We start from the raw sequence: 141,499 nt of genomic DNA on the forward strand, positions 1-141,499 counted from the left end.
ATGCCAGCTCGCTTTTCTATCGTGTTAGTATTAGTATCACGTTTTTTTAGTGCTCTTTATCGATTTGTCACAGTTCTATTTTTAGATTTGTTTGTTTTGTTTTTTCCCCTCAAGCTTTTTGCCTTTTAGTACTTTTTGCTGTATGCCAGAAATGTAATTTTAGATTCAACAGAATAAAACTTACTTTCTATTTTCTTTTGCCGCCAATTCGCTTGCGTCGGGTTTGTTAATCAAAATAGCATCTTTCATTTTTTGCTGAAAGAATGAGTGTTGTAATCATTATGACACGCTAACGTTGCTGTAAGTAATTTTAACTATTATTCCTCCGAGGAAATTCATCAAATCGAAAGTAGTTGCACTTGTGTCTATCTTATATGACAGTCACTCGCCAATAAATCACGCTGTAGTTTTCACCATGAGCGTGAACACGATAAGACTACATCACTATTTTTTTAATGTGACTATAGTAATTAATTGAGGATTTTTTTATAATTTGTTATTATTCAATGCTATTTCCTTCGACATTAAATAATGTAAGTACTAATTTGCATATGTCGCTGATTCTCTGTGTGATATGAACATGAATACACATTTGGTAAATAATGTGTCCATTTGTCGTGTAATGTGATCTTAAAAACACCACTAACCAATATGTAACGAAACCTCATTTCAATCTAATGCCAATATAATACAGAATACATTTCGTAGAAAAAAAATGCAATACATATCCGCTTATTGCTAATATTTGATATATTTAATTTATAATCTAATTACTGACATTGGTATTCAATTATCTGTATACTTGCATGAACATATGGTTAATAACGTATACAATAAAAGCACTGAAATACCAAAATAATTATGACAATTTTCGTTTAAAGACAACAATAACTAATATTATTATTTTTTACTAAAACCCCTATCACAGTAGCAGTGAAATAATTTAACTATGCAAAGATTGTTTTTGATTGAGTCTTTTCGGCGTAATCAGCAAAATAGGGACCGTCTTTTAATATCTATGTTAACACAATATATTTACACTCAAGCTTGTAACGAAACGTCAAATAAAGGCGCTATAAAGAATAGATTGCTCGTAATTTTACACCAAATTGTTTATCTATGCATTCGTGTTTAAATTATATGAAAAGTAATTTCAAGAAATAAATAGAATTACACTCGGATATTGTTTACCTCCCGAATAATTATTGTGTCGTATATTATAGTAACTGCTTCTTGTGCGCCAGTATTTTTATAATCTGTGTTTTTTAATACAAAGTCACAATACCACATTTATAATACAATATACAAAATACAATACCAGTCTCAGCAAAGTCAAGTACAGTTCGTGGCATATCTCTTATCATGTTTTGCTTAGATCATATCAATAAATACGGGACCTGTGTTGTTTTGTGGAGCCTTGTGTGCGTGTATCATTATAATGAAATCTATTATTGGAATCGAAGACATGTAATTTCCAAGTGGTGTGAGAGATTTAATTAATACAGATAGATTAGAGTTTTAAATGACACTCTTCAGAGTAACTGGTTGTGTATCAGCTATCCTAAATAAATACTATGCCTTCGATGACCATCTCGTGACGAATTGACTCTACCTGGTTAAAAAAAACAGCACAAATAATCTCAACTGAACGGCAGAAATGAGTGGTATGTTTTCAATTCGGCTGAGTGCACTTCGTAATTAAATAGAAGCGAAAGGAAAAGTAAGTTGAGCAGCAATATTATAATTCCGGATTTCGTATATTTAATTTTTGTTCGCAAGTACATTCAGGGACATTTCACGTTGATACGTTCATCACGATTGTATAATTAATTTGTTCACAACGTGATATGTAACCATTTGTCTGAACACCATGGCCATCGCGTCTTGATTAGGGTAGGTTGTAGGATTTTCTTTATTTGCGGGATTGGGATTAGAACGCAGCAGTAAATTTATTGATGGTGCAAATATAGAAGAGATTATGACATTTGTTACAGTGATCTTCTTGCAAATTGTATGAAATAAAAAGTCACGAAAATGTAAGTACTTGCTATGTCCAATAGAGCATGACTTGTGAAATGTCGTCTATTGTGGTTTTTGGTAGTGATATTAGTTTCATGCGATTGATCTATATGATTAAACGGTATACATATACGTGACGGAGTATGATCATTCTGCCGGCTTATGTCTGTATCTGTGTATGTTTGTCGGTAAGAAGAATATCTCTTTATCACGTGTATTAGTTGTGAAAGAATGTTTATAACTTTCCAAGGAGAAAGTATCAATCGATTAGATCTTGATGACGATGTTGATTTGCTTGCCATAGTAAGAGCATGTTCGGGAAAGATTCATTTTAATTATAATAATGATGACAACACTTGTTTAAAGGATTCTCCGTAATTTTTACACAGAGTCGTTGTCTGATTCATTGAGTAAACAAACATCTATCATTAATCTATCTCTCGCTCTCTCTCTCTCTCGCTCGCTCGCACAAACACATAAATGATTTGTCAGTAGTCGATCACTGAGAATATGCATGTGATTCAAAATTACAAGAAATCGAGGTGCACAAAGCACTCATTACAGCTCACTGGTTTGATTTGCTTCACAACAAAGACAACTTCCCACAGAGTTGATTGACTTACTGTCAACTAATACGTGTTATACAGACTTTTTGATTAGCGGGTTTGCCAAGTTAATAAGGTCGTTCATATATATGAATTGATTTGCGAACTCGGTCTTAAATCAACAATAATTAGATATTTTTCAATTATTATCACATATTTAAATTCAACTTTTTTCAATTTTCACATTTTGCTTAATGCTTATGTTTTTATTGTGCGTCTGTCTATCAGCTCGGGCACTTTTCACGCTAATCAAAGTAACCCACAGGGATGGTAAGTCGGGATGTATATATGTGTAATATTCTATTGCTGTTGGCACAAACAGAGAATGCACAAGTTTAATCATTTTGTATCAGTTGAAAATTAACACTACTAGCATGGTAACTAGATTAGCGGTAGCGCATTCGTCACTGTGACAAATATCACTTGATATCGAGAGGGCGCATTACCTGTAAAACGTAGTAAAACTATGCAACAGAATTTCCAACAGTTTTGAGTTTGATATTTACTTCGGGTACATGAACATATTAATCTCTTAATTAGTGAGATTTCTGATGTTTTATGATCGATTTATTGTTTAAAAATTCGTAACTCGAAATTAATAAATATATATATATATATATATATATGTATATTGTATATTTCCGGGAACATCTTGGCTAAAAGTCGCTTAAATTATAGTTTTAAACAACATGGTTCAATTTGGTTTAAACGGTCGCGTATACATAGAACTAATATAATTGATGGGGATTAATTTAGTTTCTACAATTAAGAAATATACATAAAGTAGATGTTTCGGAGATGTTTCTAATGGAGTATGCTAGATATATTAACGTGTTTATTGTTTGCTTTTCACATTTATATATCTGCAGATTACGTAACGTGTCTGGTAAAAATGTTAACCGCAATGATGCTTTTATTTGAGATTACGTATGCGAGTTTTCGCTGTTTTCATGTAAATGATACAGATTGTGTGCTTTGCGCAATACACATGTGGTAGTAGGTTACGTCATAAATAAATAATATTGAGAACGGCAAAAACACTACGCTGTACTTTGATCTATGTTGACTTAATAACCCGACTGGTTAGACTTAACGCAGTTGTTCACAGTATGTACATAGTTTAAGTAGCGCCATCTGGTGGCAACGCATTGCTCTGGCGTACATGTGTAAATGATGAAATATTATTCAATCAATGATTCAATAATTAACAATGATAACAGATATGAACATTATATATTATTTTGACCTTTATCATAATTATCGTAGTAAATTTGATGGTTTATACATGTATATCTGTATTGTGCATACTGTAGTTAAAATGTTTTCTGTCCACTGTTCTTCGCACATGACTTAAACATTGTTTAAAAATATTTAAAAAAAATATTTTCGAAAAATATACTGATATTTTCTAAATGACCGATGACGTCAGTGCAGATTAGAGAGGTGTATTATTCGTAGACAAGAAACCATGTACCCCCCTTTGTTCCGTTGTGTAGTATTTTCTGTATTGAACAAACACTTCAGCTTTCAGTGTTATTTTGAAGTAAAGCTGGCCAATGTCTGCGTTACTGCGCCCTCCTCGTCGAGCATACTCGAACGCGACTGCGTTTCATACAATCTAGTTATCGATTAATGTATATGTAGGTATGTTCCATGTACGACATCGAATTGTTAAAGTAGAGGGGTCGTCGCCCGAACATGCACGGAGGAAGTTGAGCGCTCAACGGCGACAACAACGCACACTAAAACTGAAAAGGTGCATGGGTAGACGTTTTTTTGATAAATAAATATTTTTTGATAAACACGATATGTCACCTGCGCATGCGGCAGGTATCTCCGACTTTACAGGTGGGGCACGTGCGTATGAAACTACAGTTTTGCGTGACGGCTATGAAATTTGCTTCCTGATTTGCAAAAACCTTGGAATGTTTGCAATAAACAGTTTGAGTGTGTGCGCGATTTGAACCGTATCATTATCTGAGAGGGGATGGGAACACGGTTAAATAAACGTAATAAAGCATAATATTACGTAATGTACACAATCAACGTAGTGAATCACATATTAGAGTATTTATTTAAAATAAAAGTACAGTAGCGTTGTGCCTGTACACTGTCGCTCAATATCGTATATACGTTCAGACGAAGCCCAATCGGACCAAAGTGCCACAGAACTACGCCTATACCAAACATAGCATGTTTCTCTTTTTGATATTTCACTATAAACCGAATCATGGCTGTGATTTCGTAAATGCTGAAACCAAACGAGTATTCCTTAACTTGTTTGAAAACAATGGCGCGAAACACTTGCGTTCCTAAAGCGTGTTCTTGTTTTGCGCTGTACAGAGAGTCTAGACTGGGCGTACCATTTATACCATAGGGTTGGAAGTGCCACATTGTGGGGTGGGCTTTCGTGAATTAATATTTATTAATTAATAAAGTCATTTATATAGCTCCATTGAAGGCTTTGTCTGAGATATTTTAATGATTTATTGTTTTATTGTCAAAATGCGGGAAATATTTTCAAATTTCAATAATTTTCAGTGCGTCCTTTTCGCGAAGATTTTTCTAGTTTCAATCAAGACTTTTTGTCAAGTGTTTCCCACAATTTGCGCATATTAATGTGACACGGATTTTCGTCATAAATGGAGATTGTATAAAATAATAGTCAGCAACGTAGCTGGCAATGTTGTTGTTCCATGATGCAAATATACGTCGATAGCGTACTCTACACATTTGAATTAGTTCTCAAAGTAGATAAACTAGGGCAATGCTTAAGTTCTCGTCTTCATAATCTTTAAATAATAAATTCGTATTTCTAAAATGAATGAGAATCGTTACTTTTTCCAAATTTCCAAATATTTTTGGCATATAACCTGGAATTTCCTTTGTTTCCGTATTGCTATTCGGAAGTGTGGCTTAACGAGGGGATAGGGAATGAAACAAGATTCATACTAGCATTACTCAAAGTAAGATAACGTAACATTGTTTTTAACCACTAGCGAAAGGAATTGGGAGGGGGTATTTAAAGCTAAGCTTATATAACGTCTAAACACAACCCTCTGAAAATACACTGCAAAATTGAATTTGTCCAGCTTTTCAGAAAAAAAAAATATATCCCAAAGTATTATCGATCGGATCTATATCGAAGTACATTTCTTGAACTGATGAATTCTACTCACTCACCCACCCTATATAACTTCCAAATATGCCTATCTATATTTAAAAAAATACGGACAGAAAGCATATCGACCATAACATCATTTTCAGAATAATTAACCTGCGTTTTGCTAACTTAATGTTGTGTATTTCTGGTCCACGAGCCTATAGTGAGAAAATAAATATAATAATCACAATCACAATGTAATTGTCATGCACTGTGCGAGTCAGTTACAATAACAGCAATTTTTATTTGAAGTTACATATACTATTTAAAATTGAAAGAGAAGATATATTATCACACCCAACATGGTTTATGTGTCAATAACACAAAATGCACATTTAAATGAACCGAACAATAAATCGAACAATTAATCATTGATTTTTGTTTTGTTAATTTTAGAACCGATTGAGATAATTTCTCATATAGTGCTTAATGAAGAATATATTAACATAAAAACTATTTGTTTTGTGAAAGATGACAAAAGGTGCGTGTAATGAGTTATTCGAAGTTTTCGTCGTTCTCACATTTCGTCGAAATAAAAGCGTACAACGGGTTCAATTTCCCAGAGGACTGTAGATCCAAGTTTCGGGGGAGTGAGTCGAAGCATCTTCAGTCAGGTTTGCAGACTCCACGAGTAAGATGGTATAGAAACGACGTGATGCACTCGACGTGACACCGGCGACTATGTAGTTTTTCCTGCGGAATGGTAACGTCCGAAGAATTCAGAGGCTGAATGAATTTGTAGATTCCCGTGTGAGATGTGAGGTTGAAGGTCTCAAACAATGAGAGTGAATTTCGCCTAATTCAAGTTTACAAGAACAGGTTACTGCGTCGAGCATCGCACACTTTTTTCTGTATCACGATGTTTTTAATCGAAGACTCATTGAGGAAGTGACAAGTGTACATGGAGTCTGAAAATGATACAACAATATATACTATATTATTTACCACATAACATATTCCGTATTTCGTAAATAATTATTACCCTCACAAAATGATATAGTTAAAAACTCGGTACTATTACAATTAAGAATGACTAGATAGATTATATATCGATAAAGTGTTGATGATGTAATGATTAGCATACCTAATGTGGTTGCCAGTAAGCCAATTGTATCAAATTACAAAACAATTGTAGGTATATGAGGCCCATGATGTAATGTCATAATGCTAACATAATGGTCATTTCTTAGGAGAGAAGATAATAAGGGCCTAGCAACAAAGTGACCGCCAGTTGGCTGTATTTAAATGGGAAAACGGCAAATCGTTCGCGTTTTAGTTATTGAATGCAAATAAACATACATTGCATATTGAATGATAGTTGTGCCATATTGATTCGGACTTTCACAACAAATGCCATGCACCTGCAAACCATCGGACAAAGTTTGATTGAAATCAGATCAAGTCATATACGAAAAATGATGAAGTGTATAGATGCATTCCTATTTAATGTAAAAATTAATGGATCTAAAGAAATATTTTTATATTCATTATGTATGATACAAAAATGTATAGAAGTTGTTGATGCTCGGACATGATACGAACTTTAATTAATAATCAATTGTTAACATGTAAATATAAAGAAATGAAATTAGACATGGTACTCGCAATAGGTTCTGGGAAAGGCGGACTTCTCGTTTAAATCTGGTCAAACACCACCGCTTTTTCTGAAACACTAAATAACAATGATAATTATGTCTAACATCGCACACATCGGAGTCGACGTGTTTCAAACAAAAAAGAAAAGCATGAAAACGGAGAATACTAACTTTGCATCTATTACAACTTTTTTTAATATTAGCGCCCTCTGGCGGCGAACCGCTTATGTCAAACCAAGCTCATTTTTCATTTTTAATTTATTGTTGCTTAAGTGATATGTTGCTCATCGTGATTCCGAACAAATATGATGTCGAAAATATCATTAAAAAATGATATAATCGGAGGAGATATGAATGTAATTCTGTTATCATTCTTACCCCAAGCACGCTCTCATATTCAGCTCTATTTACTAAGCATCCTTGTCCTGTGCAGCGTGCGGATCTTATTTCCTTGAAACCGCTATCTTCGCTCTATGCTCTCGTCTCATCTTTCTCTCAGATTAGTAATATCTGGCAGAAACATTGTCGGCCGTTCGAAAGTGACATACACCAACATGTCTCCTTTTTGTTGTTGTTGTTGTTGTTGTTGTTGTTGTTGTTGTTGTTTCTTCCTACCGATGTCTTCCGAGCAAATCCGAAATAGTCACCATATGCACTGGGTGATGACAGTTATGGTGACTGTTTGTCTTGGCGATTGTCGTCGATATATATTGACGTCAATATTGTTCAACAAGTAAATTCGTAGCATTACTGAGCACTGGCTGTAACAATTACCGGTGTTGTTCCCATGGCAATATATTGTTTATTACGGTTTCTAGTTATCGTTTGTTGCATGACACGTCGGGGTACATCCTCGGTGATACCAACGGTTGTAGTTGAATAAGTTACATAATGGCTTCAACTAATCAATCAATCAATCAATCAATCAAATCAGAAACAAATGTTCCTATCTTTGACGCAATAACGAAAGTAGTGCTAATTGTTATAATTGACAAATGTCGTATGTAACGTAGATGTTTTTATGGTGTCTACTGTTGTATTAAAACTTGTACTTCTTGTCGTTTACTGGCTTCTCGTTGTGTATAGTTTGCTAACAACCGTATCCTCGGGGGCGGAGCTACGTCACGGACGTTCTACGTTGCTACGACGCGCACCACTGTACCACGTATTTCTATGGGCTTTGTGCGCACTGCTGTGGAACGCCTGTGGAGCCGGTGAAAACTCGAGAAAACAACTCAAACTCAACTTTGAAGTAATCCTGAACAGCCAAATTTATATATGTTACACACGTAGGGCTACTCTTGTTACACTGTTCAGGGGAGTCTCAACAAACATCCCAAAGTACCGTTTTCTGCGTATTTTTGGTCTTTGTTTTCACCGCGAGGGTTGCCAGGCGTTAGAAATTGCCCGGATGGCCGCCCAGAGGATAGCACTGATACGATTCGCTGAGTCCACGCAAATATCATACTGTGCATTTTCTGCTTGCCAAGTTGCTCATCGTGTCGCCAGGACTTTCACGGAACAAGATACAAATACTTTTTTTTCTTAAAAGGAATCGATCGTTTATCGAAACCAACCAGTGAACGAATTAATGTACGGACCAGAAAGGTTATGGTAAAATGGATCAACAGACCGACCGAATCTCACAAACGAACAAACCAGCAATAAAATAAATAAATTAATTAAAAAGATGATAGCTTTTGTATTCACTATTCTTTGAAATCAAATTTGGAAATATTGATAAAAAACATGTGATTCATTAGAAATATATTTTAATAAAAATTCATAACATAGTTGTCTTTACTTTCATTGAATACACATGTCTGTTATTACACGGATTTACTCAAATGAATATTAAAACGATGTCAAACAGAGGTCGCGTTAGATCCAATGTGTACGTCAACGATGTACTCATTTTTGATTAACGCAAGGAAATATTTCTTAATGTTCTCGAAACGCATAGACAATGTATTGACGTGTCACACTAAATGCGTAAGTAACAGGTAGTCATGACGAATTCATACACACACACACACACACACACGCACACACACACGCGCGCACACACACACACACACAAACGCAAATAAACCACGTAACATAATTATAACCGAATTATTACCCAATTGCAAAATCCAGTTCCGACTTTGTATTTGCTGTCTGATGTTTTTCTTTTTCACATGTGAGTATTTCGGAATTAGACACAATATATATATGTGAACATTGTGACATAGAATTTTGATAATTTTACCGTTTTGTATTCCTCCTGTGTCTTACGTCTATATAAATATTAGCGAATCTTATTATGATGCTTACCTAGAACGTAATGACATTAGTATTTACGTTTTTGACGTGTTAACAACCAAGCTAACGCGACCCCTCCATGACGTGGAATATCAACAATAGAGTTTGTCATAATCAGTATTATATCCTAGCTAGTAATACGTGGACAGGCGTGACATATTCGTGAGAAGTAAATAAATTCGTGTCATATAAATGAGGAGCCATAATTATTAGTCTAACAAAATATACAACATATATATTGTGTTTTAGTGTTATTCCAATAATGGTGCAACTTTTCTCTGACATGGTAGGTATTTCTTAAACTGACTGGAAGTCAGTGAGTACACAATCGGATTTAACATGCTACCCAAGCTCGCTAACGATACAGTGAAGTTACTTTCATGTTCGTTTCTAAGCATGACATCATTAACTACAAGAAAAGCGTGTACTGCAATCGATATATATGATATTGTAAATATACTTATTATAATTACGGCTATTCTAAATGCAGTAATGTTCCTTGGCTTACGTCGTCCTTGTACACAACAGCTCCCTACGTCCATTGTTTTTTTGAGAGCCTTCTCATTTTTTGCAGTCACGTGGTAGATGTAGGAATAAGATATCACAAGTGTAAAAAACATTGTAAATACAATAGATATACCAAATCTTGTAATATTCAACACTTTTTGACTAGTTGGTTTTGGATTGCAAGTGTTGTCATGGCCAGCAGAAACCTTCAGTATACCATACCCTACACCTATGGCATAGCTAGCTACAATCGAACCTATAATAATCATTTTTTTGGTGTTATTTGAACACTTATTTCGTATAGCTATTGCTCTGATAACACTTATACTTCCCAAAGTAACAATTGTTGTGATACCTGAACTATAAAAAACAAACATCTGAAAAGCACAAAGCAGACCATCAACAATGAATTCCCCGTGCAGAACGCTTATCAACATTGAAATAACGCGTACCAATGGAATAATAATGCAAAATATCAAATCTGCACTTGCCAGTGATACTAGCTGGATGTTTAGTGCAGTTCTTAGTTTCTTGTTAGAATAGACGATATTACAAACCAGAATATTACCAGCTGTACCAACTATGAACACGGCGATATAGATGCACGCCGATATGATATCCAGAAATATTTCATATGAGCTCACAGCAACGATATCGAGGGCAACTTCAGTGGTATTCGTTGCATTGATACCGGGATATGTTTCATTTGAGTTGTTTGCAATGGTATCGAAAAACATTGGACTCGCGATATTATCGAAAGCTGCTGTAGTTGTATTTGACACTGAAAGAATATTGTCGATAAGCTGATCACTTGATTCCGTTGCAATGATATCGATAAATGATTCAGTTGAGTTGTTTTCCATGGTTACCGTATTGGAAAACGTTTCTCTTGAATTCATTTCAATAATATCGACTGCAATCAATCGCAGCAATGGTATACACGTGCTGTTCAATTGATTGGGTTACAATGATACGTAGAAATATTTCAATTTAGCTTGCAACAAATACATACGTGTGTTGTTTAGTTGCAATGACATCGAGAAATGTTTCTGTGGAATTCGCTACTGCAACAGTGGTATCAAAAAGCCGTCCAGTTGAATCCGTTGCAATGACATCGAGAAGTGCTTCAGTCGAATTCGCTACTGCATGGAAGGGATATCAAGAAGCTTTTAAGTTGATTTCATTGCGATAATATCGAGATATATTTCAGTAGAATTTGTTACTGTGAAGTCAGTATCAAGCAGCTGTTCAGTTGATTAAGCTGTAAGGAGATATTGAGAAATATCAGAATTACCTTTCTCTCTGCTGAATTTGTTGAAATTATCGCGAACAATTTCTGATGTACGAGTATTGTACCAGTCATAAACACTTTTAAACAAATTCGTCGGAGTCGAGCCCAGAGCTAACGCAGATGAAACCAACGCGAGTGCGGTCTTGCCGAGACTATATCCATGACTGCACTGTGTTTTGACTTTATATAATGTTGTATTTGTAAATTAGTTTGAAAACAACCTTCTTATGTCACAATAAACAAAGACGTTTCGATGGGCGTGGCAATCAATTACTTCAAATGGTTATAATATTGGCTTGTAGGTATTCAGCTGTGATTGTGTCACTATGGCGACAGGGAAAGAACAAATACTCAAGTAATATAAATTCACATGTATTGACTTTTAAATCTTCAAATTGAAGTTTTTCATGACATTCTCGCAAATACAACCTATGTTGTAACACAAATATGAGTTTTGTTGACCCTCTCTTACATGGTGACACTAAATTAACCATTTCTTACGATGTATTTAGTAATTATTACAACAATTTTTGCGCCGATTTATTTCCAATTAACAAAGATAATCTTTTGGCCACGTCGCTTAGTGAGTTTTACCTTTACAGAAACTATTCCATGTACGAACTGATATAAAAAAGAGTAAGTTCCCTGGAAACTTGTAAATGTGTGTCGGGTTTCTCGCATGTCTGAATACTACACACGTTTGCACTTTCTTCATACATGTTTTGCTTTTTGATTTGGTTGATTGTTATCCTTTCCCATGACCAAACATATCACATCTCAAAAAAAAAAACAGTTTACGCGTTCGCAAATAGAAGCCAATTCATTATGTACGTAACTTGATAATCAAACAGTTGTTTTATTGCTCAAGAAACACATTTCAAAACTTGTGTATTTCAAATTTACATCGTTTAGAAAAAAAATCAAATATGTATTTGCTCACAGTTAGTCGCATAGCATCGTCTTGCTCTGTGTTTGTGTATTTGTGTAATAATAATAATAATAATTAAATATTTTTCCAGAATTTTGTGTTCCTGTAAAATAAGATAAAACTGGCCCGACGTTGTGTTAGCTCTGTCAAGATGTTGCTGGCGTTGTTGTCTAGTGTCGTGGTGATGTTCAAGTGGTCGAACGTAATCACACAATGAATGGGATGAATCGTGATTAGTATATGAATAAACAAACCATGACTGCAAGAATATTGACAGAATAACATCCAATAACATTTATTTGAACTTGTGCCGTTATGTTTATTGCATTAGGATAGGGCACCACGGTTTGTCAAACTTATATTTTTTTTACATTTTTTTTTGATTGAATTATAAAGGGGAATGGCATAATGTAAAACTGATAGTCATATAGAGTTCGAAACCCTCTTCAGATTTGTTGGGTATGTGTTCGCAGTTAATGGCATAGTGCAGGTAAACATTTATAATCATCGACTGAGTTTTTGACAAAGCGTAATTCCCCCCCCCCCATGAATCCGTTTTTTGTAATCACTATGAGATAGTAATTACCAAAATTATTTTTTCGCTTTTGATACCTATTATTAATATGTCGATTACATGTTGATCTGTTCAACTTTGACTTTTTATAATTAAAATGTTGTGCCCTAAAGCGTGCAAACATCGCTTGTTATACTTATAGTCATTATCCCATATGTAAACATTATGTTACGTAATATGTCCTTCATTTCCGACAACAATGTAACTGTTTATTGAGTCGTTCAAATTTATTATTATTTTTATTAGTGCAACATCTTTCTGCAACAAGGGCAACCATGTCTGGATTGCAATTAGTAAATTAGCAATTGTCTGAAACATATAATAATGAATGCGCAGTTGTAATAATCATTCAAGTGTCAAGCTCTCCAGCTGCTTCACATTTATTTTGTTTTCTTCTTTTAAGAGATGGCGATTCATTACGAAATGTATTATATATCTCAAGGTGATTTCATTTTTTTGGAAGGGAAAACGAGCTGTTATTCTCATAGTTAAAATGTAGCTACCAGGACGCCAATAGTAGTTAATGGCCTGTTTGAAGTTTTAGTAAACGTCCGCGCTACATGTTGCCAATTGCCTGCATAGCTCGTCTACTAGATCACACAGCTCATCGATTTGGAAATATTTGATTCGAATTTTCAACTACTGTAATAATAGTATTATTCTAAATGAAAATTTGTAATAGTCGTTTTTTATAGTGCTGATTATAACTTTGTCAGCAGTTCAGATCCCCGTTCTTATATTTCACGATTTTAATTGTTTTGTTTATGACGCCAATATTTTGAATTACGTTACAGTTCATATCGTCTCATATTTTTTAAATAATAGAAACTTTGAACCACACGTCTACATGAAATTATGCGATACAGCCTAGCTGGCTCAGTAAGTGTGTATGGCTTTAGGATTTGCACATGGAGGGTTAGACATAGCTCAAGAAATCAAGTTGAAAGACGAAGAGAAAAATAATTAACGTAAAATATATAATGAATTATTCATGTATACACAAAATACATATCTCTTCCATATAAAGTGTACGAAATGATAAGTTTACCTCCAGACTTGTGTTTAACATTCACACATAAACCATTAATAATGTGACACACAGGGTACAGTGACGGTGGTCATTGCCAGCCCGAAATAGAAAAGAAATTCTAATGAAAAGATCGTTAACATTTATTCAACTGTTTCAGATAGGAAAAACAGGGCGCGTTTTAAAATAAATGTATTATTTTACGACAGTGTTGCTTGCATTCAATCACATAATACTTCGGTATTTTCCCTCGATTACGTTTTTTCTACACATACAACAAGAACAGTTTATTTTGTGTGTATTATGCCGTTATATTTATTGCACAAATTGTGAGCTTTCAATGTTTTCACATTTTTTTTTATGATTAGACTATGAAGTGGAATAGCATAATTTAACATTGATATTGATATAATTGAAACCTCTAAGATTTTGTGGGTATGTGTACTAGGTCGATCGCTGAGTACTGGTGAAGATTACTGCGATTTATAATCATCGAAGTTTTCTTAACGTGTGTGAGTTGTAACATAGTATGAATTAATTATCCCCATGAATATTTTATAAACACGCCTATTTATGTGTTTTTTTAATATCAACATACGTTTTAGTAATTACCAATATTAATTTCTTTGCCTTCGATACTTTTTATAATCTGCATATTGTGCCTTAAGGCGTACGAACAACGCTTGTTATATTCATATCCATTATTTTCCAAAATGTAAGCGTTACGTTACTATGTTGACGTCCTTCATTTCCGACAACAAAGAAACTGTTGTTCTTTATTGGGTCTTTCCAATCATTTATTCTCTTCATCAATGCAACGTGTTTTTGCGTAACCATATCAACCATGTCTGGATTGCAATTAGGTAATGCTGAGATAACAATTGATTGAAACACACAACGATGAATTTGCAAATAATTATTTTAATCATTTTATGTGTCAAGCTCACCAGTTTCACAGATATTTTTTTTTATTGTGATCCCCAATTCTAAAATTTGGGGAAATGAACTGTCTATTAATAGTGAAAGGATGGCTGCGATGAGGTTCCAGTAAACGGCCGAGCTCCGACCAAACATGACGTTAACTACCCGAGAGTTTTAGGTGATTTCTGGAGCCCCATTGCGAGGTCTGTGTCATCACAGCGTGTGTGTTTTAGGTAGCTCTTTATAGAAGAGCGATGTGTCAATAAGTTGTAGAAATCGCGGCTGATTCATATACGTGTCATACCTACATATGTTGCTTTCGACTGAAATCCCATGCTTAACTCGTGTAGTATATTGACCATGCATCACATTCAGTCAATTTGGAGACTGTTCGTTCCAATCCAGGCTGCTTCTCAAAACATTTTCAGTTTTAAATAGTAGGTGGAAGGTTATTTTCCAGTTGGGTCATGCAAAAACAAACTAATATGTCTTTCCTTATAAACGGGCAATGTTGAAAACAAAGAAACTATTAAACATGGGATGTTTGAAACATCGTTAATTGATTTGTTGATAACAAAGTGAATACTGTATATATCGGGTTAAATCGTACAGACCGTTTACGTTACATTGTGTTTTAGTAATATTTCAAGAAACGTGAATATTAACATATAGGAGATGGTGTACAGAGCAATTATTCTAACTTGTTACTGGATTAGTATTATTCCCAGCAACGTGAATAATTACGTCTATCGTAAAGCGTTTATTTATTTATCCATTCATTTATTTACTAGTACTACAACTACTCTACGTGTAGAGTAAGTAATAAGGTGATCAATTGCGACGAAAAATCAAAGGAAGGAAAAAATCAACCAGTAAGTTAGAATGACGCATGAGAACTGTAGGTGTGTTTACCCTACAGGTATATATCTGTCTTATTATTGATGATTCGGTACTCATTTTGTCTGTTTACTAATCTTGACTTTATATTTTGAAATTATAACCTTTGATTACACACACGAAATAACACTCTACTTATTGATTGATTCTGAAGAAGGGGAATAGCTTGAATTAATACATTGCGTAATGCGGGGGAAATAAATATGAAGATAATTAACGATGTAACCCTGGAGGTATTATAGTATCAAATGATAGAGGAGTTGCAGAAGAAAGTTGTATAATTGTGACGGTATAAAAAAGTGAAGTGGACCAATCCTCGTAATTATTATGCTATGTGTGACGTCGTATGCAATTATATCTATTAGAAACATGCCCAGAACTAAGCTAACCATATATATGGCATATTGGCAATTATTAACTCCGTCAAGAATGTTATGTTTTGACAGCGCTGTTTTGCGTGTGTGCCTGTTGGCGGGATAACTTAAAACGTTGTGCGTCAAATTTCATGACATTTTTTAAAAAAAAAATGCTTTAATCTAGAGACATGCATTTTGGAATGGCATCTTCGCAATTGGGCCATTCCAGTTTATATCTGCACCCCCCTGTTGATGAGCTTGTATGTTTACTTCATACAGGGTATAATTTCCATGGGTGTATAAGTCATACAAAGTTGTATTTCCAAATCACCATTCACCATACAGTAATGAAAATCCAAAACTATAGTTCCTACTTATGGTGTTGATGAGTTCCATTGTGCCACCATACAGAGTAGGATTTCCAAATATAACTCTCATCATATGCTAATTTACCAAGTTCAAAATCTTATATTTGATAATGGAAATCCAAACTAGTCCTGATTCACGGTGTTGATGAGCTCATTCGTGCCACCATCCTTAATTAATTCCAGTAATAACTATTTCATACTGGCCCAATTTTATTACCATATACAGTCAGAATTCCAAGTTTTTTTTAGTCATACTGTTGAAAATCCAACCTCATCAACCGGTATGTGGCGAGATAAACTAGGCCATAATTTATTTTAGAAGCCATAACTGCCTGGATTTCCAAGATTTTTTTTCCATACTCGTCTGGATTTCCAGATTCTGTTTCTTCATATACAGTTGGAATTCCAGGATATTTTCCCCCATCATACAGTGCTGGAAGTCCGACCACATCAACAGGGGGGGTGCAGATATAAACTGGAATGGCCCATTGCCAGATTGTACTTAAAAGCTGTGGCAAATAGTCTTGTAGTTTTTTGTCAACAGTTGTGGATGATAAAATATATGCGTACTATACTTGTTAGACTTATGGGGACCAATCGATTGGTGTCAGCTGGCCATATTGAAAGAAATTCTCGAAAAATGCAACAAGTCCAAACTAGCTACGTACTTAAACATATTTGGTTTGTTAAATACAAACGGTGATGTATACATGTATGGCACAATACATGAAATACAATTTTGAAAGACACTGAGAAATGGTTCCACAGGCACGAATGAATGGAACCCAAGTTCAATAATAGACATTGGTGAATATGGTACGAACGGATGGAACCCGAGTTCAATACTGCGACTGTATTTCATTATAGCAACCTATACAACATCTGAAAGCTTTAATAGACATTGGTGAATACAGTAGTATATATGCCATACCAATGTGTCCAAGGGATTAACCTGATGACCAATTTTGTTACCATAAACATTGCTTTTTTTAACTATTCAGAGGCAAAAATGACAGAATTCGGTGTCAGATAGTACGTGAAGAATATTGGTACATCAGACTAAGTTGTTTTACCCTTGATACTTTCTGCAAGAAAGTTGATTGTCATTTCATATGATTTGGCGAGTGACATACACTGTGTTAAATTTATTAAAACCGCCAAACAGTGTTGAACTAACAATGGTATTCCAATTTTCAGTTGTGGAAGGGTATAAGTAATTATATCAATTCGAAATGAAACAAAGTTTCTTTTGGTCAACGAAATAAAATTGGAACATTGTCAAATGGCATCTTGTCCACCATGCTCATTGATTGGCTGGTTGGATTGAACTGCCATTGAAATATTAAAATTATAAAAATCATGGGAAAGGTAATTGCAGAATAAAATCAAAACAATATATCCATGAGAAATACAAATAAAAACATGTATAGAAGTATCCATATATAGGAAGTAAATCTCTATATGTGGGTTTGTTAAATGAAATAACACAATACATACAATAACACAACTGTCTTTCAGTTTTTTTAATAAAACTTGAATATGCTATCTTACATTTCTGCATTAAAACACTCCCAAATTTGTTTGTACAAAATAAAAAAAAACATGAATATCAACTACATGTAGCACAAGAAATATATGGAAATGACTTGGTTGACAAACATGTGACTGTGAAAAGTACAATTTGAGAAAAAAATGCTGAAATGGTAGTAGTGTAGTAACAAGTGTTTCACAGATAGTGAGGCAGTTTTAGATACTTTACGTAATTATGGGCAATTCTTACAGAGTGCATTCTGGTAAAATGAATGTTAATTTGTGGTGTTATAACATTATGATACAATGAATACTGTAAAATTGTAAGGAACAGCACAATCACTTTTCAATATTCAACAAACAACCTTAAAAGCCAGAGTTTTCATCATTCATCAATAGTGCAATACACTGCCACTTGCAGGAAAATCTTTCAAATGATTGCCTTTATTTAACAAAGAGTGGGTATCCCATCCCATAAGATTGTTATTTCTGATCATCAAAACACACAATATTTCTTTATTTTGATTGTATATAATTTTGATGTTACTTCACTCTTTGGGTAAGGATTAAGGTAGAAGCCTACTCATAACTGTACAATAAAATATACTCTCTGGCAATATTCAGTGTTTTAATTTAGCACATTTTCCAGACAGCGAAATAAGCAAAATTAAAACCCAGTGAATAATTAACCCTTTTACAGTAGTAAACAATGGACGGGCATTCATATTACATTACCCATGATGCACTCATGATGCACCCATAATGCAATTCATACAATTGTGAAGTCTACTGTAAAGTTGTAATGTCAATTATATTTAGTTGAAAGCCAGTTAGTCATACGAATTGTAAATAAAATGAAACCAAAGTAATTATGCTAATCTGAAGTCTGTGTCAGATCTTGACGAATTATGCTGCTCAGTAGCTAAAATCCCTTTTTGGTATTTAAATTCTTTTTACAAATTGGAACCAAAATTGTGAAAAACAAAATTGTGATTATTTTAATTATTTTAAGATCCATCCATCAGATTATTATTGTTGTGGCCGTCAACAAACTATGCAAAGAGATAGAAGATTCAGTTAAACTCAAGCACAAGATAAAACAACGACTGCTCACTATACACATGTACAGTTCACATAAGAAACGCATCATTATTCACATCAATAATATTGCAGAACCATTAATTGCAAAGATGTTGAGACAAGCGAGGCAATGTTATTTACAGAAATAAAAGTCAATATAAGGTTTATGAAGGTGATGGTGTCTGTACCAATCAGCAGCGTTATTGGGTTTATTTGAAGACCCTTTATAGATGCCTATTGCTGTATACTGCATCTGGAATACGCGAACGTACAATTTTATATATACAAAAGTTTCAGGAAAAATGGTCCCTCTGATGTAAGAACCAGTAATACCTGCAATAGTTATCTGGCAACTGGTGGTGTCCATTTTAAGGAGGCTGGATCAATGACTTTCCGGTCGCACTTAATCCGGGCTTGCTTATCTAAATACTGAGTAATCAGGTCCTGCAAAATAGAAAATGTGCAACACAATGAGTTCAATACACACAACTGTATTTTAGGGAATCCCCTCAGATGCATGTGGATCAGCTTTAGTGAATCCAAACACAATATTATCAAAAATAATTTGCAAATAAAATTTGACTTAATTATCAAATGAGAAGCAGAAACGATTGCCATTAATCCCATACACTGAATATAATCGGAAATTGTATGTTTACGGTAGTACATATTTGAGCACACACATGTAATTATTATTTTGACTTTATTAGTCCCCGTTCGGACGAAGTCCCAACACGGGGACTTATAATTCGGTCTCCGTCCGTCCGTGCATCTGTGCATCCGTCCGGAGTCATATCTCAGAATCCCTTGGGACAATTCCGTTCATTCTTTGCATGTGCCTAGTACTTTATGTGGGACATATGCACATGCAGTGGTTTAGCGATTCAATTCAAAATGGCCGACTGGCAGCCATCTTGTTTTTTGAAAATGTTGTATTTTGGACATGCTTTGTCAGTTTTCATGCAAACTTGGTACATAGATTATACATGTTAGGATACATGTCCATGACAATTTATTTCACAATTGGATCAAAGATGGCCCACTGGCAGCCATCTTGTTTTTTGAAAATGTTGTATTTTGGACATGCTTTGTCAGTTTTTATTCAAATTTAGTACATAGATCATACATGTTAGGATACATGTCCCTGAACATTCGTGAGTTCCTGAGTCTGTCCGTCCGTGTGTCCGTCCGTGCGACAGTCTGTCCAGAGTCATATTTCAGAATCCTGTGGACTGATTCCGTTCATTCTTTGCATGTGCCTAGAACATTTTGTGGGACATATGCACATGCAGTGGTTTAGAGATTCAATTCAAAATGGTCGACTGGCAGCCATCTTGTTTTTTGTAAAATGTTGTATTTTGGACATGCTTTGTCAGTTGTCATTCAAACTCGGTACATAGATTATTCATGTTAGGATACATGTCCATGATGATTTATTTCGCAATTGGATCAAAGATTTTATGCGGTATCTTGGATGTGCTCTGTCAGTTTTCATTCAAATTTGGCACATACATGTACTTTATACATGTTAGGATGCATGTCCATGACAATTTGTTTCAAAATCTACTATATTTCCACAATTCATGTACCATTTTCATTCGAATTTGGCACATACATCATCTACATATCAGTGTGTTTCATAATCAGATCAAAGATGGCTGAATAATGGCTGTTTTTATTTTTGGCCATATTACTACCGGTACTACACGGAACACGTGTTTTGATGTAAATAAACAATCTGTTGTATATGCCACTTGGAACTCAAGTTTCAAGGACACGCTCCACTTTAATATGACGAGCACAAAGTGAACTTTCAAACATTTAACGGGGACTGTGTCATTTTTAATGACTTGTTTAAAGAGGTACAAATGTAGCCTGGTAAACTCATTAGCAAGTGTATCTCAATATATATATATATATATTTATATATATATATATATATACGTGGACAGAGAAATCAAGACACCACTACTTGAGTAGAGTTGACTCCACAGTACTGTTTCGTAAGGTACATGAAGTACCTCACTCATCAGGAGTTAAGACTTTATTAAATAAACCACCGAAACAGACTACGTTATAAGCGATACAGATTTGCATAACAATGGAGTGTGTTTACGATATTAAAACTAGTTGTTGCATAGCAACGATTTGGCTCTGTGTCTACAGGAAGAAAAAAGCTCATTTCTTTTATTTAAACTACAGTAATGTGGTTGGAAAAATATAATATATTTCTCTCTAATGCATAAGTTGCAACGTTTGCTTGAAGTATTATATGGTGCAGCACGCGATAACACTCTCCATTTGATGTCATAATCGATGTTATTGTCTTTTAATGACCAAGCGTATTTACTGAGCTCTGTTGCGTTTCTCAATGATTGGTTGCTTAGCGATGCAGAGTGGTGGCGTATATTCATTTCCACAGCATCGAATCAACGCGAATATGCGATAGGAATTGATGAAATAAGTTGAAATTTATTTGCATTTCATAACAATTCAACGAATTTATTTTTTGTACGTTATTATAATCATTACTAGGTAATAATCAACAGTTGTAAAACGCAGCATGACTGAATGCGCTACCATGATCATTTGCTACTAAGCAATGCAGTTGTGTTCATTGTTATTTGAAACTTCTTTTAGAATATACTTTCGTTACTAATAAAATGAAACAAAATAATTGTATTTGGCGCACAAGGTTTGTTAATGTGATTTTTTTGGAGAAAGATGCGTGGCCTACTTTTTAATCCAGCTAGAAAAAATGTATAACATTTTTGATTAGCTTCTGCAATAGTTTCTTTCGTTTTTAGGTGGTCCAACTGCCGGTGTTGAAAATCAGCGTAGGTGGATTCATGTGGCCACTAATGTTTTCATTAATGAAATATGGTTGGCTGTCACCCTTTTGTTTGGTTGCGATTTTTTAGAGAACTCTAAGTGGCATCTGTTTTTATTTATACATGTACATGTATGTACAAATAAATTTATGCCTTTTTTTTCTAGACAATATGTTTTGTTGTAACCAGGGAAAGTATAATTTATTTTTTTCTATGAATAACGCTATTTGATTGCGTCAATGAAACATCAACGTTATATCATTTGGAATCCCCTTGTGTTAGATACGTGGTGAGATGCACACACTGCTTGTTTTAATTCTCCACACGATACATTAAAGTTGTGGCAAAATATAAGCATTATAGTATTTAATTAAGATCCCAATAAAGCTCAGAAATTTGATCGCAAAAAATTTTTCAATTTCTTTCACAAATTTGAAGGTATCATGTAATGTGATTCACTGACCTGTCTTTTTAACACAAGATGTTTTCCTTTCCAATATTTCAGCATCTGTAATGACTGTAATGTACTCACAATATCGTACGGATTCACTCCCGTCTCTTGGCTTATATCTGAATTGAAATGTACATGGAAATTATTCCAACTGATTTAAATTATTAGCACCGTACAAACGACTTGTAGATTTTTTGCAAAATAAAATCCATTTTAATTTTATCTGTTATCACAATGAAAGTTGTTTAATCTTATCCAGTACTGGTTTTACTTTTTGAAACATGCTAATCGCATGTCAGAAACTGTCTGTAGTATCACATGGTATTCTATCCGGTCAAAGGACACGGGGTAGGTCAACTTGTGCACACTGGATCTCAACTGCTTAGGAAAACAATCAAGTATTCTGAAACATACATCAATGATAAAAAAACCACACACAAAACATAGTTGTTGCCGTGAATGACATTGTTTTCATGCATATATATATCAAATGAGAGATCAGAACAAGTAACTTTTGGAAAAGTAAAAAAAAAACAAAAAAACACATTGAAAACTAAAAAGTACACCTTTGATGGATATCTCTCTGTCGTGATAATTACTCAAATATCGCAGCAAAATATCTTTCCAATAGCTCCTGTAACTGATAAGCCCCAGATCCGATAATGGCTTTTCCGGTGATCCGGTCTTTTCTTCTACTCTGGTCAACAAATAACCTACAAAACACACAAAAACATCAAAATTATAAATTTTAATTGAAAAAAATAAAAGCCTGGATACATACACGTAAGAAAAATCTATTTTTGGAATGTTTGAATTCTTTGTATATACAACTGTATATATATATTATGAGGTTAATAGGAGGATACCTCAAAGTATGCACAAAGACAGTACAACAGGAGTACCGATCGGTACGCAGTAGAGGTTAATGCAATGCAGTTTCAGGTATCCTCGTAATAACCTTATTATTATACATCTATTCCTTCCAAGGATACATCATGGGAATGCCTAAGCCCAACAAGTATAGAACAGAATAAGCGAACTACTTTGAGTGGAGTCCGGTCAACCCATTTGGGAGCCATGTTTGTTTTTATTATTAGAGGACGCTTACGTGCGTAATTATTCCATATTTAGAATTCGCATTTCCATTATATGGTAGGATGAAAATACCCTGTAAAATACCGCAAAATTACTTCACACTGTAACTTATGGTGTTATGGTGACAGATGTATAATAAATATAAATACAGTCAAACCTGTCTATGCTGGCCACCCATGGAACTTTGAGATTTTGGCCTTTATAGACAGGTGGCCTTTCTAGACAGGTTCACTAATTTATTAACTAATGTATTAAAAGAGATTTTGCAACTCCATTTGACACACACTGTCACACTACTGTACACAGTATCCAAACACTTTATTACAAATAAATGTTGATTTTTTTATTCAATTTTAAATTGTATTATGTAAATTAAAATCATTTCACAAAAATCTATCATTGCACAATAATGAGTAGTATCGAAAATTAAATGTTTGAAGATTTGTACAGTAAAGTTCATGTTCAGCAGCAGTTTTATTCTCATTTCCTACTAAAGAAATCACTCAGCTTGCTTTGCTTAGCTATTTTGAATTTTTATGTTCTTTAAATATTTATTGTGTCTGGTACACAGGGAGAGGGACAGTTAGCAGTGCTTTATTGATCCTACAATGTACACAAAAAGAACACTTATGTGACAACTTGAAAGTTTACTCCCCAAACACAATTCCCTTAACATTTTGTTTATTTTTTTCAAAAATCTTCCTGACCTACCTCACTTACGAAATGGTTGATCCCTCTATTCAAAACATTACTTTGCGCAATCAAAATCTAAGCGAATTCCATGTTATTGTACTATTGCAACAATAGAAACATGTGAAATATGCCTGGCGACTTTGGCCAGCACTCTAAGGTCAATTTAACATCATCGTTAAAAGCATCTATTGTTACATGTACCGACCAAAAAAAAAAATATGTTGAACGAATTTAGTTGGACAACAAGACGATACTGCACACACATTCCCTCACAGTGATCGATACACAGTAACGGAAGCGACTGTACTTTTTTACCAGAGTTATCATAACCCAGGAAGGACGCACATGCGCAAGACTAATTGGTATAATTTATTTGGATGGATAAACAACAGGCATGGCCGTTGCGTTGATTTTTTCCTTTAGCTATTAGTTCCAGTTCCAGTTACATGCGTATTTGTCGATATTTATAGGAGTTTTATATGAATAAATATCGATTTTTGTTGGTAATCAATTTGATCGGCGATTCACAAAACGTTTGCAGGTCGTCATTGCTGTGGCTGTTGATTCAGTGAACGTGGTATACATATTTCAACAAAACATTAATGACAGCATGCGTTTATCAGAACACTTTAAAATTCTCAATTATGTTTTTGGCATTCCCCGGCCATCGGTACGGTGTGTTGGCCATGGTAAACTGAATTATAAACAAGAATAAAACATAATTGCCGAAGCCATCGGTTGAATGAAAGATGTGAAAACGTGCTAACTTTATCCGTTGTGATCTTTAGAGTGTATTAGTTGTCTGAGGTTTAAGGCATACTCTGCAAAACATCCGGGAACTATGTCCGTTATATGCAGTTCAACTGATCACTGCGGCCACTGAAGCCTGGCCGTTGGCCGCGTTAGGCAGGTGGTCGCTATATACAGAATACTTTACATGTAAATTTTGTAGGGACTGTTTGGTTGCGACCGCTATAGGCAGGTGGCCGCTGTATAAAGGTGGCTGTTAACACAGGTTTGACTATATGTATATATGGAGGCAATAATAACAAGTAAAAGCTTCTTCACTGTGGAACATTCTTTTAATTCATAAGATAAAAGCACGGTAGCCATGGAGACCACAAATGTACTTACTGAAATCTATAAGCATTTTGCCGTATCCTTGTCTCATATATTGTGGCAGGGTTAAGATACATGATACATTGTAGTTTAAGAAGGAACTCTTTTCCTGTCAGAGGTAAGAAAGATGCGTTAACAATGGATCAGCATTTCCTGAGGATTAGTAGCAGCAACAAAATGGGAGGGGGGTGGTGAATGAGATGAAGCAATATTTGAAATTCGGTAGTTTTAACTTCTATCAATTGGTGTAATATTTAGGTAGATACAAGTGAATTTTGCTTGGACAAATTGCATGTCATAGAGCTGAATGCTTCTGGTAATTTATGGATTACATTTTGTGTGACATTCAAGGTATTGGTTTTGGTGTAAAGTTTACATGTGGACCAAACTGAAATACTGTGATTTCCAGTTGCCACATGATTTCAAAAAGTTATATACGTATTTTGTATTGTTTCTGGCTACTTAGTATAATACAATGTTGATCATTCATAATTTAACCCATTCCTAGCCCTACAAATGAATATCATAGTTCTGAAAATGGTAGCATGTTTTACGTAAATTATACAATGAGGTTACATCTGATATCACATAGGTTTAAGCGAGGTTATAAGATAGGTTAAGCGATACCACTTGATTACAACTCAGAATGATATGGTGGGTGCCACATATGGAGCAAGATGGGTTACTATTCAAATCACCCGATATCACTTCATGTGTACCATAGGGTCTACCGTATATATTTTTATTCTTAATGATACAATGTATTACTATATGTATGTTGATTATTTGCCTGTTATTTATTTTTTGTGATCTATTTTTTAATACAGATTTGAATATTTTGTTATTTCCACTTTGTTAATAAGTCTATAACCATGAAACAATAAATGCGAAACTGGATAAATGGTCATGCGATAGCGTTAGATGACACAAATGTGATCAAAGCAGATTGCATATAAATGACAAAAATGTTGGTCAGGTTGCCATACTGTATCTCATCGGGAGTGATATTTCACATGAAATGTAAGACTAATAATACACACTGAGGTCATGTAATAAACTACCACATTAGATCATGTTACAGTGTCTAACTACCATGAAATATATAAAAACAACTTACGCGCACCTTAGAAAAATAACCAATTACGTGGCAACCAGTGTGATCAGCTTCCGTCATCACATAGAAAAGAAACGGCTCAACGTCGTAATATAATGTTTTGTGATCTAAAAACAGCTTGGCAAGAAGGCATAAATTCTGACAGTAAATCTGAAAAAAGAAAAAAAAAATTTCAAAACACGCTAGATATATGAACCCTAGCTTGATATCAAGTGTCAGTGACTGGAGTTATTCAGATGAAACAGAACACACCTTTCTCATAAGAGTGCCTAATAGCATTGAAATAATTCTGTGATGTAAATACACGAAAGAAAAGCTGTTTCATTTTTCTGGGTGTTACATGTACATGTAACTTCAATTGTTGTCAGTCAATGTCCTGTTACCAGCAGGGTATATGTTAATCATAAATTTTGCTCCCCGGCCCTTACCCCTTAGTATTAGAGGGGGGACCTCATTTTCGATAATAATAATAAACCAAATAATTTCTCGCCAGGACTTGTACATGAAAATGCCAACACAATCCCTTGTGCAAATGAATATACATACATGTAGCTAAACCATCAATATACAAGGATCACCTTGCAAGACATAGCATTCAATGCTCTCTCCAACCAAACGCCCATACATCATGGCTAATTGGCATACTAATATGATAATTTGCATAAATTGTTAGCAATTCTACTGCGACTTGACAGCATGGCATTTATGTGACCTAGTATTGTAAAGTACCAGTATCCATAATTAAAAGGCATGAAGAGAACATCACAGTTATTGTATTTTACAGTGAACATTTAACACTATCACCACCAGAAGGTAGTATGCACACCTTACCTGAATGTAAAAAAAAAAAATAACAATACCTTATTCTTCATACCATCCACTTCAAAAACTGATGTATTTCCTTTTCTGTATATTTCATCTCCTGGTGGATGCCTCCAAACACACTTTGCCATATGACGTCTGAGAATAGTCGCAGTCTTCATGTACTTTAAGCAGAATTCACACAGAAACAATTTGGAGAGTCTTGCATATTCCTCCGGGTACGGCGATGAGTACCAGGTATCCAGTTCATATTTCCCAAACTCAATGGATTTGGTGCCGCCCTCAAACACGAATCCTTGCGCATCATTTTCCTGGGGAAAATAATTCAGTAAATGAATTTCACAAATACATTTAATAGCAGGCCATCATCCATCATCCAAAAAAATAAATAAAAAGACTCTCGGCAGTGTAGCGAGACCGGCGTAGGCGATCGGGGGCAGAGAGTAGACGGCCAATGTGGGCTTGTAGCAGGCCATATGGCCGACAGCCGGCTCTTGATAAAACCTCTGAATGCTATGAGATTATCAAGAGATAACGCAAATTATACACAAAGACGGTATGGAGATCGTATTGACCAACACATACTGCACAAGTGCGTTAACCCCATATTTTGCTTCCAACACTCCAATTATTGAAGAGGGACCCAGTTTTTCAAGCAAGCTGGGGTTCAATCTCTAATAAAGTTATCCAGGATCAAATTTCAATTTCTTAAAATTTGGTAAGTGGGACTCGTCTTGACGAGACACTAGCGCAAACCCTGTAATATTCTCATGACAACCATAATGTTATACATCTTTTTCCTGCTTGTAGTAATAATTTAATGAGATATAAGAGTCCAATATGACAACGAAAAATGTTTTACACTGTGCGAACATTTGCATTAGTAATAAGATTCCAGCATGTGCTATAGCATTTCTGTGTTCATTTCTGGAACGATTTAATGTTGGTGACGCAGTTTATCCCATATAAGAGAATATTCAAACATTGAGTGCTAATATGATTCAGAACCAGTTCTTTTCATGGAATGGCAAATTCTATTGTTTGCAGTGCTACAAATGTAGATGTATAATATTTTTATTTATACAGGAACCACCTGATTTATATACACTCATTTATTCATGTTAATCTATGAAATTAATCCTGTTACTACATGTACAATGTACTTGGTTTATTGCTCAATTTACATGAATATGAATCGTAAATGATGTGAACGAGCAGCCAAACCATAACCCTGGCATAAGCAAAGCACCCTCAAAATACCTAGCAGGAAAATCTGAAATGAGGTTAAAGTTGAACTTTCTACTGTGATAATTTCTCACATTTTCAAGATTTTCACAGATTTTCAAGTAACAGCAGGTTAATTATGCACATCAACTGCCATGGGCATTTACCAGGGAAACCAGCAGTTTCAGCTTCAGCATTAGGACTTTGTAAGTATACCAAAAACAAAACAAAACATTCTCTCCTCACCATTTCTTCTGATGCACGGGCTTGGGCTTCTTTAAATAAATCTAAGTCGTATTGTGAAGTGAGACCATTTAATAGTGGTTCCCTCGTCTTAGCAAACTGTTGTCGGTGTATCTCATTTTCATCTTTCTGTTCCAGTGTCAACTCTTTTCTCTGCTTACGAAGTTCATGTAATTTTTGTTTCAGTTGTTGTTGTTGTCTTGAAGGACTCTGTGTGAGAAACATTGTGGTTATTGATAGCTAAAAGTTTACTGTAAAACCATTTATTCTTACTGGCATTTAATTTTACTATTTCGATGCTTCATTGTTTTAATTTTTCACAAACTTGGCAGGGAAACAATGAGTTCTGTTGTTATTTTACATTTTCATTTAATTTTGCGGATTTAACTTCACAACGCAAATAGGACACTTAAAACCCAGTGAATAATTAATGCATTTACAGTATTATCACAAGTCGTAGGTAGGCCTTGAGATCAGGGGACTGTATAACCCTCTGGGTGAAATATTACTTGTTCACCTCTTAGAGAATGCCAAATAGCTGAATAGAAGAGTTGATACATAACCGTGCAAATTATATGTGTAAAACAGACAAGTTTAAATTCAGACTAGTTTTTTTTAAAACAGACAAGTTTAGATCATGGAACTATAAACCCCAGGAAGAACAACGAAACTAAGAGGATTAAAAAAACCTTTGTCTTAGTTTATCTTACAGTGCTTTCGCTTTTGTTTCAACAACATTAGTCATACTCCATGTTAGTTGCCGCCGATACGCCTGTATCAACCGCTTTGCTGGAAACGGAAAACTTGAAAAAAATATTTCATATCTGCGCAGTAAAATATTTCGTTAACTACGCATGCGCAAACAAGTCGGTCTGCAGGGTGACCTTCAGTGTACCGGAAATCATGCAACGGGTCGGAGTTTTAGCGAGATTTCATAATTTTCAATGTCGTTTTTAGATTATTTCATGTTTTTTTCAACCCTTGAAAAAATAAGGTTGCGAAAGTTTGCGAAACATGGGGTTTGGTATGCTGTTTGTTGTCGAGATATCCCGACTTATTCCGTGTTTCCCTTCGATCGCCAGAAGTGGCAATGTGTTTTTTTTCCCGTTGAATGTCGCTCATTTATCAGTGTTTTTGTCTTGGCGCCATTGTTTTTTTATGCTATAACCGAAACAACTCGATCACGTGATCCCCAAAGTCGCCTGATTGACTCCGAAAATGACCGATAGTCGGAGATAAACGTTCATTTGCGTAAATCGGCTTATTTTTTAATGCGACGAAATAAACAGTCAAAATAAACATTCGTCATTGCGGCAACTATCATAGTTCAAAGGAAACGAAGTGGTTGTTCTTCCTGGGGTTTATAGTTCCATGTTTAGATATAGACTTTTTTTTTTTTAATATTTTTTGTGCTAGGCGACAGTTTTGGACATTGAATGTCACTGTTGTCTTTCCTGACTTTTTTTTGTATGTGCAAATTGCAAGTGCTAGTGCTGATACATAATGCATTTTTGCCACAGAAGTCATATTCATATTTGGGACTACATGAAAGGGATATGCGGCCATCTTCCTATCAAATGGCAATTTAATGCGCTATCCTGGCGTCAACCAGGCTCGATCGAACACAAGCACCTGCGGACCTTAACCAAGGTTCCCCAAAAATCGCATTCGTTAGTGAATGAATCTCGACCAGTGGAATTGGCCTTCCCATTGGGTTGACCCTTTTGATGTTCAGCTTGAGGTAGGATTTGAACTTGGGTCTACCGATCATGAGTCTGATTCAGACTAGTTTAGTGGCGTACACATGTTTTTGTTTTCGAAAATTCATTAACAAAGATATTTTTGTATTTTTATATTTTATATTTTTAGCGTTCATTTGCATCAAGCCAAAAATAAATTATCCCCATAAATTATCTCCAAGTATTTTTGTAATCTAATCATCAAATGCCACTAAGCGTACAAATTGTATGCCCTACTGTTTACAATGCATAGGTAAATAAAATTAATATTTTGGTAGATTCTGTACATGCATTTATGACTTGTACTGGAATATTCAAACGTTAAAAATTAAATTTCAATCCCAAGAGACAGTGTATCAAAGAAAAGAACCAATAATTTTCACAAATTATTAAAACTTACCGGCGTTCGCAAACTCATTTTTGTTTTCTCCAGTTCTCTAACAGACGCCTTTAACTTGGCTTTTTCTTCTCTCTGTTCTGCTTTAAGTTTACACTCTTCCATGGTGGTATTATGGTACAGCGGACAACCTGATATAGTTCGGTGGGTTTCAAATTTGCCTGTTAGGTGCCCTGCCAGAATACATAGACACAGAAGAGATTGAACATCAATCTTCACTTATTGAACATGTGACAATACGAAGACCAAACCCTGGGTGAACTGCAAAACTCTCTATACTTAATGCATTTTCCATTCCATGTAAAAGGCCAAACAAAGGTCATAGCGTCGCAGTGATATCAAAACATTGTGTGGGATTTAACAAACACAAAAGTATTTTGGCGTATTTTAACACTCATTAAAGTGCTGCTATACACATTTGGTGATGGTCAATTTTGATGAAGTTACAGTATCTAAATGCAATATTCCCCTCTAAAAAATTATTTTACCACTGAAAAAAAAAACAAGCAGCCTATCGGCTGAGATAGCTCCGCTGTTAGCAATGCACATTTCAATTAAAGAAGTGAAGACATCATTAGAAAATGAACAATATGAATAGTATCAAAGCAATCGGACTTACAGTTTTTAACAAGAAGTCGAAAATATCACTTTTTACCAAAAATTACAAAAATATTCACCAAAATAAATTAATTAGAGAATTGAAGATATCATCACAAAACGAACAAATCTGAGAGAGGTCCACATGTAGTACCTATATATGTAATATCAAAGCAATCGGACTTGCGGTTTTTAACAAGAAGTCAAAAATATCACTTTTTACCAAAAATGACAAAAATATTCACCAAAATTAGAGAATTGAAGATATCATCACAAAATGAACAAATCTGAGAGAGGTCCACATGTAGTACCTATATATGTAATATCAAAGCAATGGGACTTGCGGTTTTTAACAAAAAGTCAAAAATATCACTTTTTACCAAAAATGACAAAAATATTCACCAAAATTAGAGAATTAAAGATATCATCACGAAATAAACAAATCTGAGAGAGGTCCACATGTAGTACCTATATATGTAATATCAAAGCATTTGCACTTGCGGTTTTTAACAAGAAGTCGAAAATATCAGTTTTTACCAAAAATGACAAAAATATTCACCAAAATTAGAGAATTGAAGATATCATCAAGAAATGAACAAATCTGAGAGAGGTCCACATGTAGTACCTATATATGTAGTATCAAAGCAATTGGACTTGCGGTTTTTAACAAGAAGTCGAAAATATCAGTTTTTACCAAAAATGACAAAAATATTCACCAAAATTAAAGAATTAAAGATATCATTACAAAATTAACAAATCTGAGAGAGGTCCACATGTAGTACCTATAGATGTAATATCAAAGCAATTGCACTTGCGGTTTTTAACAAGAAGTCGAAAATATCAGTTTTTACCAAAAATGACAAAAATATTCACCAAAATTAGAGAATTAAAGATATCAACATGAAATGAACAAACCTAAGAGAGGTCTACCCAAGGTACATATACACCAAGTATCAAAGCATTTAGGCTTGTAGTTTTCAAGAAGAAGTCGAAAAAGTAAAACATTGACACGGACGACGACGACGGACAATCACTCATATGATAAGCTCCGCTCGACAAAGTCGACAGCGGAGCTAAACAAATTATTTCTGAAATTGAAAAATCACCTGTGGCTTGACTTAGTGATCACCATCCAATAACTGAACACCTCACAATTCCCTCTGTTCCTTTGGTGTTTCAATTTTTAGACAGTAATTTCAGATACTACCGTATTTATCCGGGTATAAGCCCAGGGTCCTGAACATGGAAAATTGGCAAAAAGAAGGGGTGGGTGTTTGCCAGGAGATCCCCGGCAAAAAAAACGAAAATTCGCAAAAATTGACAAGCAGAACGAACTGCGGCAGGGAATAGAACGGCAAATGAAAACATGGAACGGAAATAAATGAACAATATGCAACACTAGAAATATAATGTATTGCTTATAATGTGACAAATAAACCCGAAATGATAAAATCGACAGTGAGGAATCATTTGAATTAGGATTTTCCCGCCCACAAACACGCCCAATACGTGTGAACTCAAAATGAATTACAATGTAAAATGTCAGGGGTTAAACTGCATAAAATGATTTCCGTTCTCGACAAATTACGAATCAACCGTCACACAATGATCAATAATAAGGATGCTTTTGTTTACAGTCTAGCAATAATCTATGACCTTTACGCATCTGCTTTACTGATTGGCTAAGAATGTCATCACTTACTAGTATTTCATCATAAAGGTCAAATCGTGACATTGCTTTCTTATCAGACTCGAGGCTTATCAATCACGGTGAAAGTTATCATTCAGCAAGTTTCAGCGGTTGGATATCGCAGTGGACTTGAAATAGGAACTGTTTTTTTTATCCAAAGACAGAATAGATTTCATGACAGAAATGCAATAGCGGTGATGAAAGATGGTAAAAAAGTTGGCAGTCTTCGGCGTGACATTGCAAAATTGCTGGCCCCAGTTATGGATTCGCAAGCTGCTACAAAATATTTTATAAAGCCAAAATAACGTGATTTTAACCAGACTCCCAGGTACGGGTTGCTACAATATTGCAACATTGGTTTAATTGTCGAGAACTACCGTTTCTGCTTTAATATATATTTTTATAGACTTGCTGACTGTTAAGATTCTGAATAAAATCAGCGGTGAACGCCTACCCTGAAAGCAGAAAGCTGTCACAGCTATTTCGCGTTCACCCCTTGTTTTAAGCAATTAACAATTATATTTAAAGAATTTTTATAAGCATCACGACAGACTTCAAGAAAGTCAACTGTTAATACAACCACTGTCAACGAATAGAAAATAGTTTTTTTTTTTATTTTTTGTGTAGAAAAAGGCCCCTTGGGCGTGTGCCCCGATATGATCTCAGATTATTTATTGTGTCAAAAGTGGGGGATGGGCTTTTGCCCAGGCATGGGCTCTTACCGGGATAAGTATGGTAGTAAATTCTTTTTACAGAGTATTATTTGAAACATATAACGTGTATGAATGAAGAAACATGTGTAATGATTGTAACAGGTGCTTACCTGTAGAGTCACACCCTGGCACTGGACATTTGGAATCCAACTCTTCCTTCAACTTTTTCCTCAGTGTATACTCTAATGGTGCATCTTTATTCTTGCGTTTTTTACCACGCTTAGTCGGCCCAGACCGTCCAGAGTCACAAGAGTCTGAATCGGATGGTGACTTTGACTTTCTGGACTTAAATATTGATTTTCCATCCCCTTTTCCTTTCATGACTGAAGGAGTCAGATCCTTGATTGGAAGCACTGTAAAATTAAAGAAAATAAGTTTGGAAGTTAACAGCAAAGTATGTGTAGTAATCAATACTTTGACAAGACTTGAACTTCATAATTATGAGACAAAATAAATTGCCCAGGGCAGTTTTCTCCCCAGCAAAACAACATAGAGTATCGAATAATTAGCATCACAATACCATATTTTAATTAACTCTATTGTATCCATTGTTATGCTAAATATGCGCTATTGTTTATCCCAAACTAAACAGTTGGAAACCTCTACTCTTTAATGCCCTGGGAGGATCCCTGCTAGGGCTCATAGAAATTATACACTGACAAGTACTCATTTTATAGGACACCAAAATTATCTGGTGGCGCATCTAGGTGAAAGGTTCTGTAACATCAGTGTAATTAAAAAATACCAATCACTGGTAGTGTATTTGTTATTACAACAGTCCAATCATTAGATCATGAGCTCAAATTCTACCTGGGATTAGTAAGCTGAAATTAGTAAGCCATTGTGTATCAGACCCTGAAACAAATGTACAGTATGCCATTATGTGTGACATGTAGACATACAATATGATTGCAATCCGTCAAGACATGTCCGAGGTATGGCTTCAAAAAAGCATTCATTAATTTAATACAAAATGTTTGACAGTCAGCATTTTTTATTTTGATATAATTAACAAATTAATATTCAATGTATGCAGTCAGCTGGTGTACAAGTGTTATAAAAATATCTATGATTAATTAACCGATATTTTCTATATGGAGGCTGCCATTTTGAGCACGGCTCTATACATGTAAGACAGACAAGCTGAGGTTATTCACATTCCTACAAGTCAGGTGAAAAATACTGACTTTCAGAGCCAATCAGCGACAGCCTTATAAAAATTGATTAATAAATTTGGTTTCAAATATTTCAGGTCAAGTGTTTTAGGTTCTTCACATAAAAAGGTGTTTGTATGCAAACACACAAACATGATGAATGCAGTCAAATGTTTTGAGTGTGGCTTAATGCTATGCCAATAGATCGTTTGGCTGAGAAAGTTTGATATTTTGTTTTGTGGGAATCTGAACTTGTCTTTTTCCGAAGTTTTTTTTTTTTTAAGTCAATGAAGCGTATTCAAATGAACAATGTTATATTGTGACTAGCATGAATTCATAATGAGCCGTTATTGCTACAAAAAAGTATACGTATTTTATATATACCATTTGATTTGTTTGTAATTTTGAAACTTTTGTTGTTTTTGTTTATTTGTGTTTGTTTTTTCTGATCTGTATCCTTACCATACAGCACCCACTGATGGTGCAGTTGTGTAATAAAGTTATTATTATAAAAAAGTGTTATTAATATGCTTCTTAAATGCTTAATTCATGATGTTTGTTACTTACCAACATCAATACCAAAACCAAAAAGATACAAATGTACATGTAATACAACATCAGCATTGCATTCACCATTCAGTGAAGTCGTTTAACAATCATTAACACATTTAAATGAGCTATGATACAGTAATTCCAATACATTGGCACCAGCCAGCATCTGATTGATTAATACATGTAGGTCAAGCAACACTTTCAGGTCAACTTGTGTATAGAAAAAACACAGTGTTCTCCACAATCCAAAATAGCTGGTGGGCGGCCTAATTAGCATAAATTTGCATATTAATTTGCATGTCATTTACATACATCTTTCTAGCTTTTATGTCATGCAATGCAATACACACTAAGTTATTTACTATTCTCTTTTTAATTTAATTGAAACATGTTACAATTTTTTGAAATACAAACAGATTGGTCACTATTAATATTTACGAAATGCAAAAAGTTTGAAATCGGTGATTTATACGTTCGCAAATTATTCTGCAATTCGAGTAACCAAGAGCAAGTACGAGTTATAATGTAGAAAATATACGAGGTGATTTGTTCCCGACGCCAAAACGGACGATTTGTCAAAATAAAACTCATAACATTTTTTATTTGTGGCATCAGTACTCACCCGTGCCGACGGACGGTAAGATGCATTTACGCATGTAACGGTCACGATACGTTGCGTTTTCACACGTTGTTTTGGGATTCAAGAAAAATGCTAGCAATCGGCAAAATAAAAGAATCTGCTATTTTCTCGAAAGATTAGACATAAAAAATGGATAAATGAAAAAAAGTACATGGAAAAGATAACTAAAATATTATTCAATTACAAATACTCGCGGTAAACTAATCCGGCAGCCATGTTTGATGTTTATTACCGCTTTCCGAATTCAGTACACGAACACCCAGAATGCGCTGCTCCCCTATGCAACTTAGATACTAAATCGTTACAGCGCCAACACCGGTGGGTGGCCGACGGTCGTTGAATGGGGTAGGCCAAAAGGTCACCAGTTTGCCTTCTCCATGCTGTTTTCACGATGAAAATCGAGCGAACGTTGTAAATACGGCTAGAATTTTAATTTTTGTTCGAGTTTACATGCAATATGCTAATATATTTGTTTATTTTCTGTGCATATACATTTCGTTCGTATTTAATTCTTTCTTTCGTGATTGGAAGACGATTATTAAAAATACAGCTGTAAATTGAAACCACTGTAGTTGTGTATCGTGAGTAATAAGTGGCAACAATGTCGGGCGACAATGAATTCAGGCGATTGACACATTGCCATGAATACACTTGATAACTGCTTGCAGACTTCCAGTGGTCATTGTTTATGTTTGGACTCTTGAAACAATAGCAAAATAAAGGGTTGGGCAACTACTCTTTTGTTTAGGCTTGGGAAGAACAATGCAAGCTTTTTACAAATAATTTCAGCTGGATGTACGTTGGTGGGCGGGCGTTGAGAGTTACTAGGCGGCCGTAAAACTTGATGGGCGGGCCGCCCACCTAAAACCCCTTGTGGAGAACACTGAAACATGAATATTATATTCTTTCTAGCATTTACAGCGGCCTGTCAACCTGTCAATTTAGACTGATACTCCGGCCCAGCTTTTGAACAGATAAAAAAAGTCATTCGACAGGCGTAATTTTTACCAAGTAGTCTAATTTTAAATCACAACAAAAAAATTGATTGTACCGTTAAAATCCTATTATAAACCGCATACCTAATAGTAACCGCACCCCCGATTTCGGCTTCAGTGTTAAAGAGTTCTCAAAAAAAATTGAAAACATGAAAAGTACCTATTACTAACCGTACCCCCAATTCAACAAGACCGTAACTGACTTTGTTTCAACCAGCTGGTACATGTACATTGTTCCTAATCCTATTCTTTTGTTTCGACAACGTGCCTAAAATATTCACACCTCTTTATTGTTATTAGTGTTAGGATGTCAAACACGCAGTGAAACTGCTTTTGTCTTGTGACAACTTATGAATACGTCTGTGTGTCGTAAGTTTTCGACAATGAGCTGTTCTCACCGAAAAACTGTTAAATTCTTTTTCAATGCTCAGTTTATCTTTCGAAAACAACTAATTTCTTGATTTAAAAAAAAAGTCATGTCGTTTTTTCCATGGAAATCAAAGCCAAAAAATCGCACAACATTTATCGGTAAATCGCTTCCGGGTTTCTTTCACCATGAAGTCGGTGACCTGTCATTAAGATATTTAAATGAACTAAGGTAATTTGAACACGTGGGCGCCATCCAACATTTTGATTGGTTAATTAGCAAGTAATGTCTCATGTGCATTCAAACTACATAGCAGAAGTCGTATCGCTTCGATCGTTTACATGTGACCGAAATTATTTGCTTACGGTGAAACTAAGTTGAATTTTACTTGCATTTGATAACAATTCAACAAATTTATTTTTCGTGCGTTGTTATAATCACTACTGAGTAATAATCAACAATTTCAACAGTTCGAAAACAAGTAAGATATTCACTTGTGAGCCGAAGCATGGCCGGATTGCGTTACCGTACCCACGGTATCGTACTTTTTTAGTGCCGTACCATGATCATTTTCTACTCAGCAATGCATTAATGTTTGTTTTTATTTGAAACTCCTGTCAGAATATACTTTCCGTTACGAAGAAAATAAAAAAAATAAATGCATATTACATTAAATATACCAAGTATTTTTTTTTTTCATGTGAACATTTTTTTTGTGATGTGACGCTTATCACTCTTCCCCGACATCTAAATTGGAGTTAGCTTATATTCAAAAGATTGTACGGTGTGGTGTATTGTTTGTTTCGTGCAAGTGATGTGGGGAAAAATGACCACGCCCATTTAGTGATTGCAATATGTCTCTAATATAAACCGCACCCTGAACTTGAGCTGTTGATCCCAATTTTTTTATTTGATACATTGTAATATAAACCGCGGTTTATAATAGGATTTTAACGGTAAGTCTACGTTTGCAGAGTCAGACTGCTACATGTATTTTTTATTTTGATAAAGTTATTACAATCATGACTGAGTAATAATCAACATTTGCAATACCTAAACAAGAAAATTATTCATTTGAGAAGCACAGTATGACAGAATAACACTACAGTGACAATTTCCAATTAAGCAATGCATTCATGGTTTTATTTGAAACTTCTTCTAGACTATAACTGTATACTTTTTAATTACCAGCAAAATTAAAACCGATGCATATTACATAGAAATCACTGAGTATTTTTTATATTATGTGGAAATACAAACTTTTTTTTTGTTTGACTGGAAACTTTTCAGTTATTTTAGAACCACATTAAGTCTTTCACTCTTCCCTGGCGCCTGAATTAGAGAAACGGTAAAATTATGGCGTTTATGGTATATACCCGGTAGTAAACATCAGTAAACTAATCTTATTTATTGTAAACACTTGTACGCCAGCTGACTTTGAATGTTTGTACCACCCCAGCAATTACTCACCCTGGGTTTGCTCAAATTTAGCCGAGCTCCTGGTTACTCGTCTGTCCTCTGGGAAGTCTTCATCAGTGGAGCTGGCTTCTACATCAACTGAGAAGTCGGACTCTTCTTCTGTGGTGACATCATCAGAATCTGAACTAGTGCGCAGTCGGCGGGTTTCTCGCTATGAAAAATATGAGAACGCATCATAATATGTCTTTCAACATCTCTCGTTAAGTGAGACTTGGAGTCAATAAAATAGTATATGGAGAATGCACAAATAAATGCATGCAATGTATTGGGGTTGAAAATTTCATGTAGACGACTGCTTGGATGCCCTACCCTTCAAACTAGTCAATATTTCAATTTCCAATCCATAGTATATTGAATGATCCCAAATACAAAAAGTCAAGCCTACACATATAGATGTATCAACTTTATTAGTAGTACATAGGCTGACATAAATGATAAGAAGAGTGGTATGTGTGTGGTTATAAAAATTATAGAGTAATCCACTACAAATATTCACAATGAATACATTAGCTGGTGTACAACATCTTTAGTGAATGCCGACTGGTCATTGTAAAACAATTGACAAACAATGCTTAAACAGATAATTTGAATATTGTGGACTACTTTATTTTCACTGGAATTAGTTTTTGCTGAAAAGGCTTTTTGGGCGTTTTGTATGGAATTTATTTTCACTGATTTATGACATAAATAGTGTACGAGTTAAGATTATGGCGGATAAAATACAAAAACACAAACCAAAACAAGCATCCTCCCGGCTGAGATAGCTCAGCTGTTAGCAATGCACATTTCAAATTGAAAAAAACTGAAGATGTCATCATGAAATGAACAAATCTGAGAGAGGTCTATCTGAGGTACATATACCATATTTATCCGGGTATAAGCCAAGGGTCCTGAACATGGAAAATTGCCAAAAAGAAGGGGTGAGCGTTTGCCAGGAGATCCCCGGCAAAAAAACGAAAATTGACAACACGCAGAACGAACTGCGACAGGGAATAGAACGGCAAATGAAAACATGCAACGGAAATAAATGAACAATATGCAACACTAGAAGTAAAACAAAATTAATGTATTGCTTTAATATAATGTGACAAATAAACCAGAAATAATAAAAATCGTCAGTGAGGAATCATTTGAATTATAATTTTCCCGCCGACAAACACGCCCAATACATGTGAACTCAAAATGAACTAAAATGTCAGGGGTTAAACTGCGTAAAATGGTTTCCGGTCTCGACAAATTACGAATCAACTGTCATACAAGATCAATAATAATTTACAAATTTACACAGTAAAAATTATAAAAATCATAGCTGTTTGAAAACACTTCTCAGATCTTTATTTGTATGTTCATTGCCATCTTCGTCAAACTCAAAACCCTCAAAGTCCAAGTTGGCGTCACTGTAGTCGTCGAACAAAATCCCTACAACTTCTTTCACGGTGAAAGTTATCATTCGGCAAGTTCCGGAATGTCTCACTATATGGATATCGCGGTGGACTTGAAATAGGAAGTTTTTTATCCAACGACAGAAGAATAGTTTTTATGACAGAAATGCAATAGCGGTGATGAGAGATGGTAAAAAAGTTGGTTGTCTTCAGCGTGACATTGCACATTGCAAAATTGCTGGCCCAGTTATGGATTTGCAAGCTGCTACAAAATATTTTTTAAAGCCAAAATAACGTGATTTCAACCACTCTCCCAGGTACGGGTTGCTACAATATTGCAACATTGATTTCATTGTCGACGACGCTGAAGCCGAACGAGTGCGACACTTGCTTAACGGCTCTCCTTATACAATGTATGATTTGCTTGAATCGTTTCTAAGGAAGCACAAACCAAACACTAACGACATATCTCAAAAAGAGAACTACCGTTTCTGCTTTAATGTATATTTTTATAGACTTACTGACTGTTATGATTCTGAAAAAAATCAGCGGTGAACGCGCTGTCCTGAAGGCAAAAAGCTGTCACAGCTATTTCGCATTCACCCCTTGATTTACGCAATTAACAATTATATTTAAAGAATTTTTATAAGCATCACGACAGACTTCAAGAAAGTCAACTGTTAATTAATACAACCATAGTCAACAGTTTTTTTTATTTTTTGTGTAGGAAAAGACCCCCTGGGTGTGTGATCGGATATGATCTCAACTTGTTTATTGTGTCAAAATAAGGGGTGGGCGTTTGCCCAGGCATGGGCTCTTACCCGGAGAAGTACGGTATGTATATCAAAGCACTCCGACTTTTTAACAAGAAGTCAAAAATATAATTTTACACCAAAAAATACAAAAATATTCATCAAAATTAGAGATTTGAAGATATAACGAAATGAACAAATCTGAGAGAGGTCTGCCCAAGGTACATATACACCTAGTATCAAAGCAATAACAAGTTTAGTATTATTTACTGTTACATGCATGTCCAATGGTGATAAACAGGTATTCCAGAAGTACTGTGAAATACTGTATTTTAGCTGGAATTAATTTTCGCTGAAAAAGCTTTTTGGGTATTTTGATTAGAATTTATTTTCACTGATTTTTGATGATTTGAATGTGAGACATGAAAAAAAAGTATATTCGCTGGATTTTATTTTCACTGAAGCATCCCTTTAGCGAAATTAAATTCCAAGTGTAAATAAAGCTCATGGCATAGACGGCATCTACATGTAGTCTTGTAACCGATGTCACCAGCATTGCTCTCATAGCCAATGGCACTGTAGAAATTTTCTGTGATGCACCTAGTGTTATAGACGCAAAGGAAACTCAATATCATACAATGCTATTTTGGATTGATCCATAGCACTTGATAGTGTTTTGAACCAATAGATGTTGAGTATAATTTATAGTCAGGATGATTTATATATAAGGTCGCAAGAGCATTAAGTTCTGGTTGGGTCAAAGAGGTGGGTCAAGATATCCACGGTGTCTGTGTTGAGTTGTTCAATTTGGGTCGAAGTGTCTAGAAATCTGCTTTGTCAATACTATAAAATTTGCAATTTGGGAAAATGATAAGTCTGATAATAGACCATAACATTTTAATTCAAATCTACAGCCACATTCAATCATGATTTTGTTAACGACCTCTCTACTCAGCAGTTAACAAGGTTACCCAACCTGAGTTTTGAGATTCCGTTTTGACTCAAAATCCCTACAAAATCAATCGTGATATAGGGCGGACACTGCCGCGTCACTGGTGAAACGCCCACTTTAATATCAACAACGCCGTGGTTTACCGCAATGCTGCAACCACAAAAGTACATTCGACGCATAGAATTGGATGGCTAATTAATGTGTCAATCCCGTTTATACGAAGCTGGCCTATTGTGTACAAAAAAATTACACGCTTAGTGAACACTATAACGCTAAAAAAAATAATAGTGCGACGACATAGTGGAAAAAAAACATTTTCTACTGTATTTACCTGTCCTTCAAAAAAAATTGTGAGTACATTTTCACCCTCTTGCACAACGATCATGATTCGATGCAAAGCCAATAAGTAGACGGGAAATACGATAACATTGCGATGTTCCCGCCATGGCTCTGATAATCGTCGACGATCGTAAAAGCGAAAGATCAGAATATACAAAGATGTGCGTGTTCAGATAGAAGAAATGAGTTTTGGAAAGCTCCGTGTATATTTATGAGTCTTTCTTACCCGTCTCCTGCCCATGTCGGGGGTGAAAACTGTTGCTATTCGACAAAGTGTCAACACAAACAAAATCCAGAGTCTGTAAACAATCTTTAGAAAACCAAAATGGCGACCTCCCATGCACCGGAAGTACTATTGTATTGGAACGCGAGAAGAAAGACGCAAACAAAACTGTAAGACGTTGCGATATTTCTTGCATTTTCTGTCAATATTTGTTCAACATACAGCTGGCTTAACTCAGTCAGATTCAGTCAAAATACTTAGAATTTTCATTAAAAAAAAACTCGACAAGCGAAATGTCGCGATGGCTTGTGGGAAATTATTTTGCACTTCCGCGAACAACTGGACTGCGAATGCGATGTGAGATTTTCCATTATATATATGGTTTTGACCGAGAGATATTCTCCAACAATTCCGCAATGTGGCACGGAAGAATTGCGTACAAAAATGCGATTCTCTCAGCAAGATCAAAATGTATGTTTTCATTTTAGCATGATCGATTGTTTTTTTTATATTTTTCAGCTGTGAAATGCGCCCTCTGCCGACAACGGAAGGGGTGAGGGATATCCAATCGAAATCGGGAGGGGGCCGGTGATGGAGGATTTGTTGTCAATATTTTATTCTTGTATGCTAGACAACAACTTTTTGTTTATCCACTTTGTTTCCCAATCCTAACATTATGGAGTTGCCATGGAAATTATTTTTCTCTTCAATGTGAACATTTTTTTTCACCCCTGCTTTCAAATGGGTTAAACCCCTCATAGGGCACAAAGAATACTGTAGAATACTTTATTTTCGCTTGGAATTTATTTTCGCTATTTTCGCTGAAGGGGTGATTCTGTGAAAATAAAATCCAGCGAATATACTTTTTTTCCTATATTTCACATTAAACTCATCAAAAATCAGTGAAAATAAATTCCATATAAAATGCCCAAAAAGCCTTTTCAGCGAAAATTAATTCCAGCGAAAATAAAGTATTTTACAGTAGTTATCACAAATGGAGGTAAATAAACAAATCTGGGAAGGGCTTACAGTGACCAACCCTTTTTTAAAGGTCTCTCATTTGAAACATGAGTTGTTGAAAATAATAACAGTTTTTCAGAAAAATTATCACTTAAAAATAGCAAAATGTACATTACAGTACCTTTAAAGCGTGGTAGTCGTCACACTGCGCATGTGCCATTTATTTTCCCACAATCCAATGCGCTCCTCAAATGGAAATCACAAGTATGACGTTTGACCTAGGTGCGACTTGCACTGATTACCGCCGGTGACTCCTTCGATGCCTTTCAATAACATTACTTAATTAAAGCTTGGAAACGTCTCGGTTTGTACTCGTTGATCTGCACAACAGTCGAGTCGCCATCTTTGTTTATATGAGACCCATATATCGCGCTTTAATATTTAGTGTAGGTAAACAAATCTTGTCAACAGTAAACTGCAGTTCTCAGTCCCTTTCAAATTTCTCCATGATAAGCAATGCAGGGAAAAGAATAACCCAATGAGCTTACTTGTACATATCTTTTATTTTATGCAAATTTATAGCCAATTGTTTCATTTTTTTAAATGAATCAGTTCTTTTTTGTTTTGATGTAGCAGCTAGATGACAAGAGCATCACTGTAAGGAAACAAATCACTATAACCAGAAATTGATGGTTATAATTTTTAATCAATATGTATTAAAGCGAGAGGGTAGTCACCTGCGTACGCGTGAGAATTGAGTCCCAAACGACGATAACAACACACACTAAAAACGCAAAGGCTCATGGGTAGACGCTTGTTTGTAAACAATAACACGCTATGGCCATCTTATGCATGCGTAGGCGACGACTACCTCCGGTCGCTTTAAGTACATGATTTTACTAGAAATAAACAGGTAAAAGGTGGACCAAAAAAAGTGAATAAAATAAAAAAATTAATCCTTTCTGCCAACATAATATTTTGTTTGCCTGTTACTGGAAAATAATTTGTTTGTCCCTGGCATGATACATGTATATCACTTTGTGTGCATATATACATGCAATATATATGTTTGATCTAAGACCAACTACTGGTAATAAGGTTTAATAAATATAAATAATGGCAAAATAGAAACATTGTGGTGACTATAATGACTTGAAATTCGCAGATGTCATGGAGATAATTACCTAGATTACCTAAATACTCAAATATTTTATTCAAAAGTATAAGGCATTTTTAGGGTTGTTGGTCTTGAATTTGAGTGCTCTCTGAGTATTGAAGTTCAAACTCTCCTATCACAGTGTAAGTTTCAGTTCATTGAAAGCAGTCTTCTGAATTTAATTCATTTCAGATGAAGCAGTTTTCAACCCAGCAATAAAGAAGATATCAAGCTTTGAACAATCCCCACTGAAGAATCTTGACCGTGGTGGTGGCAGTTCTCTCGCTTACCGATTTACTCCAGGCAAATCACCGGGTATCATGTTCATACCGGGTTACATGTCTAATATGAATGGTGGTAAAGCACTGGCTTTGGAGAAGTACAGCAAAGAGAATGGACATTCATTTGTAAGGTGACTGAATTTAAAATTCACCTGTTTCTTGACACTTATATGAATTTATTTTGTATACATTCAGGTCAACAAACCAACCCCCAAATAATTTACAGGTATTATAGTCACCTACTTTTTCAAAAGCTGTGTGATCATGCAGCCTTATAATTTTCACCCATTTCACACTCAGTATGCCAGTTTTCAAACACTAACCTGCATTTTTGTATTAAAACTGCTAGTCGCGCAAATACCAATCGATAAAAGAAATTTGAAATGTAATACCGATAACCATAAACAACTGATCATTGTCCTCCTTCTGTGTACTAGTATATAAGTTTTCAGGCTTTTAATTGACACTGCTGCTTTTTACAAATACTAGTATGTGAAATCATCTACATGCAGAAAGATAAAAACACTTGTTAGTTCAATCTTATTTTGCAGAAACATTCAGATTGAACAATTTTATTTTTTGTTTATTGCTCGAGAAAATTGATAACTTAATTGACATTTAGCAGGATATTTCAATTTTCTTGGGGTGATTATATGATTTAAGCGCACACACAGGAATTGAGTCCCAAGGGATGATAACAACGCACGCTAAAAACGCAAAGGCGATAATGGTGAATTCATTGAGTTGATATGTCATTACTAGTACTTGAGTGGTCTAGTAGTATTTGGCCAAAATTCTTCACTCAGAGTTGAACATGTGGAAACATGTACGTGATATTGTCTGTGACATCACATATATATTTGGCTTGTACATTTCCACATACTTTGTAGTGAGTACTGAATATGTTAATTGGATTCATTGTTATGCTAAATTGACTTTATTGTTTATAGGGGTAGTTACTGTATGTGGCTTAGTGAGGTCGCTAGGACTAAATAATTTTTTTTCGAATAGCTATTTTTTTTTTATTCTGGCTATTAGCCTGGTGAAGTGTGTATTTACAGTGGCAAGACATATTGTTATGATTTCGAATCTCCTCTTTCATGTTTGTATTTGTAATCAAGAAATGTCTATAGAGGGCGCAGTCCCACAGATTTGTTTGGAGAAAAGATTGTTTTTTCTATACTAATTCACTTACTGTATATGCTTTAATTATTCACTGGGTTTTAATTTCACTATTTCCCCCGATAAGTAAAATCTGCTAAAATAAATCTAAGTAAACATGTAAAATAACAATTAAACTCATTGTCTCCCGACACATTCGTGTAATTAAAACACAGTGAATATTCTCAAAACATGAAAATAGTGAAATTAAATGTCAGTGAAAATAAATGGTTTTACAGTACTGTTTGTAGTGTTATCAAATAACTCAGATCACTTCCAGGATAATGGTGAATATCCAGATTTATTATCGGTAACTAACAAATGTTACAACGTCGTCTGCGTCAACCCCACGAAGTACCCCGAGTTAACCCGAAGCACCCCGAGGCTATAAATAGCTAACACAACATCCCCCTTACAAGTCAAACTCACCATAAAGTACAATTTCAGTACAATGCGAACAACTTCAAAAATACAACACATTAATGCCAATAAGGCTGGCAAAAATCGAAACTATCTGAAGAAATACAGTAATTGCAAGTCAAAAGAATTACAAATCTAATCTCTTGGGAGGTTTAATGACTCTGCCTGATCTGGTTCTATATTCAGTAAAGTTTGATTCTTGCAGAGTAGATGATTCAGGCTGGGGTCTGTGTACCTCATTTTGCTTTTCAGTCCCCATGGTCAATGGTACTCCCTGAACTGTGGTTTCAGATTTTCCATTTACCTCAATTTGTGGTGGGAGGTCATCCTCATGACCACATGGAGCTAAATACTTCTTATTTCTACGAATCACCCTGTGGGGCATAGCTACTTCATAAGACCTAGGTTCACGCAATTTATGCACAACCTCGCCATGGGACTGCATGTCCTTAACCAGAACTTTTGCTCCTGGTTTGAGTTGAGGCATTTCCTTGACGCGATGTGACCTATCATAGTTCAATTTAGCTTTCGCACGATAATCCCTCTCAAACTTGTTAAGATTTTCTATATCCAGCAGTTTGGGTTTTAACTGTGATGGTAGAATTGGGACTGTCGTCCGAATACGACGAGCAAATAGCAACTCAGCTGGACTATATCCATTGGCTAATGGGGTTGCCCGGTATGCCATTAATACAAAGTATGGATCCGCTGATTTTTTTATAAGCTGCTTAACAGTCCTGACAGCCTGTTCAATCTCTCCATTTGACTGGCTATATATTGGACTACTGGTCACAATCATGAACCCATATTTCTCAGCAAAGGTTTTATATTCCCAACTTGAGAACTGGGGTCCATTATCTGATCTCAATTCATCGGGTATCCCGTGGCGGGCAAACATAGATTGTAAATGAACTATTATGTCACTACTTTTTGATGTGTCCTCTAATTTAGCAACTTCTACAAATCTTGAGTAATAATCCACAACCAGGAGATATGTGGTGTTCTTTAAGAAATACAAATCTGCAGCCACTTTCTGCCATGGCCGTTCAGGGAAGTCTGAGGGAATCATGGGTTCTATCACGTCTGGGCTGTGATGTATGCAAGTTTTGCATTTATATACTAAATCGGCAATTTGACCACTAAGACCTGGCCACCATACAGAACACTTGGCCCGCTCTCTACATTTAACAATCCCCTGGTGACCTTCATGTAACATATCTAAAACATCTAATCTTTTTGAGCTAGGAATAATAATCCTAGACCCTCTCATCAAGATTTTATCAACATAACTAATTTCTGCTCGAAATGGATAGTATGCTGTTCTTGCGATATGGCTGATAAATAAGAGGATGTACTTTACTTTTTCTGATATTTGTAGGAGACTTCATCAATATCCGCTTTGTCTTGCTTTGAGTCATCATCTTCTTTAGTCATTTGTTCATGTTCTTTCTCAACTTGTTCACTCAGCCTTGCTGAAGTCTTGGCCTTTTCTAGGGTTAAATCACTGTCCAGTTGCAGCTTTCTTTGGAGTTTCTTGTCACGAATTCCAACTACAATACGGTCTCTGATCAATTCCTCTTTCAGATTACCATAATTGCAATGTTCTGCTAAATGGTATAAGCCGGTAATAAATTAATCTACTGTCTCGCCTTCTCTTTGTTTCCTTTTATTAAATTTGGACCGTTCATAGATTATGTCTCTTCTTCTGGCTATGAAGTGATCATTGAATTTTTCTTTCACTGAAGAGTATTTTGGCCAAGCTACTGCCTGTTCTCCTTCTTGTGGTTCAGGGGCTGGAGGAAATTCAAAACTGTTGAAAATTTCCTCTGCACGGTTCCCCATACAGTAGATCAGTGTGTCTATTTGTACGGATTGCTGTTTATCACCAAGGCCACTAGCAGAGCGGAAACGCTCAAATCTCTTCATCCATGCTTCCCAATTTTCCCCTTTGAATGAAAACTGTTCTGGAGGAGTTATTTGAAACTGGGTAGCCATATTCGATCACACTATCACCTCAAAACTAACTTCGGTGGGTGATTTCTCTAGTCGAGCGTACACGGGTCAGAGTTCATTGACCTCACGAATCGAGATTGTCTGCTGGCTTCTCGCAAGTAATATTATGAATAATCACTGAATAATTGTGACTAGGATGCTTGATATATGATTAGATCGCTTCCCAGTTGCTGCGTTTAGCTTCAGAAAGTAGCAAGTCACGTAATATATAAATATAATAACACTAGCAACTTTACCGCCAGATGATGGACGTCACTTTCGTCCAGGACAGTCAAGTAATTTTCCAACGATGAATTATTCTTTGACAGCAAATAATTTCATCCAAGGCGGGGTCTCGTGGGAACATTGACTTCTGACACCATGTAGTGTTATCAAATAACTCAGATCACTTCCAGGATAATGGTGAATATCCAGATTTATTATCGGTAACTAACAAATGTTACAACATCGTCTGCGTCAACCCCACGAAGTACCCCGAGTTAACCCGAAGCACCCCGAGGCTATAAATAGCTAACACAACACTGTTGATACTGTTTTTGATGACTTGTTCTCACTTTTTTTCTTAACTGAAACAAAACATAATCAAATCCACCATAACCACTGTATGGCAACAACTCTACATACATTGACTGTGATCGTCTCATAACCTACAGATAGAGGGCAGTTGTTAACTTGATGTATGATAAACTCCCAGCATGCATTGGGGTAAAACATCCGGTTGACCTTTCATGTAGTGAACTGCACATGTGCAGTACTTTGAGTCACATGCTTCGTGTGTTTTCTGGAGCTGTGCAGTCTGTATTTCTGTGAACGGGATTCTATTAAAGATGAAACCGTTTACCGATATTGCTGAGTTCGTACTTTATTAGCAGTAGTCATTGTGCATCTTCAAATTTCATGAAAACAAATGTATTTTACATACATTGTGTAAGTCATGTAATCTATTTATTGAAACTCATGAATTTGTTTTTGTCGCATACGACTTGTTTACCACTTCCGTGTGACTGAGAATGTTCTAGAACCGTACTGTGTCTGGGTGGAATTTTTAGAAGTTGGTTGAATAGGTAATAGGACACTGTAGAAGGCAATAGAAGATATTAAATGGTAGCAGAGCACGGTTGACAAGATGTCACAGAGTACAAGCTACACGAATCTTCCGAAGCTAGGAGTGGAGACCGTGTATGAAACATGGAAAAACGAAATTGCCGTGTGGCGTTTGGTAACCGACTTAGACAAGAAGAAACAAGCATTGGCCGTTACGCTGACTTTGTCGGATCAAGCAAGAGCGAAGGCGCTCGAAATTAATAGATGTGACTGAACTGAATTCGGATACAGGTATGGATGTTCTGATTCAAGCATTGGATTCATTGTTCAAAAAAGAAACTGTCGACTTGGCGTATGAGACGTATTCTAATTTTGACTCGTACCGAAAGTTGCCCGAACAGACGATGGAGGACTTCATCATAGAATAGGAACGTCGATATAATCAGTCGACGAAATACGGTATGACTCTTCCTGATGCGGTTTTGGCTTTCAAATTGTTGGACAGTGCCGATTTATCCAAAAAGGAAAGGCAGCTTGCTTTGACCGCAGCATCGGACTTGAAATTTGCGACGATGAAGTCAGCTTTGAAGCGTATTTTTGCCGAAATCACGTGACTAATGGCGGCAATTCGAGCCAAGATGTGTCCGAAATAACCGTTGGAAATTAGTCGGCTTTCATAACACAGAGATTTAATTCTGATACTAGACGAATGGTTCGTCCACCTCAATGTTATGGAAATGCTAATGCTCCTAAAGGTACGAATCCCTTGGACAAATTTGGTAGACGTACAAAATGTGTGATATGCCAGTCAGTTTTTCACTGGGTCAAGGACTGTCAACATAGATCCGATCCATCTGTTGTAAATATGTCATGACATGATTCTGAGCCCGAAGTATGTAATTTGACATTATTAACCAAAGAAGAGAAATCCATTAATGAAATTTTCATGACTGAATCTTTCGGATGTGCAGTTATAGATACTGCTTGTACTCGGACAGTATGTGGTAGACGATGGTTTGACAACTATATGAATGGTTTAGATGATAAGCAAAAATTGATGGTTAATACAGCTCCAAGCAACAAAATGTTCAAGTTTGGAGATGGTGCTCAAATTAGGTCTACAATCAATGCAATACTGCCAGTCAAGATAGGTGAAACGTCATGCAGAATTGACACAGAGGTAGTGGAAACAGATATCCCTCTACTGCTTAGTAAGACTTCACTGAAGCGGGCAGGTACAGTACTTGATTTAGCAAATGATGAAGCTGAAATGTTCAGGCACCCAGTAAAGCTACATTTCACATCTAGTGGGCACTACTGTGTAGATTTACAGAGTCGAAATATTACATGTGAACAGAAAAGTAATCCTGAAGAGGAAATTCTTATTATTGATGAGAACACAAGTAAAGTAGATCATGAGAAGATATTAATTAAACTACATAGTCAGTTTGGACATGCTTCAGCTGATCGCCTTAAGAAGCTGTTAGAAAGTGCAGGCACACATGACACAGAAGTTTTTCGGACATTAACAAAAGTCGTTGAGATCTGTACAATATGTCAGAAATATAAAAACCTGTACCCAAGCCAGCAGTGGGCTTTCCGCTTGCCACAGATTTTAGCGATAGCATCGCGGTTGATCTTCACGAGTTGGACAAAAACTTGTGGTATTTGCATATCATGGATGAATTCACTCGGTTTAGTGCCGGAGCCATAATGACGAGCAAGCAGTCTTCTGTATTTGTTGATAAGTTTATACAGAAATGGATCAGTATAGTGATAATGGTGGTGAATTTAATAGTGCTGAAGTTCAGGATATGTGTGAGAACTTTAATATTGAACAGAGAACCACTGCAGCATATTCTCCATGGAGTAATGGATGCCTTGAAAGACACAATCAGACACTAACTGAGATTGTAAGTAAAGTCAAAGCAGAGAAAAAGTGTAGCTGGGAGACAGCTTTGAACTGGGCCTTATTCGCTAAGAACAGCCTTACTAACATCCATGGATATAGTTCTTATCAACTTCTCTATGGAAAAAATCCTAACATGCCATCGGTTCTGGTAGACAAACCACCAGCTTTAGAAGGTACCACCATGAGTAATATAGTTGGTAGTCACATTGCTTCAATGTATGCTGCTAGGCGATCGTTTACTGAGTCAGAATGCTCAGAGAGAATAAGAAGAGCTTTAAGAAAGCAAATTCGTCCATTGATGGAGACTTGTCAACTGGGAGACAAAGTATACTACAATCGCCCTGATAGCCCTAAATGGAAGGGTCCTGCTACTGTCATAGGACAGGATGGTACTGTAGTTTTTGCACGACATGATGGTATGTTGGTCAGAGTGCATCAATGTAGACTCAGAAAAACAAGCCAACCAGAGACTGTTACAAGAGAAAGTATCAGTAACCATGACAGATCTCAGCAGTCAGAAAGTGTTAGTGAAGAACCTACTAAAATTCACCATGATACATCTATAGAATTAAAAACTGAAAACAGAGAGACAGGAGAGATTCAACAAGATATGTCTGGAGACCAAGAAAATGATAACGGAGAGACTGGTTTAGGTATTAGAAATTTGGCAGATATTTCAAAAATTAAACTGGGAAATACAGTTAAGTATACTAATAGACAAACTGGTCATACACTTACAGCCAAAATTATTAGTAGAGCTGGAAAAGTACATGGCAAAAACAGAAACTGGTATAATTTGGAATATAATGAGCTTGATGAGTTAGATGGCATAAGCCAGTCAGTAGATTTAAGTAGAGTTGATAATCTTGAGATTCTAGAAACTCCTCGGGTTGATGTAAACATTCCTGATGAAAGTGTCATGCTGTTAGAGGACATTTCAATGACTGAGGCAAAATTGACAGAGCTAGACAGTTGGAAACAAAACAAAGTGTACAAAGAGGTACCAGATGAAGGACAGAAATGTATATCAACGAGATGGGTATGCACCTTAAAAGCTACGGGTGATAGTATAAAACCCTAGGCAAGATTAGTAGCTAGGGGATTTGAGGAGATAAATAATGATCAAATTCAGAAAGATTCACCCACATGTAGCAAAGAGTCAATGAGACTTATTTTGGCTATCATGGCTCAGAATAGATGGAAACCTCGATCCATGGACATTAAAACTGCTTTCTTACAGGGTAAAGAAATAGAAAGGGATGTTTTCATACGTCCACCTAGGGAGGCAGATTGTCCAAACAAATTATGGCATCTTCAAAAGTGTGTATATGGGTTGGGGATGCTTCTCTCCACTGGTATTATCAAGTGAAAGCTGTTATGATTGAGACTGGAGCGCAGATGTCCAAAGTAGACCCTGCTGTATTTTATTGGGAGATGATAGTGGGAACTTAATTGGTGTATTAGCTTGTCATGTAGATGATTTTATGTGGGCTGGTGACTCTAAGTTTGAGGAATCAGTGATTAGTCAAATTCGTTTATGTTTCTGTATTGGAAAGGAAGATAGTAATGCTAATAATTATGTCGGGATTGGGTTGGTGAGTGAAAAAGGCCAGATTTATCTTGAACAAAGTGATTATGCCAACAACCTGATTCCTATTCCTATAGCCAGAGCCAAAGCGTTAGAAACAGAATCACCACTGACTGAAAATGAGAAGGACTTACTGAGATCTAAAGTAGGACAGATACTGTGGATAGCACATCAAAGTCGCCCAGATGTACTGTTCGATGCATGTAACTTGGCCACCAGCATAAAAAAATGGTCAGGTTAGAGATTTGTTATGTGCTAACAAGGTAATTAGAAAACTAAAATCGGATAGTGTACCCCTTAAGTTTCAGCATTTGGGTGATGGTGAATTGTCCTTAGTAGTCTTCAGTGATGCCTCACTGGGTAATCTTCCTGATGGCGGTAGTCAAGGAGGATATTTGATTTTTCTCATGGAGGAGGGGGGGGGGGGAAACTGGAAAATTCTCACCGATTTGTTGGAATTCAAAGAAGATTCGCCGGGTAGTACGTAGCACTTTAGCTGGGGAAACACTTGCCATGGCCGATGGCATCGATTCTGCAATGTTCATTTCTACTTTGTATTTGGAACTGACAGGTAGTGATAGTAGATATACCAAGTTGCCACTTGTTTGTGTAACTGATTGTAAGTCTTTGTATGAAGCTGTTAAATCCACTAAACTAGTCAGTGAAAAACAACTACGTATAGAGGTTAGTGGTATTAGGGAACTGATTGAAAGCAATCAGATTAAAGAGTTCATATGGTCTGAAAGTAAAAATCAACTTGCAGACTGCCTCACTAAGAGAGGTGCTTCTCCGCTGGTGTTATTGAAGGTACTTCAAGAGGGGATTTTGGACATTTATTAAATTCTGTGATTCTGATCTTGTCAGATATTTGTCACTGTGAATTTATGTTCTAAACCTTTTGCTATACTACTATTTAGTTTGTAAACTTGCTTCTTTAACAAAAAAAAAAATATAGAGAAGATTGTTAACTTGATGTACGATAAACTCCCAGCATGCATTGGGGCAAACATCCGGTTGACCTTTCATGTAGTGAACTGCGCATGTGCAGTACTTTGAGTCATATGCTTCGTGTGTTTTCTGGAGCTGTGCAGTCTGTATTTCTGTGAACGGGATTCTAATAAAGATGAAACCGTTTACCGATATTGCTGAGTTCGTACTTTATTAGCAGTAGTCATACATTGACTGTGATCGTCTCATAACCTACAGATAGAGGGCAGTAGTCATTGTGCATCTTCATATTTCATGAAAACAAATAATGTATTTTACATACATTGTGTAAGTCATGTAATCTATTTAATGAAACCCATGAATTTGTTTTCAATATTAGAGAATCAAGATCTAAGAGAACAAATTACTGTAAAATACTTTATTTTAGCTGGAATTAATTTTCACTGAAAAGACTTTATGTGTGTTTTGTATGGAGTTCATTTACATTGATTTTTTTATGAGTTGAATGTAAAATATAGGAAAAAAGGTATATTTTTTGGATTTTATTTACACCGAAACATTCCTTCAGCAAAAATAGCGAAAATTAATTCCAAGCGAAAAATAAAGTATTTTACATTAAAGAAATATCAAAATATTTTACATTCTATTTGCAATATTAACGGGGAAATTCTAAATATTTTGGTAATGAATTATTTGTCCTAAATGTTTCATAAATAATTATAGTGATGTAACTAATTTAAAATGCTCTGACTTTTTTTTTTCCTGGGACCTGTGTGCATACATAACAATTTTGGAAAAACACCCAATAGAGGGCGCATCTGACACATACTGCGCGTGGAACTCTGGGAAAAGTGGTCGGAACTATTTCCACATTGTGCCAGCACAGGTGGCGCTATTTGATTGGTTTTCGGCGATCTGCTTGTCAATGCAATATTGAGAAACAATAGACCTTTGACCTCGCAATTTACATGCATTTTAATGTTAATAAGATAAGATATGCTGATGAGTGTTGTGCGGTATTTTAATTGATCAATCATTAAAGATTCAATCTTGCTAAAAATAAGGAGAGAATGTGTTCAAAACAAGAAAAAAATACTTGTATATAGTTCCGCGGAAGAAACGCTGACTAAAATGGTGGCTGATTGATATTTATCCCTCAGAGGCTAGTTATGCGTCATAAGACACAGGTCTGTGCTGAATAGCGCCACCTGTGTTGACACAATGATGTATGTACTTGTCTGTGATTTATTTGTTAATTATAGATTATGTTATAGAGGTATTCTTGGGATTCTTTATGTGAAAAGACAGATTAAAGACTGATTTTTAAACTAAAGACTATGCAACATGAGTGACCAGCAAATTCATTCAATTTGTTTGTTTCATGCAGAGTTCTATATTGATATTTTTTGTGATATATTTTCTAATTACTGTATTTATCTAAACATCACATGTCACAAATGATCTTCTTAGGGTGATGTTTCAACACCTGTGCCTGGTGATACAAAAACAAACGAATGCCTTGAAAATAAATGTGGTAGAAAAAATAATTTTTATTATAATAAGGCTAGACTTTTTTTATTCCTTGTTTCTCGAGTTTTTTTAAAGGCAATTTTTTTGAGGAGGGCGAAAAAAAAATTAAATTTATTCTTTTTTTCCATTAGATTTGTGTGATTCTCAAAGAATTGTAAGTGAGATCATTGATCGAAGAGAAGAAATGAAATAAAATGTTATTCCATTTATAACTTTGTTTCTCATCTATGCGAGACTTCGGTACTTTGATCATGATACTGCCACAAAAATGCAACTTGGATTTCTTATGCGGCGGGCAGTAAAAAATGAAGATTAAAAATAATATTTTTTTAGCAATTTTTTGCGCTTACAAGTAGGCGGGCGTAAGAAATTACGCTGAAATAAAATTTTATTTTTATTTCATTCTCGGTTCCTGTTCATTCGGCGGGTTCGCGAAACAAGGGATAATAAAAGTCTGGCCTAAATGAATTAAAAGGATATAAATTGGGTGTGGACATAAAAACAGTTGATTGTACAAACAATCATAAGAAAAAATTACAAAACTTGTGCTATGTTTTGATTTTTCAAAATATGATCCAATATGCAAAACATTGCCCGGGATAACCTTTCAGATTATTGTTTTATTTCTTGCAGGTTTGACTATCAAACTGAAGATTTTTCTATCAATCCAGTGAAAACTGTGCAAACATGCATTGGTGATTGTTTGGCTGTTTTTGATCGACTAACACAGGGACCTCAGGTAGGAAAATATTTATATGGAAAGTGTTCTCACTGCTGTTTTGATCAGTGCCCAGGGGTTGAAATACCCTTGTGCACACTGCACTATGCACATAGATTATTAGCTAGTGCAAGTAAACTCTAAATATTATGTGCACACTGTGCATGTAGAAATTAACGCATATTCACTAAGCCTAAATTAAGTTCAGCCAATATTGTAAGACAACTAAAAAAAAGCTAATTCTTTCGTGATCGCATCAATCGAGAACCCGTATATTTTATGCAGTTCGTGCAGGTAAATTTCAACTTCAACATGCACACTGTGCATGCAGGAAAAAATTCTATTTCAATCCCTGGTGCCCCTGTACAACCCTCATGTAGTACTATATGACACTTATTCTCGGGAGCCGACATCCCAGAAAACAATAAGTAACAAGATTACCCTGTAGGGGCTCATACCACTAATTGAAACTCCATAGACGATGTTAACATATGATGAGATTGCTATATAAAAATGATAAACAAATTTGAAAACATGGCTCAACAATGGGAAATCAACATGCCAGTAATCAAGCACAGCTCAAGAGAGAAATCACTGGAAAAACACCAAGATTAGAACACCCTAATACACACAGAATAAATCCACAGGTACACAGCCGCTAACCTTTGACCCAGGTGATCACGCCCTCAAACAGGGAGAATCGCAGAAAAAAAATATTAAAAAAATGTAATTGGTTCTTGCAAGGCATTTAAATTGAGGGCTACAAACGGTCATTGGTTGTTTAGTGGCATGACACCTAAATGTGCAACATATATACATTCGGATGCTCGGGATTACCTCAAAGTTGACTTTGTGCTGTTTTCTCGACTTCAGCCTTTTTCATCGGCTCTTTGGTCGGTGTTCCACATCAGAGCCCATAGAAATGCATGTTACAGTGGTGCGCGGCTTAGCAACATGAAATGTTCTATGATGTAGCTCCGCCCCCAACAATAGACTGCCATATCAACATCAAAGTCTTGCGCCCTCAACCTGCAATTGTGTTTATTCTTTCATTTCTGTATTTGAGTGCTATTGAGTGTCAAACTGCTTTATGCACTCTAGCTAACTTGTATTCTGTCAGTAAAATATTCCACAAATATAATTTTTCTGATGAAAGCTCAAATATGTATGAGTTGTGTTTGCGTTTATGTTTGTGTACATATCAGTTTCATTCTAACCTGTTATGTTTTGTCTATATGTAAACAATGTAACAACTATTTCCCTAGACCACAAAAATAATATCCAGGGATTTTTTTAAACAAAGAAACAGGGGCACAATGCTCATATGTCAGGGCTACATTTGTATGCGCCCCCTTAACCTGGGGTGCAGATCCTCTGGCAACCATGAAATTTTGATTGACCAGTCTTCAACTGTGACCTGTCTGATAGTAATTTTGGCCCCAAGGAAGCCATAGAATGCTCCATTTTAACACAGTGCTCCATCATGCAGTTTTTTTGTAGAAAAAACCCTGATATTTGTAATTTATGTAATGATCGAGAACTGTTGATAATCATGAAGATAGTTGATTTGTTGATTTCAGTTGATTGATTATTAAATGAAATATTTTCCATAATGTTTAATTTTTAAATGTTTTAATGTAATTATTATTATTACCCAGTAATTATTTTCTGATTTTCAGGTTTGGCTGTTAGATTGTGACCATAATGTTTGTCATACTTTCATGTGTTTCTCTGTTTATTAGTATATTGTAGGCTCCAGCATGGGGACGTGCATGATGTTACTATTGGCATTAGAAAGACCAGAAAGAATTGTAGGACTGATAGGTGTGGCAGCTTTTACTGCATTTCCCAAACACAATCAGATTGCAGATACTTTGGTAATTTCAGTTTATTCATTTTCATCAAAAATGTTGTACAGAAGAGAATATTTATATATATTTTTTATTAGACGCATAAAATCCTTAGGAAAGGATAAAAAGGGTCTTACAGAAAGAAATTAAAAAAAAACAAAAAAACTACAATCTAAAAAAGAAAACAAAAAATAAAAACTTTTCTAAAAAAAAAAAAAAAAAAAAAAAAAAAACAAGTCAAAAACAAAAAAATACAATTTGCAGCCAATGGTGAATACAGAATATAGAATGAACACAAAATGTGGCCTAATACACTGATGTGTGCTTGTGTGTGATTTAACAGATCAAGTCACAACTTGTGTTTGTTCATAAAATTAAAGATATTGGGATTTCTGCGATTTTGGTTAATCAGACACCTTGCCCATTATTAACAAACTTTGATTTCAAATAATGTGAATTTTTAACTTTATAATGTGCAAATAAAAATATAACATCTGGCTAGTTTTTCAACAATCTGAGTAATATTGGATTTTAATAATTCTGAAATCATGCAAATACTTATACAACCCCATCCTGTCCACATAAATGCCTAAATCACTTAAATAAAGTTTAAAGTGCTAAGGTTCAGTGGTTAATCCACTGGTCAGTCTGGAAGCCTATATTTGATAGCCAAAATAGTGCTGGTTATAGTGCTGATTATTTTTATTTTTTTTTTTATTTTTTTTAAATATTTTTTTGTGCCAGGCGACAGTTCCGGACTTTGAATGTCACTGTTGTCTCTCCTGACTTTTTTTTTTGTACGTTCAAATTGCAAGTGCTGACACATAGTGCATTTTGCCACAGAAGTCATTTCCTGTTTGGGACTACATCTTCCTATCAAGTGACAATTTAATGCGCTATCCTGGCGTCAACCAGGCTCGGTCAAACACAAGCACCTGCGGACCTTAACCAAGGTTCCCCCAAAGTTGCATTCGTGAGTGAATGAATCTTGGCCAGTGGAATTGGCCTTCCCATTGAGTCTGTGACACACTCACCCAGGGTAGGGGTCGACCCTTTTGATGTTCAGCCTAAGGTAGGATTTGAACTTGGGTCTACCGATCATGAGTCTGTTGCGACAACCACTATGCTACCAGTGACCGGTGCTGAATAGTTATTATTAAAAAAAATATGAAAAAAGTTGATTTTAGATTTTGTCACCAGATTGATACAATATTCATTGATTAATAGGAGTCAAAACACATTATGTAAATTTTCATAAATGTGACTCTGTATGGTAAAGCACATGCAAGATCACATATATTACAATGAGTGTCAAGGTTTCATGTGGTGCATGTAAAATACAGTTTATCCTAGTCTTGGCCAAAACAAATGCGTTCTATCTCCACATCTCCTCTTGTGTAAATATGAGCAACAATTACTTTGATTTGCATGTTTGTAAGTGAAATAAAAAATGAATTTAGCATTTAGTAATAAAATAAAGGTCGTTAAGGTAAGATGAGGCAAAATGTGGTCGCAGCAACCTCAGCTCAATCGGTCGATATACTTGCCATAAGCCTTCATGAGATTCACTAGATAGTCTTATTATTTTACATTGTTTCCCTCCTTGTAGTAATAATTTTATGGAAGTTCTGGTTCAGTTTAATGGTACTCTATTTTCATTGCACGTTATTGTGATGTTGATATAAACAAATATGGTATGTGTGACATCAATAATGAAGCTGACAGACAAGGGAAAATGTAAACATTGAAACAAGTGCAAATATGTTGTGGCTCTTGAAAAACCACCATTGGCGCATACATGTTGCTACTTTTCAATGAGTGTTTTCACATCGCTGCCCAGAGGTGATGTAGTAGTAGTTGTCTGTGACAATGAAAGTCATGTATGTAAATGTATTCTTTTTAGGTATGTTGCTATGTAGGAAAAATTTGTGTAAATGTTTATTTTAAAAACACATCCTGTGGCATTGCCAGTTTTGCCATTTTTTCTCAAAGCTTTCCGGGCACTGTGAGCAGGACTGGTAAAATCTGCTCAAGACGCACCACTTGTGACACCACATACATGTATAACAAAAACAGGGCAGACTTGTTACAAGCCAGGCACCTCAAGGTGGCAATGAATGTAATTCATATGAATTAGCACAGAATTAGCCATATGTTAAAATATATTAAGTAAATTGTATCTAATATGTAAATTTGTATGTAAGAAAATTATGATTAGGTAATTATTAGTGAACATTATTGGAAAGTATGTCAAAATAGCTTACTGGGTAATTTCCATAATTATATCACTATTCAGTTGTAGATATAATCATTATATTGTCAAATAGAGGATGAGCAGGACAACTTGAGGATTGTTGCTGGAATGGCTATGATTAAGACTGCAGAATGTATGCATGTGTGTGTGTTTGGGTGGGACATGGGATAGTGAAACACTTGTCATCTGTTAAATTGACGATATAATACAGATATATCTGCTTTCCTTCCATAGATGCAGGCTGAAGATCTAATGAAATACCAGAGCATGTTGCTAGGAGACAGCATCAACATTACTTGTCCTGTAAGGCTCATCCATGGCATGGACGATGACACAGTTCCATCTGAATCTTCATTGGACATTGCTAGGAGACTGAAAAGTAATGATGTAGATGTGATTTTGAGAAAGTGTGGAAAACATAGGATGTCCACTGATAGGGACTTGGATCTTTTAATTCAGACATTGGACCAGTTGATAAGGCATTCAGCTAAACTTTGATTTGTAGTATATGATGATTTGATGATGTTTATATTGAACAAATCACGGTTATAAAGATCCACTAGTATCTGTATTAGTATGATTAAACATGTACATTACAAGAGGTGCCAAACAAAACAGCTCAAAACAGGTGTGCATGTGATTTTAGCCAATATAGTTTCTAGGTGTGGTTGACGTATTTCAAGTCAGATAATGTGCTCGTGCTGTGCAGTCATTTTTCAGACATTGAACTTCACTTGGGTCTATCACACAATATCTGAATGGTTGCCACATTCGAGTCCGATCATGCATTATCCTATACTGAAAAATCAACACTTCTTAACACAACTGTTTTCTTGAGGCAAAAACATAAATTAATTTGTAACACTATATACAGTATACTGTAAAATACTTTATTTTAGCTGGAATTAATTTTCGCTGAAAAGGGTTTTTAGGGTTTTTGTATGGAATTTGAATGGAGTTGCACGTGAAATATAGGTGAAAAAGTATATTCACTGGATTTTATTTTCACTGAAACATCCCTTCAGTGAAAATAGCGAAAATACAATCCAAGTGAAAATAAAGTATTCTACAGTAATAATTTGTCCTGGTAATTGTTATCTATTCTGAATAGTGCATTCAAATGCATGCACGATGTCATGATATAATGGGCCATTCCAGTTTATATCTGGACCCCCCTGTTGATGAGCTTGTGTGTTTACTTCATATAGGGTATAATTTCCATGGGTGTATAAGTCATACAAAGTTTTATTTTCAAATCACCATTCACCATACAGTAATGGAAATCCAAAACTATAGTTCCTACTTATGGTGTTGATGAGTTCCATTGTGCCACGATACAGAGTAGGATTTCCAAATATAACTCTCATCATTAGCTAATTTACCAAGTTCATAATTTTATATTTGATAATGAAAATCCAAACTAGTCCTGATTCACGGTGTTGATGAGCTCATTTGTGCCATCATCCTTATCTAATTTCAGTAATAACTATTTCATACTTGCCCAACTAGGCCATATTTAATTTTCGTAGCCATAACTGCCTGGATTTCCAAGAATTTTTTTTCCATACTCTTCTGGATTTCCAGATTCTGTTTCTCCATATACAGTTGGAATTCCGGGGTATTTTCCCCATCATACAGTGCTGTAAATCCGACCACATCAACAGGGGGGTGCAGATATAAACTGGAATGGCCCAATACTCTCAGGAAACAATATTTCCAAATACCCTAAAACTGATAAAAATATTGATTTTATTTCATAATTTGTATAGTGATCTCTTTTTACAAGGTGCTTTAATAGTAATACAAATTCAGTAATTTGTGGTAAAGTATGCACGTATTGTCCCGAAATTAAAGTCTAATCTATACAGATTGAATTCCATAATCTATAGGTGATTAAATTTGATTTTCGTTTCTCAGTATTTCGAATTTGACAAGTGTATTCAGTTAATAAACAATCTGTATTGGTTTACCACATTATTCCATCTGTATATTTTTGAGCAGAAATTTAATTGTATATAATCCGATGATTACATGGTTGACCAGTATGATTAATGAAATGCTTATAGCAAAGTGTTGGATGTTGACTTTCTAATGAACCTACTTCAGAATAATGACACTGAATGGCAATTGTGGCTGTGAACCTCAAGGCTGGTATGCCCGACTTTACAACTTCCGCTGTTCTAACCATGTGTTATGTCTATCAATGTTATGGGCTAATTCGAATATAGACATATGGTGGATTACATTAAGTTCCACAACTGCCCGGGTATGCTAACAATAGCAATAACTGATGCATCCATTACTGAGGTGGCTTGAGGCATTTATCATGAATTGACATTGACTGATTAAGTAATTTCGTATGTGACATTTACGAACTAGATAAAAAGACCTTGCTGACATTTTGAAGTGAAACTCGGTAGAATGATTTTCTTGTTAATTTGGATGTGCTCCATTTTTGTTAATCCGTGCTTCCAAGATAGCAGGCATCACGAATTTCAACGTGTAACAATGCTTTCCACCTTATTTAGATTTTTCGTTCATAATTATCTGCCCCGCATATCATGATTTGTTTTTTGTTGAACAAATAATACAATCAATTGATGGCAAGAAAAACATTTGAAAAATGATATTTAACTTGCGCCAAAGGGAAATAGACAGTAAAATGTTCGGAATACCGAACCAAGTTAAATAATCTCCTTTTCGGTACTAAGTGAGCTCGATAGTGAAATGTACATGTTATGCATAATTATGCAAACAACACTTTATGTATGTTTTGAACACCCAGACATTCATTCGCACATCTGTCAGACATATTTCAACCAATAACATCACAGAAAGTCGCGATAACTCGTAAAGTTATATTGTGTTAACGCAAATGAACGAGGTTATCATTGTAACAATTTCTGCATACTTTTCGGGTCAGGACTTTTCTTGCTAACCAGCGCTTTAGCAGACTTGCCTATTTGCATGACACTTTTCGAAATGTGCGTCTGTTTCGCAATTTTATGATCATCTATCAATTTGTGTGACTGCATAATAAATTGCATATATCATACCAGTCGCGCACGTTTATCTTAAAAATCGTTGATGTATGATATTACATTTTACACGAGGCATCACGATGCGTTTACCATTTGTAATGTGATTCGGATACAAGCAAATATATGAGGAATAAAGTGAAAAATAAATATCGCAGCTCCCTCAAATCTAAAAAAAGTATTATCCTCTTATTATAACTGTCATGCATCCGAATCATTTGATAGTATCAATTGTATGTGCACATGTTATAGTATGAAGGTAATTAACACTGCATTGAGTGTCACTATAAATATATATTCAATACTATTTTGAAGGTTTGACCCCATGTGCAGCGAGCTACAGGCATATTATTTTGTGACAAGTTCATTGAATTTCACTTTATGCATAAACCAACCTTCAAGTTCAGAGAATCAGAGGTGCCATGAACTTGTCACTCCCAATTTTATCTCTGGTATGGCGTTTCGTGTTGATCCCTCGGCTGGAGGCACACTGTCACCTATATTCCGTGTTGAGATCCTAGAAAACATATCAGGATACAAAAACTAGTAAAATCACGAGGCTGTGTATACCCGATAATAGAAGGTCCATAGGCTATGCTATGGCAATCCGAGAAGACGCAGCTATTAACCTGGTTGGCTGATTGGTTTTGGAAATGCAAATTTCCTAAAAGATCTTGTTCCTGACAGTGCCAGCGTAAACAGACTAGGGCCTACCATGGCAGAACAGTAAATTGATAGTTCATCTTGCACATTTTGTTCTGACTTGCTCACCAATTATTTTGTGTTTGACATATCCTACTCATTTTCCAAATCCAGGATTATGATCTGCTCCTGTTTTGGCACTCGTAGAAGATGTGTCAAGTTGAATTTGACGCATCTTCCAGTAAACACTCTTTTGATTTATTATACCCATAATACTTTGCCGGAACTTTAGGCCTACTTTAATATGATTATTGTGTGACCATGTTGTGATGTTCTAAATTCTCGTGGCTGCTATTGGGTATCTTTGACAATAATATCTAACGAATACAAAAAAAAGATGTATCCATGCCTACAGGGTATGTTATGTGTATTTCATTGCGAGGTCCTTGATCAAGCAAGTGAATCTTACGAATGTTACATATGTTACACCATGTTCATTGCACCATTGTCCGCCTCGGGTTGTTGTTGCTAACATGCGCGCGTTCAAGTTCAACTCAATAAAGCCAATTTTGTAAACGTTGTGTAAAGCATTTCTTAATAATAATAATATAGATAGATGTCCGGTTGAACAGATTCGATGGTTGCAGGTTGTTTATAGTATATGTCAATATAATATATGCCGGTGAAATATAATTCACATATAATCAAAAGGTATATAGACTAGATAACAGGTGTATGTTCCATATAACTACTGATGGTTATCATCATGTATTTACATTACATAATATGGCATGGCATGCAATGTTTTACCGATATAACAGTTCAGCACGATATTGCAATGTGAAGATATTGTGTGAGATTTTTTTTAAACTGATGAAAATACTAATCCGTACATATTAATTAGGCAATAATAATTTTGGCATTCCCATGATGTATAATAATAAGGTAATACTATGAGGTTATTTACAAGAATACTGCAAAGTATGCACTCAGACACCACGCGGACGCATCGACCCCGATACTCCATTGTACTGTCTTAGTGCATACTTTGCAGTATCCTTGTAATAACCTCATAGTATATTACGTACGAGGTCGTATTCGGTCGCCCATCACATCATTTTACATTGCGTCTAAGGCAGTATTCGATTACCTATTGTATTCAACGCATTACATGCTGTCTAAGAATGGCATTTGGTTACCAAGATATTACATTATGCCAAAGATGCTATTTGCTTACATGTTAGGACGCATTACATTTACGTATAAAGCCATATATGATTGTATTACATATTACAACATTTATTAACATTATATTTGCGTCAAAGTTTTTATGTGGTTTACCTGATACAACTGATTAATTTTCACTGGGTTTAAATTTCGCTGATTTAGCATTTCAGGCATATTTAGTGGGTTTTAAATTCACGGTTTCATCATTCAGATAATGTGTTCTATGCTCAACGTTACATATTTACTGGGTTTTAATTCCAGTCAGCGAAATAATCAAAATTAAAACCCAGTGAATAATTAACCCTTATACAGTAACTATAGGTTCGCCGTAGCTCGTACAAAAATATCCTGATTAGTCCTCGCAAAGGAGAATTTGCAATTTAGGTTCCCTTTGACCGTGCTTCTTAGTAATGTGATGTGATTGATTTGATTCAAAATTCGTACTAAAACACGTTATATTACTTCACATACTCGACGTGGTTTTTTGATTCCATGAAAATTGGCCGAGTGTGGGGGGGGGGGGGAATTTTGACACTCGAAATAAAAAATATCATATTTTGAATGTGCCATCCACCATTTCACGGACAGACCATAATGGTAAACACATGTTCACGTCAAGTTGGTTTAAAATTCAACCAAATTCGAGCGATCAGAGGTCATTTTGATCCCAATCAGGGACTGTTTCATTTTCTTGTTTACGTTGTATTATACTTTTATTTTACTTCGTCTGTAAGATATAATGTGATCAACGCACCCCAATGTTGACAACCAGACACCCCTGTGTAATAATGGTTTCCCCAGGCATATTATACTCGGGTTCGTTTTTTCTGTGTCAGTACCCAATGAACAATACGACAGGTGAGTTACATTCTGTTGAACACTAATTTGTGTAATGTATGTGTGGGTAATATGAATGCATGTACTATGTGTATTATCTATCGACGCCCTGGCGTATGATGGTATACTTTTGTTTTGAATAGTTGCACATTCCACGATCAATGTAAGATTTGTTATAATGCATCCACTGGAGCCCTAGAATGATTAGAAATCACGACGAGTTGTGATAAATATTAAATGTAATTATCGTCAAACTTACCATTAAATCCAGTGTGGCTATTTCAACGTGTTAAGTCCCAATACACGCTTACTCGTTTCCGATAAAGCAAGTTGTGCCGAGAAATCGAATGTATGTACAAAACATGGAAAATGCGCCGCAGCTACGTTCTATTTTTTTTTTTACAAAAGGTCAACTTGTCTTTGGGTTATACACTTCGACATAAATGAGACTAACGTTCAATATACGACTATAAAATATTCGTAATCAGCATTTGATGTATTTCAACGTTAATGTGCAAGGAACGGGCTTTGCCATGTTTGAGTATATGTATGATCGGCACATACGTTTTTTCATATGTATGGAAGAAACCATCTTGATTAGTTAATTTAGCGGAAACTATTTTTCGCAGAAGAAAGCGCGGAAAAGCAATTTATTAATTTTCATCGAATTCTCATATACTACATTAATACAGTACAACAAATAATTACATAAAAAATAAATAAAATCATTCAATAGATATAAAAATAATTGAGTTTACAGTGGCTGCGTCGGGAGCTCAGATCAAACATTCTTTGTGCCTGGCGTCTGTGCTTCATATGGAGGTGTCCGTGAAAGCAGGTAATTCACTAAAAGTCTTTACTTAACGTTACATTTTATGTAATTACATGCGAATCAATGGTTTTCATAATAATGCCTGGCACTGGCATGGAGGTTATTTATAGTCTGTAAGTGCATTTAGTCTTTAAAGTATGTTACGCAACCTTTCAACCTCGCAATCATCTGATAAACTTATGAAAGAACATTTGTTATTCGTGTTTTAGCTTGAGTAATACTGCGCTTGAATTATATACTAGTATAATACACATGAGGCAGACGTACACATCACGTAGTCTTACGTTATTAACATTTGTTCGAGCAAATAACAATCTGATCGTGTGCATTTCTAAACGAGAGTAGCATACACCGACAAACGAATCCGTGTAAATAATTAAAACTTTAATAGTGTTGATTTAAAACTGATAGAAGAATGATCAGCAGGGAATACCGCTCGCACGGAGATGGGAAGTCTGGGGTTCAACTGTTGCTTGCAAAAGGTTGAACCCGGAACGTCGCAGAATGCCTCCCGATTCACCTTTCTGCAATTGAACGTTTAGATACTGTTGTTTGTCGATGTGTTTGGCAGTGTTATTTGACGTGCCAAATGATATAAAGTGACAGCCAATATATTAGCATATTAGGTTTTGACATTTTCTGACTTTCTGACATTTTACTATTTACTAGCGAATTACAACATCACTATTTTGCTTGTCGGATAGTTGAGCTACTGTAAGGCTATTTAGTCAGTATGATGTTCGAATGAAAAGATGAATTCGAGTAATTTACTTTCGTTAGTCTATCATGTTTGTAGTAGTGAGTATGAAATATGCAAATTGACAATGTTCTATTTTTTGCGCTAATTAAACACGTGGTGGAAAACACAGCTCGTGGTATTTCAATTTAACATTTTAATTCAGTGATTCGACCGCACAACGCAGCACTGAATAAAACAATAAAAACACCGCTGATTTACGTACCATAATATTGAACACAACGGGACATGTGTTTCAAAACACATTTTCGTGCATATTTACTATATGCTTCGAGGTTCATACCTTATTAAAAATACAATGTGTTTTCTAAATTTCCTAAAGTTTTTACTATTTCCTACTATTCATACGTGTGGCACCTGCATGAATCTGGGCTGTAAGAACGTTTGTCAGGTATACTATAAATACAATTTCACCACAATTCACGGCTGAGCTATACACAAATGATGTCCGCATATGTTTTGAAGAAGTGTCCATATTCTAATAATTAAGTGTTTTCAATTATTTAACCTGACAAGAAGAACTGGTGTTTATTTATTATTTACTAAACTCATTCGCCACAACCAAGCGTGGTTGTATGTACGTATTTTCAAATATTTAACCAGACAGGAAGAACTGGTGTTTATTTATTATTTACTAAACCCATTCGCCACAACCAAGCGTGGCTGTAATTATGTATTTTCAAATATTTAACCAGACAGAAAGAACTGGTGTTTATTTATTATTTACTAAACTCATTCGCCACAACCAAGCGTGGTTGTAATTATGTATTTTCAATTATTTAACCAGACAGAAAGAACTGGTGTTTATTTATTATTTACTAAACTCATTCGCCACAAACAAGCGTGGTTGTAATTATGTATTTTCAATTATTTAACCAGACAGAAAGAACTGGTGTTTATTTATTATTTACTAAACTCATTCGCCACAACCAAGCGTGGTTGTAATTATGTATTTTCAAATATTTTACCAGACAGGAAGAACTGGTGTTTATTTATTATTTACTAAACTCATTCGCCACAACCAAGCGTGGTTGTAATTAAGTATTTTCAATTATTTAACCAGACAGGAAGAACTGGTGTTTATTTATTATTTACTAAACTCATTCGTCACAACCAAGCGTGGTTGTAATTATGTATTTTCAAATATTTTACCAGACAGGAAGAACTGGTGTTTATTTATTATTTACTAAACTCATTCGCCACAACCAAGCGTGGTTGTAATTATGTATTTTCAAATATTTTACCAGACAGGAACAACTGGTGTTTATTTATTATTTACTAAACCCATTCGCCACAACCAAGCGTGGTTGTAATTATCTATTTTCAATTATTTAACCCGACAGGAAGAACTGGTGTTTATTTATTATTTACTAAACTCATTCGCCACAACCAAGCGTGGTTGTAATTATGTATTTTCAAATATTTAACCAGACAGGAAGAACTGGTGTTTATTTATTACTTACTAAACTCATTCGCCACAACCAAGCGTGGTTGTAATTACGTATTTTCAAATATTTAACCAGACAGAAAGAACTGGTGTTTATTTATTATTTACTAAACACATTCGCCACAACCAAGCGTGGTTGTAATTAAGTATTTTCAATTATTTAACCAGACAGGAAGAACTGGTGTTTATTTATAATTTACTAAACTCATTCGCCACAACCAAGCGTGGTTGTAAATAAGTATTTACAAATATTTAACCAGACAGGAAGAACTGGTGTTTATTTATTATTTACTAAACTCATTCGCCACAACCAAGCGTGGTTGTAATTAAGTATTTTCAATTATTTAACCAGACAGGAAGAACTGGTTTTTATTTATTATTTACTAATCTCATTCGCCACAACCAAGCGTGGTTGTAATTATGTATTTTCAAATATTTTACCAGACAGGAAGAACTGGTGTTTATTTATTATTTACTAAACTCATTCGCCACAATCAAGCGTGGTTGTAATTAAGTATTTTCAATTATTTAACCAGACAGGAAGAACTGGTGTTTATTTATAATTTACTAAACTCATTCGCCATAACCAAGCGTGTTTGTAATTAAGTATTTACAAATATTTAACCAGACAGGAAGAACTGGTGTTTATTTATTATTTACAAACTCATTCGCCACAACCAAGCGTGGTTGTAATTAAGTATTTTCAATTATTTAACCAGACAGGAAGAACTGGTGTTTATTTATTATTTACTAAACTCATTCGTCACAACCAAGCGTGGTTGTAATTATGTATTTTCAAATATGTTACCAGACAGGAAGAACTGGTGTTTATTTATTATTTACTAAACTCATTCGCCACAACCAAGCGTGGTTGTAATTATGTATTTTCAATTATTTAACCAGACAGGAAGAACTGGTGTTTATTTATTATTTACTAAACTCATTCGTCACAACCAAGCGTGGTTGTAATTATGTATTTTCAAATATTTTACCAGACAGGAAGAACTGGTGTTTATTTATTATTTACTAAACTCATTCGCCACAACCAAGCGTGGTTGTAATTATGTATTTTCAAATATTTTACCAGACAGGAACAACTGGTGTTTATTTATTATTTACTAAACCCATTCGCCACAACCAAGCGTGGTTGTAATTATCTATTTTCAATTATTTAACCCGACAGGAAGAACTGGTGTTTATTTATTATTTACTAAACTCATTCGCCACAACCAAGCGTGGTTGTAATTATGTATTTTCAAATATTTAACCAGACAGGAAGAACTGGTGTTTATTTATTACTTACTAAACTCATTCGCCACAACCAAGCGTGGTTGTAATTACGTATTTTCAAATATTTAACCAGACAGAAAGAACTGGTGTTTATTTATTATTTACTAAACACATTCGCCACAACCAAGCGTGGTTGTAATTAAGTATTTTCAATTATTTAACCAGACAGGAAGAACTGGTGTTTATTTATAATTTACTAAACTCATTCGCCACAACCAAGCGTGGTTGTAAATAAGTATTTACAAATATTTAACCAGACAGGAAGAACTGGTGTTTATTTATTATTTACTAAACTCATTCGCCACAACCAAGCGTGGTTGTAATTAAGTATTTTCAATTATTTAACCAGACAGGAAGAACTGGTTTTTATTTATTATTTACTAATCTCATTCGCCACAACCAAGCGTGGTTGTAATTATGTATTTTCAAATATTTTACCAGACAGGAAGAACTGGTGTTTATTTATTATTTACTAAACTCATTCGCCACAATCAAGCGTGGTTGTAATTAAGTATTTTCAATTATTTAACCAGACAGGAAGAACTGGTGTTTATTTATAATTTACTAAACTCATTCGCCATAACCAAGCGTGTTTGTAATTAAGTATTTACAAATATTTAACCAGACAGGAAGAACTGGTGTTTATTTATTATTTACAAACTCATTCGCCACAACCAAGCGTGGTTGTAATTAAGTATTTTCAATTATTTAACCAGACAGGAAGAACTGGTGTTTATTTATTATTTACTAAACTCATTCGTCACAACCAAGCGTGGTTGTAATTATGTATTTTCAAATATGTTACCAGACAGGAAGAACTGGTGTTTATTTATTATTTACTAAACTCATTCGCCACAACCAAGCGTGGTTGTAATTATGTATTTTCAAATATTTTACCAGACAGGAAGAACTGGTGTTTATTTATTATTTACTAAACCCATTCGCCACAACCAAGCGTGGTTGTAATTATGTATTTTCAATTATTTAACCCGACAGGAAGAAATGGTGTTTATTTATTATTTACTAAACTCATTCGCCACAACCAAGCGTAGTTGTAATTATGTATTTTCAAATATTTAACCAGACAGGAAGAACTGGTGTTTATTTATTATTTACTAAACTCATTCGCCACAACCAAGCGTGGTTGTAATTACGTATTTTCAAATATTTAACCAGACAGAAAGAACTGGTGTTTATTCATTATTTACTAAACTCATTCGCCACAACCAAGCGTGGTTGTAATTAAGTATTTTCAATTATTTAACCAGACAGGAAGAACTGGTGTTTATTTATAATTTACTAAACTCATTCGCCACAACCAAGCGTGGTTGTAAATAAGTATTTACAAATATTTAACCAGACAGAAAGAACTGGTGTTTATTCATTATTTACTAAACTCATTCGCCACAACCAAGCGTGGTTGTAATTATGTATTTTCAAATATTTTACCAGACAGGAAGAACTGGTGTTTATTTATTATTTACTAAACCCATTCGCCACAACCAAGCGTGGTTGTAATTATGTATTTTCAATTATTTAACCCGACAGGAAGAACTGGTGTTTATTTATTATTTACTAAACTCATTCCCCACAACCAAGCGTGGTTGTAATTAAGTATTTTCAATTATTTAACCAGACAGGAAGAACTGGTGTTTATTTATTATTTACTAAACTCATTCGTCACAACCAAGCGTGGTTGTAATTATGTATTTTCAAATATTTTACCAGACAGGAAGAACTGGTGTTTATTTATTATTTACTAAACTCATTCGCCACAACCAAGCGTGGTTGTAATTATGTATTTTCAAATATTTTACCAGACAGGAACAACTGGTGTTTATTTATTATTTACTAAACCCATTCGCCACAACCAAGCGTGGTTGTAATTATCTATTTTCAATTATTTAACCCGACAGGAAGAACTGGTGTTTATTTATTATTTACTAAACTCATTCGCCACAACCAAGCGTGGTTGTAATTATGTATTTTCAAATATTTAACCAGACAGGAAGAACTGGTGTTTATTTATTACTTACTAAACTCATTCGCCACAACCAAGCGTGGTTGTAATTACGTATTTTCAAATATTTAACCAGACAGAAAGAACTGGTGTTTATTTATTATTTACTAAACTCATTCGCCACAACCAAGCGTGGTTGTAATTAAGTATTTTCAATTATTTAACCAGACAGGAAGAACTGGTGTTTATTTATAATTTACTAAACTCATTCGCCACAACCAAGCGTGGTTGTAAATAAGTATTTACAAATATTTAACCAGACAGGAAGAACTGGTGTTTATTTATTATTTACTAAACTCATTCGCCACAACCAAGCGTGGTTGTAATTAAGTATTTTCAATTATTTAACCAGACAGGAAGAACTGGTTTTTATTTATTATTTATTAATCTCATTCGCCACAACCAAGCGTGGTTGTAATTATGTATTTTCAAATATTTTACCAGACAGGAAGAACTGGTGTTTATTTATTATTTACTAAACTCATTCGCCACAATCAAGCGTGGTTGTAATTAAGTATTTTCAATTATTTAACCAGACAGGAAGAACTGGTGTTTATAAATAATTTACTAAACTCATTCGCCATAACCAAGCGTGGTTGTAATTAAGTATTTACAAATATTTAACCAGACAGGAAGAACTGGTGTTTATTTATTATTTACAAACTCATTCGCCACAACCAAGCGTGGTTGTAATTAAGTATGTACAAATATTTAACCAGACAGGAAGAACTGGTGTTTATTTATTATTTACTAAACTCATTCGCCACAACCAAGCGTGGTTGTAATTAAGTATTTTCAATTATTTAACCAGACAGGAAGAACTGGTGTTTATTTATTATTCACTAAACTCATTCGTCACAACCAAGCGTGGTTGTAATTATGTATTTTCAAATATTTTACCAGACAGGAAGAACTGGTGTTTATTTATTATTTACTAAACTCATTCGCCACAACCAAGCGTGGTTGTAATTATGTATTTTCAAATATTTTACCAGACAGGAACAACTGGTGTTTATTTATTATTTACTAAACCCATTCGCCACAACCAAGCGTGGTTGTAATTATGTATTTTCAATTATTTAACCAGACAGGAAGAACTGGTGTTTATTTATTATTTACTAAACTCATTCGCCATAACCAAGCGTGGTTGTAATTATGTATTTTCAATTATTTAACCAGACAGGAAGAACTGGTGTTTATTTATTATTTACTAAACTCATTCGCCACAACCAAGCGTGGTTGTAATAATGTATTTTCAAATATTTAACCAGACAGGAAGAACTGGTGTTTATTTATTATTTACTAAACTCATTCGCCACAACCAAGCGTGGTTGTAATTACGTATTTTCAAATATTTAACCAGACAGAAAGAACTGGTGTTTATTCATTATTTACTAAACTCATTCGCCACAACCAAGCGTGGTTGTAATTAAGTATTTTCAATTATTTAACCAGACAGGAAGAACTGGTGTTTATTTATAATTTACTGAACTCATTCGCCACAACCAAGCGTGGTTGTAAATAAGTATTTACAAATATTTAACCAGACAGGAAGAACTGGTGTTTATTTATTATTTATTATTTACTAAACTCATTCGCCACAACCAAGCGTGGTTGTAATTATGTATTTTCAATTATTTAACCAGACAGGAAGAACTGGTTTTTATTTATTATTTACTAATCTCATTCGCCACAACCAAGCGTGGTTGTAATTATGTATTTTCAAATATTTTACCAGACAGGAAGAACTGGTGTTTATTTATTTTTTACTAAACTCATTCGTCACAACCAAGCGTGGTTGTAATTAAGTATTTTCAATTATTTAACCAGACAGGAAGAACTGGTGTTTATTTATAATTTACTAAACTCATTCGCCATAACCAAGCGTGGTTGTAATTAAGTATTTACAAATATTTAACCAGACAGGAAGAACTGGTGTTTATTTATTATTTACTAAACTCATTCGCCACAACCAAGCGTGGTTGTAATTAAGTATGTACAAATATTTAACCAGACAGGAAGAACTGGTGTTTATTTATTATTTACTAAACTCATTCGCCACAACCAAGCGTGGTTGTAATTAAGTATTTTCAATTATTTAACCAGACAGGAAGAACTGGTGTTTATTTATTATTTACTAAACTCATTCGCCACAACCAAGCGTGGTTGTAATTATGTATTTTCAATTATTTAACCAGACAGAAAGAACTGGTGTTTATTTATTATTTACTAAACTCATTCGCCACAAACAAGCGTGGTTGTAATTATGTATTTTCAAATATTTAACCAGACAGGAAGAACTGGTGTTTCTTTATAATTTACTAAACTCATTCGCCACAACCAAGCGTGGTTGTAATTAAGTATTTTCAATTATTTAACCCGATAGGAAGAACTGGTGTTTATTTATTATTTACTAAACTCATTCGCCACAACCAAGCGTGTTTGTAATTATGTATTTTCAAATATTTTACCAGACAGGAAGAACTGGTGTTTATTTATTATTTACTAAACTCGTTCACCACAACCAAGCGTGGTTGTAATTATGTATTTTCAAATATTTTACCAGACAGGAAGAACTGGTGTTTATTTATTATTTACTAAACTCATTCGTCACAACCAAGCGTGGTTGTAATTATGTATTTTCAAATATTTTACCAGACAGGAAGAACTGGTGTTTATTTATTATTTACTAAACTCATTCGCCACAACCAAGCGTGGTTGTAATTATGTATTTTCAAATATTTTACCAGACAGGAACAACTGGTGTTTATTTATTATTTACTAAACCCATTCGCCACAACCAAGCGTGGTTGTAATTATGTATTTTCAAATATTTAACCAGACAGCAAGAACTGGTGTTTATTTATTATTTACTAAACTCATTCGCCACAACCAAGCGTGGTTGTAATTACGTATTTTCAAATATTTAACCAGACAGAAAGAACTGGTGTTTATTCATTATTTACTAAACTCATTCGCCACAACCAAGCGTGGTTGTAATTAAGTATTTTCAATTATTTAACCAGACAGGAAGAACTGGTGTTTATTTATAATTTACTAAACTCATTCGCCACAACCAAGCGTGGTTGTAAATAAGTATTTACAAATATTTAACCAGACAGAAAGAACTGGTGTTTATTCATTATTTACTAAACTCATTCGCCACAACCAAGCGTGGTTGTAATTATGTATTTTCAAATATTTTACCAGACAGGAAGAACTGGTGTTTATTTATTATTTACTAAACCCATTCGCCACAACCAAGCGTGGTTGTAATTATGTATTTTCAATTATTTAACCCGACAGGAAGAACTGGTGTTTATTTATTATTTACTAAACTCATTCCCCACAACCAAGCGTGGTTGTAATTATGTATTTTCAAATATTTTACCAGACAGGAAGAACTGGTGTTTATTTATTATTTACTAAACTCATTCGCCACAGCCAAGCGTGGTTGTAATTATGTATTTTCAATTATTTAACCAGACAGAAAGAACTGGTGTTTATTTATTATTTACTAAACTCATTCGCCACAACCAAGCGTGGTTGTAATTAAGTATTTTCAATTATTTAACCAGACAGGAAGAACTGGTGTTTATTTATAATTTACTAAACTCATTCGCCATAACCAAGCGTGGTTGTAATTAAGTATTTACACATATTTAACCAGACAGGAAGAACTGGTGTTTATTTATTATTTACAAACTCATTCGCCACAACCAAGCGTGGTTGTAATTAAGTGTGTACAAATATTTAACCAGACAGGAAGAACTGGTGTTTATTTATTATTTACTAAACTCATTCGCCACAACCAAGCGTGGTTGTAATTAAGTATTTTCAATTATTTAACCAGACAGGAAGAACTGGTGTTTATTTATTATTTACTAAACTCATTCGCCACAACCAAGCGTGGTTGTAATTAAGTATTTTCAATTATTTAACCAGACAGGAAGAACTGGTGTTTATTTATAATTTACTAAACTCATTCGCCATAACCAAGCGTGGTTGTAATTAAGTATTTACACATATTTAACCAGACAGGAAGAACTGGTGTTTATTTATTATTTACAAACTCATTCGCCACAACCAAGCGTGGTTGTAATTAAGTGTGTACAAATATTTAACCAGACAGGAAGAACTGGTGTTTATTTATTATTTACTAAACTCATTCGCCACAACCAAGCGTGGTTGTAATTAAGTATTTTCAATTATTTAACCAGACAGGAAGATCTGGTGTTTATTTATTATTTACTAAACTCATTCGTCACAACCAAGCGTGGTTGTAATTATGTATTTTCAAATATTTTACCAGACAGGAAGAACTGGTGTTTATTTATTATTTACTAAACTCATTCGCCACAACCAAGCGTGGTTGTAATTATGTATTTTCAAATATTTTACCAGACAGGAACAACTGGTGTTTATTTATTATTTACTAAACCCATTCGCCACAACCAAGCGTGGTTGTAATTATCTATTTTCAATTATTTAACCCGACAGGAAGAACTGGTGTTTATTTATTATTTACTAAACTCATTCGCCGCAACCAAGCGTGGTTGTAATTATGTATTTTCAAATATTTAACCAGACAGGAAGAACTGGTGTTTATTTATTACTTACTAAACTCATTCGCCACAACCAAGCGTGGTTGTAATTACGTATTTTCAAATATTTAACCAGACAGAAAGAACTGGTGTTTATTTATTATTTACTAAACTCATTCGCCACAACCAAGCGTGGTTGTAATTAAGTATTTTCAATTATTTAACCAGACAGGAAGAACTGGTGTTTATTTATAATTTACTAAACTCATTCGCCACAACCAAGCGTGGTTGTAAATAAGTATTTACAAATATTTAAGCAGACAGGAAGAACTGGTGTTTATTTATTATTTACTAAACTCATTCGCCACAAGCAAGCGTGGTTGTAATTAAGTATTTTCAATTATTTAACCAGACAGGAAGAACTGGTTTTTATTTATTATTTACTAATCTCATTCGCCACAACCAAGCGTGGTTGTAATTATGTATTTTCAAATATTTTACCAGACAGGAAGAACTGGTGTTTATTTATTATTTACTAAACTCATTCGCCACAATCAAGCGTGGTTGTAATTAAGTATTTTCAATTATTTAACCAGACAGGAAGAACTGGTGTTTATTTATAATTTACTAAACTCATTCGCCATAACCAAGCGTGGTTGTAATTAAGTATTTACAAATATTTAACCAGACAGGAAGAACTGGTGTTTATTTATTATTTACAAACTCATTCGCCACAACCAAGCGTGGTTGTAATTAAGTATGTACAAATATTTAACCAGACAGGAAGAACTGGTGTTTATTTATTATTTACTAAACTCATTCGCCACAACCAAGCGTGGTTGTAATTAAGTATTTTCAATTATTTAACCAGACAGGAAGAACTGGTGTTTATTTATTATTCACTAAACTCATTCGTCACAACCAAGCGTGGTTGTAATTATGTATTTTCAAATATTTTACCAGACAGGAAGAACTGGTGTTTATTTATTATTTACTAAACTCATTCGCCACAACCAAGCGTGGTTGTAATTATGTATTTTCAAATATTTTACCAGACAGGAAGAACTGGTGTTTATTTATTTTTTACTAAACTCATTCGTCACAACCAAGCGTGGTTGTAATTAAGTATTTTCAATTATTTAACCAGACAGGAAGAACTGGTGTTTATTTATAATTTACTAAACTCATTCGCCATAACCAAGCGTGGTTGTAATTAAGTATTTACAAATATTTAACCAGACAGGAAGAACTGGTGTTTATTTATTATTTACTAAACTCATTCGCCACAACCAAGCGTGGTTGTAATTAAGTATGTACAAATATTTAACCAGACAGGAAGAACTGGTGTTTATTTATTATTTACTAAACTCATTCGCCACAACCAAGCGTGGTTGTAATTAAGTATTTTCAATTATTTAACCAGACAGAAAGAACTGGTGTTTATTTATTATTTAGTAAACTCATTCGCCACAAACAAGCGTGGTTGTAATTATGTATTTTCAAATATTTAACCAGACAGGAAGAACTGGTGTTTCTTTATAATTTACTAAACTCATTCGCCACAACCAAGCGTGGTTGTAATTAAGTATTTTCAATTATTTAACCCGATAGGAAGAACTGGTGTTTATTTATTATTTACTAAACTCATTCGCCACAACCAAGCGTGGTTGTAATTATGTATTTTCAAATATTTTACCAGACAGGAAGAACTGGTGTTTATTTATTATTTACTAAACTCATTCGTCACAACCAAGCGTGGTTGTAATTATGTATTTTCAAATATTTTACCAGACAGGAAGAACTGGTGTTTATTTATTATTTACTAAACTCATTCGCCACAACCAAGCGTGGTTGTAATTATGTATTTTCAAATATTTTACCAGACAGGAACAACTGGTGTTTATTTATTATTTACTAAACCCATTCGCCACAACCAAGCGTGGTTGTAATTATGTATTTTCAATTATTTAACCCGACAGGAAGAAATGGTGTTTATTTATTATTTACTAAACTCATTCGCCACAACCAAGCGTGGTTGTAATTATGTATTTTCAAATATTTAACCAGACAGCAAGAACTGGTGTTTATTTATTATTTACTAAACTCATTCGCCACAACCAAGCGTGGTTGTAATTACGTATTTTCAAATATTTAACCAGACAGAAAGAACTGGTGTTTATTCATTATTTACTAAACTCATTCGCCACAACCAAGCGTGGTTGTAATTAAGTATTTTCAATTATTTAACCAGACAGGAAGAACTGGTGTTTATTTATAATTTACTAAACTCATTCGCCACAACCAAGCGTGGTTGTAATTATGTATTTTCAAATATTTTACCAGACAGGAAGAACTGGTGTTTATTTATTATTTACTAAACCCATTCGCCACAACCAAGCGTGGTTGTAATTATGTATTTTCAATTATTTAACCCGACAGGAAGAACTGGTGTTTATTTATTATATACTAAAGTCATTCCCCACAACCAAGCGTGGTTGTAATTATGTATTTTCAAATATTTTACCAGACAGGAAGAACTGGTGTTTATTTATTATTTACTAAACTCATTCGCCACAGCCAAGCGTGGTTGTAATTATGTATTTTCAATTATTTAACCAGACAGAAAGAACTGGTGTTTATTTATTATTTACTAAACTCATTCGCCACAACCAAGCGTGGTTGTAATTAAGTATTTTCAATTATTTAACCAGACAGGAAGAACTGGTGTTTATTTATAATTTACTAAACTCATTCGCCATAACCAAGCGTGGTTGTAATTAAGTATTTACACATATTTAACCAGACAGGAAGAACTGGTGTTTATTTATTATTTACAAACTCATTCGCCACAACCAAGCGTGGTTGTAATTAAGTGTGTACAAATATTTAACCAGACAGGAAGAACTGGTTTTTATTTATTATTTACTAATCTCATTCGCCACAACCAAGCGTGGTTGTAATTATGTATTTTCAAATATTTTACCAGACAGGAAGAACTGGTGTTTATTTATTATTTACTAAACTCATTCGCCACAATCAAGCGTGGTTGTAATTAAGTATTTTCAATTATTTAACCAGACAGGAAGAACTGGTGTTTATTTATAATTTACTAAACTCATTCGCCATAACCAAGCGTGGTTGTAATTAAGTATTTACAAATATTTAACCAGACAGGAAGAACTGGTGTTTATTTATTATTTACAAACTCATTCGCCACAACCAAGCGTGGTTGTAATTAAGTATGTACAAATATTTAACTAGACAGGAAGAACTGGTGTTTATTTATTATTTACTAAACTCATTCGCCACAACCAAGCGTGGTTGTAATTAAGTATTTTCAATTATTTAACCAGACAGGAAGAACTGGTGTTTATTTATTATTCACTAAACTCATTCGTCACAACCAAGCGTGGTTGTAATTATGTATTTTCAAATATTTTACCAGACAGGAAGAACTGGTGTTTATTTATTATTTACTAAACTCATTCGCCACAACCAAGCGTGGTTGTAATTATGTATTTTCAAATATTTTACCAGACAGGAACAACTGGTGTTTATTTATTATTTACTAAACCCATTCGCCACAACCAAGCGTGGTTGTAATTATGTATTTTCAATTATTTAACCAGTCAGGAAGCACTGGTGTTTATTTATTATTTACTAAACTCATTCGCCATAACCAAGCGTGGTTGTAATTATGTATTTTCAATTATTTAACCCGACAGGAAGAACTGGTGTTTATTTATTATTTACTAAACTCATTCGCCACAACCAAGCGTGGTTGTAATAATGTATTTTCAAATATTTAACCAGACAGGAAGAACTGGTGTTTATTTATTATTTACTAAACTCATTCGCCACAACCAAGCGTGGTTGTAATTACGTATTTTCAAATATTTAACCAGACAGAAAGAACTGGTGTTTATTCATTATTTACTAAACTCATTCGCCACAACCAAGCGTGGTTGTAATTAAGTATTTTCAATTATTTAACCAGACAGGAAGAACTGGTGTTTATTTATAATTTACTAAACTCACTCGCCACAACCAAGCGTGGTTGTAAATAAGTATTTACAAATATTTAACCAGACAGGAAGAACTGGTGTTTATTTATTATTTATTATTTACTAAACTCATTCGCCACAACCAAGCGTGGTTGTAATTATGTATTTTCAATTATTTAACCAGACAGGAAGAACTGGTTTTTATTTATTATTTACTAATCTCATTCGCCACAACCAAGCGTGGTTGTAATTATGTATTTTCAAATATTTTACCAGACAGGAAGAACTGGTGTTTATTTATTTTTTACTAAACTCATTCGTCACAACCAAGCGTGGTTGTAATTAAGTATTTTCAATTATTTAACCAGACAGGAAGAACTGGTGTTTATTTATAATTTACTAAACTCATTCGCCATAACCAAGCGTGGTTGTAATTAAGTATTTACAAATATTTAACCAGACAGGAAGAACTGGTGTTTATTTATTATTTACTAAACTCATTCGCCACAACCAAGCGTGGTTGTAATTAAGTATTTTCAATTATTTAACCAGACAGGAAGAACTGGTGTTTATTTATTATTTACTAAACTCATTCGCCACAACCAAGCGTGGTTGTAATTATGTATTTTCAATTATTTAACCAGACAGAAAGAACTGGTGTTTATTTATTATTTACTAAACTCATTCGCCACAAACAAGCGTGGTTGTAATTATGTATTTTCAAATATTTAACCAGACAGGAAGAACTGGTGTTTATTTATAATTTACTAAACTCATTCGCCACAACCAAGCGTGGTTGTAATTAAGTATTTTCAATTATTTAACCCGATAGGAAGAACTGGTGTTTATTTATTATTTACTAAACTCATTCGCCACAACCAAGCGTGGTTGTAATTATGTATTTTCAAATATTTTACCAGACAGGAAGAACTGGTGTTTATTTATTATTTACTAAACTCGTTCACCACAACCAAGCGTGGTTGTAATTATGTATTTTCAAATATTTTACCAGACAGGAAGAACTGGTGTTTATTTATTATTTACTAAACTCATTCACCACAACCAAGCGTGGTTGTAATTAAGTATTTTCAATTATTTAACCAGACAGGAAGAACTGGTGTTTATTTATAATTTACTAAACTCATTCGCCATAACCAAGCGTGGTTGTAATTAAGTATTTACAAATATTTAACCAGACAGGAAGAACTGGTGTTTATTTATTATTTATTATTTACTAAACTCATTCGCCACAACCAAGCGTGGTTGTAATTATGTATTTTCAATTATTTAACCAGACAGGAAGAACTGGTTTTTATTTATTATTTACTAATCTCATTCGCCACAACCAAGCGTGGTTGTAATTATGTATTTTCAAATATTTTACCAGACAGGAAGAACTGGTGTTTATTTATTTTTTACTAAACTCATTCGTCACAACCAAGCGTGGTTGTAATTAAGTATTTTCAATTATTTAACCAGACAGGAAGAACTGGTGTTTATTTATAATTTACTAAACTCATTCGCCATAACCAAGCGTGGTTGTAATTAAGTATTTACAAATATTTAACCAGACAGGAAGAACTGGTGTTTATTTATTATTTACTAAACTCATTCGCCACAACCAAGCGTGGTTGTAATTAAGTATTTTCAATTATTTAACCAGACAGGAAGAACTGGTGTTTATTTATTATTTACTAAACTCATTCGCCACAACCAAGCGTGGTTGTAATTATGTATTTTCAATTATTTAACCAGACAGAAAGAACTGGTGTTTATTTATTATTTACTAAACTCATTCGCCACAAACAAGCGTGGTTGTAATTATGTATTTTCAAATATTTAACCAGACAGGAAGAACTGGTGTTTATTTATAATTTACTAAACTCATTCGCCACAACCAAGCGTGGTTGTAATTAAGTATTTTCAATTATTTAACCCGATAGGAAGAACTGGTGTTTATTTATTATTTACTAAACTCATTCGCCACAACCAAGCGTGGTTGTAATTATGTATTTTCAAATATTTTACCAGACAGGAAGAACTGGTGTTTATTTATTATTTACTAAACTCATTCACCACAACCAAGCGTGGTTGTAATTAAGTATTTTCAATTATTTAACCAGACAGGAAGAACTGGTGTTTATTTATAATTTACTAAACTCATTCGCCATAACCAAGCGTGGTTGTAATTAAGTATTTACAAATATGTAACCAGACAGGAAGAACTGGTGTTTATTTATTATTTACTAAACTCATTCGCCACAACCAAGCGTGGTTGTAATTAAGTATGTACAAATATTTAACCAGACAGGAAGAACTGGTGTTTATTTATTATTTACTAAACTCATTCGCCACAACCAAGCGTGGTTGTAATTAAGTATTTTCAATTATTTAACCAGACAGGAAGAACTGGTGTTTATTTATTATTTACTAAACTCATTCGCCACAACAAAGCGTGGTTGTAATTATGTATTTTCAAATATTTTACCAGACAGGAAGAACTGGTGTTTATTTATTATTTACTAAACTCATTCGTCACAGCCAAGCGTGGTTGTAATTATGTATTTTCAAATATTTTACCAGACAGGAAGAACTGGTGTTTATTTATTATTTACTAAACTCATTCGCCACAACCAAGCGTGGTTGTAATTAAGTATGTACAAATATTTAACCAGACAGGAAGAACTGATGTTTATTTATTATTTACTAAACTCATTCGCCACAACCAAGCGTGGTTGTAATTATGTATTTTCAAATATTTAACCAGACAGGAAGAACTGGTGTTTATTTATTATTTACTAAACTCATTCGACACAACCAAGCGTGGTTGTAATTATGTATTTTCAAATATTTAACCAGACAGGAAGAACTGGTGTTTATTTATTATTTACTAAACTCATTCGACACAACCAAGCGTGGTTGTAATTATGTATTTTCAAATATTTAACGAGACAGGAAGAACTGGTGTTTATTTATTATTTACTAAACTCATTCGTCACAACCAAGCGTGGTTGTAATTAAGTATTTTCAATTATTTAACCAGACAGGAAGAACTGGTGTTTATTTATTATTTACTAAACTCATTCGCCATAAACCAGCGTGTGTTCAGGCTGCTCTGCGCGATTGCAATCACGCCGGTGTCACCCCGGGCATGGGTTTTCACCAGAAGGGACTATAGCTGTACATATGTTGTATCGAAATAAATCATCAGTCTCAGTAGGAATTGAACTATCGCTACAGCTCTTTGAATCTAACTCAGACTTCAAAGTAAATGCTCGGGTATTCACTCAGATCAGAGCTCATCGATATGAGGAATAGGGTGATTCAGGGTTCATGGTACACATTAACGTACCATTGTTCTCTCATTTTTTCAGCGATATACTGTGCAAACGCTCTTGTAAAATGCCCAGAATTCAATTAATCAACGATGCTGATTGGATTAACTTAAATCAATTACTCAGGTATTTTTTTTATGTTGAGATATATAATTTATAGTAATACAATGACGAAAAAGATATAATATACTATAATCAGTTATTTGAAAATGCTGAAAGCTCTTAAATGTTTAGCTAGGATCAAGATAAGAAACACAGTGTATGTATTATAAATCCCGCATTATTGGGCCAAACAGAAAGTCAAATAAGAATACGTTATATTTATATGCGTTATCAATACGTTCATAGAGTACGTAACTGATTAAATCTATATAGGTTTGTCAATATTTCAATAATAATGTTATCATGTACGTTATGACATTCATAATATCCTTATGTAATCCATATACAATACAATGAGACATAGGATATGACAACATTGGCAGTACATTGCATATTTCTTGTATTGTATTTTTTTGAACTCAATGAAACGAGTATGCGGCTATTCAAATGCGTGTTAATACCACTAGTAGTTTATTGTATCACTCAGTTGATCCGAGCTTTGAGGGTTTCAATCTAAGTGTGATAGATGACCTTGATACCACGATTGTATGACTCCTGTCAATGTGGCTTGGACAATATACACAATAGTTTTGTAATCATTTCACAACTAATGAAGCAAAACATACAATACACGCGTTTACAATGAGTACGATGGTTTTAATTGGATAAATTGTCAAAGCGTTATGAAAGACAATAACACGATGGTTCACAAATAATTATCTTTAAAATGGTCACTAGTAGCAATTATAGCACATCAACAAAGGTGGACATGCAGTTTTATATACACGAAGAGCTCATCGTCAACTGAAAAATTGAATAATAAGCTTTGAGAGTCGCCGGAATATATGACACCCTCCGTGGTAGTAGAAAGTAGAAAGAGTTCAAGAACAGTGACAGACTTCTATTAAACCATATTATGAATGCCCTTTTTAAACTATGTGATTTTTTCAAGCTACAATTTCAACAGATTCAATTTGACGAATAACTACTCATACGCCACAGTGTGCCCAGCCATACGCCAAAGTTGTCCGAGTTCAAAACACTCACCTGAGCAACTCACGTAGTTTTGACAAGATTCGTAGCAAGCCTGATAATTCAGAACTATAGAAAACCAATAGAGTTAACGGCATCAATGTCTATGGAACAAAACATGACTTACGCATTGTTTTAAAGACCGACAATTACAAGTATGTTTCCGGCTAAGTGTTGAGTCATTAATTTTAGATTCAGCATACTTCATCACCAATCAGCCCATGTATTGTCTTCTGAAGGAATCGGCCTTGATCAGTTCACTCATTAATTCCAGTCACTGGGATCTATTTATCAGTTGTCGCACAATTGCCATCCTTTCTATGAGCCCCTGTCTATCACAAACCCTGTCCGTTATTCAATGGCACGACACATATCTCAGTTGGACATTCTTTATACCAGGAAAAGTGTTGAGATACTGGCATGTTTTCTTCTGATATTAACAATTGTATGTACGGCTCTATAGTTCAGTTGCAATCAGTTCAGCATACAGAATACGTGAGCTGATTTAAATGGAACGATCACTATACAACACATATTCAAATATGTAACTATCAATATTGCATCGAGCAGTGAATTTCGTTCCTTTCTGATGCTCCAGGGAAATGTCTAAAAGAAGACAGCCCGAGTGCACATGAGAACCTTACGGCATAGTCCAGAATTGTTCAGTATTATTGCTCTATTGAAAAAGTAATGCTGCCAATGTGCGGATTATCCATTGGCCGACATATTTACACCTTATGTAAGAAGTTCTCGTGTGAACACAATATGATGTTATCCTCATCTTTTAAATAACCGGATGCAACTTACGTCCTCTGAGAGGATTAACATTACTAAGATGCTTATTTAAATCGATCGATAAACACAAGAATTACAGATTTGATACACTGTGTCCCGTTATTTGTGTCAGAGTTCTGAACAATAAACCGAATATACCTACAAATACCTGCATACTTTTTTACAGACAAACAAGCGAGTAGAATATACATACTATTGAGCTCTGGACAACAAATCTGAGTTTGGAAATAAATGCAAAATTAATACTCCTTGTAAATAATTGCGTGCACACAATTAATCTACACAAGTGGGCTAAACTATAACACTAATTAAATGAAGCTAATTGAAATGATGTTAGTGATCCGACTAATAATCTCGGTGTTTATTATTTGTCTATGTACTAACACAACCAGATGTTGAAAATTTGAATATTGAGCACTGACAAAAATATAATATATTCGGGAGGCCCTTTTCACATCGTTATGCTTGTGTCAGCTTTGATTAGACGAACTATATTATACTATGTGTAAATTAACAGTCTTTGTAGATTGAGTAAACATTTAGGGGATTAACATCGTTTAACCTGTGACTGACTGACATTCTTAAATATTTTAGCAACGATACAGGTACATCAAACGCCCCTACGAAAAGAGGAGACGTAAGCAGAAATATTCATGGTTCAATCAAGATATCATAGAAGTCACAGAAGCCAAACATCGTCACAGGTACATTTTCCGGAGCACCCCGTAATGATGCAACTGGCTTGACTTGGATTTGCGTACTCATATTGTCTGCCTTCTTGCTTTGAAATGAGGTCGTTGATTTTTGCGACATTTTAACGTCATCTGTTATTTCAGTTTTTACGACTCTCTTATCTGTTTGCGAAAATCGTGAATTTTTTTTTCGTGTTCAATTATATCAACATAACCATTTAAAATAAAAATGTGTAGTTGTTTATATTATTCCGTGTATTTTTCATAAGTTTAAATCTCTAAACCGAACATCCTACAGTACAGTACAGTACTACAATACTATTTCTAGACATACTATTCCATAGAATGGAGACATCGGAAATTAATCTATGACACTGTCTTGTGTTGTAACCGATTGCTATACACTGATTATTTTATTTAGTAGACATTCACATTGCCTGCATCTGGCGTGCAACAATTAAATTGATATGTATAAAGGATTTCAGGTACGGTCGTATTTTTTGAATGAATTTAATAAAACCCCAGGTGCTGGAAAATAGACAACTCCATCCACTATATAACATAGCAGACGAATATGTACAGGTAAGCGCGCATACACTAGATCAAACGCATTGCCAAAGCATTACGCATGAGCATCACACTCATCCTTGCTTATTATTTAATTTGTCCATGCAGGTTTATCATCCACGATGTCGATGTTTATTTTAAGAATATCCACACTGTTGGTTCTCTTTGAGATCTATGCTGCAGAAGCGTCCAAAGTTAACCTCACGATAGGGGCTCTATTTCCCATGGGAGGCGGCGTCTGGGACGGTTCCGGTATTTTACCCGGCGTGGAGTTGGCCCTACAACATATAAACGACAATCCCAGTATCCTGCCGAACTACACTCTACGGATGGAATGGAAAGACACCCAGGTAGGTGGAGGTACTACAACAGCACATTTTCAATGATCCTGTTTATAAAAGAGGATAATTCATGTCATCACTACGAAAATGTTTTAATAGACAACACACACAATTCTAAAAATTATGTAAAACGTGACTCGTATGTTCTAATATTCATTTTTTGTCACTCCTATTCAAAATCCTCATCTGTCATAACTCATCCAAAGGAAATAAATTGTTTACCAATGCATGCGAGCATGACAAAATGCCAACATGTTTTCAGTGTTTGCATCTCGAGTGTGGAGCCTATGGAATTTCCCCAGATTAAATATGTAGCAGCGCGTCATTGAGCATTTAGAATGTCGGTGGAAAGCGAAAGTGTGTACAACTCGCGGACATAAATAGGCTTTTGAAAACCCACTGAAACAAGCATTCAGCGAATACTTCTTACTAATTCTTCGCGGGTGACAACAAATGGTCTGGTATGATAAGGACAGATCCTAACAATCTAGATAGAATAGTTTAAATTCAATTTTGGTACAACTTTAACAATGTTTGCTGAATTAGATGAAACAAGTTGATGGTCGCGTAGCGTGTGTGCGAGTTTCGTGTGAACAAGTCTTGCTTGGTTTACGTGTTTTATACGTCGTATATGGCCCATATCTAACACTATGTGGCCCGGCGACCACCGCAAGTTTCAATTTCAGTTTCACTTTGTTTCAGTAATGACATTGCCCCAGCAACAACGACTGTGCATGTCTACTTGTACAAATAGTGACTACATAATAAAGTTATATTATCGGCAACATTTAGTTGAAGATCGTTACAAATTTAAGGAACTTAGCCAACAATCAAATTGTACTTCTAATTAAATAAAATGAAATCATACCTATTCATAGTCGACCTATACATTCCGAAATGTTTTACACAGAATGACTCTCAAGAGTGTGGAGTGTTTCATCTCTTTCCGATATAATCATCATAACCCTGATTGTATGTATGTAACAGTGCTCGATATATTATGCATATTTAACGAGGTCATATATCCATATATGGTCATCTGATTATTAGTCATATCACTTGTCAGATGCCATCATTGTGGTCCTGCATACATGTTTATGTCTGCAACAGTGCTTGAGATATTATATTATATTTATGCATATTAATTAGCTTGTATGACCATATATGGTTATCTGATATATTAGTCATATCTTTTATATGATTCCATAATTGCGGCACCGGTTGCATGTCTCTAAAACAGTGTTTGAGGCAATACTTTTATGCATATCAATAAGGTCACATGACCTTATATGGTCATATGTTATGTTAGTTAAATCCAATGTCCAATATATTCAATATAGCGTTAGTGGCATGTCTCCATCATTAACACTGTTAGAAATATTGCAGATATGCATATTAATGATGTTACATAGCATTCCCCAAATCCCATCCTTGATGGTCAGCTAATATTTGAAGATGCCATTTAATAAATATCACGTCAATTGAACCAGTGGTTACGAACGAGTTGATGCTTGAATGTTTTCCGGAAATTAAAAATCGCGGCTAAAGTCACAAGACCGCTACTTTTTACTACACAAAAAGTCGGACGTCCTAAACCTTCAGATCGTAGTGCAATTGAGCACTTCCGGATTTTGCATATTCCAAGATGTCGGCCGAACCACGTGACTAATAAAACAACAGTTATAGCCACTTGTAGAGCGGAGCAAGTAAAATGTATACCTAATTTGTTTAAATGGTACTCCTGACTTCAAGAAAAGTCGTTTGAAAAGAAAACAGGAAAAGAAACATGCAATAACAAGAGGTTTCAAGCTTGACGATTCCTTGCGAAGCCTAATCACGATTACTGTCACATTCCGATAACATATAACGTATTGTCTTGGTAAAACTAAAACCAACAGTACTTACAAACACCACATTCAATCACATTCACACACATTAACTATAGTTTATTCAACTAAAAATAAAACCTGTCAAAAATTGCTTTCAACAGTTGCTGACTGTTCTACTGTTTTGTCACGGTTTAATCTGGACGACAAGGCTATATTAGACAATTAGCAAGTTAATTTCAATATCTGTAAACTAAAGCCAGACAGTCACGAAGTAGCATTCCTTTCATGTCACATTCAATCCAACTACACATATATCATTTATAACATAAGCAGTATTCACAATATATTACATTGCGAAGCATGTGAATAGACGTTTCACAAATATATTCCTTAATTAATATTTCAGACAATGATATCTACATTCGCATTGTGGCTGGATCTGCTTGAGTTTATATCGACGTCTTAATTATGTTACTTACTTTAATCTAGCTAAATGGGATAATACACATATCATTGAAAATAAAGATATGAGATTAAAAAAAAACAGTTTATGTTTGCTCGTATACAATTTATAAGATACAGTTTACGTGTCTTCCGATCTACCTTATCTCGGAATATTCAGCCTTGGTTAAAAAATAAGCAAACACACAATGTCACATGGAATAATCATGTTGATACGAAGGTGATGATAGTGCAGCTACTAATGTGTTATCTTGAAATGTCACGGTGTCTTCATGTCAAATAGAGAATTATTTAGGAGACTGTGGGATTATGAATATAATATATTCAGAAAAGCTGAATTACAAGAGAGACGAAGATAAAATAGTTTTTTTATTAGCCAAACTCAAAAGGGTTGTGATTTTTTGTGAGTTTCGAGTTTGTTATAATGTTCATAATTATACATAGCAGTACATAAGGCAGCTGGGAAATTGAGCGTGTATTATTTCTAAATTTAAGTCAGTAATACATAAATTTAAAAAGAAAATAATGGCCCCTTAATATCAACTAAACAACATCTCATGAGACAAAATATGGGATCGATTCATCTACAAATAGCAGAAGTAATCAGTATGTTACACGAGTTACAACACTTAGATTATCGGAAACGTTTGCAACAGCTCTATGTATACAGTTTACGCATGTATTAACATCTGTACGTCTGATTTTACATTCACTAATTTTTACAATATGTATTTCCCCTAATTTACCAAGTATCATTGATCAGTAAATAAGTAGAATTAATAAGCACTACATTGAAATTATTTTTTAGATGAGAACAGGTAATGATTCTGCTCTAAAATTATGTAGTGCACCCAGCAAACAACCGAAATGTGCACTACATTTAATTCCTCTTCCCACATATTATATGTATACATGTATTTCTCCTTTCAGACAATTACGGGCAATTAGGGTCATTAGTGTCATTGTACCGTCAATTTTGAATAATCATGGGTTATCCCACAAAATTCCAAATAGCCGTAGTTATCGGTAATTCTGCCCGAGTTATGTCAATCTTTAGGAAATCCTTTTTTATCCCTCATAGAGTTCATATTAATACATGGCATTCATATTCAACTGTTTATTAGGGCATTGACAATGGCGAATTTATTCACTGTTTTCCCATGTTACTCTCACTTTAGAATACTTATCTTTCTGCGTGTTATTGGATTTTCAATGTTACATGCAATATATGAGTAAATTTCCTCCAAGAAGAGTTTCTTTTTAAGGAAGATACGAGTTCAATAATGAGATACGACGTTGTGTTGTTTTCTATTCAGACAGAAGCATTATGAAATAAAGTAGGGCATTATGAAATAAACCAAATTATGTTGTAGTAAAAAGTCAATAAGCCGTACATAAGAAGAAACTATTGAGGGGTAATTGGGCAATTATTTATTTTGACACGTTTTATTAATGCAAAGTAATTGTTGTTTTGAATTCATTCTAAGTTTACGAATGCGCACGATGAGCGATGATGAGAAAAATAGCGGTGCGCAATATGAGAAAGTAAATCTATGGTTGTGGTCTGCGCGGATTTTATTGCGATGGCGAGTCGAATGAATCACTGCTCACAAGTGCATATGATTACATAAAATATTGCAATCATTGATTTATAACAAAACTGAATTTACCCATTAAGGAAAAAAGTGTTTTCATAATGTATCATTCACCCTTAACTAATGTGTGTGTATCAGGAAAAAAATCTTATCACTGGAAAAAAATAAGCAAGCAACAAATGGATTTTTCTTCAGCGTGTTGGAACATTCATTCAACTCGTGTACATTGTTAGCTAGGAGTGCCTTATTTCACCCACCCACCAGTTTTATTACTGGTTCACATTTTAGAAAGTCCGTGAACCGTTCCTACTGCTAGTTTGTCTACAATTCCGTATTCGAACTAATCAATTGAGCACGACATAAATTGACACAGTGATTCCTATATGTAACACTCGGATGTATTAATGTATACGCCATGATCAATTCGTGGTTTATCTGGATGTGGCAGTATCTTATTAAATATTTTTTTCAGGTGGCTGAACAGGTATTTCTTTCACTTGACCGCACCATCTGTCTCAAATTTGTTCACTTCGATTTTACATTCTGTAGGTAACTCAACAACAATACATCACTATAATCATTTGATTTTCACATGTCATTAACTATTTCTGTCGGTTATATTGTTCATGGGTTAATCCCATTGTAAATGGTTCCGTTTGTAACCGCGTAATGCATTTTCGTAATTTGATTTCGGGTATTTTGAAGCATAAATGTCCGTGATTAGAATTGTAGAAAATATTCATGCCTACATATACATTATATACGAACCAAAATATGCACAGTGATAATTTTGATTTCGGTAATTTTAAGTAACTCAACACTAGCGCGTCGCATGGGTCCCTAATATATTTATATATATATATATATAGATCTATATTTTGCGGTAGATCTTCTCGTGAGGGGAAATATAGAGCAATATGGAGTTGGTTATTACAAAATACGACTAGAAGTGTATTTTTTAATAACAAATAAAAAATAAGAATGAATGATTGAGCGTAAAGTAAGTGATTAAAATATCAAAAGCACTCGGATATTACATCGTTGTACAAGGCTAAGATGTCCAATAATTATGCCTATATTTACATCTACCTAAGGCTTGTTGTGTACTAACGATAGTATAACAGTTCTTTGATCAGTAAGCGTAACGCACGTAATTAAAATATCAAAAACGCTCGGATATTGTTGTACTAAATTATTCGATAATTATGTTCATATTGACACGTATCATTTCGCGTTGACAATAGTTTTGCTGGCCGATATATGTGATCGTTCATTGATCATTGAGCGTGAGGTAAATGATTAAAATACCAAAAGAACAGGAATATTATATTGTTGTACATGACTAAACTGTCCAATGATTATGGCTATATTGACACATAATGCTTGCTGCGCGTTGATAAGTCTTACTGTTCTTAATTAATTAGCGATAAATGAAATTGTTCCTTAGTCTTCGCTATCGGACATATCTGGTGACACATCCACGAAGTGTTTGAAAAGGTGCTATGAATATAGCATAGTTCAGTCAATATGTAGACCTAAGACCATTTGGTGATCTACTACTTTGATCACTCTATATTTGTATATCACACGCATCCGTCCCACAGCTTAGCGTACGCTGAATCGAAAACCTTAATATTCGTTGAATTCTCTGAGCGCGTGTCCAGGACTTTGAATCATGTCTAGTATCCACAGTGTTACACAGTAATGGAAAAGAATAGAAGTGATACATATAATATTTAGAAAATTGTAGTAGGTAATCAAAGTCTTTGACAATAGTTCAATATATCCAGGCGTTTTTGGCAATTACCGATTTTTAGTTCAACATCTGAAAAAAAGGAGGGCAATTGTCCGAAACGTCTGGTGATAATATATGAATACTAAGGACTACGACTACCTACAACTATATATAAGATTGCCGTTCTTTGAGAACAGTGATTATGGAATATGTTTTTCTGGAGCCATCAATGTACGCATTGATACTAATCATTGGGGGGAGGGACGAAGCCCGTGTCACTTTTATATACAGACAAAAAATAATTCAGGGTTGATCCTTATAGTTCCATAGTATGTAAATAGACGTAATCATCCACTTCGTATGAGCTGTATTTGGGCACGTATATATGTAAATGCCGCTCTAGTTGGGGAATAGTATATTTGTAAGAAATATGTGCAAGCAAAAGCGTCACGTTTTTGATCTATACGATTTTGCCGTTATGCAGATTTATTTGAGTTGAACGTATAAGTATGTGACAGTACTTGTTTTTCTAAAATGTTAAAGGCAAGTATTGTTTAAGCATACTAACACTGAACCAGCACATCACAGGGAATTCGCATTAGAGACACCCAGTAACAAAATACTAGTATAAAAGGAAATATTTAACTTGTTCAATATATAATTATCAGTGTTTTGGGGAATTAATTCACTAGAGAAACGAAATTCTCCTTTGAAACATGTAAATGATAAATGAGATCTTAACAGTTATCTCTACTCATAAAAACAAGATAATGTGTTCAAGACTTGTCTGAGATGTACGTACTGCTTTGAAATCTGATATTATGTTAGAAGTGCTCGACTTATTCACCTGAATCACACAAGTGATAATATTATGTACGCAAAACAAGTAATGATAATCTTCTGCCCGTGCTATAAATAATTAAGAATTACGGCTATATATGTACGTGGGTCTTAATTTAGAATTTTCTATCTAGGTCGACTCTCTTTTACTTCAATATCGTGGTGGCAGGTATTTCGTTCTCACACTCGCCATGTTTGTATACAACGTGCCAATAAAAAGATAAAAAACACTGTAGCGTCACTCCCTGTATGGCCGTGTCAATCAAGCGTTCAAGGTGTCGTCATACGACTTTGAAATACATTTTTGTCATCGGATAATTATATTATTTATGCTGCGTTGAACTATTTATTCGTTATTTTTACAAATGGTGTGCTTGAATGTTGAATATAGGTGTGATCTATATAATATATAATAAATGGTAATAAGTTATCGTGGTCTTTGGTAATTATTCAATTATTCATTATGGCCAGACGACTCGAGCAGATAGCAGATTTTTCTACATTTTGTGATGATGTTGTTCATACTCAAAACTGATCAAACGCTGCATGCATATTGTTTATTTAATTTTCTACCTGGCATTCTACGATCGGCTGAGAATATGTCAAGATACGGCTGCAAAATTTGCTGCAAAAAAACACATATTTACCATTAACTGAAATATTTTATTTGACAAAAAATAACGATTTTCAAATATCATTACTTATTATTTTAGTAGAATGTTCTTGTACACCAAATTGAAATGTATTATTCAATGTAATGAATCATCAACTATAAAGTGTCCAACTGACTTCCGACCAAAAGAGCGTATATGTGCGTCTTCCCTGAATCCTAGTCCTGGTGGAAATACCATCCTTGCCTTCCGGCGCCCTTAAATCAATGAACCATGTATGTTAAAAGATTGATGTCGCGCCGTTAAAATACCCACTAGCATGCATTAGTATGACGTGTGTTTCAGGTTTGAGAAATTAACATTTAAACATTAAACACTCGTATCCAAGGGGTACACCCACGAAAAATATCCAAATACGTTACTGCTGATGTTATGTCAGACGAAACTTAACTAAAATACCTATTCCAAAAAAGTCAGAATCAAAATTGTTAAATAAATGTTTAATCTGCAGCATTCTTTGCAAAGAATATTTGTTGCCAAGCGTCATAGTTCGTTCGGAGTCTATGCTAGATTATTTGAAACTCGCCTCCAGGATATTCTCGTTTTTAACATATTCAATAACATACTTAATACTAATGATTATACAAGTTAAATAAAACCAGTGTTAAAAAAAGATTAGTGGTGATCGAAGTCTACATTGTTGTGAATTTGAATGCCTTCAAACATAGTGATATTAATATAGTGTGTTTTTTTCATATTCGATAATACAAACTTGCAATAATAAATATGTAAATATTGAAGGTTCAGAGTTTAAAAGTCATCTGGAGTTGAACATAACAGTAAGGGACTGACCCGCCACATGATCGATTGTGCAACAGAATGAAATTATCTACCCGCGATTCATTCACATGGGAACCTCGGATGTAAAGTCCATGTGTTATCGCATTCGAGCGAACCTTGGTAACGCCGGTACAGAGCAATAAATGGCCACACACATATTTCATATATATGGATTATGTAGCAAAATAATTATATTTAATCCATCTAGTGTTTCTCGGCCAATCAGAATACTGCACTATATACACTGTCTTACGAATCTGATTTTCTTACGTCGCACACACGACGGGAATGGGACATACACTTTGCCTTTCGAAACGTACGAAACATAACGTCATTCATTTGCTTTTGGTCTATGCACGGTTTCGCGTTAGATTTATCAGTTGATTATTCTGCAGTTCTTGCATATGGGGTCCAGCTGCTGCAATATCAATATACATATACATACGCCACAATAATTACATAAAACGTCCCTTATATACGCGTGCTCTGATTCATACATTTTGTAATTAATTTCTTTGACTTGTATAGCATATTCCATTTAAAATTAGGGCATGGTCCAATTTTCCGCAGAATGCTTGTATGGGTTTTAAGTAAAAACCTATTAAAGAATTCCTCTCTAGACACAATATCCCGGTCTGCGACCTCGACATTTTATCTCAGGTCGCACTTAATTTCTCAGAAAAAGGTCCTCATACTCGGGCTTTATCCTATTTGCTATGCACACAATAAATAAACAAATATCAACCAGTTAAATTATCAATTGATTGATAATTGATTAATAATTTGATAATTTGAATTGATAATAATTAATAAATAATTTGATAATAATTTGATAATTGATAATAATTGATAAATAATTTGAATGATAATGTAACTAATAGTTAAATCATCAATCAACCAGTTTGTAACCGCAGCATAATGCAATAAGGTCGGCGTTTATAACTTATACATGTACATTTCATGACAAGTATTCAAGTGTTGTTACAAGACGATCAAATTGCATTGACGTAATTCAATGTATAGTTCATCTTATTTATACGCAAATAGAATATAATCTGCATCATTACCAAATACTAGCGATTCTCAATTATTATAGTCTTTTATATTCATCAATAATAAACTCCTAATAATACTCATAGTAATGGCTACAATTGAGTATGATTAATCTACAACTTGATTAAATACACCCTGCGGTATTGTTGCTTCGGCTGATAATACCATATTATTTACCGGAACAAGAGAAGCAGTATATTAACATTCAGAATAATCAACAAATTCAATATTATTCCGGCATACATTTGAAAATAATAAACTCGGAATATTTTAATTACCTGCATGAAGATATTTGTTAATTATAATAATATATATTTATATTTCCCCAAATAAATTCACTTTGTCGGCACGTCGAGTGAAATGACTCGATGAGATTAGATACACGATTAGTACCATCGTTTTAAATGCGATAGTCTACACTGTTCAATTTACTACCGGCGTTTACAACTTCTGATTACCCAATCTACATTGGAAGCCGAGAAGTGTCAGTTTTCAAGAAAAATGTTGAATGTCAAATTCCATGTTAGTCAAGAAATGACATGACATGCACAATTCATTATATAGACATACTGCAACCGTGCGTAAAACTACTACATTTAACAGTGAACTACATTACAATAATATAGAAATGATTGTTTGGTTCTCATAATTAAAATATTCACAATTATTGGTATTTTGAAACACAGTAGTATTAATTCTTGGTGTCTTTTTATCTGTATACACATATTTAAAATATATCTGTATATATATATATATATATATATATATTTAAACAGGGGTGTACAAGCCTATGAACATGCAAATACAAATGGTACAAACACAAGTCATGCAACTGCACGCAAATACACGCAAAAATTAATACAAATGTACGCATAAATTCATGCAGATATATGAACAAAAGCATGCAAATGGACGAACAAATTGATACACTGTGACAATTTCAACAGTTTTGAGATATATAAACGCGCATCTGGTGCATATTTGGTGATATAACAAAATAATCTCAATATAGTCCTTATGCTGAGACATCGACAATACACTTTTCCAGGGCCACATATAATTCAACCACCTTACAAGTATTGCGATTGAGTGATTTTGATCAAAATTCCTGCGTGTTCACGAAAAAAAGGTTTCTATCTAATTACATGATACCTTCGTATCGATTGTGTGAACAGATGTACAAACGCGCAAGTCCATGCTAGTCCGATTAAAATTAATGTGTATTCACACCGCTCTGATAGTAATATACATACATGATAGTTAAAACTACGTTAATTAAACTGTAGATGCTGACTGTAAACAAATATCGCTGTGTAGCTATGCCATTGCATTTGGCTTGTAACATTATAATATTAAGCAAAAATTTAATTTAAAAACGGATATACGCTATATATACACGAGACACGTGTTTATTAGTGAGATGTGAATAGAAACTACCCGACCCTGAGACGCATCGCTAAAAATCAATATTAACTGGCTGACATTGGTACAAATAAAATCAATATAATTGCTCTTGTCGGAAGCTTGGCGTGACATATGTCTGGCAAATAAGTGTTTCATGTAACAGAATTTTCCCCGGATTTAATGTCACACGTTTACACGAGCATGTTTTCTCGAAACAGCCTATACCATATCTACGCCTGGTACGTGTGTCATTTCTGCGTGATAACGTCTACGTTATTAATATTCACAGTTTCTATTTACAATCGTATTTATTTACCCACTAGTGCGACGCCGGCGTTGGGATGAAAAGCTTCTTCGAACTACTTTACGAGAAACCGACAAAGATCGTGTTACTTGGCGCTGCATGTTCGATTGTGAGTCAGCCAGTGGCCGCTACCGCCCAGCATTGGAATCTAGTACAGGTATGTATAGTTTAGTAAGAGTAAAAACTCGTGACAGTAAAGCCAGTGTGGATATTGCATATAGTTAATGAAAGGTACAAGTTTACTCTGGCAATATGCGCAAATCAATGTGCAGCAACAGGATGAGCCAGGGAAATCGGAGACGCTGCTATTCAGGCTATGTGGTACTTTATCAGTGATATAGCTGCAGACATGTATGATTCCTTTGAACGACCTGTCGTAATATAATATAATCTTGTAATTGGAGAATTGTCCACGATATAGTTTTTGCGCTAATAAACATACCCGTCTTTAATTTTACAACTGGTAATAATTGTCTTCAAATTTATTCACTCAGGCTATATCCCTAATTATATTGATGTAGAAGGAGCTATTGGTCGGATAATATCATCATTTCGATTATTAAGTCTAATGAGACAGCCTAGCTATCATAATCATACAGTATTTAATGTGTTGTCTACATGTGCAACATATATACATTTGGTTGCTCGGGATAAATTGAGTTTGTTTTATTTTCTCAACTTTAGCTGTTTTCTCGACCTGCGTTCCACATTGTACAGTGATGAACAAACTACGTATGACGTAGCTTCATCCCCGAGAATGCAGTCTTTCTACATCAGTAGGCTGGATAATAGTCTAAACCATAGGTTCAAAAAACAGCTAGATGAAAGCATGGTATTTGGCACAATTATACTTGAGCTGAATACTTTCAAAGGTGGATTCAATGGATATAGCATATTTCTCAGCAACTGTTGTTTAAAAAACCCATTCACTCTAGCAACGATCCATTCAAGCATATGTAATTCATTCGGAAATGATAACGCTATATGTTTTCATCTACACAATCTGACATGTTTGAAGACAGTTTATGTGAATATTAAACAGTAATTGTTCGTTGCTAGGCATATCACTTAATATCAATTGACAAACAATAACATATTTAGTTTCTTAGTAACTTATTTTCCATAAGCCTCAGTCTCTTTAGACACTGGTACACTGTGCAATTCATAGAAGGCTCCAGTGAGTTTCTCGTTCGTCTCCCACACTTTTCACGCAGTCTTCTTTGGACAAACTGGGATAAAGTGTTGCAGCCCGTGAAAACATGGAAAACCGGAAGTATCAATGATTTTTGTGGGCACTAACAATGTGTGCTTACAAATTGGTAAAAATGTTTTACTAGACAACAAGGCAGGTAACTTTAAAAATCTGCCTGCTACGTATCGCTACATTTGATTCAATCAGTCTCACAGCAGTGACTTTCATTCAAGTCTGAAAACTTATATTCACGATTCATATTCTGGTTATTATCCACTTAAATTCAGTTCCCACGCTGGGACAATTTTCCGTATACTTTTGGTTTTATCAGACACCCTATTCGTCTCTTTGAAGTAACATTTTGTTTTTTGCTTCGTTGCTTGAGGCTCAATTCCTAAAACAACGACTTAACATTTTCAAAAAACAGTTTAAAAACAGTCTGAAAAGGTTAAGTCAATTGAAACTCTCGCACATTGTTCAAATCACGCATAGTGTGAGAGTTCGCTAAGTCACGCATTGTTCATGGATATTTGTTGCTTATACTTGTACATGTTGCATGTGTTAAATCGGTCGCATCAGACCTCTAGGTACATAATTGAAAACAATCGTAAATTCATAGACATTTTCTGATTTTCGTAAAAAGTAATTTTTTTTTTCAAAAAATCTACCCGACCACAAGGCTAGTAACTTAATATTTTCACCAGCCCGACTAAATAGTTACCCATACCGGGCGTACTGCCACACAGTAATCACAGCAACTGATAGTTTTCTCATGAGCTGGGATAGTTCTTACAACTTCCGAATGCAATATATCCAGAGGTCTATCTCTCCTAGCTGCTGTACAGTTGCTAGTGCTAGCACAATTATATCAGTGTCAATTGAACACTGATCTTACAAAAGCCTTGTATGATGGCATCTGTAACATGCACCATGATCCCGAAGTCAGCTTCTTGATGACTGCAGGGAATAATGCTGGATATGTATTGTATAGATATACAGAATACATTGGAACCAACTGTACAACAAGAGGGTTCTCTAGTGATGCACTTGATATCAATTTATCATTCAGAATTTTCGACAACTATATCTCGTTGCTATTCGCACAAAAAAAATGCTGCCAGTTGTTTTGGTATGGCTTTGTATACCTCAATACGCCTACATTGGTTAGGAACCATATCACGCTATCTCTGGTCTGTGCCTTTGGAATCAAGTATTGATCCCAGACAATATCTACTCATTGAGCCTTGGTTTGTTCTTTTGTGATGTGTGGGACAAATACAGTGCAGTTGCCAAATGTCTTGCATTCTCCAGGTCTAAGAATGTCCACGAGGACTCACACAATGCTCACATCCATAGTGAGAAATAAATGATGGAAATCGATGATTGTCTAGCATGCAACTTACAGTCCTGCAACGAGAAAGGATTCACTTTTGATGAGAATTATTTGTGTCCCTGATTTCTTTAACTTTTCCTTCATCGCACCATTATTTTGCTCGTGAACTGACATTTAGATAACGGGTGATAATGGGAATAATGGGTGTGGTTGGGAAGAATCAAAGAGTGAATACATATAGTCAATGTATCTTTGTAATCAGGATCAAACCACATCACATTCATTGAACACATAAATGCCAAGGCAAGCAGTTCAACCAATCGAATCCCTTCCAGCCATTGACCCAGGATTTTGTAGGATCTTCATGTGGAATCCAACCAAAAGGATTACAAATTTGACCAGTAGAGTTGTCGTGTTGTAGAGCTGCCTGAATAACAACAAAGCAGCATTGACAAACAGAGACAACTTGGCTTTAATCAATGGTAAAAGGTTTGATTCTGCCATTCAACCGGCATGGTATGCTGCTCATGATATGTAAGACTCACGAGAATGTTCAACTCCATGCAGCTAACATTCTCAACAGGGCTAAACCAGTCTTCCAGATCATTTACTAAAAGTTAGTAGATTTTCACCTGACTGTTCTTGTCAAACGATCCTGAGAATGTTACCATTTGTGTAAAAATGTCATGTCAGATTGAGTAATTTGAGCCCTCACGATCCTCTGTTTATCTCGATGAACTATGGCGCATATTATGACGCGACAGCCACGACACTTTAAAAATGTTAATAATGTTGTAAGATTATTATAAGATAATCCCCTTTTTGTTTCACAGTTATCCTATGCATCTGCCTCTGATACTCTGTCTAACACAGACAGATTTAAATACTTTTTCCGAATATTTCCGACCGACTCTGGTCTCAACGCTCCCAGAATTGAGCTGTTATTACAGTATGGATGGAGAAGAGTAGCAACCATACACCAGACAGAAGATTTGTTTGCAAGGGTATGTCAGACTCTTCTACGGATCTACTTTCCAGTTATCGTAATTCATAATCTATCACCATGGTCTACGGTATTGAGTTCCCGAATAAACATTCTACGAGCAATACACACCGTATACACCAATCAAGCGACCCCGAAACCACGACATTTCCTATACTTATAATAAACCACATACAACTTATATCTATGGACAGGGAACTGACTTACTGATAAGTGGTCTTGAAGACAAGGGAATAAAACTGCTCACATCAGAAAGCGTGGAACCTGGCAGTGTGCCAACAAATCAACTTTCAAACATCAAAGTAAGTTCCGTTTAAGTGTAATTTGACATGCCTTATGTTGGGTGGCGGGGGTGGGGTGGGGTGTGGAGGGGGGTAACGACATGTTCAGTTGATATATGTGTCGCGATTGCTATCCGTATGTATAATGAATTTGTTGTTTGCTATTGTGGTTACAGAAGAAAGATGGGCGGATAATTTTAGTCAGTATGTACGAAGACCAAGCTAGATTATTGTTTTGCGAGGTAAACATTTACATTTACTTTCACTGTTTTAACGGAATTGATGCAATTTTAAAGGAATGTTAGTTTTCAGCACTCGAACACAAATAATTACAAATGATCCCACTGGGAAAATGCGTGCAAACATGACGAGTAGTCAAGAAACTGTTCATTTGAATCGCGCTTTTTAGTGTCAAAGCGCTTCGATGGTGTAAGTGGGTGAAATGGCGGATGTTCAAATTATGAATAACATGTTCATCCGTGGTCGTTCATTTGATGTCTCTGATGAATGTTTTTGGAGTAATTTTATTATATTTACACAATTTCCACATTGTCGATTTGCACGACACTGACTTTACCACTTATAATAGCCACAGTGCTCTATAAAGTACATCTCAGCAAATAAATAAATAAATAATGCGCATAAATTTGCATATATTACAGGCTTACAAACAAGGCTTATACGGCCAAAAGTACGTTTATTTACTTCCTGGTTGGTATACTGACGGTTGGTGGATAGTATCCGATCATAATATTGACTGTACGGTTGATCAGATGAAGGAGGCTATTGAGGGTTACATAAGCGTTGAATCTTTGCTGTTGAGTCGAGACGATGACGTCACAGTGTCAGGTTTGGTGAGTGCATGATAATTATAACTGATTTCAGGCCACACCTGGTAGTTCACTGTCACTGTCATACTGAAACTAGCTATGATAAAAACTTTATTGCAAACAAATTTATTATTCTAAATTAACCCTTCAGATGTCAATTGTTCTGCATTATATTGAAACGCGGACTGAAGTAGCATTTGAACTGTAAAACATTTCATTAATGTTGTAACGATTCAAGCTACATTTTACTCTAACCACGAGGAGTTGGAACAAGGTAAGTGAAATTTGTTGAAAACAAGTCAAAACTGAAATATCTGTTCTTTCCTACTCCCAACTCTCATCGCGGAGTCCATTACGTCTATGTGACCTTCCTTGGCTGCTGTGATATTATGTACATTTTAATTCTGGATTACTCATCGTAGATGACCCCTGTTACTATGAAATTACATGTGTTAATTCATAGTAATGTAGGTCATCTATGATGTGTAACCAAAGATTGAATAAATTCAGCAAGATTTGTAAATCTATAACGTAATAAAATCCAAATAATCTGTTGATCACCTTGGTTGCACAAGTACAAGGTACTCTGTGATAAGTGTCGGGAGTTAGAAAAATAAAAGACAAGTGTTTGTCTAGATTTCTTGAGTCGTTCCCTCGTGCCCTAACGTAATATTGTATTATTTTTAGACACCGCTTGAATATCTAGACGCATATAACACGCTGACAAATGGTTCCGACCTTTCGGCAGAAGCGTTTGCATCGTATGGGTATGACGCAACTTGGGTATTAGCACTGATGTTCCACAAAGTCGCTATACAACTTGAGAGGAGCGGGTCGAGCGTGCGAATTGAAGACTTCGATTACGACAACACGAATGGCTTAAGAGAACTATTCATAGACGCTCTGAATTCAACAAATTTTCTCGGCGTTACTGTAAGTATAATTATTTTAGATATTAGTAAACAATTCTCCGTAACAACTTACGCCCAATCGAATAATCAGTTAAACAATAAGACACACGTCCGTCCTTAGGTCAAACATCGGTACATGAAAAACAGAGTTTGGTCTAGCGTTAACAATTATATCTCATTTATTATATTTCGACGATACCGTAACTTATATTGATAACCTTATTATTATACATCTTTTCCTCCCAGGAATACATCATTGAAATGCCAAAATCCCAAACGTTTAGAACAGATTTAGCGAACCTCTTTGTGTGGGTCCGGTCAAACCCTGTGGGCAGCCATGTTTTTTTATCATTAGGGGACGCTTACGAGCGTAATCATTCCATATTTTAAATTCACATTTCCTAATATGGTACGATGAAAATACCTCGTAAAATACCGCACAATTACGGCACGCTGTAACCAATGGCGTTACGGTGACAGATGTTTAATAATATTAATACATGTAACCAACACATATATCTGTCATTATTTTGTAGGTTTGGATTTTTAGTGGGAAAATTGCTTCTGAGAAAGTACGCGCAGCGGAGATGACAAAATTAAGCACCGAATGGAATTCAACTCAGTGTTGAATCCCAAACACACTGAAGTAGTTGAAATATAATAGTTCTTTTTGAAATTAAAAATTAATTAATTATGGCAAAATATTTCTGACGAAATATTCAATTTTTTTTATCAAGGTGAAGTCCCCGTAGAAATAGATATTTAGGTCAGTATTGCATGTTTCACCCTTATCAGCATGGATTTCATTATATTCTACTGCTATCTCTCTAGGGGCCGATATCATTCAATGAAAACGGTGACAGATTTGGAATTACTAAAATTGAGCAACTTAGAGGTGAGTTATAGGTCAGCATTGTCAAATGATTCCAGCTGTTAAAGCGATATCTCTTACTATATATATATATATATATATATATATATATATATATATATATATATATAGGGACTTAATGGAAGGAGTGGTGACATATGTGTATTTATTTGTTTTTTTTACTTATTTTTGCTGTTTTGCAGAGATCGGTAATGAACTTGTAGAGACCACTCTTGGTTTGTATTATCCCACTGATGAATTGGGGTGGCTAAACGAAAGCAATAAATTCGAATTCAAAGGTATCATTACGATTAATATAATATTCATTCCCTGAGTATATCATATCAACTCAAAGATCACGTGATCGCTACAGGTCACCATGACAGTACATGTTGGCGTAAATTTCGTTGAATTAGGTCACTGTTGTTGCAAGCTCGTTTTAAGTTCATATACGATGCGCGCCGTCATCGGCTCTCTTGTACAAACAGCAATTCAAGTTAACATAGTTCGGACGTTTACCTGCAAACATGTTATGTCAAATCAAAGGCACAATTGGAGGATTATTTCAGCTGTTTTATAACAACTAACTACGAGCGGCAAATATTATTACTTATTCGTACAAAAATATCACGTAACACAGAAACCCGCAAATGATCTATTGCCCTGAACTAAAAGATGTCGAAGGGGCAGGCTATCCATTTAATTAAAATATGATACAATGTCCGAAAACATAAAAAATGCTGGATTTTTACATTCTAATATATGCAGGAAATGAGCCCATATTAATGCTATATATACGTTTAATTGTTTCTTCTGTTAATATGTCACGTTCTCCAGGTGGTGTAATACCTCTTGATGCGGCCCGTGTAATGTTTGAACAGCAAAGGATATCAACATCTGTGTATATAATATTTTCTTCAATGTCCTCACTGGGCGTTGTGTTGGTGTGCTTATTTCTGGCGTTTAATATAAAGAACAGAAAACGGAAGTAAGTTGCTGACGTCATATCTTGGTGTCAGCATATATTGCTCTGTATTTTGAAATGTTTGTTTCACAAGTAAAGGTTCAGATACAGTATATGAGAATCAGCTTCATTTTCAAATGAGACATTATTTAAACCCTAATAAATTATATATTGTTTTAGCTTAAAATTTGTATTTGTATAAACATGTAATGATTGTATAGTCAATTTCAAATGAAGTAGTGCTATTCACATAGGTCATATTGACTCGGATCTCCCAGAGGCGTATTTTGATCGCTACCGGCCTTTACACATACATGTTCAATTCATAGCTTCCCTTCGACCAGAAATCAACAGAAAAAAAAAATATATAAGTAAAATACATATAGTATTTTCTTGGCGTATGTTTTGGAAGCGAAATGGTGCCATGTGAATAGAAGGGAATAAATCACTTTGTTAAATTATATAGAAACTACCAACAATATTGAAATTACTATTGTAGCAATTGGTGATTTTCCGTACAATTGCGAGATCTCGCGAGATGCATGAAAGACGCGCGTCGAACGTCTGCCGCAAAAATCGAACGATTTGATTTTGAACTAGAATTTCTTTATTTCGCAGCTTACATTGACCGGCCGATCTTCGACAGAGGAATATTGCTTCCGAATACCCTTACTTAATCGAAATTGCCTATCATTAAATGTGGACAGCACATTATTAAGCATGGAAATGTCCCCGAAATACGTTCGCGTTTGTCGAATCCCACGCGATGTTTGACGCGACTACGACGCTATGACCTTTGTTTGTCCTGTTTTTACGTTCGATATTCTCGCAATGAACGGAAAATGGTCTTTTATTTTTGTGCCAAAAGGGGTTAAAGGCAGCTTCAAAGGTCAATGTGAATTCTGAGTGTTTGCCAAAATCGCTTTAGGGTCTAGGACGTAGGCGATTCGTTTAATAGTTTAAACAGTATCACAGTACTCAGAATATTATTTATGCCGGGGGAATGTGTTATTTGCGTATGAAATGAACACGATATATTCGCCGAAAGGACTATTTAATACATATAATTAAGTCGTGCAAATCTGATAATGTTATTATAAATACCTGATTACCCGATAGTTTTATAGCCGATCTGTGCTGGTAGTACCTCCCAATTCAAAATTCTGACTTGATCTGTAGATGATGAATTGAAATGAAACAAAAGCACGGAAACCTTTCCCAATTCATACAAATCGACAATGTTTATCGAGGGCGCTGTTCACCAAGCGTGGCAATCATAAAACTTGACTCGTGTAAGACTGTTAACTGTTAATGAACTATTCGCTGGTTTTTAATTGATTAACTTAATTTTGTTGATAACTAAAATTCGCCAGATTAAATCCACGTGAACATGTACAATATAACTCATTGTTTCCCCGCCATGTTCGTCAACCGAAAACACAGTCAAATTGCTCAAAACCATAACAAAAGTGAAATTATTGCCAGTAATATAAGTAGTGTGAATAAAATAAGAAAATAATTTAACTTTGGTCAATGAATGGTGTAAACACAACACATTAACGATCAACATCGTTAACACTAACTACAGTGTGTTCAATACATCCAAAAAAATGATAATACATCCAAAAGAACGATTTTGGTGACAACATAGATATACATCATCTCAACTGGAAACGATACATTAATACAGTTTCAGCAAAAAATACCCCTATAATTGGAACAACTTTAACACACATTCTCTAGCTTTGCACTACTACTTATATACGACTTTTAAATTCTTCCTCATATTTTCTATGGTTAGAGGTGTGGGAAAGTACGTGACTATATCTCACTATTTTATTTTACGTGAATACCACTACAATACTAATCATTCGTCAACTCTATATTTACTGTTCCATTGGAAAGAACAAATAAGGGTCAGGCATCAATTGACAACAAAACTCTGATGCATTTTTCTGCTTACTGTTAAAATTGTCAAAAGCCGACAGCATTTAAAAAACACACCAAAAGTCTGCCATGTAAACCCAGTAAGAACACAACTTTCACATTTATATTCTAGGTTAATCAAGCTATCAAGTCCATCAATCAACAACATAATCGCCGTAGGCTGCGCACTCAGTTATTTGTCGGCATTACTGCTCGGGCTGGATCGCATACTTGAAAGTCCAGATGCCTTCGTTAATATATGTAGGGTAAGCAAATTAATGTCAAAACTATTCAAATTCATATGCCATGAGCCGTAACTGGCAATATACCCCATAACGTGACATTTACCATGACAACGCATAGTTATGATTCAAGTCAATGTGACTTGCGTCGCATTTCACTTGGTCCGTTTTCCAACAAATTTCTATATGAAACACTCATGTCACAGCTACAAATCTAATAGTTGCCAGGTTACGGTCACATATGATACCATATCTTACAGTTGGCTGTATTGTGATAGGGGTGTACAATTTGTTCGTAGCAAAATTTAGGATATTATTCATTTTTTAACAAATACTTAGACCGCCACACAACACAACGTAGTGCAACACAACCCAACGCGACGCAACGCAACACAATACAAAGTAACCTAACAATGTGACGCAACACACAGCATAAATCACAACAAAATACAATACAATTAAATGCAATTCAAAAAATACAATTCAATTCAATTCACAGAAAATATTGGGCAGCACAATGCAAAGAAATAATTCGTTACAGTTTTTATTTTCAGGCACGTATGTGGACACTTTGCATAGGTTTCACTCTAGCATTTGGCGGACTATTCACTAAGACATGGAGAGTGTATTTTGTGTTTACAAATGCCACCAAGAGACGAAGAGTAAGTTTAAGTATCAAAGGTACAACTATAGACAATATAGCGTTTATAGTGTTGATATATAGGGAATAGGAAACACACATTGGCAGGCAATCGCAGTCAAGAAACAGAGTTAAGCACCACGTAGCGTCTCCATTTCCTGTTACTTTTATCAAGGTAATGTGTATCACATAGTGACGTTTATTGTGAAATGTCACTAACTGATACGGTACGCTAAATATCAAATATTCACGTCACTTCAAGCGCATTCGAACAGTACGTAGAGAAAGACAAATCGCATCGCGGCATCGTGTTTATTGGTGCGATATATAAAGGGAATTTCAGACTCGATAAAAAAAAACTTGAATAGTACAATGAAACTAACTCATAATAATACCGTCTGGAAGTTTATCTTTTAAAAGTTATGGATAGAAGAGTTATATTATAGTATGAATATGAATACAATCTGTATTTTTTGCAAATGCTCAATTAGGACATGTACTGCCAAAGATGGCTTCCCCCTCTCGCATTTTAACACCCCCCGTTCCCGCATTCCTTCCGTCGGTTTTGCATTCATTAACAACCCCTGACATTTTATTTGCATTATCACAATGGATATTCTCATTTAACAGTAACTCAACGTGTATTAGCTCATTCTCAAACTTTGTAATAAACAGATAAGGGGGTTTCCATCACAGACTAAGTAGACTTCACAAGGCTATCTACGCTGTTCATCCTACCGCGATAGCCACCAAACTGAAAGCTTCCGCAAGGGGAATGCCAGCCATAACGCCCATCTAACAGTGTACTGTTTTTATTGGTGGAAGATTTCGACCAAGTATACCGGGGTTGTTCGCTGCTACTCCCGCATCCACAACTTGCCAAAACGTTGCGTCTTGTATTGAAGTTTCAGTTGCCGTTTATCAATAACCACCGGCGCCCCCAACTGTAAATGAGCGTTAAGATGCCATGCCTCGATATCATAAACAGCCATACGAGTTGTTTCGTAAAATTACGATTTCTTAAACTCGGATTTGGCTGCTATTGATTCCTGGATAATATTAGCCCATGGCGCCACCCGCACCAGCTTGTCTGTATGGAAGCCTCCTGTCCCTTCATCTCGTTTAGTTTAGGTGGGACTGCTTTCTATGTAATCATCAATGTCACTGATTTGTTCTCGGTTTCGCTTCAGGTTATCAAAGACAGTCATCTCTTCCTCTGTTTATTTGTTTTACTGGTCATCGATATAGTGATCCTGGCATCATGGATGGTGCTAGATCCTCCTCAGAGAACAACCAGAAACTTCACTGCCACTGTGAGTAGCTATGTAATTACTGAAAATAATATCATAATTTAAAGAATGTGTCAAGTGAATTTTCACGTTGTTACACCACACACATACACACTTAATTGTTATTAACCAAACTAAAAAATCGATTTCGCATTTGCTGTAATACTAAATAAAATCAAGTGGATAGTCTAACCTGCAGAACTCGTACTTCCGTGTCTTAGCAATGGTCATACGATTTCGGGCAACAGGCGACAAACGGTTGCTGTCACGTGGAGTGACGTCCATGCTTGAAATAAAAATACGTGATTGCGTGGTCATTAGCTATTAAAATATAGACTCTCAGACAGTATTTTGAATAATATATGATGATATATAAATATAGCGGCGTTTTTCATTTCAATTTAGAACCAAGTATCCTTATCATCACTAGCGGGCGCCATATAGTGGACCGGTGTATGCCTTGTGTGAGAAAATCTTATCACGACTACCATACACTTAGTTAGGTTTGGATTAAATTATAATTTTATCAGCTTTTAATCAAATGTATTGTATCTGTTTCCGTTCACAGTACACGATAGACAACGAGGACGTAATACGTATACCACAATTAGATGTATGCGAATCCATAAAATATAACAGCTACATATGGTTGGGAATCGTCTATGCTTACAAAGGACTGCTTTTGCTATACGGGGCACGACTAGCTTGGACAACACGGTAGGTTGTCATTGAAATTTAAACCTCACAACATATGTACTCGATATACCATTTGAAAACTTGAAAAAAGTTTAACAAAAAAAAAAAAACGCAATAACACATATTACAATAGCAGTGCAACCCAGTGAACACAATGTACATGGTCACCAGTCGCCACTGGATAGTCTCATATTTTAGTAACACAATCTGGGAGGGGGGCCCCTTTGAATTTCACATGTTGCTTGAATTCCGTCGACCCCCTTTAATTTATACAAATCACTTTCTAGAAATAACAATTCTATGTCGCGTTCACACCACATATTCATTACATGACTTGGTATCGCCAGTGAGCGATAAATATAAATTTGCAAATCATTCCAGAAATGCTGTTGTGATAGCCAGTTAGGAGGCAATCGCAGGCATGCGCGCGCAGTATGGATGATTAATGTTGTGCTCTGGAGCCAATCACAATTACATATTTGATTATGAATAAAAGCTAGGGGTCGGTATTTACAATTAATTATATTAAATTCGTTTTTGAGCTGAGTGCAGATTTCCGTCGCGCAATGTTTTGTGTAGCTAATTTGCTCATTGTACATATATAGTCAATATACCGCTTCGATGACCCACAGATACATGCGCGTTTTCGGCGACTAGATTTCTTTACGCTACGCAAATTCTTGTTTCCGATTCCAGTGAGCAGATTTAAATTTGTCTGGCGGTTTTGTAGAATGTTAAACCGAAAAGGCAGACGGCAACTCTTCTTTTTTTTCAATATTTTTAATATTTTTTTAAAAATATATTTTAATATTTTTTTTAATTAACTCCTTAATATATATGGACTATACATAAAACAAGGCCAAGCGCAGCAATTAATTCCGAAGATTTATTATTATTATTATTATTATTAATTATTCATAATCTCACGTCGCTCCCGAGATGTAATCACGTGTACTATGCATTCTTATGTTTGTAATCAGGTAATCATCCATGTGAAGCTGTTCTAACAAATGTGGCATACTCGTCTGGGAATGGGAGTTGGGGCGATACTCATTTCAACAAATGGTAATCAAAGCCTTACGTATTATTGCAAAACGATGTGCAGCTAATCACTAGAAATACACATACTAAAATATTTCGTTAATTATTTTTCTCAGATCTGTCACCATTCCAGAACTAAATGACAGCAAATACATCGGCATGTCTCTCTACAACGTCACTATTCTTTGTGTCATTGGAGTGCCGATCAACACCTTCCTTCGTGACCAGGTGACTGTCGCCTACAGTCTAGCGGTCTGTTTCATTATATTCGGAACCACCATAACATTATGTCTTGTCTTCTTACCAAAGGTACATACGTGCGTTATTGTATGAGCGATTTTTGGAATAGAAATGTGTCGCGGCACAAAAGTCGATCAAAAAATCGACTCTGAATGAGATAAAGAGAAATTTGGTTAAGTATAAATAAGATTCTGTGTGGAATTGTTTTTTCCTTAATTTCAGGTCACATCGAAATTCTCCAGCTACCAGCTATCTCGTATATTTCAAACAGGTTACCCCTAACTGTGCAACAATCTCTCAATATAAAACAATCAGTCGTGATTTTAATGTATTGCGAGTCGGATGCCAGTTCAGCCATCACTTTGTCTGTCAATGTACAAACGTCGAATTTCGTTAACTGTTTAGCTTTTGATATGCGTATCCAAGACCGCTTTTTAGGAGCAACGGTTTTAGCGCGTACGTATGCGCATGAATGTCAATACATCTTAGATGCAAATGGCCACCGAGGTCTCGTTGAGAGCGAGAAGAACTTGTTTGTTTGTTTTCCCAATGTTTGTTTATTCTCTCCCGTGACGATCTATACGGCCATTTTCATAATGTGTATAACCTGTGGCATTCTATATTGCAGGTGATTGCGCTAAGGATTAACCCAATAGACAGCAGGGTTGTAATCACAACAATGATAGGAGGAAATAATGGTGTCAAGAAAGTATCACCGGAAGGTTCTGATTTGAATAATAAATTGAAAGAAAAGGAAGCCCTGATTGAAACTCTCAAAAGCACATTAGAAGACGTAATTATTATTCTATTCTATTCTATTCTATTCTATTCTATTCTATTCTATTCTATTCTATTCTATTCTATTCTATTCTATTCCAGTAAGAAATCTAAACTATTTTGCGATGCAAAAAAACAAACAAAAACAAAATAGCTGAGCATTTTGTTTATCATTTTCAGCAATCCAAATCTATATATCATTGTTTCGTTGCATCAGTCTCTAAAAGTTGTGAATAATAACCACAAACTATGAAAGTTATGCTACTTTTGATTTCTTACTGGAATAGAACGTTATGAGGCACGGCGATCGAATTGATGTCAGCTCGGGCACCAGTTGATATGTCATTTTCCCATGGGAACTTTTAACTAGTTTCTCTGGCCCTAGTATGTCAATACAGTACACTACGTGATACGGTTATCACAACCCAGGGAACAGTATGAACAAGTGATGCGTTATAATACAATATAGCTGATTGTAATAAACTAGATGGTAGACGTTTCAAAAAAAAATAATTGAACTGTACATTAAAAATCATCACAAAATAAAACCCAAATGTTTTTGTTATTCCTCTCTATTCAATTAAAGCGTATGCTGATTAAAATTGTCAAATAGAATATAAAATATAAAATAATACATAAACATTTTGGCAGGAAAAATCATTATATTGAGTATATTAAATATAACAAATTGATGTGTTTTTTTTCTCTCTCATTTCAGAAAGACGAGGAGATCGCCGATTTACAGGCACAGCTTCAAAAAGCTAAATCAATGTGGCAAGAACAATCAATGAGTTCATCTATTGTGACAGTAGGAAAGTCGTCACATGAGCCACGGGAAAATGGTGAATGCGAACAACAGCTATGAACATTAAGTTTCAAGAAGTAAAATCAACATCATATGATTCAGATCATGAGCATGTCATTCGAGAAATATGATTGAAGTTGAATAGGAATGTTATCTCAGATTTCCAAATTGTAGCTTTGAAAGATACTCGATATCAAATGAATTGGAAATATGTTATTGTTCAAGATGAGTATCTCAAAAAGGAGTATGTTCTCACGCTTATCGTGTCGACAGATATTTAGACACGCTTCAGGATCGGATATCCCACACTTTTATATTATGTATCAACATTATCGTTTATATACTCGCTATTGATGTTGTCTATATTTTTAATACATCGAAATGTACATATGTTGTATTCGATGTACGACATTACAAATGAAAAACTAAACGTCACGGCGATGTGGATCTCGCTATTTGAATACAAATTATGTATTTCACAATAATGTCTAAGGTCGTTCACCCAATACTTCCTAAATGAGTCATTTTTTCATATCAATATTTATACTCACTATACCCGCATGTTTAGTACTGTAATATCCTACGTGACCATATCCGAAGTGATGTACAAAACGGTTTACAGACCTTCAAGTAATCATAGCACAGATTCTTAACTTTATTGATGTCGTGTCTCGTAATTGTGTCGTGCAAAACTAATGAAACGAATTAAACAGCTCTGGTATGTAAGTACTGTTAACTCACTGCGTCTTGTTTCATTACCAGCAACTGCACACTGAAATGTAACTGTGGCGCAATTCGCAACACATGGTCATGAATTTAAATCTCGCGTGTTGTGCGTTTATACGTGATTTGCCTCTACTGACATTCGTTCCACTCAGATGTTTGCCACTCCCGGTGGTCATGGGTCTTCAGATAACATGCTTTGCTTAATACATGTTTCCGCATAATTTCTGTAAATTTTACTTTTATTAGATTCAGTAGTTTTGACTTTACTTCAAAAATGACTTTGTATTCGAATATTTCACATATTGGGTGCTTAATTATACATACAATGTACTTCATTCAGAAGAGTGTCTGTTAAGCTTTTACTAACAATCAAAGATAAGTATCATTTGAGTAGGTGTAATGTCTCATAAAATAAAATCCACATAGAAATAATATGCATTAATGTGCTTTTATGGCCCACATTTTGGTAAGGTTTATGTGAAAAAACACAGTCCAAGATTGATTTTGGTTTATGATATTGAAAATATTCCACAATAAACAGAGCTGAAACTTGTTTCCACGTGTGACGTGTTTTAGGTGACACGACGATTCAAAATTACCAATTTTCGATGAATTACTCTACAGGGAACATGACACTGATAAAGCTAATACTAATGCTGTTCCTATCTCGCCTTCTATATTAGTTGCTTCGTGTATAAAGTGTACAAAAGAATAATCAAATTAACACTTTTTAACATAGAATACCAGGAACATAGTAAAACCATGTTTATGCGAAGTATCCTATGTCTAAATCACAGGGGATTGACGATCTATTCGTCTCAATGCGTGGACCTCTATGGGGCCGAGCGACTATGTCCCGGTACAGAACCTTGCCCTTGCTCAAAATAATAGAAATTATGGAATTAAAACAGTTTAGCAATGTAAAGCAAGCATATGTTATTAAATTTAATCATCACGCTCCGAAACCACGGAAATCACTAATACTTGTTCCCGGCCGATCAGCTTGCACTATAGATATACGACAAGGGAGGAAACAAAATGTGCACACATTTTTCTAGCTGCCGAAAATCATACCTCAAAATACAAAATACCTTGTCCAAACCAGTGTTTGGTTCGATCCAGGTCATTGTGGTACGCTTTACCCGGGATCGATCCTGAGATGTGCAAATGATATCGAGTGTGCCAGTTGTTATGAGCTTTGTGATCATTATTCTCAATGTAGTGATGGAAGCGACGAGTGGTATGGTCCTTATTAACAATGCATATATTTAAATAAAATCAAAATGTGTGCAATATTAATGTAATAAAACAGGCATTCAGTATATTTGCTGCATTTGCCTAATTATTTCGGTTTGTGTTTCTATTCGAACAAATGAACATCTGGTTGCAAAACAATTGAAGGGGCATTGATATGCAACACTGGAAGATGTTTTACATGACATTGTGTGGGACAAAATGCAATGCTAAAAAAGAAACTGCTCATCTGCTCAAAGTGCTCATCAATACAATCATATGTTACACAACACTTACAAGAACAGAAGACGACCCAGTCAGCCAATGCGGGGTGTGGGATGTCATGCTCAAACACAAAACGACCGACTACAGATGTAGAAGCTAAGATAACAATATAGCCATTTGTTTGTAGTATTTTGTATACTAGTCCAATGAGTGCTTCAACAAATGCAATTCCTATTTTGTTCTACTGTAAATCAGCATCAACTTCAAATTCAGATTTCTGTAGCAGGTTTCATAGGTTTGATTTAAAAAAAAATACTACCTGAAAGTACCAGAAATATTGAATCGCTCAGTTCAGATAACTATATCGTAAATTGTTAGATATTATCGCAAATTTAGGATATGTAGTGTTAGTTAAAGGACATCTACGATAACGCAAACAATTCGGGGTCGAGGTTCTAGTAAATGTCCGAGGTCATAAGATTTTTCAACAAAACAATATTCTACTTTTACAGCATAGAACTATAAACCTAAATGACAGAATTGAAAATAGAAATAGCTGAAAACGTACAATAATTGGGAATGCTATTTGACATATTTAGACGACATAGAATGTTGTGTGCATAAAGTATATATAAGCCTTAGGTCAAGACAAAATTATGAAACTTGGGTCAGTAGCAGTTTGTGAATATATGTGATTACGAGCTCTTGTGTTTGGAGACTCAGGGTTAAAATGTTCCGTTATTGAAATTGCTTGAATATATAAAATCTTTGAATACTATTTTAGAGAGCTTGTTAGAGGTAAAAAATACAATGCTAACTGAGTTTTTGGAAGGTTGTTATGTGATGAATCTCTGAGTAATTGAAAAAAAACATACACTCATCCATCCCTCTCTCACTTGCCTTTGGTATGGGCACTATGTTTTGAATGTGGAAGAAAAAAGTGACATGGAAGTAAATGACATAGAAAGTAAAATGTTTTTAAATGGGTTGTCAATTCCTGGTTCATTCAAAACAAACATACAGATGTAAGCTCAAACCCGAGCATGCTACAGGGTCTGTCTGTCATATAGAAACGTCACTGTCTATCACTTCGCCCGTTAACCATTCACCACAAGTTCGTGATGAAAATCTAGTACATGTACTAAGTAGTGTATATCTTAGTGCAGACTATGAAAAGATTCTAAACATAAAATACCGTATTGTGATCTGAATGGTGGGCACCAAGATTTCATCAAAAAAAATCCTTTTTCTTCATTGATAACATGTTATATTAGCAAGAGTATTAAAATGCAGAACCCAATACCCACCCAGTAAGATTCCTGATAAACTTCATGTAGAACCCAACTAAAAAGATGACCCAATCTTAGAGCTCAAACTCAATTGGTCGAGGAGCTTTCCTGCTAAATCCATACGATGAGACATGGACACTCTCCAATCATTTGGTTAAAGCAAAAAGATAATATCAGTCAAACAACACGTAAAGATGATGCTTTCAATTACGCTAATTATAACATAGCTTTTAACGATATACATATATACTTGAGGGAAAGATAGTTTAGAAGTTCTATTCACAACAAACATGCATGATGGTTAAATGTTGTATTGTGGTTGGCTGCAGTAATACCTTTAGCCACGGTAAAGTATTTGCATGTTTCCAGTCGTCCGAAGGTGCAACGTCAGTGGACGAAAGCCGTGAAGGCAACGAGGAAACGTTAGGGTGGACATGCTCGTCACATCGCCAAAAACATAAACGTGGCGCAATACCTAAACGTTTTCAAGAACAAACCTATGTTCACTGCGACAAATTTCAGAACAAAGAAAAAGTGTTTCAAATGATTTGACATTTTTGCAATCCTGAGTATTGCTTTATTGAGACCATTTAGTTTGTTTTATGTAAAAGGTAGCAATAATTTTGATAGTGACGCGAAAATCATCGAATCGTCGGTTAAATTACGCAGCTCTTACACACTGCTGATTGTTTTCGCTTGCTAAAAGTTTCTGAATTGTTTGGGGATTGGTGTTGAATGACGACTTCACACCTCTCTGATCTGCCTTGCAGCTGGATCTGCGTAATGATATATGAAATCTGTTCGAGTTACTGAATTCAGACGTTCAACAAAACTAAATATATAGGTTGCCTGTAACTCGAAGTTACACTAAAGTGTCGATTAGAAGAGTGATTTTTTTTTGCTGTGTGTGTGTGTGTTTTGATAAATTAATGATTGTCCCACAATCTAATGGAAATCACAAATATGAATATTCACTTGTTAGGGCCGGTGACTCCTTCACCTAATTTGCAGTTTGTACTCATTGATCCACGCAAAAGTCAAAGTCACAATCTTTGTCTAAATGATACACATATCTCACGCTTGAATTGCGTGACGACCATCGCCATTTACCGACTGGTCGCAATGAATGATTATTAATATTTGTTGGTGTAATTGCGATACTTTGTAATTATCGCTTATTGATAAATCGGTTTTCAACAAACTACGGCCTATGTATTTCCTATTATTCATAGCATGACTAGCAGGACCAGACAAATCATCACTTCACTAGTCTTTTAATTATATTAAATACGACTACACTTGACTTTGAGATGCAAAATGTTATTCACTATAATGGTGTTCATAATGGTGTTCCACTATACATCACGAGTATTTTACATTATTACACTTGTGTTATTATGTCCCAACGTGTTCATATTGACATGACTATATTAAACCATTCTACTAGTGTCTACATGAAAATATAAGCCAGTACACGTGATTTATATGAAAAAAAGGAATCCTATTTACTGTATTCAATGGACAGAGTAAAGTTTCCAGATAATCTACAGTGTACTAGTCTTGTACAAATTGCTAGTACTATCATCATTGACCAAAACTAATTTATAAGTTTGTGCAATATGAGTTTGTCGGAATCGGGGCTAACGTGTTGACATTCCATTTTACATTTACACTTATTTTTCGATGCTGTTCTATATATTTATTTTATCTTTTAATCGAATTTATCATACCATCTCCAAAATATAAGTGATAAGTTATTAGTGGTTCAAGTCATATTGTGGACACATAGGTAGCACTGTGAAATATACCTCACTGGGCGTACCAGTTTTTAAAGTATCATCGACAACACTTGAGGTAAGACATGTTTTATAATCTAACGTCATTTCTTTATTCATCTGCGATAGCAATCGTTCAGTATCTGAATCAGTGAGTTTAGTTGTTTGCCCATATTATGGAGTTTATTTCGTGTCATGGGTGAGAATTGTGACTGTACAATTTGTGTGATTATAGTCTTGATAGATCAACGTAATGAATGGCTGATTTATTCACATCATGCTCCTACAGCAATAAGCAAACGCATCTTCGCTTTAAAGTTGGAAATAAAAAAAAAATAGTTCGATCAACAAAATGCGTAACCAAATCAGTGCTAGTATTTTTGAATCTATTATCCACTATCAAATTTATAGTTACTAACTTTCTACACATATAGGGGCTATAGTGTACAGTAACATTGAAGAATTTTACGCTGCATACCAACTTTTGCAAGGCTTTGTGAATGATAACATGCAGTATTTCATGAGTTATGTCTCTCTCTAATATAAATCTCACATTTCAACCAGCAAATATTAGATTCTACTGCTGGATGTAGTTTTCTGTTAATTGTCTCATATTTGATGTACCGTATATTAAAATATATCTATTTATATATCACCAGAAACTATATTTGTAACACGCTCGTTTTGGGGTTTGATCATGTTGCTGGTTACATCAAGTGCTAAGCTTCATCCTGGACCCGCTTCTGATGGCACGTGCAGTGATTGTGCTGATATGATGTACATATATGGATTATGGCATAATGTATACACCGATAAATTCACCTGCCCCACTGACTTTGAAGATATTGAAAATGACATAAGAGGGAAAACGCTATGTACCACGGTGTATATCACTAAGGGTTTTCACAATTCCTTCCTGGGACAAAGCATTACGAGTGTAATGCAATACCCATATCAAACATTGACTATTTGAAAGAAGGCAACCTAGTATAGTATATTTGTGCACCATTTGTTTTAGTGGACGGAAGTTGATATTATTTTAGTGAAGTCAAACATTATTAACGTATTACACTAACAGCCAATATGATGTATATCGAACCAACGTGTATGTACGTTGAAACAATTGTTTGTGTGCAGAATCATTTGGCTCAATTCGGGTTGAAAGTGTGTTACTGATAATGAGTTTACTGAGTGATACTTTGTATCGTACAAATTAGTACCGCAATTTCTAATAATCTGGCTTATTAACGTTCTGGCAATATCGGTATGCTCTAAAACCATCTGCAAAACAAAAGCAAACGTATAAACATAGCCACATGAGGTGAATAGCTGGTTTATTTTTTGTTTGATTAGACATTTTTATGTATCAAACTGTGGTCTTAAACAGTTATTAAAAACATCATGGTCGTGTTAAAATGTATGATACAAATTACATATATCAGGTTGAACAGAGCGCCTCGTCGAATATCAAGTCAGATTCTACTGTATATTAAAGTAAACCGTATTTGTGTGCGTTTGCAATGTCCAATTTTATCGTCTATTACGTAAATCAATGTTTTTTTTATTTTGTATATTTTTTCACATGTAGGAATGTGCCCCGTTTTTCGCCAAGCACCTTCAAATAAAATCACCAGTCTAATTTCCAGGGATGGCGAGTTTATGTCTCCGGCATTCCGATAAGCGATATCACCCCCCCTACCCAAATATAAAGACGAAATTGGAATGTATATAAACCAAAGCAAGTTTTCCATTTAATGATGGAACTCGGAACTTGTCTATTATAGTGGTAAGAAATTTTAATATGAATGTAGAAAAGTGACGCGCAATGTCTATGATAATAGAGATGAAAATGTAGAACTTCATATGAACATAAGTATAGTAGATTACATTTGCAATGTATAGGTATGTAATATAAATACAAGATTAGTGATGTGGTGAGCAGTCCCGTCATGCTATGAACTATAGGAATAATTCCGGCTATTCAAATAGTTTCCCCTCTGAGAATCTATGTGTAACAGGGGGTAGTGCTTTGCTGTATAATGCGAGGATTGGCTGCATTGCAATATCGGATAGCTACATTTCGGCAGATACGTATATATCAAATCATCTATGGTTTCCAATGAACATTTTTCACTGGGTGAGCCAGCTTACTCAAACAGTGCTTTCATGTAACCTGATTCTTGGATGTAACCTGTTGGATGTAACTTTCTGTTTCTATCTACTGTAGTCAGTTTCTTTAACCTTATTGAGGGATTGTTGTTCCTATACAGATTTAACAATTCATTCGTCGTCAAGTGATATGCACAAAAATAACTCAATATAGTGTTTTATGCAAATGTATACTTTAAATGACAGCAATGGGGCGAAGCAGTGTGATCATCTTACTTTGCGTCACATCGACAAAATATAGGTCGTTATTCGCAACTCGTAACCGTGCTGCAGTCACACGTATAATCAGAATCTTGTCAGTGTACACCTTTATTACAAGTATTGCAATTCAATCCCAATGCAACATTATGCTGAAATATTGCGTTTAATATGTTTGGTTTGAACAAACTTGATACGTAATCGAAATGTCAAAATTCGTCTTTTGCTGTGCGTGTTCCATCACACATATCTGCTTGTCTGATTGTTATTTTTTTAATATCAATGTATATTTTAAAAATGACCGAATCATAGCTAGTTTCAAGTGACTTGGGCCAAAAGTAAATATCACAGGAAATAACTCTTACCTACAAAAATAAGCATGTGCGGCGTGTGCGGCGCGACGACCACTGCCTTTCAAGCACTGGGATAATTTGCCATAATAGCGAAGTACATGGAATTTGCATAGAAATTAATTACGTGCTGTAATAACGTGTTATTTCCAATCTTGAACTATTGAACGACGGATATCCTAAAAAATGTGGAAATTATACACTATACAGGCGCAAAAACAAACCTACAGACTTTTAAAAAATTTAAGATTTGGCAGCGTTGCACATCTATTGTAGTGTGAATGTCGTCTTTCTTGAGTAGATGTAGTGATTTTTGGTTCCCGGATAAAATAAAACAAAAACCCTAACGTTTAATGAACATTTAACTTGCAAGAGGTTACGATAGCCCTGCCAAATTCTAATGCAAAATAAAACAATATACAAATATGTAACGTGTTGCGTAATAACATAAACACAATGAATGAGATGCATGGAAGCAGACGCAGACAGAAAACAAGATTGAACCGAACGAAACGTAAAAACGACCTCTGAACAGCAACAGTGTTAATTCAAGTTAAAAACATGAAACAAAAGAGTCTCATTTGCGGTCCAAATGAATTCGAACATGTTCTCTTGTTTAATAATTTAGATGTATTGGTGAAAAAAATAATACTGCTGGTGATGCGAGTTTCAAAAATTTCCAATGATTCACGGAAGAACTTCCCTCTCGTTTATTCCGCCGAGAGATATGGATACTAACTTTATGCGAAAAATAAAGCCATAGAGGGCGGCGTCTATCGCAAGAAAGTCAACAGAAAAGTAAATGAGAAGATCCACGTCACTACAGGTCACAGTAGTGTAAGCTCCTGAATAATGCGCCATTGCAAGTCTCCCTGACGTTTTGTGATTAGGGAGTATAGCGATCTTTGAAGTTCGGTTTATTATCGGAAATCAAGGCCTGTAATTCACGCCACACAGTGTCAAGTACGTCCGGATCACGAGTTTTGTTTATAACTGATTTGAAGTATTTATAAATTGAGACTTCAAGTTTATACAGTGGAAAACTATGCCCATCTGAGAAATGTTGTTGAAAACTGATGTGACTCGATAATGATTTATTTACCAAGTTGATTAGATCGTTTTGTGTTTATGGTTGCTTTCAACATTCAAATACTAAAACTAAGGTCAGGTGTGCGCCTGGAGTGTTTATCTACTTTATTAAAAAAATGCGCTTGGAAACCAGCTGTTATTTTTAAACACGAAAATTTCACACACACTCAAAACCCCGCAAAGGCGAGATGATAGAAACGGTTCATTTCGCAGTGGATGACAAATATGCGGATTGTTGAACAGTTTGTAACATTTGACTCGTTAACAATTCTCTTTTTGACAAATTATTTCGGCCATTGCCTCTGGGCAAATTTGTATGTGAACAAAAACATTCATTATGTAAAACAACAAAAATATCTTCCATGACTGAAAATTAAAATGCACGTGTATGACATTGTATGAATAAATAGTGACCTGGATTTGTACAATGGAACAGAATGGCATTTCAGTATGATGAATTCAAATACACGTTCCATCCCAACACAGCATCAACCGCAGGTTAATACAGGTAATTTGATCAATAATATGACGTTATTAGTGTGCATGGTGTGTTATAACAGGATGCACACGGTTACAAGAACTACAACGTGTACAATACTGAAATCAGTGCACGAGAGGGCATAAACCCAATTTGTAAAACATAATAATCGCACATAGAGACGTTGATGTTTGATTGATTTTTTCTGGGCCGATATATAATAATTTTGAGTAATATCATAGACATAAAATATGGATAGATGTAATTAGCACTGTATTGATGCAGAGACTGACAGTAATATTGTTTTCGGTTCCACATAAATCCGCGCCCTTTTAATAACACTGATTTGAATGTTACTGTGTATGCTTTGTTTGGATATCACGATATATCAAAGGATACACATGCTGTCTTAATCCATGTTTTCAGTTCGTCAGTATGGCAAAATACAACAAATGAGGGCGCTATAGATGTAATAATTTGGATTTAACTTTACAAAAGGTCATGTTGTTGACAACTGAATATTAGCCGTTTAACTAAACTGTCTTCATTTGCTCTAATTGCACCCTTTTATAATTCAATTTAATGTTATTGAACAAAATAGAATATGTATCAGAGATGTTGCAAATTGGCCAACCTCAGTTTAAGACAGAGTGTGCATAGGTATTTCAGTGTTGCAACGTGTCATTTGAACAAAACATGTACATATACCACATACTCATCAAATAAACATATCTGGCCATTTTTGATCAGTTCATATAATGTATATAAGAGAATGCGGAAATATCCTTTTGCATCTAAAAACCATGTTCATACCTCATGTTATAGAGCATAAATTATGTTGCTAAATGGAATTATGTTTCAAATATGATTATACAATGTTAGGTTACATCCATAAAAAATATGTTTATTTTGAAACCAATATGCCGAATTTCAAAAATAACTCTCATTCATTTAACTAAAACCGTTTTCATCAGTTTCAAATAAATTGACGGGCATCCAATAATTTTTCTTTTTCAAGATAAAGAACTGGTTCTACAAAATGCCTTTAATTTGAATCTACCGACGAAGACTTCTGTCCAAGGATGAGAGTAATTCGCAATAAATTATTATCAAAGGCACGTCAAATACTAGCTTGTTATATCACCGCAAATGTTAGGATTAAGTGCATCAGATTTGTTGTAACTTGAAATTAGGTAAACGCGTTTATATCTCAAGCTAACCACTGTCAAAGAAATAATAAACGTTAACAAACCACAAAGTCAGAGCATACATTATCATGAAATTGTCAAGGATTTTCAAAACAACTCAGAAACACAGATATCATGTCGTTAATCTACAATTATCCCATTAGTTGGGCAAGATGGGCAAAATCTGATGATTAGTTTCAACATTTATTAGGAAATAAAGTTATGGTAGAAGCTTTGGCGCAGTGTGTATATTTATTTGCTGCCGACTGATTAACTTTCAATGTAAAGTGAGTCTTTGCGAAATCAAAAAATATGCTTTCAGTTATTCCAGATAACATTATACTTGGTTCAGGCACAGATATACTGTTAGCAGCTGTGTATATACCGCCAACAATTCCAAGACTTACACATTGAACTCTCTTAATGGTATTGTACACTTAAAAATGACTTAAATGTAGACATAATATAGTCTTAATGAGTTTAATTTAATTATTGCGAGCACCGAAAGCTTGCACAAGCATCTGCATCTATTGTAATGAATAATCACGACTAAGCCATGCATGTACGGGGGATGTTTGATCGCGCTGCATCGGAAATGAGGTCAACTAATAAATCTCGTATCGGGAACCAATCCCGACCACCGTAGTGGAATAAAGAGAGCTAAACTAGTAAACAACTAAACTAATTCAGACGTTTAGATATCAATAGTGACTTGACCACTTATAAAGGTGCTAACAATAATTTCAAAGCATTAAGTTGAAATAAGAAACAGTTATTCATAGACAAACTAAAACATTTAAAAAATTTAATGTATTGCGCTCCTAACCGATGAAATAAATTGCGATGGTACAAACCAATCAATGAAAAGCTGTGATAGGGAACCTGTCCTTGTAATAGAGCTAAACATAGCTTAGCGCACATTTACCCTGTCTTTTATTCAATAGTGAAATCCAATGATATGGGAACGCTCCTCAACATAAACAAGTTCAAAATCAATGGTGTAACTTCCTACATGGTGTAAGTAATAACTCAATCGATATACTGCAAATATGGTAAATTTCTGTTGTATGTTTTTGACTTTAAAAGACGTATTAACTGATGGGCGAAACAAACAAATCGAAGATGGAAATTGCATAGAAAAACTGTTAGTTGACAAATTCAAGATGGCTTCTGTGCAAGTCGTTGAAAATGCACATCGCCTCCGGTCTAAAAAAAGGGAAACACATGTTTCTGACCCGAGTGGGCGTTTTGTTTTAATCCGTATATTAATAGATAATAAACCGTTCATTTTATTAAACATTTACGCCCCAAACGACCAAAAGTCTCATTACAAGTTTTTAGATCACATAAACACCACTGTTAAAAACTACATCCAAGACGTGGACACACATATTATCTGTGGAGGAGATTTCATCTATAACCCAGACATTGCATTTGATCGCCACGGAGGTGATCCTCGTGTCTGGAACCGTTCCAATGCTAGTTTTAGTAATTTTATAGTAAAAATATGATTTAGTTGACATTTTGAGAATACGCAATCCTACAAGTCAACGTTTTACTTGGCGAAGGGGTGTCTCGACACCTGTTCAAAGTCGATTGGATTATTTTCTTATTTCTGACCATATGCAACATATTGTTAGTATGGTGGACATTGTACAAGTTTCTTTCAGTGATCATTCATGTGTGTTCATCACAAGATTCAATTCATGGACCGTCGTTTTGGAAGGTTAATATCAGTCTACTGGATGATATCAATTATGTAAATGAGATGCACATATTATTACACGATTGGCTATCTGAAATTAATAATTATTCTACTCCAACTCTATCTTGGGATTATTTAAAATACAAAATTCGCAAATTCACTCTAAATTTTAGTAAAACTATAGCTAGATCACGAAAGGATAAACGAATTTCATTCGAAAATAAATTTTAAGAGTTAGATCTATTGTGTTTATCTGACCCTTCAAACGTAAACCTTGAACAATATAACCAGGTTAAAAATGAGCTTGACTTTTGTAATGATTATATTACACAGGGAGCAAGTATTCGCTCTCCGTCCCAGTAGACTGAATAGAATAGTTGGTCCAGACAATGTTGTTCACGAAACTCCTTCTACAATTCTGTTTGAAATAAGACAATGTTATGAGGTGTTCTATAAGTCTAAGCATTAATCGCGCTATTTTCATTTCGAAATATATTTTCCAATCAGACAATACCCAAACTCTCACAGGCTGAGCAAGAGTTGTGTGAAGGTCTGATTACAGTTGATGAGGCATATCAGCCTCTAGTCACAATGCCGCGCTGTAAAACGCCTGGGAAAGACGGTTTACCGTCTGAATTTTATCTTTATTTTTGGCAGTCCTTGGGTGACACGCTTGTTAAAAAAAAATTATGCATGTGTCAACGGAACTCTTTCAAAGTTTCAACAAAATATAATAAAATATACAAAAAGAGAAAGGACAAATGATACGTAACAAATGGAGACCAATTTCACTAATTAATGTGGATGCTAGATAGCCTCTAAATGTATTTCGAAGCGCCTCGAATGAGTACTACCTTCTTTTAATTAACAACACCCAGTCAGCTTTTGTTAAAGGGAGAGATATTTCAGACAATGTTCGTTTAATTGAGGACAATCTTATGACAACTAAGAAGGAAAAGTTATCAGGAATTTTGATGGCGATATATTTCGAACAAGCCTTCGATTCTCTGGAGTGGGATTACATTCTACACTGCCTTAAAATGTACAATTTTGGACCATCTTTAATAAGGTGGTTTGAGGCTTTATATTGTAAAATTGAATGTATAGTTATAAACAATAGATTTACAACCGAATACTTTACAATCGAACGGGGCGTCAGACAGGAGAATACCCTTCCATCGGCACTATTTATTCTTGCACTGGAAATATTTCCTTTGTCGATAAGGTATGATTTTCGATTTTGAAGGAATAAGGTCAGATAAAGATATGGATTTGAAGGGTTGCGTCCGCCGACGATCTTACGTGTTTCTTGCGTATTATGGATTCTGCGTCCAAAGTGTTAACTCTACTGAACGACTTTGAAAGGTTATCTGAGCTAAAAAACTAACTGGGGAAAAACAGAATGCATGTGGTTGGGTCGCTTGAAGGATGGAAGGATACGCCACTTGGATCGAAGTGGCCCAGAAAGCCAATTAACATAGTTAGGGGTATTCTTTTCTTATAATACCTCATTGCCAACACAATTACATTATGCAAAACCATTGGAAAATTTGGCATGCATTTTTAAATTCTGGAAACAAAGAAATCTTACTCTCATTGGAAAATATCAAATTATTAAATCATTAGCAATCTCCAAAATAATATATCTTATGCGCATGACCAATACACCTGATACAATTCTTTCTCCAGTGAACACACTTTGTTAACATTTTTCATGGGGCGGAAGAGATAAAATCGCAAGGGACACGATGTTGTCGTATATAAAGAATGGATGTCTTATCCCGGACGTATTTGTCTTGAGGGATTCATTTCGAATCAAAACAATTAAGAAATACTTAGACCCCACATTCCACCACCCATGGAAAAATGTCTTCACACATAGACTACAATCTGTAGGCAGCTAATTTCTATTTAACTGTGACTATAAATTCTATAAATTTATCTAATTTTCACAAAGAAGCTTTTATGGCATGGGACAAACTTCTACACCTGACTGGAAACAACCCATCTAGATTTATAATTTGAAAAATTGTAACATCTTGGTTTGAAATAAGACAGTATATTATTCTAATATTTGCAACGATGGCATCACATATGTCAACGATCTTTTTACCAACGGCACGATAAAAACACCAGCTGTATTTCGGGAAGCTTACAATTTATCAAGTGTTGATTAATTGCGAGTTCTGGGAATTATTCATTGTATCCCTCCCTGGCTGAAGTACAATCATACACGTACAGCCAATAGGAAACATTCAATGTGTATTTATATTTAAAACACGTTTGTTACAAGCAATGTTGTTTCTAAATATACAATTAAATGACAATTGAGAAAATCGAAATACCAAAGACCGACAATGCTAACAAATTTATGAATGATTTTGATATTCCATTTTTGAGTTTGAGAAAGGTGTATATTTTACCATTTTATGTCAGGATAGACACTAAATCCCGCGAGTTTCAATTTAAAATTATACACAATAGGTACTTCAATTCAGATATCTTTAAATTAAATTCTCCACTTGTTGACAACCATTGTGTACTTTTTGTAAAGCTGGAAATGAAACAATGTATTATTTATTTTATCATTGTGTCTTCGCCCGTAATTTGTGGACAAAATTCTCGAGGTGGTTCCCAGAATGCATTCCAACAGATGGTCTTCCGAGTGTTCTGGATATAATAATCGGTCAATGGAATTGTCCCAATTCACAAATCATCTTTGCATTATTGGTAAATACACTTATATAAATGTAAACTGCAACTAATCATTCAAAATTTTAATATTTACATAACCATGGTCAAAGATATAAAAGAGATTGAAGAATATATTGCAACGAAAAATAGTAAACTCGAGGCACATAAGAAAAAGTGTTCAATCATTCAGGAAAAACGTACAGACTTTAAATTAAAATAGTCAATATTTATCAATTTATGTATTTATTTTCTATCTAGCTGGATCTTACTACAGGAAACGGATGGCAGATCTTCAAAGTCAAAATAAGGCGTCAACTGAGGACAAACTGAAAGTGGTCCAAAGTGAAGTAGAATCCATCCAACACTACACTAGACGCGATAATTTAATTGTCCAGGGAATACCTGATTTCAAGATTAGAGCACAGATGATATTATAATCAAAGTTGCCGAATTAGTTGGTGTAAATGTGTCCGAGTCCGATATCAGCCACCGATTACCACAAAAAACACACGACCAGTCATCTAGCATTATTGTCCGTTTCACGCGTAGAAGTGTCAGAAATAAATTATACAGGGCAAAGAAGAGTTCATACAGCAAAACAACATCGGACTTAAGCATCCCAAAACTTCGTCGATTAAATAACAGAATTTACATCAATGAACAACTGACTGATAACAGCAAGAAAGTGTTCCACACAACCAATAGTAAGCGCAAATCGGCAAAATGGCAACGGACAGATTTATGCCGGGAAAGAAAATGGATCTCCTGCAGAGAAAACCAACACCTTACAAGATGTACAGCGCATTGCTCAGTTTTTTCTTCTATTTTTTTTAAGGTAACCATCTTTATTTTATACCCCTGCATTGTTATGAACATTGACCCGCCATCACCACACCCATATCACTGCAGTTCTTACTCATGCGATGAATTTAATTTTAAATTAGCCCCCAGAAGTTATGTTCATTCCTACATTTCAACATTAGATCTATTTCTATAAATTTCGATGACTTTATTTCATTTTTAAATTTAACTTCCCTTTTATTGGCCTCAGTGAAACTTGGTTAAACTCTAATTCAAATTTTACAATATACCAAACTATAATCTAATCACTTGTAACAGAGAAGGCTCACAAGGTGGGGGAGTTGCGCTATATATTCACAACTCTTTGTCTTCTAAGTGCATTATCGCCTTTAAAATTATGCACTGTGAATCAATTTTTGTGGAAACTAAAATACTAAACTCATCATTGGTGTTAATTACCGTAGGCCTAACATCCCATATCATGAATACCTTGACAATTTAGAGACATGCCTTAACCAGCTGTACACTAATGGTAAGCATTGGTGACGTGAACATTGATATTTCAGTTAACTTTACGTCTGCTACCAATTATCTCAACCTCCTCAGTACATATAACTTCGCTAAAATTATTACAACACCTACAAGGGTTGCTGGTATTTCACATACAACCATCGACCATCTAGTAACTAATATCTTTGAATGTGGTAGTAGTATACACTCTGATATCACCGATCATTTTCCCATTTTTGGCATAATTAATTAAGACCCTTGCTCATGTTTTCATGCAAGAAAATACTATATATAAATACGATTTTTATAATTACAACGTTGACGCTTTTTTAGCTGACTTGAATAAAAATTCCTGGCAAAAGGTGTATGATTGTGGCGACCCAAATATGGCATACACACAATTTTATGACATCTTCTCGAACGTCTCATCAGGACATCTCAAGTTTAAGAAAATCCAGAAGAGGAGTTCGGCTCGTAAGCCTTGGTTGACCAAAGGGCTAATTAAATCTATTAACAAAAAACGTAGTTAATTTTACAAAATAAAAAAGAACCCCCAAAATCTTCAAAATTCAAATAATTATAAATCGTACAGTTACTTACTTACTAAGCTGCTCAAGTCAGCCAAAAAACGCATTACTCAAGTAAATTTTCACTTCCTCACGGCAATTTCAATAAACCGTGGAAAATCATTTACGACACACTGAAGAAAAGTAAAGGTATTTCCACCCTAATTAAATTAAATTCAGCAGATGGTATGCCCCTGATCAGTAGTGCTGATATTGGTGAGGAATTTAATTATTTCATAACCAATGTTGGTCATAACCTCGCAGCTAATATAACTAATGCTGATGATTTTATAAACTATCTTAACAATAATCAAATTAATTCTTTCTTTTTTCGCCCTGTTGACATTTGAAATCATTAAATTGGACCCAAATAAACCTGTTGGTCAGGATAAAATCAACCGCAAAACAATAATTCATTCAGCCAATAGTATTGCCTACATTATAAATTGTTCACTGAGACAAGGTATTTTTCCTGATCCACTGAAAATTGCTAAAATAATTCCTATTTTCAAAAATGGTTCCGCAACCGGGGCCAGTAATTATCGTCCGATTTCAATCCTTCCAGTTATTAATAAGGTGTTTGAATCTTTTGTTAATAAACAATTCATTAACTTCCTTGATAAATATGACATACTTTCATGCAAACAGTTGGGTTTTCGGAGAAACATAGTACCAAACTCGCCATAGCTGACCTGGTAACAAGCATTGCTGATAACAAGGACAAGGGTTACATCACTGTCAGAATTGTCATTGATCTTAAAAAAGCTTTCGACAATATTAATCACAAAATCCTTCTCCATAAACATGCTAATTGTGGTATCAGAAGACTCTCGCTACAGTGGTTCAAAAATTACCGTTCAGATCGCCAGCATTGTGTCCAAATTAATAATTCGCTCTCCTCATACAATAATATGAAATGCGGAGTTCCACAAGGATCGATTCTTTGCCCTATTTCATTCTCCATCTATATTAATGATATATCCATCATTACTCAAACCAGTTCTGCTTCTCCAATAGAAAGTTGTTCGTTTAATTACTTTTTCTCATTTTCATGCCCATACAGCTTCCATATTTCAACAACTTTGGCTTTTAGATGTGTATAAACTTTGCAAGCTTCAAACTTCCCTTTTTGTATTTGACTTAAAACATAACCATTTTACACATAAAATGAATTACCTTGAACCCATGCCCCATGATTACCCAACCTGCCTAGCAACAAGCGACAATTATTATATTCCCAAAATGAATCAAAATGCTCTAAAATACACAGCAGCAAAACATTAGAACTCTCTCCCCACAGAAGTACAACATGAAACAGGCAGATATAGTTTCAAATCCACATTAATATCCCACCTCCTTGTAAATAATTAGTATTTTTTTATGTCGTTATACTTCAACCTGATTTGATTCAAGTTGTTTTTAATTTGATTCGAATTGATTTTAAATTTGATTTGCTTAAATTTTGTTTGATTTAATTTATTTTAACTTCTTTTTCACTGGCATTCTATTCATTGTTACGATATTATATTATTATTACAATGTATTATTATTTGTCAACTGTTTCTTATCAATAATATTGACAAATAATTTTTGTTATTTATTAGGCAGACGTTTTTTTTCAATTTTTAACTTTGCAATTATTGTTATGTAAGCAGTGCCTCCATGTACATATTATTTATTGATTTATATTATCTCTTGCTAGTTTGCTAACTATAAAATGGGTCACTGACTAGACTAGTTCAATGATCCCCACCACAAATTTCTTATTTTTATTTTTTTATTTATTGTGAAATAAACTTATTCATAATGATATGGGATAACAAAAAATATATATATCAGTGCAGGAGAAAATGGCAAACCTCTGTTTAAGACAGGATGTGCATTTTATCTTTGTTGTGCCATGTCTTTCGAACAAAACCTATAAGCATCACACACTGACGCAAATTGGCAAACCTCAGATTAAGACAGGATGTGCATATATTTTGTTTTGTTTAGTTGAGTAGTGTTGATTTGTGTTCGCATACAAACAGTGGTGTCTGACAAAAACACAAAGAATTAGAACGCTGGCGTCAGAATCTACAACCTAATGAGCTTCACACTTCCATGAATTTGAATTCTCCACAGTTCCCCAGAGAATTGAGAACGCCACTGTCATGCTCTCAGCTTTTTCACGGCGTCAGAGGAAAAGCAGTACACCAAACCAAACGCACGGCCCAGAAAATGCGGACACATTTATTTTCTCAGCGAGTGTGACTTCCTAGCAAATAATGGTCTTAAGGACAAAGGCCCAAAAGATTGTCAACATTCTTGATAAGGATCCCTTGACCGAACACAGGCCACGATAAGTGCAGCGACCCCAACACCATATACAAGAGAACTGACTACAAAACGCCCGAAATATGATGGCATTCTATTGCAGTCATCAGAAACATATCAAAATAGAGATAGGACAATTACAGCAACATGATATATCATGTGAGATCTATCATGGCACTTTAATTTCTGATGGATGAATATAAGATTTCACACAATGAAGCGCCATATTATCTATCCGACCACATTACTATTCCAGTTCCAGTTACGAAAACTCGTTCTTCGTCCACTATGGGGTTATTTGAACCCCATTATAACGAAGAGCATTAAGGAAAGAGGGCGTTTTAGGTTGCTGCACTCAGGCTCAGGAACGTACTTCCCTGAGTTCTTTGCTTTGCACTCACGTTGCCTGTTTTCAAGTCTCAGCTAAAAAAACCCATAGTGCATCAGTACAATGCATCAGTTCAATAATAATAATAAGTGGTTTTATATGACAAAATATAACCTACAACTTCGGGAGAGTTGCTTCGAAGTCGCCAAAATGCTTAATTTTTGCATGGAAATTTAATAAAGAGACACACGACTATCATCTACAATGGCTGCAAAGATGTATAGGAATTAAGAAAAGTGACACCACAGTATCCTCTACATCATTGTGCATGGAGAGTTTTAAAAGTGAATAGAGACAACGGGACAACTATATACAACATCAAGTCACAAAGATTGTTGGGACATTGCAACAATTAATTACCACGTCGCCTGTTCCAAGGGTACATATGAAAATGTTTTGAGGCAACAGATATTTATTCACTATGTCCGGAGAAATTGCATGGTTATTTATATCAGTATCGTCTACAATGTCCGAAGAGTTGCATAATACAATGGCTTTGCATTTTAAATAATTCTGCTCCAATTTATTTATGTGACTTGGTTGACCGTTATGAACCCGATCATAGTGGCTTCAAGTCATCTAACACTGATCTTTTTTTTATTGAAAAGAAAAGATTAAAAATGTACCACAAAAACATATGGTTGGCGTTCTTTTATTGTTATTATGCTTTTAGACACCAAAGGATGATTTAAAACGTCTGGAGAATTTAATATAAATTATCAGGAGCTGCATGAAAGTACTTTCAGGCACCAGGATATCATACAACTTCATAAAGTGCATTGAGACACCTGAATATCGTTAACGGATTATTGAAACATAGTAAAACCAATTTGCGAACCAGATTTATGCTGATGAGAGAACTACATTAATTACCAAACTAAATTAATATAACTATTTATTTATTTATTTATTTATTTATTTATTTATTTATTTATTTATTTATTTATTTATTTATTTATTTATTTATTTATTTATTTATTTATTTATTTATTTATTTATTTATTTATTTATTTATTTATTTATTTGATTAGCCTTTGTGTTGATACGGCAAAGTGAGTCGGTGTCATGTACTTCCCGAAAGATAAACTATTTGTTTTCATTCGCTGTACATTAATCTATAACCTCAGATCAGGAATGGTCGGTTTGTCCATTTAATCAAATAACATATTTTTTTATAAAAGCGCAATTACTGTTGAACGCACTCTAAGAGGCAAAACAAGTTCTGTGATTCTAAGTGGAAATTGATGGAGCAGTGGTGCACGCAAAGACAACGGTACCTTACATTATATTTTGTCTATGTTTGAAGAAACTAAACTAGTAATATGCAAGTGAAGAAATACACAAACGCTATAGTACCCATATCATGACCTTTTATTGCAAGTTCGGCGTTAAATATACCTTTGACACATCGTTATATTATAATGTTAGCTGAAGCATAATAAACAACAATTCAATGCTTTTCGAAAGCGACCCAAAGCTCAGTACCCAACTAAATTAAACATGGTAAATGATAGAGAGGCATGCTCATTATATGTTGATGCATAGCTCGTCGGAATAAGGACAGTGCTATTCACATCTGAAACAAAAACAAAACAATATTTAAATTCCATTTGTGATCTGGTTCGTTTATACCTTGTCATGTGACTAAAACAATATTAATAGCTTTACTGGCATATGTGTACTATTGTGTAGACATATTTAGCATATCAGCTTCACAAAACTGTACTGAACATAATATCTAATTGTCAACTACTCTGGCAATTCTTAAAAACGTATACTCAACAATAACTTGTGAAATATGCTGTAACTGTGTCTATTGAACCACAAATAACACTAATTTCTTTAATAATTGGTCAACCAACTTACTTTTTCCAATCTACTTTCCAGCTTTCTCCAAACTCAGTAGCATTGTGGATTACATCACCACCAGGTTTTAGGAAGTCATTACGAGTGTCACCATCAGCATCTCCAAGAAGTCCACATAGATGACCACGGTAGTCAGATCCAGATAACGATACTCTTAAGCTGTGCTTCTTCAATATCCAAGACAGAGTGAATGTGGTATCTTTTGAGGTGAAGGTCATTGTTATTGTGTTATCGTATTCTTGAACGTGTATTGCTTTTGCATCAGTTATATGTCCTTTAGTGTTTCCCTGGAATATAAATATAACAGTTTCTGAAAATTTAAGATGCACCCGCAATTTGTATAATCACTCAAGTTGTCATAAGATACTGTGTAAAGATTATAAGCAATCCTATCCAACAGAAGCACAAATTTCTGAATCTTTTTAAATATGGTAATTGTTCTGAGTTTTTACAACAATGAAAAGAGATTGTCATGCACTATTTTGTGAGCAAATCACTTACTGTAACGACGTCCAATCCATTAATAATAACAAAGTCACCGTCAACTGTTACATTAACAGAAACAGCTCGCGTTCTCACTTGTTCAAATGTACTGTCTTCCCTAGGCTCAAACTCAGCTGTTACTTCGAAGGCAGGATTTGTTGAGCAGTCTTTAAAAAGAGTATACCAGCATGTGCCTTGGAAACTATATGGGCGACCGTCAAAAGACGTCATATGTGGATCACCTGATACGCCTGGCTCTGGCACTGGCTCTGGCTCTGGCTCTGTGGCTATGATAAAAAAGACGATTGGGTTCACATGGGCAAATTGTATTATATCTCTAGATAGCATGTGTATGCATAAAGAGTATGGAGGGATTATCGTAAGGATTAAAAGACTGTGCATTTCCGGTCAATGGGCGCCGCCATTTTGTTTATTGCTTTACATGTTATGCAAAGCAAAACATTCATGATGAAACATCTTCAAATTGCATAATCCCACCTGTAATCATCTTGTCTGCAAGTGAATTAATGTTAATTAGCTGACGTTTCCTAAATAGTGAATCAGCTGCGTGGCAAGACTACTTAATTAAAACAACAAGACATTTAACCAAACTTCATGTTATTGGTCGACCATTTGAAATCATGGTGTGGAAGGGATTTGCCTAAAAATATTGCAAGGTGGTAGTCACGAAACCCAAAACACCGAAAAATAATCCAAAATGCCTCGTGATTTTATTTTCACTTTTAATAGTATTGTTTATCAACCCGTTTTTCAAACACTTCTCTAGCCACACGATGGGCAAATAAAGTGTGTGAGAATCTATTTTTTACAACATCTATCATAAAAACCACACCACAATGACGTCCCTACCACAATTTAGCGTGACTCCTCCTTGGAGTGATTTGCAACCGATAGAATCTCGCGTTCTAATGCACAGCTGAATATTGCTGATTTAGTGTACCATCCCTCATTGCAATGACGAGAATGTAATTATATCATTTATATTTGATGAAACTGAGTTTACTTACAGAAACGCACAGCCGGTATTACTTCCGGGGGGATACACCCAATTTTGGTAACTCAGAGCTGCACCTGTCCCGCACCTCCACTTTCCGCTGGAATATCTGACACCAATCCAAGCTGTTTAGGAATAATCACATACAACAAAATGTTCGATGATCAATACCGAATTTAAAACCTCCATGAAAAACAAAATACTGAATGATACAATATGAAAATATAAGTCATCTTACGAGTTTACGTAAATGTTGATTTCTTGTCATTACAATCGCACCATCAAATATCCATTATAAATCTGAATAGGCATTTATTACCGTACCTTTTGGAATAACAGCCGGTGGAGGGAATTGGGATGCTAAATATGCTTCTAGGTCATTCTGTTCTGCCTCTGAGCAAAGCTGAACAATCACTTTGCCAATGTTTTCACACGCTGTTACCGCACCTGAATAACTCACGAATCCACTCACATATTCATAGTCAACTAGAATAACGATTAAGTATGCATATTAGTCAATATTATAGCATATGCTAATGTTATCTAGTAACGGGATTACACATTGCTGAAAATCCGCTACAGTTAACGCCATATTCAAATCCTGATATCACATGCAATACCTCAGGATAGACTCTAAAATATTATTAGCACCGACAAAGTAATAAAATACACTACAACTGTTCGTATTGAAGATTTATCAATTTGATATTCGGCACAATTGCAGCAATTTAATCTCTAAAAACAGAAGCATGACTCGTAAGCAGTTGTACGCTTCAGAAAACGTACTTTTATTTGCATATGGTTGCCATGACATCCATGAATAGATGGTAATAAGTCTTAGGCCCAATGGCGTCATCCGATAGTGAAGGCAGTCACTTTTTTCATGAAAAACGGACATATATTGTGATTGAGACCCTATAGTTTTTTTGTTTATTTCTTTTTTGTTATTTGACGCGGATGGCGCTATTACGATATTCATGGTTAATGATTATTCAAATGAAGTCCGCTGCATGGTGTAGTATGCTGCATCAGCATATAACTTTCTTTTAAAAGCCGCTTATGGCGTGGCTTAGTCTTTTATATTCTGACGGAACAGCTATTGAGTGTTTGTTGTTCAGCTAGCAACTTATCATTCTGATCTGTGCCACTGTATGTAAATAATTGTGGTTTCATTATTTCTGAGTTTGAATATGCAATTTGTTTCTGTTCACTGATACATGGTTAATTAATATGGTTCCACGTCGTGCCTTACGAGATGCACAATAAGAACTGTTACAATTGTAAATTTATTGTTTTAATTTATGTTTATTAAATAATTTTGGAATAGATTTTAGGCATCTTTGTTAATATATATAGTGCACTGACCGAAGGAAAATTAAAATGACCTCAATGGACTGAGTATCTAATGCACCAGTAGGCCTTTCTCAATACACAGTGTTGACTGCATTGAACGGCATATACCGGTATATGGATTTAGGGAACAGCGGTAACACGTAACAACCATTATAGGTTAGATAAATAAATAGCAAATACGATTAATAATTACCTGCTCTCTTTTCAATCGATCTCTGTGAAATAAAAAAACACAGAAATAGTAGTAATTCTAATTGGCATTCCATGAAATTGTGTTAAAAACAATAAAAAAATAAACAGTTATTATTGAACTAACCACTGTAATATTAGTCAAAATGTTCCGTAATCGCATTTAAAAAACAATTGTATTAAAATATTATAGCTGCTGTTTTTTATCATGATAGATTTGTATCATTTTTGCAAACATTACAAGCTATACACTTGGTGCAACACGGGCGTTCCTTCATCTTTATAAATATTTATAAAGTTCAGAATTGAAACTGAAACGAGAGGTTTCTATTGGCCGATTAAAGAACATTGATACTTTTTCAAATATCTGACACCAAAATCCAAGCTGTCTGGAAACAATCGCATCCACAAAAATCGGTGATTAAAATCTTCATGAAAAACAAAATTGGTTATGTATAAAAATGAAGGAATGATTTTGTTTCGCCAAGAGTTTTCGAACAGGGTACCAATACCTGAATAAAGAGAAATAAGCTAAAAATGTTTGATTTGAGGTCAAACCAGAGCACACGACATCAATGACAAGTTAGTTATCTTAACATTTCTACACATATTTTGTCATAAACAATACAAAAAATATACAGAAGTTTAGATATAGCAGGACAAGGTACAAGCATAAATAAGCATGAACCGTAATAGTAGTTTATAAATAAATAAACGCTGCTCGGACTGATAAATATGATATATAGAAGATAATATTTGGTAATCGTAGTCCTAAATAACTATTAAAAATAGCTAGACGTTTCGAGCAATGGCTCTTTATCGATAGCAGGGAAGAAAGTGTTGCTGTACGTTATAACACTTTCTTCCCTGCTATCGATAAAGAGCCATTGCTCGAAACGTCTAGCTATTTTAATAGTTATTTAGGACTACGATTACCAAATATTATCTTCTATATATTATAAATAAGCATGGATTAGTGAAAGCAAAAAGGACCTAGTCACAAACTTCAGAGGACAAAAAAATCACACATAAACATGCTATTGTTTTCACAAACGCTGTGGAATTCAAGGTTATTTTAAGTAGCTTGATTGTTTAATATGTTTCACAATTTCGTATTACGTAAATTATTGAACATGGGCCATTGTGACTGACAGCAGAATCCTGAGTGAACACTTGTCGTTGGGTAATGCAACAGTGTATTGCAGCAATGCATTACTGAGTGGCGGGAGTGCGTTTGAAATGAGTGAGCTTCCACAATCCTACGCCATATAATAGTGAGAATACTATCCAACCCGTAGCGATGTTTTTGTTATATGATAATTCCCTATGCTATATTTATTAATTAGCAAGCTCTGATTTTGGTGTAAAGTTACTCTATTTTTGCGTCAGACTATATGGGGGGGGGGCAGTCTACTCTGTATTATAATCTCGGAGAGTTTATTTATTCTATTTGGTTGAGCAATTAATGTAACCATGTTGTCGCAGTATGGGTAGTGTGGGTGACGGTGAAATTATCATTTACCTGAAAGTTGAAAAGTAAAAATTTTCGTTCACTCGCAACACGCTTTTTAAGGATCACTAGTGACTGGTGGTTGTGAAACGAGCTTTGCTCACAAATAGAAACTAAATTGAAAATGTAGAAAGAGCTTCCATTTTCGGTTGTCTCATAGCGTCACGAGACCGGATTACACGAGGCTTGTAATATAAAAACATATTCAGCAGCTCGAACGTCCGGTTTCCCGCAGCGTTGCCAGATGCGCAATGGGACATTTATGGCAACGGTAATTATGCTATAGAGAGACCTGAAATCCGCAGCTCTTAGATGAACATTACACACCTGTATGAAATAGGATAACTGAACGAAATATTCATTGTAAACTTACCTTCGTCACCTCTGCTACAGCAAAACTGCCAACAGCGAGTATTATCAATAAGCGCAACATTCTTCTTATCCTCGAGAAACGTATTCTTCACAGTATGATTTTCAATCCTTGTCAACACAATATATATAATACTGTTTCCTGACGCATCTGGTCACATACACCAGCTGCAATAATTTTAGTTGGTATACTTTGGCTCAACAAGTGTTTTCCACCATCTGTATAAGCATATATTGGCTACATTAATTTTACATTCAGTTTCCATTCATTTTCAATTTAATAATTGTATAGTTAATAACAGGATAGAGATATCAATCTTAATCAACCTTTACCCCCAGTCATTTTGATCAGCGGGGAACACTGTTTGTGTGTGGCGCCATATTGAATACAGTTCAACTCGCACAGGAACTACTGACTCGACTTCCGTGGTTCACGTGCTGCGACGTTCTATGGTTATGTCAGTTCGATTTATAATTCAATAAACTAATCGACTGTGCTAGCTCGCATGATTTTGTCTAATACATAATCGAAAAAAAACAATGATTTTAAGTTAATTTGAATGTTAACATGTGATAAAAAATATTTGTATAATATTTCTTAGTTATCACAAACAGTACGACTATATACATTTACAGATTATATGTGAAATAGTAAGTTGCAAATAAGTAAGTCCCCCCCCCCCAAAAAAAAGTGCGAATCAAGAAGAGAAAATAATTTAATAAAAACACGGATCAGTATGTGTTCTGTCTGCTTTGTTGAAATATCACAATATAAAAAATGACGGGGTGGTGCACATACTGTCATCCTGCGTTAATAATTTCTTTAACGGATGAGTATATGGGATATGTATATATGTTTTGTTCAAATGACACGAGACAACACAATATAACTAAACTAAACAAAACAATGTATATGCACATCCTGTATTAATCTGGACTCAGCCAATTTGCATCACGAGTAATATCTTTTCTATTTTTTTTAATCGAACTAAATTTAACAGCACATGTCTGCGGAACGGCAATTGGATTTACCGGAATTTGTTTTCTCATAATATTACATGATTTGTGGCAGCACGATACACTGCGTTGAGTGACGGGTGCTGTTTCTGTCGCACAGTTTTATCAGTGGTTCATTTGATTCCGAGGTAAAGAAAACTAGTTTTCAAATCTTACGTCCGTAATTTTGAATGCGTTTTAATTATTGTTTTATATGTTAATCATATCAACATACAACGA

At 34.8% G+C, this 141,499-nt stretch overlaps 4 protein-coding genes and 1 pseudogene across 6 annotated transcripts; 2 read left to right on the plus strand and 3 right to left on the minus strand.

The window, feature by feature from the left end:
- Window positions 1–9,937: 9,937 nt before the first annotated feature.
- LOC102804569 (type-1 angiotensin II receptor-like) lies at window positions 9,938–11,056 on the minus strand. The gene has a single exon (XM_006812124.1). The coding sequence runs from the start codon at window positions 11,054–11,056 to the stop codon at window positions 9,938–9,940; it is 1,119 nt and encodes a 372-aa protein (XP_006812187.1).
- A 6,993-nt stretch (window positions 11,057–18,049) lies between these two features.
- On the minus strand, window positions 18,050–42,868 carry LOC100369704 (histone acetyltransferase KAT7-like). Of its 2 annotated transcripts, none has more exons than XM_085499218.1 (11): window positions 42,732–42,868; window positions 39,072–39,231; window positions 34,004–34,246; window positions 30,897–31,066; window positions 28,761–28,967; window positions 27,329–27,601; window positions 26,478–26,618; window positions 25,370–25,463; window positions 23,014–23,160; window positions 22,460–22,566; window positions 18,050–19,609 (listed from the first exon to the last, which is right to left on the minus strand). In XM_085499218.1, exons 1-11 carry the CDS (start codon window positions 42,843–42,845, stop codon window positions 19,508–19,510), a joined length of 1,758 nt encoding a protein of 585 aa, XP_085355344.1. In that variant the 5' UTR covers window positions 42,846–42,868; the 3' UTR covers window positions 18,050–19,507. The 2 variants fall into 2 exon arrangements, with proteins under 2 accessions (XP_085355344.1, XP_006812175.2); XM_006812112.3 differs by having other exon boundaries at window positions 26,472–26,618.
- Window positions 42,869–43,021: 153 nt separating this feature from the next.
- On the plus strand, window positions 43,022–62,975 carry LOC102804682 (palmitoyl-protein thioesterase ABHD10, mitochondrial-like). Its single transcript, XM_006812125.3, has 5 exons — window positions 43,022–43,199; window positions 45,037–45,256; window positions 56,375–56,480; window positions 58,202–58,336; window positions 60,798–62,975. Exons 1-5 carry the CDS (start codon window positions 43,022–43,024, stop codon window positions 61,059–61,061), a joined length of 903 nt encoding a protein of 300 aa, XP_006812188.1. The 3' UTR covers window positions 61,062–62,975.
- A 24,871-nt stretch (window positions 62,976–87,846) lies between these two features.
- On the plus strand, window positions 87,847–113,839 carry LOC102804796 (gamma-aminobutyric acid type B receptor subunit 1-like; annotated as a pseudogene).
- Window positions 113,840–134,826: 20,987 nt separating this feature from the next.
- Window positions 134,827–140,356, minus strand: LOC102802914 (BMP-binding endothelial regulator protein-like). 2 transcript variants are annotated; one of them, XM_006812113.3, is made up of 5 exons: window positions 140,268–140,356; window positions 138,389–138,410; window positions 137,167–137,328; window positions 136,856–136,967; window positions 135,926–136,114 (listed from the first exon to the last, which is right to left on the minus strand). In XM_006812113.3, exons 1-5 carry the CDS (start codon window positions 140,325–140,327, stop codon window positions 136,066–136,068), a joined length of 405 nt encoding a protein of 134 aa, XP_006812176.1. In that variant the 5' UTR covers window positions 140,328–140,356; the 3' UTR covers window positions 135,926–136,065. The 2 variants fall into 2 exon arrangements, with proteins under 2 accessions (XP_006812190.1, XP_006812176.1); XM_006812127.3 differs by lacking the exons at window positions 137,167–137,328; window positions 138,389–138,410; window positions 140,268–140,356 and adding exons at window positions 134,827–135,054; window positions 135,345–135,631 and having other exon boundaries at window positions 135,846–136,114; window positions 136,856–136,958.
- Window positions 140,357–141,499: the final 1,143 nt, after the last annotated feature.

The sequence above is a fragment of the Saccoglossus kowalevskii genome, chromosome 5 (genome assembly GCF_978046115.1).
Source record: "Saccoglossus kowalevskii chromosome 5, keSacKowa6.1, whole genome shotgun sequence".
In the NCBI taxonomy this organism is placed as follows: domain Eukaryota; kingdom Metazoa; phylum Hemichordata; class Enteropneusta; family Harrimaniidae; genus Saccoglossus; species Saccoglossus kowalevskii.

What these genes read in the sequence shown, in the direction of transcription:
- LOC102804569 (XM_006812124.1), bottom strand. Translation starts at nt 11,056, where the DNA reads ATGGAAAACAACTCAACTGAATCATTTATCGATATCATTGCAACGGAA.
- LOC102804682 (XM_006812125.3), top strand. Translation starts at nt 43,022, where the DNA reads ATGTCGCGATGGCTTGTGGGAAATTATTTTGCACTTCCGCGAACAACT. An exon ending in AATGGACATTCATTTGTAAG is followed by an intron (nt 45,257 to 56,374) that starts GTGACTGAATTT and finishes TATTTCTTGCAG; the next exon opens with GTTTGACTATCAAACTGAAG. An exon ending in GACTAACACAGGGACCTCAG is followed by an intron (nt 56,481 to 58,201) that starts GTAGGAAAATAT and finishes TCTGTTTATTAG; the next exon opens with TATATTGTAGGCTCCAGCAT.
- LOC100369704 (XM_006812112.3), bottom strand. Translation starts at nt 42,845, where the DNA reads ATGGGAGGTCGCCATTTTGGTTTTCTAAAGATTGTTTACAGACTCTGG. An exon ending in GTTATTTTTCTAAGGTGCGC is followed by an intron (nt 25,464 to 26,471) that starts GTAAGTTGTTTT and finishes TACCTCTGACAG; the next exon opens with GAAAAGAGTTCCTTCTTAAA. An exon ending in CAAAATGCTTATAGATTTCA is followed by an intron (nt 23,161 to 25,369) that starts GTAAGTACATTT and finishes TGTGTTTTGTAG; the next exon opens with GTTATTTGTTGACCAGAGTA.
- LOC102802914 (XM_006812127.3), bottom strand. Translation starts at nt 136,058, where the DNA reads ATGACGTCTTTTGACGGTCGCCCATATAGTTTCCAAGGCACATGCTGG. An exon ending in ATGGATTGGACGTCGTTACA is followed by an intron (nt 135,632 to 135,845) that starts GTAAGTGATTTG and finishes TTTATATTCCAG; the next exon opens with GGAAACACTAAAGGACATAT.